The sequence below is a fragment of the Nycticebus coucang genome, chromosome 15, assembly GCF_027406575.1.
Source record: "Nycticebus coucang isolate mNycCou1 chromosome 15, mNycCou1.pri, whole genome shotgun sequence".
Classification (NCBI taxonomy): Eukaryota; Metazoa; Chordata; class Mammalia; order Primates; family Lorisidae; genus Nycticebus; species Nycticebus coucang.
Genome location: NC_069794.1, coordinates 85,765,394 through 85,909,572, shown reverse-complemented (window position 1 = coordinate 85,909,572; position 144,179 = coordinate 85,765,394). Strand labels below are relative to the sequence as shown.

The 144,179-nt window shown below is 39.8% G+C and overlaps 1 pseudogene; it reads left to right on the top strand.

The window, feature by feature from the left end:
- The first annotated feature begins 130,714 nt into the window (after positions 1-130,714).
- LOC128566931 (60S acidic ribosomal protein P1-like) lies at positions 130,715-131,057 on the top strand (annotated as a pseudogene).
- The last annotated feature ends 13,122 nt before the right edge of the window (positions 131,058-144,179 follow it).

Sequence of the window (144,179 nt, the reverse complement as noted above, 5' to 3'; positions counted from 1 at the left end):
GATAATGCCATTGCACTCTTTCTGGAGTGACAGAATGAGACTCTTGTCTCAAAAAACACAAAAAAAAAGAAAGAAAAAGACACTTTGTATTCAGTTTAGTATGACTAATAGGGGCTCTTTGGGCAGACATTCAATTTGTGGATTTGAGAGGCAAAGAGAAGGGATACGGGGTGCTGGCACACGTGGCCACTGAGAGTATTGAGCAGTTAATGTGTGCCTGTGGTTATGAGGGAGCTGAGGTAGTGTGAACTCTCTCCTGGGAGATGGGAGTGGCTGCACAGTTCTGCAGGCCCCAGCTCTGTCACTGTGGTCACATTGGCCTGAGTCTCAGCTTCCTCTTCTGTAAAACAGTCATATACTCTCCACTCTCATTGAGATGATGTATGGAAATGTGCTGAGCCTACTGTGAAAGAAATTCTTCATGAGACCTGGATGTAAGAAGGGACCAAAAAGGCATGAAGTGAATTAGTCAGAGGGGTCCAGCTCCTGAACGGGGGACTACTTTTCTGCCTTTCAAACAACAGATGTGATCCCATGCATCCCCTTGTGAGTTCAGACTATGGTGCCGAATATAGAATATGACTGGGTCTGTTATATTCTATACCTTTCCCAGCGGTAGGACACAGCTGTATATTATTTTGTGAACCAATCTGTTATGGGTAATTTTTTCTTCCACCTGTCCTTGCAAAATGTGTATGTGTAGTGAGACAAATTTTTATAAATATTTCCAGACAGGGATAGAATTCAGACTATTTTCTCCTTGTATTTGGTATAGCTGATAAAGGAACTGAGAGATAGAAATGTAAAATTAGTCTATTTTCTGGACAATAAAAGCCTGTGAGTAGGAACACAGAACTTTCTAGTCAAGCCTGCCCTTAGGGAAATATAGATCAAGATGCGTGGTCAAACGTGAATTACTTCATCTGAAAATGACACGACGATTCTGGTGTAATATGGACTGGCGTCTTTGTCTTATAAACGTAGGTTTAAGAATATTTACAACCCAGTGGCTCTGGGGTCTTGAGAGATTTCACTTCTCTCCTTCTCCACAATTGTTGGTTTTTCCAGCATTGATTTCTGTAGCCGTACCCGGGTTCCCTCAGCAGAGATGGAATGTGTTTTCACAAATTTTAGATGGAGAATGTGTTTCTCATTTTTGTTTTGTTTCTGTTATCACAAGGACCTTCTGATAAATTTCAACCTAGTGAAAGCTCATTTCCCTGAGCTCTAGGGAGTACATTGATAACAGGAGAAGGGAGACTTAAAAAAAAAAACAAGAAAAAGAACACGTCCTCTGTTTTATTTGCTTATGTGTCTGAGCCTCACCTTGTCAGGTCGTGCTGGGGAGGATCTGTGAGTCTACAGCTCAGTGGGAAAATCCTCCTGTTTAAAGAACCTGAAGGGGATAGCTTTTCATGTGGTATGTGTTTAATTGTTCTCACTCAGGGTGGAAGTGCGTGACTGAAGCCCACTAATGTTGTTACTTATTTCATCCTGTGAGTAAATTTACTTTCAAACCACTGTGTTTATGATTCCAAAATTAATCATATGTCGAAACCTATTCTCGTTGCTTTGCTGCTTTTGATTCTAAAACATGTTGATATTTGAAATTGAAATTTTCCAACGTGTGTTCACCACCCACTTTGGAATCCCAAGGACGTCAGGGAAGCTCTCTGAGTAAACACATGAGATTCAGGGAAACTTATTTTTATTTTTTTTGAAAGAAGTCCCCTCTCAGTAAATTTTTGGATCGTGAAAGCTGAAAGATATCTAAGTGTCAGCAGCAAGGCAAGTAGCCTCATACTTAATGTGCTTTGGTATCTGCCTAAGTGATATTAAATCAGAGAACACAGCCTTCAAAGCCAGCCTTTGTCTCTGCTAAAGAGCTGACACAGCTCTCCAGAATTTCTGGGCGGCTGTGACTTACCTGGCAGCCAATCAGACTCCCCCTTCTAGGTCTCCTAATTATAAGTTTTAGAGGAGGTAGCAAATCTAATATCCTTATCGTAATAGTCCTTTTCTTGGATTGGTAATTTTTAGAAGCATATTTAGGTGACAATGATTCTAACCAAGTGTGTCCATTATGTTGAAAGGTGACCTTAAGGACGGTGAGTGTTCCAGTTATTGCTGCAGTAGAGCCAGCCTCGTATAGATACAGTCAGGCTTTTACACCTCTCTCCCTTGTGATCAGCAAAATGGCAAAGGACAAAGTGACACTTATAGACCCTGAGAACGAATCCAGTCTGTGACCTTCACCTCATTAGCAGCCTGACCCAGCCAATCAGAGAAAAGCCTGCCTTTGATTCTGGTGGCATAGACGTGGCTGTCACAAGGGCGGCCATGGCCTCCTTGGCGCGGCTGTAAGATGCAGGCTGGTTCCCTTTGAAATGCTCTGTCAGTGTAGACGCACCAACCGAGGCTTTTGCTGTCTGCCTCTCTGTATCTTTCTCCCTGTAATTAAAATGCCAAAATGCTCATGTTACTCACTGATCTAAAATAAATGCCAGAAACTTTGCAATCTTAATTTTTCTTTCTTCAGAAATGCATCAAATGCTCACAAATATGCACTGAAATCCAATATCTAGATCTTTAGAAATGTTTTATTTAAAAAAAGTTTGACTATTCATTAGAAATCATTTCAGACTACAAAAAAGTAGCAAAACAGCACAAAGAATATTCCAATTAACTCTTCACCCAGCTTCCCCAAGTGTTAACATCATACATAATCTTTATACATGGTATAATGAGCAAACCAGCAAATTAAGGTGATCTGATACTGTTAATTAATCTACAGAACGTATTCAATTTTTTTTCCAATTTTTCTACGTATATTCTTTTTCTGATGCAGGATCACACACTGTGTTCAGTTTTCCTCACCTGTCTCTTCCAATCTGGGACTATTTCTGTTTCTCATGACACTTTTGAAAAATACTAGTCAGTTATCTTGTGAAATGTCCCTCAATTTGGGTTTGTCTGCATTTTTCTCATGATCAAATTTAGATTTCTTGTTTTTGGCAAGGATATTACAACAATGACATGTGCCCACTCAGTGCCTCACGTCAGGGTACGTGTTGTCAGCAGTGATGTCATCACCGCTAGTGATGTTGACCTTCACCATTTGATGAAGAGGGCGTCTGCCACTGTGAAGGTTCTATTTTCCCCTTTGTAGTTCATAAGTATGCTGTGGAGAGAGCCTTCAAGACTATGCAAACACTATTTCTCATTATCCTTATTCATATCTTTGAATTTTTGCAATTGAAAAACATTAGCGGGACCATGTCCTATAATTCTGAAGATGTGCCATGAAACATAGGAATATTGGGGTGAGAATGAAGAGTTTTAGGCCCTAAATCCCACTTTGTCATTGTGACAATTGGTGTTTATTTTATTGACATCCATAACACAGTCTGTGATCTTTGGCACTATTTCAGGGTTTTTCCTTGGGTGAAAAAAAATTCAATATATAACATATGGACAAAGAAGGGTGTATTTCAACAATTCCATGAATGAAGAACACATATTCTGTGTGCCGAGATCCAGTCCCCTGGTGCCCTCCCTCCTTCCCCTCTCCCTTCTTCTGTGACACTCACTGAGGATGACTGTGCCCCAGTCACAGGTATAAAAAGTTGGAGAAACAAGTCCTGACCTTCAGAAGCGCTATGCTAGAGGCACCCAGAAAGCACATAGGTAATGGGGTGCTGAAGTATTGGTTGGCTGGGTTTGGCCTAAAAGCCTTTTATCCTGAAACCACAAAGTGAAAATCAAGGCACAGTGTTACAAAGGATCAAGGTGAGATCAGGGTGGGCTGGGAGCCTGCAGGAGCTGCGCTATTTTTAGCACGAGTGGCAGGTCCTCCTATCTTGCCTTTGTGGTGTCTGCTGCTGTGTGGCTTTCATTACGGGCTAATAGCTACGGTATTCTACAGGAAACAGAAAGAAAGAAAGAAACCCCAAATTCAATGAACGTGAATGTGATCGAGTGGGGGTGTCCTTCCCTCTGAGACACGGAAAAATCCACAGCACAGCTGCTCGCTGAGAAGCAAAGAGAAAGAAGCCAGAGATGACCTCTTCGAAGTCTTTGGACCAGGATCAGAGAGGAGCTCATCTCTGCTTAGTCCTCGGTCATTTGGGAAAGGGCAATCCTAAGAGCACTTTATGCCATTAAAACAGTGAATAAGAGGGTCCCATGACCTATAAACCTTCTTGAATTATTATTATTATTATTTTCCCTCCTGGCCTTAGTATGTGTGTTACACATATATGTATGTAATACGTGTATTTTAATTCAGGTTAATATGAGGGTACAAACAACCAGGTCATAATACTTGAATTTGTTAGGTAGAGTCCCTCCCTTCTTGTATTATCAAAATGAGCCAACTTTTAACCAGGAAATGATGGGTCTTCTCTCTGCTGCCCCAGGCTACAGAGCTGCCATGGCATCATAGTAGCTGACAGCAACCTCAAACTCCTGGGCTCAAGCCGTCCTCTTGCCTAGCCTTCCAAGTAACTGGGACAACTGGAGTGCACCACCAGGCCTGGGCCTGGCTCATTTTTCTGTTTTTTGTAGAGATGGGGTGTGTGTGTATGTCTCACTTTTGCTCAGGCAGGCTGGTCTCCAATTCCTGAGCTCAGGCAACACTCCCACCTTGGCTTCCCTGAGTGCTGGGATTATGGGCATGAGCCATGGAGCCCAGCCTGTCTTTTCGCTTAGATTCAAATAATTTCTCCAACTCTCTGGTTTTCCAGACACTTAAGAAAGGATTTCAGGTATCTCTTCATATATTTTCAGTATATCAGTTTACTTTCAATTTTTTTATGGTAAAGTATATAGATGCAGCATTATTACAGTAACTAAAGGAATCAGTTCATCCCATAAAATGATGAATTATGAAAATGCTGAATTTATGTTACACCTTCAGCTATGTCTCTAACAGAGAAATCTTCATGAAGAAAAACCTACAGAAGCAGGGAAACAATACATTATATATATAAAAAATTGAATGGAATAATATTTATTTTAAAAATGGAGATTTTATGCTATTTCCTGAATTTCTTCTGACCACATAAGAAAATGGAAAAAGAAATACGCCATTCATTTTACTCCCCTAAGCTACTTGTCTGTCAAGTATCATTTAGTGGAATAATAATACATATTCCTGACCATCTCAGATCTGTCTGCCTTTTTATTCTGAATGGTTACCCCTTTCATCAATTTTTATAGGAAGACTGAATAGATCTGGATTGGAGATTAGTAAGAATAATGATGTCCAGTTGAATGACTCACATGGCCATCATGACCAAGGCTTAGAATAAAGCTCTGACTTTCTGTGAATCTCATTCTACCAAGTCTCCCTGAAGCTCCGAGACCTCTTTGGAACCACATTTTGCTTCATAAGGAAGCTCTGGGCACCCCACTACCTGCTAACTCAGTGTTTCCCAACTTTTTTTTTTTTTTTTTTTTTAATCTCACCATACATTTGAACCTATTGGTAAACTTCCATGGCACACTTAAATTACATTGATCAAGAAAAAAATAAAGAATAAAAAAATACTTACTATACTTTGAGCTTCTTAAGACATAATTTAATTAATGAACTTTAAAAATTTTTGAGGCACCCTTAAGATCATCTCATGGCACAGCAGTGTGCCGTGGCACACCAGTTGAAAATCACTGTGCTAAAGGGGGTTCATGGTTGTCGGTGGGGACGGGAGGTAGCCACCCTTTTCCTGTGTTCTCACTGTGCTGTCTGTGTACTTAGTCTCCCATGTGAATACAGCAAACATGGCAGTCATGACAACTGTGACTGTAGCTCCTTCCAGGTCTCTGGGTAGATAATCATACTGTTAGTTATTGGAAATTTGATAGTCCTCCTAAGAGTTTATTAATTATTATTAAACGTTATTGAGGCTGCCCTATGGGAAGATTCATTTGCTCAAAAAAGAGCAAAAGGCTCTTTATATCATGTCTGAATTTAATACAAACCAACACTTACAGAAAGGTTAGATGCAATTCAAGTCCATTAGCAAAATGACATGCCATTTGCAAATAAAATACTCAAATCAACTGCCTAAATCTTCCACTCTACCTGCATCCTCTCCTGCTGTCATTGTCCTTTTTTAAACATTATTCAAAAAGTATGACTAATTGGTCCGACTCTAAATGTGTTACATTCCTGTCTTGGTTCCTTCAGGAACTTTTGGCTGTACATTCTCCATCTCATCTGAGACGGCTATGAAAATGATGAACCCTAACCAAGCAGGATTACGTAAGGTCAGTGGCCAAACTGGACACAAAAAGGGCTGGGACAGAAATGTGAATGTGCTAATCAGAGCAGAAACAAGTGTCGGAGCCTCAGCCCCTCCTGTCACACCTTCAGCCTGTGAGCTGAGGAGGCTGGTGTAGTTGAGCCAAGTCCATATTCCTAAGTGAAGAGGAGGGAGGAGCAGAAGGGAGGCAGGTATAGATGGTAGGAGTGGACTGTCCTCAGAACTACCTATAACACAGTTTCTATGGCCTAAGGGTATTAATCACAGGGGAGTCCTAGCTGCTAAAAGCAACTGGGGACCTCAGGGTAGGCCTCTGGTGGGCAGCAGCCCACTCTACCCAGCAGCCAGGAAAGCTGTGCAGTGGAGGCTGTCGCTGCGATTGCAGACTGTGACTGTGATCTTGACCTCTTGCTGGCAGCCCTTCTTAGCCTGCATCCTGGTGCCTTCCTGCCTCAGCTGCATCCTCATTGTTTTATCACACGTGGTCCCTTCCCTGGTCCAGAGCTGGACTTGGGTGCTTTCATGCAGATATTGACTTACCAGCTAGATACCGTGAAGATTTCCAATATCTACAGTTTCAGGTGGATAAGAAGCCTGGAGAAACTAGGCAAGTGCTTTTAAGGTATCCTTGGAAAACCTGGGTAAACTGATGAGCAAAGAAAGGGGTGGACTGCTATAAAGTGTGGCCCCCTGGCAGGCCTCATGGGGGCACAGCTATTCTGACATTTTTCAATAAAGGTGCAAAATGAAAAAAAATGCAAAATTGTACATATGCTATAATCATGACTGCAGAGAACAAACATTTGTGCATACTACCAACACTGGAAGGGAAGATGATAGGATCTTAAATGCTTTCTCTGGCCGGGTGAGGTGGCTCACACCGGTAATCCTAGAACTTGGGGAGGCAGAGGTGGGAGGCTTGCCTGAGAAAGAGATAGACCCCCTTCTTTACTAAAAATAGAAAAAATAAGCTGGGCGTTGTGGTAGTTACCTGTAGTCCCAGCTACTCAGGAGGCTGAGGCAGGAGGATCACTTGCACCCGGGAGTTTGAGGTTACTATGAGCTATGACGATGCCACTGCATTCTAGTCCGGGTGACAGAGTGAAATTCTGATTTGAAAAAAAAAAAAAAATGCTATTTCTATATGATAGGAGTATGGTTGATTTTTTCTTCCTTTTACTTTTGATTTCTCACATTTTATATAATGAGCATGAATATCTTTTCATAAAGAAACATAAATAAACCATGGAACACATACAGACACACAGACTCTGAAAAAAATATTTTTAAAAAAGGACTTTAAATCTCAAAAGTCCAGCTACTCACCAGTTTTGTGTGGATCCTTAAATTCCCATGTTTGGTTGAACATCTTATCTTCAGGAAGATCTCATTTTAAAATATGGAATGCTACATAGTAGAGGGACTATTATTTAATCCATGAATACTTTAGTCTAAAAAATGTACCTGATTTTCTAGTCTGGCCAAATGTAGAGAGCATGAAACCTACGGGCCTCTTTAATGGAGAAAGGCGCATGGCCTGGAAATTATCAACCTGCAGAGGACGAAGCTCTAAGACAGCGATTTTCAACAGGTGTGCCCTGACACACTGGTGTGCCGTGAGACGATATTAGGTGTGCCTTGAAAATTTTTAAAGATCATTAATTAAATTATTTTTCAAAGAAGTTCAAAGCACGGTAAGTATATTCTTTTTACCCTTATTTTTTGATCGACATAATTTCAGTGTGCTGTGGAAGTTTAACTATAGGTTCAAGTGTGCTGTGAGATAACGAAGGCTGAAAAACACTGGCCTAAGAGGACAGTCACACTTAAGAGGCTTTTATGGTGGAGAAAGTGGGGTTTGGGGAGGATAAGGAGACTGAGGCAGGAGGACGGCAGAAACAAACACACTTTATGTCTTGTCCAGTACTGCAGTTACAGCCTTGCTCACCAATCTTTGCACAGATATCTGTATCTTCAGGATCAATCCTGAGAAGTGACAATGCGGCACGTGGGGTATAGATAACCTAGGACTCTGATGGGCGATTCCAGGCACATTCTGGGTGTAAAGCAGGCGTCCTCAAACTTTTTAAACAGGGGGCCAATTCACTGTCCCTCAGACCACTGGAGGGCCGGACTATAGTTTAAAAAAAAAAAAACAACTATGAACAAATTCCTATGCACACTGCACATATCTTATTTTGAAGTAAAAAACAAAACGGGAACAAATACAATTCACACCGCTTCATGTGGCCCGCGAGCTGCAGTTTGAGGACACCTGGTGTAAAGTGTTCTTCACTCTGGACTATGTGCTAGGTGGGGAGCGCCTGGTCCTGAGGCATTTGTGTAAGACTTTGTACAAAAAGGAAAAGCCAGTCAATTCTCAGGACCTCACTTCTTGCCTTCTCTGAAGGGTGCATGTGAGATTCTTCTTTGGTGTGTGTTACGCCTTTCAGGAGGACTTAAACAGTTGAAGTCATTTCGAAGTCACTTATGGGGAGGAACAGCTGGAGGAACCTTAAAGTAAATCGAGCACCATGACCAGGGCTCAGAGGACCGGCCCTGGATCTCAGCTTGTACTGGGAAGCAAATCTCTTTGTTGAGGGCAGACTGTCTACTAGGATCAAATTAACTGAAAATAAGCCCTGGAAGGCTGACAGCTTTGATTGTCATTTAATAGACCCATTTCCTAAACTCCCTAATATCTTATGTTGACTGTGATTGTTGAGGGTCCCGTGAGTAAATCTAATTTAAATCAATGCTCAATTTGGCTGGGTTGCAAGATCTATCGGGTGGTAATATGTGGAACAAAACTGGGTAAAATTCTTTTCATCTGTTGGTAGTTAAAATACTAGAACTTTAATACTTAAAAGCAGCCCATCTGGAATCCTGAAATGAAAGCTTTAGTTCTCAGAGAAAAGATTTGAAGGACTCTTTGTCTTCCACGGAAGGTTTTAAGAGGCAGTCAGCAATTAATAAATGAGATCATTGGCAGAATAAAATTCTTTGTTAAACTGGATTTTAATAGGCTCATATCTCAACCTGAGCTTAGTAGTGTTTAGGATGAAAGGATGTTGGTTATTTGTATGACCTCTGGGAGACCTATAATGATGGGGGGAAAGAAATTACAATCCTTCAGCCATTCATGCTTGGAAAATTGCTTTCAATAGGCACATAAATTATTTGTGTCATGCTTTTCTTTGGGGGAACATTTGGAAATTATCAGAAAGTGTATAATGGATCGATATTTGCTGCACTCATTTTCTTTTTTTGCTCTTCTTCTTCCTCAGTTTTCTATTAGGGCCATTCTTGTCAGTTAAAAAAAGTCTGGATATATCTTCTTCACATGAGGTATTCCTCCGGTTTTTCAGAGCTACAGCTATAACAGATGTCAGGCGTATTTTATACTGCATGTGGCTCTCATTAAACCTTTGCAGGAGATTGAGGCCTGCCACATAAATTAGTGGAGCCACTCCGAGTCCTACATAAGAATTGCGTCCTTTATATTACTGAAATCCAAAAGCAGGTTCATTACCAACATGAATCAGACTGGAGACTCTAAGGTACACTCCCATCAATAGCCTTAAGGCCATTTCTTCAATCTTTAAGAATCTTTTAAGTATCACACTTTGGCCATTTCTCCATGGAGAAATGTCCGTGGATCCTTGCAAACGCACATTTACAGCAACAAAACTCTTAGATATACTTGTTACCTTGAAAAAGTCACTGTCAAGTAGAAACATCTTTTGAGGATTGAGGACATGGTACAGTCTTCAGGAACAAGGGTTAATAAACCCTCTCTGGTTATAAGAAGAGGATAAGGTGGCAGGAAAAAGAAAAACCAAGAGTTACTATGGAATTTGGAGATTGAAACAAGTTTCTGGGTGGTAGCTTACGTTTTCGGGTACATGTCTAATTTTTTTTCCAGTTCTGTATGGAGTTTATAACACAAACTCTTTTACAGAGCAGCAATTGTGATTTAAATATAATAAAATCAAATGAATTTTCTATGGTGAAATATCCTGCCCTCCTATTTGCAGACTAAGACGCTAACATAAAGAAACATGTTTCATTCATTTTTACTTATGTAAAGAGAAGAGGTAGAAAACAATAATGTGAATGTGAAATAATTAAACATTTTTAGAACTTCTGAAAAGGACCCATGACACAACCCCATGGCTAAGAAAGATATCCCAGTTTCTTTTTCTGAGCTTTAAAAGCAAGGGCCATGAGCTGGAGCTCTTTGCTCATTTGAAGTAAATTGCTTTGACAGTGCGTGAGAGAGAGAAGAGCTCTGAGGTAATTGGGTTCAAACAAGTGTTTGCAGAATGGAGACAGGAAGCTTTCTGTACAAAAGCGAAAATGAATGATTGGGTTAAAGGTTCTATCAGGGAAAAAAATACAAATAGGGATCATAATTCAGTTAGAGAATAAAGGGAAAAAGAATGTTTGAATATTCATTCAATAAATATTACTTCCCCCCATGATGTACAGACAAGCATTTGGAGCATTCAGACCTCTTCCTATATCCCAGCAGCCCTGTCTGTCGGTCACTGTCAGTTTTAGTGGGTAGTTCCCAACCACACTAAGGGCTTTCTCCCTTAAGCATCTGGATCTTTCTCTCGGAGGATGTTCTCTGGCTGTAGGAGTGCACCCTGCCCATACAGCATGCAGGCTGGAAGCTCTATGGAATCAAGAAAATTCTTGGAAGTAACTCAAACATTGAGGGACATGGATTGTTTGATAAATGTGGCTTGGTGGGACAGTTCTTGAATGTGAAATTGGGCATTTCAGAAGGTCCCCAGTTGGGTTTCAGCCCAGACGTTCACAGTAGGAGCTCGCTCATCAATAAGCTCTTCCTTTCCTTTCCTGCCTTCCTTATCTGGCTTCCCCAGAGCTACACTGTGCGTCCTGGGATCACTTCCCACATAAACTACTCGTACTGGAATTCCTTCTCAGGCTGAACTTGGGGAGCAAGATCCAAATTAAATTATAGGCTGAATGAATGTTTGAGGGAGAAAAATTAGGGGACATGTGTATTACAAAATATTGATCTTGTCTGATTCATATTCAGAAGAAGCCAGGAGATGAGGAAAAGACGTGAAGAGGTGTGGTTGAGGGAAGTAGCAGGATTTATGCCCAGGTTGATTGTGATATATATTGATTAAGAAGATGAAATGGAACATGGTTCTTGGCTTTGAGGATGGTCACAGAGCTAACATCATCTATAAAAACTGATAATGAAAATAGGAAGGAAAGATTTTTAGAGAAAACCCCACAACTGTGTTTAGCACATGAAATCCTTAGAATTTTAGGTCTTTTCTCTCAAATTCCTGTATCATTGTATTCTTTCTAGTAGGACTGGTGGATATAGTCACATGCATATTTGCATTTTTTATCTCTTTTTAGGAAAAGACCAACATTGGCACATGCCTGTAGTCCCAGCTACTTGGGAGGCTGAGACAGGAGGATCGCTTGAGTCCAGGAGTTCTGGGCTGTAGTGTGCTATGCTGATCGGGTGTCCACACTAAGTTCGGCATGAATATGGTGACCTCTTGGGAGTAGGGGGCCACCAGATTGCCTAAGGAGGGGTGAACCAGCCCAGGTTGGAAATGGAGCAGGTCAAAGCTCCTGTGCTGATCAGTAGTGGGATGGCGCCTGTGAATAGCCATTGCACTCCAGCCCGGGCAACAAAGTGAGACCCTGTCTCTTAAAAAAAAAAAAAAGAAAAAGACCAAGGTTGAGAAATGAGGCAAAAGGATCCCAATGTTCTTGAGGGGAGGGGGACTAATTGATGCCATGGAATATAAGGTCTATGTGTTTTCTGCCTCCTTCTTACATCTCAAGTAAAAAACAAAAAAAAACTGCAGAATAACACCTGCTGTGTACTTCAAGTTGACAAGGACATGTTAGAGCTGTTTATTGTTACAAGTATCTTAATTTAATTGGATCCTCTTGGCATTCAACCATGTCTGTTAACCTAGGCAGCTTTTGAAGTGGATGATACAGTCTGTTTCTTATATCATATTTTAAATCTCATTCCCTGCATGGGTTCTTTACAGCTTTATGGCTCTACTATGGATTAATAAGGAGGTTACTCTTGGGGGGGCCTCTTAGGGAGTTTATGACTGATAGGGTCTAAGTCTGCGTTCAAGGTCATGAGTAGAGCCGGGACACGAGAGAATACCAACAGTGAAATGGAAGTGATTTTCCCACCCAGCCTGTCTCACCATCTGACGTGTGGAATTTTTTCCAGCTTTCACAGCTGAGGCATTGCTAATTGTTGAATTTACATTAAGATTGTAAGCTCTGGCAAGCTTGAAATTCATTTTGGCTCATTTCCTCAGTCTCATTCCACAAATAGTAGCTCCAGCCCCAAAGGCTGAGGCCAAGGAAGGTAGAGCTGGAGCTGTGGAAGGAAGATCTTTGGCCCTTTTCTTATTGCAGAAAGATGCTTTCCATGGAAGTAAAAAGAATTCTACAAATTAGAAAGTGTCCCCTTATGTGCTCATTTCCCACATCACCATAGACCAAATTACTTCACATTCTGTGCTGGAGGGACTGAGTCTTTTTTTTTTTTTTCATTGCAGGGCAATTTGTGCAGACGGAGGGTTAGTTCTTTTCGAGAAATTTTGATCATTTCCATCCAGTTTCTTTCAGTTCCTGCAACAACTCAGAGACGTGGCTATGTGGGAGGTCAGTCCATGTTTAAATCCACACTGAAGTAACAATATATTCAATGAGCCTTTCTTCAGAATTCATATGGTGATAGTAAAAACAATTGCAAGGGGAAATGAACATTTTTCGAGGGTGGGGATTTTTTTGATGCCGAAAATACTACATTGAGTGATTGTGCTTCTCTGAGTTAAAGAGCTAACAGACAAGTTTAAATGGCGTGAATATTTTTCTCTGTATGATTTTAGCTGCTTTTGCTAAAACTGAAGTAACAAATGTCACAGCGAAGAGTCACACTACAAACCCATTCTATTTCTTCCCTTCTTATTAAACATGTTCCGTGCAGTCATTTTCCTAAGGGCAGTTCTGGATAAGTGAAAATTTATTCATCTTTAAATCAGCTTCCGAGAACATCAGTCTGCATTCAGAGATTTGGTAAACATATCCATGGTAACTACCTACATCAGCCATGATGTTATAAAATTTGATCGTTTCTCTCTGCATTTTTACTAGGTGATGAGCCAAGATAATTTTACTTTTTAAAGGAATGGCCTTTAGTGCCTTCATGTGCTTTAGTGTCAGCTGTCTAATCGACAAATAATCCAATAGTTAATAGTCAAGAATAAGGAAAAGGTGAAACAAGACAAACCATTGCCTCCTCCAAATGAGAAACTCAATACAATATGATTGGTTTAATGGATGCTGGGAGGAGAGAAATTCAAAGCTTATAATAAATCACTGATTTTAGTCTGTTTTGGAATTTTGGATTGTTTTAGGGGAGTAGTATGAAAGTTTTGGGATAATCATATAGATGCAATTGTAAACAACTGGGATAGTTCAATTCTTAAAAATATGTACATGTAAACAGGAGGATAAAATGATCATTCTAGGGGGATTTATTTCTTAACAAAGAAAACAAAGAATAGCATTAAAACCCATGATTGCCTTCCAGATGCCTCGGTTAAAGTACGTATTTCCTTTGAAGGGAAAAGACTGAATTTGCAGACTTAAAGAATTCAGTCTGGAAGCAAAATTGGGAAACATATGTAAATAATAAAAGCTGATATTACAGATTATCTATTGCTGCATAATAAATCTCCCCCCCAATTTTTTTTTTTTTTTTATTGTTGGCGATTCATTGAGGGTACAATAAGCCAGTTACACTGATTGCAATTGTTAGGTAAAGTCCCTCTTGCAATCATGTCTTGCCCCCATAAAGTGTGACACACACTAAGGCCCCACCCTCCTCCCTCCGTCCCTCTTTCTGCTTCCCCGCCCCCATAAACTTAATTGTCATTAATTGTCCTCATATCAAGATTGAGTACATAGGATTCATGCTTCTCCATTTTTGTGATGCTTTACTAAGAATAATGTCTTCCACTTCCATCCAGGTTAATACGAAGGATGTAAAGTCTCCATTTTTTTTAATGGCTGAATAGTATTCCATGGTATACATATACCACAGCTTGTTAATCCATTCCTGGGTTGGTGGGCATTTAGGCTGTTTCCACATTTTGGCGATTGTAAATTGAGCTGCAATAAACAGTCTACTACAAGTGTCCTTATGATAAAAGGATTTTTTTCCTTCTGGGTAGATGCCCAGTAATGGGATTGCAGGATCGAATGGGAGGTCTAGGTGGAGTGCTTTGAGGTTTCTCCATACTTCCTTCCAGAAAGGTTGTACTAGTTTGCAGTCCCACCAGCAGTGTAAAAGTGTTCCCTTCTCTCCACATCCACGCCAGCATCTGCAGTTTTGAGATTTTGTGATGTGGGCCATTCTCACTGGGGTTAGATGATATCTCAGGGTTGTTTTGATTTGCATTTCTCTAATATATAGAGATGATGAACATTTTTTCATGTGTTTGTTAGCCATTCGTCTGTCATCTTTAGAGAAAGTTCTATTCATGTCTCTTGCCCATTGATATAAGGGATTGTTGGCTTTTTTCATGTGGATTAATTTGAGTTCTCTATAGATCCTGGTTATCAAGCTTTTGTCTGATTGAAAATATGCAAATATCCTTTCCCATTGTGTAGGTTGTCTCTTTGCTTTGGTTATTGTCTCCTTAGCTGAACAGAAGCTTTTCAGTTTAATGAAGTCCCATTTGTTTATTTTTGTTGTTGTTGCAATTGCCATGGCAGTCTTCTTCATGAAGTCTTTCCCCAGGCCAATATCTTCCAGTGTTTTTCCTCTGCTTTCTTTGAGGATTTTTATTGTTTCATGCCTTAAATTTAAGTCCTTTATCCATCTTGAATCAATTTTTGTGAGTGGGGAAAGGTGTGGGTCCAGTTTCAGTCTTTTACATGTAGACATCCAGTTCTCCCAACACCATTTATTGAATAGGGAGTCTTTCCCCCAAGGTAAGTTTTTGTTTGGTTTATCGAAGATTAGGTGGTTGTAAGATGTTAGTTTCATTTCTTGGTGTTCAATTCGATTCCAAGTGTCTATGTCTCTGTTTTTGTGCCAGTACCATGCTGTCTTGAGCACTATGGCTTTGTAGTACAGACTAAAATCTGGTATGCTGATGCCCCCAGCTTTATTTTTGTTACTAAGAACTGCCTTAGCTATACGGGGTTTTTTCCGGTTCCATACAAAACGCAGAATCATTGTTTCCAAATCTTGAAAGTACGATGTAGGTACTTTGATAGGAATGGCATTGAATAGGTAGATAGCTTTGGGAAGTATAGACATTTTAACAATGTTGATTCTTCCCATCCATGAGCATGGTATGTTCTTCCATTTGTTAATATCCTCTGCTATTTCCTTTCTGAGGATTTCATAGTTTTCTTTATAGAGGTCCTTCACCTCCTTCGTTAGGTATATTCCTAGGTATTTCATTTTCTTTGAAACTATGGTGAAGGGAGTTGTGTCCTTAATTAGCTTCTCATCTTGACTGTTATTGGTGTATACAAAGGCTACTGACTTGTGGACATTGATTTTATATCCTGAAACATTACTGTATTTTTTGATGACTTCTAGGAATCTTGTGGTTGAGTCTTTGGGATTCTCCAAGTATAAGATCATGTCATCAGCAAAGAGGGAGAGTTTGACCTCTTCTGCTCCCATTTGGATTCCCTTTATTTCCTTGTCTTGCCTAATTGTATTGGCTAGAACTTCCAGCACTATGTTGAATAGTAAAGGTGACAGAGGACAACCTTGTCTGGTTCCAGTTCTAAGAGGAAAAGCTTTCAGTTTTACTCCATTCAGTAAAATATTGGTTGTGGGTTTGTCATAGATAGCTTCAATCAGTTTTAGAAATGTGCCACCTATGGCTATACTCTTCAGTGTTCTAATTAGAAAAGGATGCTGGATTTTATCAAATGCTTTTTCTGCATCTATTGAGAGGATCATATGATCTTTATTTTTGCCTCTGTTAATATGGTGGATAACGTTTATGGACTTGCGTATGTTAAACCAGCCTTGCATCCCTGGGATGAAGCCTACTTGATCATGATGAATGATTTGATGATAAGCTGTAATCTATTGGCTAGGATTTTGTTGAGAATTTTTCCATCTATATTCATGAGTGAGATTGGTCTGAAATTCTCCTTTTTGTTTGGGTCTTTTCCTGGTTTTGGTATCAGGGTGATGTTTGCTTCATAGAATGTGTTGGGGAAGATTCCTTCTTCCTCAGTTTTTTGGAATAATTTCTGCAGTACAGGAATAAGCTCTTCCTTGAAGGTTTGATAGAATTCTGGAGTGAAGCCATCTGAACCAGGGCATTTTTTAGTTGGAAGCTTTTTTATTGTTTCTTTGATCTCGGTGCTTGAAATTGGTCTGTTCAGGAGGTCTATTTCTTCCTGGCTAAGTCTAGGGAGAGGGTGTGATTCCAAATATTGATCCATTTTCTTCACATTGTGAAATTTCTGGGCATAGAGTTTCTGGTAGTATTCAGAGATGATCTCTTGTATCTCTGTGGGATCAGTTGTTATTTCCCCTTTATCGTTTCTGATTGAGGTTATTAGAGATTTTACTTTTCTATTTCTAGTTAGTCTGGCCAATGGTTTATCTATTTTATTTATTTTTTCAAAAAACCAACTCCTTGTTTCATTAATTTTCTGAATGATTCTTTTGTTTTCAATTTCATTGATCTCTGATTTGATTTTGGATATTTCTTTTCTTCTACTGAGTTTAGGCTTAGATTGTTCTTCTTTTTCCAGTTCCATAAGATCTCTTGTGAGATAGTTGATGTGCTCTCTTTCTGTTTTTCGAATGTAGGCATCTAAAGCGATGAATTTTCCTCTCAAAACTGCTTTTGCAGTATCCCACAGGTTTTGGTAGCTTGTGTCTTCATTGTTGTTATGCTGAAGGAAGTTAATGATTTCCTGTTTTATTTCTTCCTTCACCCATCTGTTATTCAACAGAAGATTGTTTAATTTCCATGCCTTTGGGTGGGCTTGAGCATTTTTGTTAGAGTTGAGTTCCACCTTTAGTGCCTTATGGTCTGAAAAGATACAAGGTAAAATTTCAATTCTTTTGATTCCATTGATATTTGTTTTGTGTCCCAGGATATGATCAATTTTGGAGAATGTTCCATGGGGTGGTGAGAAGAATGTATATTCTTTATCTTTGGGGTGGAGTGTTCTATATGCGTCTATCAAGCATAGTTGTTCTAGGGTCTCATTTAAATCTCTTACATCTTTGTTTAATTTCTGTTTAGAGGATCTGTCCAGCTCTGTAAGAGGTGTGTTGAAGTCCCCTGTTATGATGGTATTATCAGATATCATATTGCTCAGACTGAGTAAGGTCTGTTTCAAGAATCTGGGAGCATTTAAATTGGGTGCATAAATATTTAGAATTGAAATGTCTTCTTGTTGTATTTTTCCCTTGACCAATATAAAGTGACCATCTTTGTCTTTTTTGACTTTAGTTGCTTTAAATCCACATGTATCTGAAAATAAGATTGCAACTCCTCTTTTCTTCTGAATTCCATTTGCCTGAAAAATTGTCTTCCAACCCTTGACTCGGAGCTTTAATTTGTCTTTTGAAGCCAGGTGTGTTTCTTGCAGACAGCAAATGGATGGCTTGTGTTTTTTAATCCAGTCAGCCAATCTATGTTTCTTCAGTGGGGAATTCAAGCCATTAACATTTATTGAGATAATTGATAAGTGTGGTAGTATTCTATTCGTCTTATTTGGTGAGAGTCCATTGCTTAGTTTTATCTTTTGCATCAGTGTGGAGGTTAGGTTCTGTCCTTTGATTTCTGAGTTCTTACTTTGCTGCTGATCCATTGTGGTGGTCAGTGTGCAGAACAGGTTGAAGTATTTCCTGTAGAGCTGGTCTTGTTGTGGCGAATTTCCTCAATGTTTGTATATCCGTAAATGATTTGATTTCTCCGTCAATTTTTAAGCTTAGCTTAGCAGGGTACAGAATTCTGGGCTGAAAATTGTTCTGTTTAAGTAGATTAAAGGTAGATGACCATTGTCTTCTTGCTTGGAAAGTTTCATTAGAGAAGTCTGCGGTCACTCTGATGGATTTGCCCCTGTAGGTCAACTGGCGCTTACTCCTGGCAGCTTGCAGAATCTTTTCTTTTGTCTTGACTTTGGATAGGTTCATCACAATGTGTCTTGGAGAAGCTCGGTTAGAGTTGAGGCGACCCGGGGTCCGATATCCCTCTGAAAGCAGTGTGTCAGACTCTTTGGTGATGTTTGGGAAATTTTCTTTTATAATATTCTCTAGTATGGCTTCCATTCCTCTGGGGCATTCTTCTTCCCCTTCTGGAATTCCTATAACTCATATGTTGGAACGCTTCATAAAGTCCCATAATTCTGACAGTGAACGTTCTGCTTTCTCTCTCTTCTTTTCTGCCTCTTTTACTGTCTGAGTTATCTGAAGAACTTTGTCTTCTACCTCTGAAATTCTTTCTTCTGCATGGTCTAACCTGTTGCTGATACTTTCCATTGTATCTTTAAGTTCCCTAATTGACTGTTTCAGTTCCTTCAGGTCTGCTATATCCTTTTTATATTCTTCATATCGTTCATCTCTTATTTGATTCTGTTTTTGGATTTCCTTTTGGTTATTTTCCACTTTATTAGCAATTTCCTTCATTGTTTCCATCATTTCTTTCATTGTTTTCAACATGTGTATTCTAAATTCCCTTTCTGTCATTCCTAACATTTCTATACTGGTGGAATCATCTGCAGTAGCTACCTCATGGTCCCTTGGTGGGGTTGTTCTAGACTGGTTCTTCATGTTGCCTGGAGTTTTCTGCTGATTCTTCCTCATGAGTGATTTCTTTTATCTGTTTCCTTGCCCTAATTTTCCTTTCACTTCCTCTTGCTCTTTTAGTTCTTGTGCCTGTGGACTAAGGGTTACAGGACCAGAAGAGTGAGAAGGTTGAAGAGCAAAAAAAGGGGATGAAAGAAAGGAGGACCGAGTGATAAGAAAAAAAGAAAGATAGAGAAAGGAGAGGGGGTGGGTATAAGGAATATTGACAAAAAGAAGAGAGGCACAGAAAGAGGGAGACAGGGCAATATAGGTGTACAGTAGGGTACTTTGACACAACCTTAAAAAACCCCACCTTCTGGGGGTGCCCAGTTGCGTGGTTCCCTTGAGGTCAGCAGCTCTTTGCTAACCTGATCAGACACAGTACCCCACCTCCACCAAGTAGAGAGGAAAGACAAAAATGCTATAAATCAAACCAAAACAAGCAAACAGAAAACTTTACAGGGATAAAATTGGGTGAAAAACCAAATTATATCGGTAGAAACACTAGCAAAAATGAAGTTGAAGTTATTAAATAAGGCAGGAATGGGAAATTATAATTAAACTAGGAAAATGGAGAAAGAAAAAGGGATCTGTGTGGAAAAGATTGAAATTAAAAAAAACAAAAGAACATCAGCAACGTCAAAATAAACAAACAAAAAAAACAACCAAACAAAAAAAAAAAAAGAAAAAAATACACAACCAAAAACAAAGCAGTTTGTATATGTTATTGAATATTGTCTGGGCAACACGTGGTCTTCTGGGGTATGAGATGTTAGTCACAGTTCTGATACGACTGGAGGCTGCTGATTTCAAACCCCAGCAGGTAGACACCCTAAATCTCTCTTCAGCCTACTTAAAAGGCACTTTGAACTTGTAAACTTGCTGAGCAGAAGCTTTCCCAGCTTTCTCGCTGGAATCGCTGCTGAAGTGGCTATCCACTTACCCAGTGTGCCAAAACCGGTCTCACTCTGCCCCTGAGGGTTAGGGCTGCAAGGTGGCTCAAACCCCACCCTTAGGCTACTTGGTTGCTGGGTTACCAGCTCCCACCCGTTTCTAGCTCTGTGACCCTGAGGGCGGAGCTTGCCGGGGCAGATCTTGCCTGGGCAGATCACTGACAATGGATCCGTGTGACCCACCGCCAAACACTATTAGCTCCGTCTGGCTCAGCGGCTCAGACTGGGGCCCTAGACAACGGCCAAAGTTCTCTGCACTCCCGCTCAGGCCCTCCCCAAGGCAGTTCAACTGAGTGCCAAGTCCAAGGACATCAAAACAGTTCACAGGTAAGGCCTTTCTGGTTTGCAGTCTCGCTGCTACTGAACTTACAGTTGTGGGCGGGTTTAGACGGATTGAACACACGCGACCACTTGCCGGTTTTCCACTGTTTTAGTCCTCCTCTTGGGGTCCAGAAGTCTCTCGCTGACTCCCTGTATCTTCATAGGAGTGATGATAGGCAGTTCCCACCAGCCAGAGATGCCTGGAGTCCTATCTCCCCAGACTCACGGTGCCCAGATGCAAGGAAGCTGTTACTCGGCTGCCATCTTGCTCCGCCTCCCCAAAAGACTATAAATTTTTATAAATCACTATAAATATTATGAAATGACTATAAATTATTCCTATGGACATAGGACACTTGGCCCTCTTTCTAAAATAATTTCATCATCTCTCTCATCTCCCCCCAAATTTAATGACTTAACCAACAATAATTTTTATTATTTCTCTTAACCTTCACGAGCTGGGAATTCAAGAAAGGCTCAGATGGCTGCTGCTGACATGAGATCTCTCTTGCAGCCAGACAGTGGTTATAGCTGGAGATTGCAGGGGTATGGGGGAAAGGGGTTGGGTGAGTAAGGGTAGGGTGGAGGGGAGGAGAGGGCTGGAGCAGCTACACAGTGGCTGGGCATCTCTCTCTCGTGATACAGTTTCAGAGCTTCCTATGCCACCTTTTTGCATGGCTGGTTTGGGCTTCCTCACCACATGGCAGTTTCAGGGAAGGTGGATACTTCATGCTCAGGGCGGCAATGCCCGTGCTTCAAAGAGCAAGAGGGAAGCTGCATCATTTATACATTATATGCCATTTCTGCTATGCCCTACTTGTTACTAATAAGTTACAAATTTGTTACTAATAAGTTACAAATCTGCCTAAGAAAGTAAAATCCATGTCATAAGGGGGGAGGGCCAAATTAAAAAAAAAAAAAAGGAAAAGAAAAAAAAGAAAGCTTAGGAACAAGAGATATTCCTGTGGCCATTTTTTAAAATACAATTTGCCATAGATGGCCAGGTAAAATTTGGAAGCAACCAAGTTACCCCTCAGTGGGTGAATGGATAAATAAATTGTGGTTGGGCTACATCAAACAATGGAATATTATTCAGTGCAGAAAAGAAATGATCAAATCATGAAAACACATAGAAGAATCTTGACTCTTCGTGGTGGCTGACACCTATAATCCTAGCACTCTGGGAGGTGGAGGTGTGAGGATGGCTTGAGGTCAGGAGTCCCAGACCAGCCTGAGCAAAAGCAAGATCCTGTTTCTGCTAAGAATAGAAAAATTAGCCAGGTGTCATGGTATGTACCTGTAGTCCCAGTTAGTTAGGAGGCGGAGGCAAGAGGATTGCTTGAGCCCAAGAGTTTGAGGTTGCAACCAAACAAGACTCTGTTACACATGCAAAAAAAGACATGGAGGAATCTCAAACTCTTATTAGTGACAGAAGCCAATCTAAATAGGTGACACACCATATGATTCTAATTATGTGACCTTTGGAAATGGCAAAGCTGAGGAGACAGTGAAAATATTGGTGGTTGCCAGGGGTTGGAATGTGGAGGGATGAACAGGTGAAGCACAGAGGATTTTTAGGAAGGTGAAAGTACTCTGTATAGACCATAAGGGAGGGTCCATGTTACTTCACATTTGTCCAGAACAGTAGAATGTACAGTGCTAAGAATGAACCCTAGTGGACACTGTGCACTTTGGGTGGTGAGGGTGCATCAGCATAAGTTTGTCAATTGTAATTTATTACACCCTGGTGGTGGATGTTGGTAAAGGGGGAGGCTATGCATGTGTGGAGAAAGTGGTATGTGGGAATTTGATAGCTTCCTTCCAGCTCTTTTGTGAACTTAAAACTGCTCTAACAACAAAAAAATTCTTTCTAAAGATAAAACAAGGAAAGCAGTGGCATGCCCTGTGTTTGCCAGGCCCTCCCTGGTCAGCCACGCACACCCACCCACGTACTAGCTCTTCTGCCCCATCTCGTTCTATCTCATCCTGCTTTGGCTTGTTTTTATTTTCCTAGTTATGAATTTTTGGATACAGATCCAAAAATCTGATCCTGGGCTTGTGCCCTTCAGTATGGTTTCTCGAGAGTTTTGTGTGAGCTCTTGCCACCTTAGCTTCTGTTACTGAAGTATCTCTTCTCTCCTCCTGTACAGTTCGGGGTGTCCCTGCTGCCCCTGAGTGACACGGGAGGTTCAGATGTAGTGGGAGGCCAATACTGGCTTAGTCAGAGACCCAGGAAACATTAAAGCTTGTGCGTTTTGTACCAACTGGATCTTTGCAAATTTGGTGAAGAAAAAGCTGAAAAAAAGACAAAAGCTGGGCTTTGTACATAAAAGTTAGAGGTATAAGAGCCCTCATAATCATCTAGTCCAGCCTGAATTTCATAGGTGAGAGAACTGAGGCCCAGAGAGATCTACTGATTTCCTCGCTCACATCAGTACCAGGCACTTGAATTATAGTCTTCTGACATTTGTGTAGCCAAACAAAGAAAAAGTTTTGCATGCCACAAACACATGGTCACTAGCAACACACTTTTGCTTTATTGGTTTTTAGAAGAAACTCAGTTAGCATCACTTTCTTTCATTGACTTTTTTAAATTATTATTTTTAATTAAATCATAACTGTACATTGCTGCATTTATGGGGTTCAGGGTACTGCTTCGATATACAATGTGAAATGCTTACATTGAACTAAGTAACACATCCATCACAATTATATTCATTTCTTAAACTCTTTATATTTAAAACACAGGGCCATTTTGGCGCTTTGAAATTATGGGAATAGATTCTTTCCTCTTCGGCTGACTCCACCAGAGATTTAGAAACACCTGTGCCTCCTTTAGTCTCTCATCCTTACATCTGTGTGTCCACTCTCAGATGTGGCTAGCCCCTGCAGTTTGACAGAAATCAGTTGGGATCAGCATGGGTGATGAATCCCTACCCTGCCACTATCTTGGGCAAATTTGCTTCTGAGTTGCAGTCAAAATCATGGGACCTCTTTGAGAGTCAGGCTTTGGTCAAAATATCCGACTGTTTCCCAGTATCAAGTTTCACCTAGTAGGGAAAGGTTGTGGGTAGAGTAGGCTACTGGAGGATTCTAGAAGAATCTCCTTTTCTGCCCCCAGGCTTTTCAAATTAGAGATGTATAAAAGATGGCCAAATGATTCCAGGGTAATATTTGACTTGCTTTCCTCAGGAGATTCACTAAGATAATGCATTACGTGTATAAATGTTGAACAGTTAAATGCAAATTAGTTTCTGGAGTGGTGGCAGGTTGTAATGGATGGCAGGTGGCATTTGCAATCACAGCATCTGGGAGCCAATCTTAGTCACATCAGCTAGTGGCTGGGGAAGCTTGTTTATACAATTTTTTTTTTTAAATTTTAGATTCCTAGCCAATAAAGTGAGACTATGCCTGGTCACACTCCCAATTCATATGTTAAGTCTTAACTCCCAATATCTCGGAATGTGACTGCATTTGGAGATAGGGCCTTTTAAGCGTGATTAAGGTAAAATGAGGCAGTGGAGTGCACCCTAATCCTCCCTCACAAGAAAAGATTAGGACACAGATAGACATGATGTGAAGATAGTGGCAGAAGATGGCCAGCTTCAAGCCAAGGATCGAGGTCATAGAAAATACCAACTGTGCCGACATCTTGATCTTGGGTTTCTAACCTCCAAGACTGTGAGCAAATAAATCTGTGTTTTTTAAGCTCTGTGATCTGTAAGTGTTATGATGGTGACAGTTATGGTGGTCTTACCTCTGGTAAGATTTTAAAAAATTTAAATTACTATCTAAATATAAAATTACTAGTAAAATAATATTTATATCCACTACCCCTAACCATTTTGAGACTAAAAGAATTTGAGACCTGGGGATTAGGGAGGTCCCAGAAGAGCACAACTGCAGAAATTTCTCTGGGTCTCCAGTAATTCATGTATCAAAAGGGTGTTTCTTGCATTGGGCTCATTTATCAACAAGATATGATGAAAGCCAAAGCCTTTCCTAGGTCTGTCCAGAATGTGTCAGGAAACTCAGGAAGACAGAAAATAAAAAGAAGGTCTTTGTGCTCTGTGTTTGCACTAATGGCTGTTTTTTAGGCCAGAAGGGAAATCCAGTTCTCTTCTTATCATTCAGAATCCCCAAATATAGCTGGGTTGGCAACAAATTTCTTAAAAAGAATTTCAGCCATTGGAATGAAAGTGTGGTTGTTCTTTGGGAAAAGGGAGTCAACCAAAGTTTTATAAGTGGCCAATTAACTGCACTGAATTCTACATACTTATTCTTATTTGTGTTGGATAGAAGTAATTTTATATATTAGTTCTAGCCTATACTTTTCAATTCAATGTTTATTTAGTCAAGTTCTTGGAGAACCAACCAATGTTCTGACAGAGTATTGTGAGGTGAATTGAACACTCAGAAAACCTCAATCCCGCACATTCTGTTTTTTTTTTTTTTTTTTAATAGTCAATACAGCATAATTTGTGTTAGACAGGCTGACAGCAGCCAGGTAGTCATTCATCAAGGGAGTTTGCAAGGTAAATAAAAAAAAGCATATAAGGGTAAATTGGGAGAAAAAGTTCTGTACTTTTTGTTGTTTGGTCTGAGAAGGCATTTTAGTGTCTGAGTAGCCATGTCATTTTTTATTAAAAAAAGCTTGGAATCTGTACCTAATGATTCATAGCAGATTTTAATTTGGTAACTTCTGATTCTTTCTCTTATTCCCCCTTCCTAAGCTGTGTGATACTTTCTTTGCACAGGTTTCCATGAATTCTGCCTTCATCAAGGGAATTATAATGAGAACTCTGGCAAAAAGGATTATCAACTTGGAGGCTGAGTAGGAAAAGAATAGATTCTTGAAGTAACTTTTGCATAGAACTTCAATTTATAATTCAGTCAAAAAATAAAACAAACCTGTAAGGTTTAAAGCATATAGTTTGGTAGCAATGAGCAATGCAAAAATTATAATGAATCAGAACAAGTTATCCTCAGTGAGTGCTTTGATCAACCTAAGATAAAGGCAATTTGTAACTATAAATATTTCCTTTTTAATCATATTATTTGTGTTGCTATTTATTTGGGGGTGGGTGGGAGCCATAGCATCTGAAACTCAGGATAGATAATGATGATAAACATTACTGAAGGAACAGTTATCCCAGAGGATCCATCAGAACATTTCATTCCTATCACTTTACAGAAGTCATTCATTTCATTAGGAATTTTATAACTAATCTGATTTGCTAAAAATGAATCCTTTAGAAAAAGATGAATGAAAAGGGCTTTCATAGAAGGTGTTACAAACAAAAGTGGCATGAAAAAATGATTTCCAAGTTGAAATTCTTTGAGGAGAGAGCAGGGTGAAACATGTAGATGAATAAGGCTGAGGAGAGAGTGGCCACGATCAGGGCATAGTGAGATTTAAGCTGGAACTTCAAAGGGCCTGGAGGTGGCACTTCCCTACTGTGCTTAATTGTACCTGAGGCAGATACATAATCTTCATGCTAGGGAAATATTGGTCATCATCTTCCTCTTCTCTTTCCTCCTCTATCTCTTCCCACATGGTCAAGAAGAACAGTATGATAAATGAAATTTGTTGCTTTGGAAGACACTCTTCACTCCATAGCCTATGCACCAAACAGCTGGGCCAGGTACAGATCCTCTGGGCATTCAAAGGGGCTACAGGTACAGTCCTGCTTGAAATGAGTTCAGAAGAGCAGACTCTGGGTCTATCTGGGTCTATGTTAGCTGGCCTGCTCAACAGTGACACTCCAGGGGTTTTGCTGGTAAAAAGAAGGATAGCTCAGCCTTGGTGTTCCTTTTTTATTGTTATTCATGTTAGGAGTGAGGTCTGTTTGAGTTTTGGTAGTTGTGTACACAAAATATGTTAGGATTGAATTATCCCAGATCAGTCCCTTCATACATAAGGGGATGCTTCACTGCAGACATGTTTTTATCTTGCTTAATACACTGGAGGTAAGTAGAGAGTGCAAGCCCTGCTCTAAGCACCTCTGATAAGCACTTGGATATCTTTTCCATGGGAGACTGGGGGGCTGGTGCTGAAAGGGGGATATATTGATGAGCTTGAGATTGGATAACCAGCTTTCCATATAACATGCTGAGGGGCCATTCAGCTGTAGTTTGTCATTGACGTTTCTCACTGAAGTTTAATCTTACAACAAAAGAAATATACAAGGTCTGTCTGGAAAATATCTAGCCACATAATATGAAAAATAGTATTAACAGTGGTTGGCTACTTTCCAGAAGACCCACATAGGTCCACTTATAACACCAAGGAAAGAAACAAAAACAAGCTAGCAAGAATGAACTGCAGGTGGAGTAAGATGGTGGATCAGAAGGATCATTTAGCTGAGCTCTCCTAAAACAACTGTGGAAAAAAAGAATCCAGCCATAGCTGACACAGGGACCTTACCCAGAGTCATAGCTCAGGGAGCATGCAAGGAGATAGTGAGCTGGATGCAGTGTATGATTCAGAGCTGTGGAAATCTGATGAATTAGGCAAGTAATTACAACTTGCTGGGATCCACTGGCCGCCCACAGAGGTCTGGAATAGGAGGAAGCCTTTCCAGAGTTTTCAGTTGCTGGGGGAAGCTGCATGTGTGGAGTAGAAAGCTTGGAGGAGTGGGTGAACTTGAACCCAACTAACCTAGCAACCAGATTCGAATGCTGGTTGGAGTGGACTTGTGATAGGTTTTGTGGCTGAGAGGCAGCAATCCTGAAAAGGTCTCCACAATCAAGGGTCTGCCATTTTGGGAAGGTCATGAGAAGGTCTTAACAGGGGCCTAATGACTAGCCATCTAATTCTGCCTTCTGGGATCAGAACTCCACTCTTGGGACAGGCTGAGGGACTTCTGCACCCCATGTGATCTGGAATCAGGGGGCACTCTGAGACCAGCCCCTAAAGGATTCTTGTGAGCTTTATAATCCAAACCTGGCAGAGTCTGAATGCTCAGGAAACAATCAGGCAATCACCAAGGCAACTAAGTTAGGACTAAGGACCATAAAGGTTGCTGGCTGTGCTCTGTCTCCTGAAAAAAGCCACAGTGCCACCTGGTGTGCAACATATTGGATCAAGAGCAAGGACTCCTGTTTTTTGGGCAACAAGGAAGAGTTTGGCTTTGCGCTCAGACTGAGGCTACTCCAAGACCGAAGCTCTGAGACAAGGTAATTTGAATCAAAGGAGGAAGTGAGAAGAGTGAGAAGGATGAATAGATGAATAAGAAGAAAGAACACATGAGGAGGAACCAACAGAAAAATTCAGGCAACATGAAAAGCCAAAACAGAGCCAACTCCCCCAAGGGAGTTGCAGCTACTGCAGAAGACTCTACCTATAAAGAATTAATGGACTTGACAGGAAGGAATTTAAATAATGAATGATTAAGGCAATAAAAGGAATGGATGAGAAAATGGAAAGACAGAACCAAAGTCAGACAAGAGCTAAGTAGATTATAGAAAGGATATGGCAGAGTTTAAGGAAATGAAGGAAACAATCAGGGAATGTAAAGATGCAGTGGAAAGTATCAAAAATAGGCTGTAACATGGACAAGAAGGAGCCTTGGAGCTAGAGGATAAAGTTTTTGAGTTAACCCAGGTAGTTAAAGAGGCAGAAAAGAAGAGAGAGAAAGCAGAACAGGTGCTTAGAGAACTATGAGACTCCATGAAGTGTTCAAACTTATGAATAATAGGAATCCTTGAAGGGGAAGTATATTGTCCTAAATGAATGGAAGCCCTACTATAGGCGATCGTAAATGAAAATGACCCAAGTTTTACCAAAGATCCTAACACATTTCTTTCAGATGGATATTGAACCCTGCAATCCCATTACTAGGCATCTATCCAGAAGGAAAAAATCCTTTTATCTTAAAGACATTTGCACTACACTGTTTATCACAGCACAATTTACAATCCCCAAAATGTGGAAACAGTCTAAATGCCCACCAACCCAGGAATGGATTAACAAGCTGTCATATAGGTATACTATGGAATAGTATTCAGCCATTAAAGAAGATGGAGACTTTACATCTTTTATATTAACCTGGATGGAGGTGGAACACATTCTTCTTTTAAAGCATCACAATAATGGAGAAGCAAGAATCCAATGTACTCTATTCTAATATCAAGGCAGTAGATGAGCCAATACAAGGGGGAGGGTAGAGGAATGAGCAAATGGCGAGAGGGGAGGAAAGTGGGGGATGGGGTGTCACAGTGTATGGCACAGCTCTTTGGGGGCAGGACACAATTATAAGAGGGACTGTATCCAACAAATGCAATCAGTGTAACCTAATTTGTGTACCCTTAATGAATCCCAAACAATAAAGAAAAAATAAAGAATGAACTGAAAACTTTTGCCTAAAGATAACCACAATTAACATGTCAGGGCTCATCTCACTAAACTCTTTTCTAAACATGTACCTTTATACACACACACACACACGTATGCACACACAAACAGCAAACACAGATCTACCAAAATGTGCTACATTTTATTACAACTATTGTCATTTTTAATGGTTACATGGTAGCCCTTTTTAGGTGATACTATAATTTGTTTAAGCAAAATTCTATTGTCATTTCAGTTGCTTTGGGGTTTTCCCTGGTGAAAACCAGAATGTCCTGAGCACTTCTGTAAATAATTATAAGTTCCAAAGGAAAATCGAGAACTGATACATATTGCCAAACTGCCATCCCGAAATGTTCATGCATTCAACATGTTAGCTAATTGAACAGTTAGCTAATGTCAGGGCTGTGTTATGAAGTAGGACAGAAAGCTGTGAAGAAAACACAATGTCCTCATAGAGATGGCCATTACATACACAAGCAGAGCAGTGATGACTGTCATACAAGGGAAATCCCAGGGGCCCCTACAGCTTGGAGGGGGAGGGGGGACAGCCACACCAGAGTCCCCAGCAGTGGAGGGCCTGTGTCCCTGAGTCCTGGCCACTGCATTCTCCTGCTATTTCTCTGCATCTTACTTTGAAGTAAACAAGAATGTGGACCTGTGGTGTGCATTTGTATGTCTTTATGGCCAAACATAAGGCACAGCATAATCTTTTCTGATCCTTGCCCTACTCTGAATTCAGGCTTATGAGGCACCTGACTCAGAGATTTGAATTTAATAAATGGAATCAAATCCGAGAAGGAGACAGTTTCTTGTGTTGCAGAGCTGGGTGGGTGCCATCATCTCTCAGGACTGTGAAGTAGGCCTTCTCTCCTCCGGACAAAATGAGTCACTTGTACATCTCTGGAGGGCCTTTTCATCATCCTTTCTGGAAACATAAGAAATTCATTTTCCTTCTTCTCCTCTCCTCCCTTCCCTTCCCTTCCCTTCTTTTCTGTTCTTTTCTTTTTTCATTTACTTTCTTTTCTTCTTTTCTCTTTTCTTTTTTTTTTTTCAAGTATCTGCTTCTATTTCTAAACTGTGAGCAACTTAATGATTGCTCACATACAACGACTCAGTCAATGCTCAGTAGATTGTTGATAAGTGAGTGATTTAACACTGTCACTTGTTTTCCTACCAGCTGGAAGCATTAGTTAGGACCCTGGGTTTACATTATAGACAATAAACTTGCTTAAAGGGGCTAGTATGTGTAAAACAAATATTAAGCATATTTATTTAATTTTTTCTCTCAAATCCTGTTCCTGTTGAAGCCCTCCTTCTCCCCTTTACTGGAACAGGAAGCTGACTGTCACCATGTCAGCAGTATCTTAGGCTTGTGAGTCAGGATGGGGAGAGGTTTTAGGATTTCATGTAAGGGAACCCCTCAAATAGAGAGGTGGAGAAACCACTCATTCCTTCTGCAGGTAGACAGTGCAAAGGGGAGAAGAGAATGAGCTGGGAGAGGGAGAACCTCCCCCATGAGCCCAAGATGGACAGATGCTCTGGGCAGGATGAGGGAAGTGCTGGGGATAATGGTTTTCTGTTTGACAGTCCGGGAGAAGGGGCTTCAGGGGCTGGGAGAGACCTCATCAGGGAGAATGAGGGAAAGGCTCAGTATGCCATGACTGTTGCCAGGATCAGCAGTGATCAGGTGGATCAAGGAAAGCCCACCAGAGGCCAGAATTGCTGTGGAGCCCGGAACCTCCATGCTCCTGAGCCACCAGCCAGAAGAGCTCCCTTCTCTCTCAGTCGAGTAGCCATGAGGACAGAGGTTTGCAGATACAGGAGACTTTCAGGAATTATCTCAGATTAGAGAAAATCAAGTACATTTTCTCCCTCCTAAGACCACACGCATTTATATTTTCTCTGCATTTGAGTTGTGTGGATAATATTATAGCTCTGTTAGACTAGTTTATACATAACAGGGAATTTATTGGCTCACAGGATCCAAAGGGTGGTAGAGGAGACACACTAAGCCAGGAGAAGGGCCCAGGCCCACCTGGAGGCAGGGGCCCAGCTGTCTGCCGTCTTCACCAATCTCTGCTTTGCTCTGCGTATCAGCTTCCTTCTGTCTCCCTACTGACCATCTCCTGCACTCGGAGGAGTTTTATATTCGACATTTCAACAATCAGAGAAAGACTTTTCTCAAGTGCATTTTTTGTTTGTTTTGGTTGTAAGTTCAAAACCTCAGGGAATGATTCCACTGGCTTTGTTGTAGGCAGTTGTGCTATCCTCAGAACAATGACCAGTAGCCTGGGGGGTGGTATCTCTAACATCTCCCTCTCTGTGTGTCTCTTGTCTACCCCAGAACAAACTATGGTCATGGGTTCAGGGATAGGTAAGTAAGAAGCCATTGGTGGTGACCGAGTGTTTGAGGGAGAGTTCTTAGGAGAAAGGAGGAGTGACGGTGTCTCGGTTTGCAGATGAACATACGCTGCATGGGTTAAACAGCAGAGATTTGTTTCTTACAGTTGGAAAGGATGAGAAGTCTGAGATCATGGTGGTGGCATGGCTGGGTTCTAGTGAGGGCCCTCTTCCTGGTTTGCAAATGGCCATCTTCCTGTTATGTCCTCACATGGCAGGAAGATGAGAGAGAGGGGGAGAGAGAGAGAGAGAGAGATATAAAGGGAGGGAGAGAGATACAGAGAAAGAGGGAGAAAACATTAGGGCTTCACCCTTGTGGCCTAATCACTTCCCAAGGCCTCTCTAAAAACCATCACTTTGGGGGTTAGCAACTCAACATACAAATTTTGGAGGGACACAAACATTCAGTCCATGGCATTGAGTGACGTTAAGGAAAGTCCCAACAATACACAACATGACTTCAGCCCTCTGCCAGGACATTCAGAACTTCCCAGAACATTCTGTTGGTTTTTAGGAGTGTAGGGAAGGAAGAGGTTCATGGCTGAGAACAGATTAACAAGAGAAAAGCAGCATGTAAATTTATTTAGCAGAAGTTTTATGTGATACGGGAGCCTTCCTAAGGAAGTGAGGACCCAAAGAAACAAGTAACCTTGTGCATTTGTATGCCTCATTTTGAGGAAGAGTGGATGGTTGTGAAGAAGTCTGATTGGGGGACAAAGGTGTGTGATCTGATGTTGATGCCTGGGGAGACTCGGCAAGGCCAGTGTCTGCAGGGTGTCTCTGTGTCTGTGGCTCCTTTGCTCTGAGCAGAGGGAGGGCACCTTCTAAATGAGAGTCCTGTGACTGCTTCAGGGAACTCCGGTGAAGGGGTGGCGAGACAGGCCTTCCTGCTTCAGCTGTTTTCTCAAATACCGATGTGCCATATTTGATGGTATCGTACCTTGAATCCTACCAGGGGCGGTACCATGCACAGTGGCTTCATCAGGGAAGACCACAGTAATCCCTCCAGCCTCCAAGAGGGCCCTGGAGGCTCCTCACACACATGGCTTTATCCCATGCTGCGAGCAGACTGGCCTGTGTGGTCACACGGCACAGTGTGGGTGCCGGTGGATGGCTTATGAAGCAGGCCTTAGGGGACACTGTGGCTTCCAGTTGCTTCCTCAAGTCACTTGGTGTGGTTGTGAGCCCTCACGCAGCCCTGTGTGAGGCTCATGTGGAGAGGAACCGCAGCCTCCTGCCCAGGGCCAGCACCACCTTGCCACTCCCCACACTGGGCCTTCTTGAAGCAGATTCTCTGATGGAGGCATTGGCTAACTGCATCTCTGGCTGACATCTGACTGCAATTTCTCCAGCAGCTCCTCCAAGCCAAATGGCCAGGCCAAGTTGCTCCAAAATTCCTGCCCCGGAGAAAACTCTCAAAGATAAGAAATGTTTACTATTGCTTTAAGCTTCTAAGTTCGGGGTAATTTATTATGTGTAGTTAATTCATTTTGCAAGTTTCCAAACCAGGCAAGTCAGGAGAAACCTTCCCAGCCTTATCTAGCCATTCATCAGTGTTCTCCAACTTTTTTAGTTTTAAAACTCCCAGCACACTTGAACCTTTAGTTGAACTTCTGTAGCACACTTAAATTATGCTGATTTAAAACAAAAAAGAGTAAAAAAAAGAACATACTGTGCTTTGAACTTCTTTTGAAATTTAATTAATGATCTTTATAAATTTGGGGGGGACACCTAAGATCCTCTCACGGCACACGGTAAGTCTCTGCCATACATAATGCCCATGTAGTGCTAGTCAAATAGAGAGGACACAGACAGTGAATTCTGCACTGTTTTTTAGGGAGGGGGTCCATAGATATTCTGTCATAAAGAAAAAAATAAAAGAGTACAGAAAACAAGGAACGGCTGACAGGTGTCTTACCTAGCTGGCTACTATCAGGGAAGTATGATGTGCTGGGGAAAACCACACGGAAGAACAATAAAGCACTAAAAAGGTATTCAGAATGTCCTAGTTCTCACCCCAACCCTGGGCGGGATCATTCAGCTCTTTCTGCTCTAATCTCCCTGAGTTACTTGAGGAGCACGTGAGATAATGATCGTGGAAGTTCTCTAAAAAGTTTTCACACTTTATAAATAGCACGGCATCATTGTTAGAACCATGAAGGCAAAGGGTGTGAATGTGGGTCAGAATTAGAAACCAGGGGAAAGGAGAGTGAGAACAAGTCAGAGAAAAACTGTTTCTTTTCCTCTCCTAAGAAACACAGGAATTTTCCTGATAACCATCAATTTTGAATATGACATTAATATTGTCTGGAGACTATTTTTCTACATAGAAAAATTGCGAAATCAGCTCTCCGTAAGGTCCATGAATCACAGAGTTGATAATAAGTGGATTCCTAATCATTCTGTTTCTGGGCACAATCCTGAGGTCTCACACAGAGCGTCATTTCGGCTGGGGATGAGAATCACAGCTGCGGCTAGCACAGTGATGTCACTGATGTATGACCTCACCCCTCAGAGGCGTTATCTGCATCACAGATAACAGAGACCCCAAACCCCAGCAGGTGTATTTCATGAGTGGAGTTATAACTGATGAATCTTCTAATTTTATAGTCTGAACATGGGATGATACAATGCTAGATTTATAGATATCGTTTCATTGTGCATAATACTCACGTTTCTTATTCCCATCTGGTGTGAAGAAAAGAAATTTGTTCTCCCTTTAACGTGTCACGCTGTTAAATGTATGTTGCTTAAGATCTCGAGGAGCTGAAGCATAGCTCTCCACCAGCATAAAAGATTGGATGCTACGGGCAATATTTTAATGCAAGCAGAGCTTAACTAAAGACATTTTATTGCCATTGCAGTTATTTTTTTTTTTATTTTGAAAGAGGAAGATAGACCTTTATGTCCTTGTTTATTAACAAAACCTGCCCTCAAATTAGGATGAGCTTTCTTAGATATACAGTGGCCTGTTATTTCTTCTCCAAATTTCATGCTATTAAGTGTGCAGAATGTGCCATTGTCATAGTGTCTCAGAAATTCTGTCCTAGGAGCGCTTTTTCAATTGTAGCATTATCAGGTGGCCTTCCTATGGCCGTGCAAAATGACTTCTTAGAGATCTGAAGGAATTGAAAATACAAGTTTCTTGCTTTTGAAATCAGAATTGAAAATTTCCCCCTGCACCAGACAGGGACTGCCCTTTCCGGCTCCCCACATTCTGTAGAAAGAACATTTCCTCTTGCGTACAGGTAATACCAGCATCCTCTCATTAACGTGTCATTTCTCTTACGGCAGAACAATCAGACATTCATCTCAGCAAAACAGAGCAGATATGCAAAAATATGAGAATCACAGAGGAGATTAGAAGCAAAAAATTCAGGAAAAAGAATGTGTGTGTGTTGTTTAAATTCACATCACTCAGATAATACTGGTCTTTATATAAGACTTCAAAAACAAAGAGAAGGCAAGGCAAAATGAATTAGTGAAAGAGATTTGTGAAGGAGTTTTAAATATCCCAGAACAAATCCTCCTTTAAAGATTGGCAGACATAAACCACTAATGTGTTCTTTACATATATATGTGTGTATATATAATAATAAATAATATATTCATTATGGAAACAGACTTAATAGCATGATTTTTACTTGTGTTAAGAAAGAATTGGGGCTGGGTGTGGTGGCTTAGGCCCATAATCCTAGTACTTTGGGAAGCTGTGATAGGATTGCTTGAGCCCAGGAGTTTGAGGTTGCTGTGAGCTAAGCTGAGGCCACTGCCTTCTAGCCTGGACAATAGATGAGATTATGTTTCAAAAGAAAAGAAAGAAAGAAAGATAAGACAAGATAAGACGAGACAAGACCAGAAAAGAAAAGAACCAGGGACTGTGAATGGTGGGTCATGCTTATAATCTCAGCACTTTTGAAGGTCAAGGTTAGAGGATCACTTGAAGCCAGGAGTTTGAGACCTGCCTAAATAATATCAGACCTTCCTGATAATATTAACAAAAATTAATATTATCTGGGAGTGGTAGCATGTGCCTGTAGTCCCAGCTACTCAGGAGGCTGAGGCAGGAGGATCGCTTAAGCCCAGGAGTCTGAGGTTCCAGTGAGATGTAATCTTTGATTATATACTCCAGCCTGGGAGACAGAGTGAGACCCTGTCTGAAAAAAATATATGATCTTTCCTGAATATTTTCATGTATTTCATTATCTTCAACCAAAAATATTTACCTATTATTTACAAGGAACTTTGGAATGGTCTGAAAGTGATGTCAGAAAAATTGTAATAAAAAACAAATACATAGTACAAAATTATAAGGAAGGGAAATAATAGTGGTAAGGCTGGTAACTTTCTAGCACTTATTTTTTATCTGGCACTTTTATGTATTTGTGTATTATCTGATTTAATACAAACGATCGCATTCTAGTGTCACCACTGTACTCACACCTTCCTGTTTCAGAGACAGGCAAGCAGACACTCATGATGTTTAAGATGTTTATGAAGAGTGAGGAAATAAACTACGTGAGATGATAGTGACTCAGGAGATAGAGTGGAAGGTAAGAAAAAGCTTCTTTAGAGGGATGACATTTGGAGGGAGTTGATGTGAGATGGGGTTGGACTGCACGTGTAGGTGGTGAGCACCTTCTCATGTAAATACACGGGGCTATGCCTCATCTGACTGGCTGCATAGTAATCTGCTTTATAGCTGTGACATGACTTTCTATCACTTTTTTTTGAACACTTCATTCTATTTTTGCTATTTTAAACAATGCTCCTGGGTGGTGCCTGTGGCTCAGTGAGTAGGGTGCTGGCCTCATATACGGGGGGTGGCGAGTTTGAACCAGATCCCGGCCAAACTGCAACAAACAATAGCTGGACGTTGTGGCGGGTGCTTGTTGTCCCAGCTACTGGGGAGGCTGAGGCAAGAGAATCGCCTGAGCCCAAGAGCTGGAGGTTGTTGTAGCTGTGATGCCACAGTACTCTACCAAGGGCAACAAAGTGAGGCTCTGTCTCTAAAACAAACAAATAAAATGCTATGGGGAACTACCTTGTTCATACACATTGAGCCTTCCTGATTGTTTCCCTTCCTTAAGTTCCCAGAAATGAGATTTTGGAGTCAAAATGCATAGGCATTTAACATCTGACCCCATGACTCCACACACCCTACTGTGACTTGCACTGCTGGCGGCAAAACTCAAGCCCAAGATGACTGACCCAACCAAGCCAGGATTCCCACCACTCTGAGACTCTTCTGTAATCCCGTTGAGAACCCTTACACCAATTTTTGTTTCTTTTTTCTCTTCTTTTCTGTTTTTTTTTTTTTAGCTTTTAAACATTTGAAAACCCATGAATTTAGGAATTTAGTGAATTCTTATCAGTTGTCTCTCAGCAGGCCCAGTGCTGAAGTCATTAACTTCCTCACACTTCCTACCCTGCAGTTTTGTTTTGTTTGTGGTCATCACCCTCCTCCAGGTCCCCTCCAGGGACTGAGGATCTTTCTAGACTTCTCCCTACCCCATTCTCCAGCGACATCCCGTCAGCCACTACACCTTGCCCATTCCACCTCCGCTCTCTGCCATCTGTCCCTGTTTCTGGTTTCACCATTGCTGACCTGCTGGTCCTCCCAGCTTCCATACATTCTATCTTCAATATAGCCTGGACTGTGATATTAGAAATCTCACCTTGCCTCTGAGGAATCTTCGTAAGAGGAAATGTGTGGAACCAATCACGTAAAACCCCAGCCTAAAGCCTTTGGATGGCCTCCACTGCCACCATCTTGTAATGCCAAGCTCACACGCTGTAATTTGGTGATGGGTCCTCCACAGTGCGGCCCCGGCTGCCCTGGATCCCTCAGTGCCAGTGCCTGCAGGGCTGCCAGGCCCCAGAGGGCCTCGGCTGCTCTTGCCTGTTCTGACATTTCTCTGCCTGGAGAGCCTTTCCTCCTCCCTTCAGGCCCAGCTCACACATTTCTCCCATGTGATGCCTTTGCTGGGCTACCTGGTCTTTGCCTGGCACCCCCAACCCCCATACCACCCTACACTCATGCACACCACCATCAGAGCAATGTAAGAGAGATTTTCTTTCCTGAAGGTCAATCAACAAGCCTGAGTCTGGGCAGTAGATAGAAGAAACAAATTAGAACTCTTTTAGTGAGTTTGTCAAGTAGGGTTGACAAACGTAGGGGTAGCACAAGGTGGGTGTGAGATAACGTGTGTAGAGCCCTTCATGCCTGGCTCACCAGGAGGACTCAGTTTGTGTTAATTATTGTTATTGTTATTATTCATTCAAAAGGTATTTCTGGTCCAATGGATATTGTAATAAGAGGAACAAAACAAATTCATAGTGGGCGAATAAGTGAGTACAAAAAAGATGTGGAATTAAAGGAGGGCTATTTCTATTCTAAATGATGTCAAATAGTGCTGCTGTGCTTTCATATGGAAAATGATCTTTAGGTGTCTGAGATAATAGAATAATAATAATCTTTGTCACGATGATGATAATAATAATAAGCCTACCCGTTATTCGGTGTTTCCTCTGTACCAGGCCTTATCAGGCTAAAGTGCTTTCTGTGAGTTATTTCATCTAATTTTCACAAAAACCTCTCAAGGCAAGCATTTTTATTTTCTTCTGACAGATGAAAACCTCTGAAATGTGGCAAGGTCAGTTTCCTTGCCCAAGCTGCTACAGTTGGGAAGTTGAGAGGACTCAGGTTTGAACAAGGTAAAATTCATTGTGATTTCACCAAGAACTGCATGCTCCTGTGTCCAGCCTCCAACTTAACCCTCCATCAGAAATTTATCATCCCTCTGTGTGTGCCAGGGCCTTCCCCCTTGAAGACTGATGGAAGACACCCTCAACTTAACAACATCTCATCGTTGGTGAGAACCAAGAATCATCTCTCGAGTAATCATTCATAGGCATTTTGGAAAATGCTTTTGAAAGTCCTAGGGACAAATAAGGAATTTGTGTGGATTCAAAGAGCAGCCTCTGTGGGCTTTAATTGTATATGGTTCTGGGTGGACTCATGCAGGTTGAGAGAGAAGGTGTGGAAGGCACCCTCTTTGCAGGCTCTGTATTCAGGAGGTGTTGAGCAAAGGCAAAGGGAGGAGAGAAGCTTATCTTTGACAGGTGTTATTCACCAGTATTAAAACAAAACCCAGGGCATTTAGAGCAGTATGTCAGGGCTTCATACATTATCTATCTATGCATTAGACCTTATTTCCTAAAGACTGTAAGATGTGCTACAGACTAAGTAAAATAACAAGGAAAAAGCACATACTGCAGTTTAAATTTTTACTCTTTTCTATGTTCATTAACTGTTTTCTCTTATTAATGAACTGAGTAATTGATAATGCAGCTTCTACAATTTGTATGCCTGTCACAGACATACTTGGGAAACGTATCCGCTGTCTGCTAATTATCCTTGGAAACGTAAGCTTCCCAGATAAACTCTGCATAGATGCATGTCAATTATTTAGGGATGCAAAATCTTATCTCTCTTCCAATCTCACCAGAATGTTCCCACAGGTAGATTAACTCAGAGCCCCAGCAGGGTTGGTGAGAATATGTGTGTGCTGAAAGGTAGCTTTTAATTTTGTCCTTGTAATCAGAATAATAGTAATGCTGTTCCATTTAGACAAATTATGTATCTCTCTTGCTGAACGCACCTTAGATCTCTTTATTCACTAAAGAGTCCCTGAATAACTGGAGAGAAGTGGTTCATGAAAGTGAAGGTTGCTGGGGACATAAATAACTGTCTGCTGTAGCAGAATGAATAGATGCTGTTTGAAAAGTCTGATCCAAGGGCCGGGCCTTTGAACTTTTCTTACTTTTGATGGTGGCAAATAATGTTGCTTTCAGCATTCCTTGCATGCCTCTTGGTATATAGTTTTATTGGGTATATACCTAGAGGTAGAATTATGAAGTCAAAGGGATGTATGTGTTATGTTTTAGATGATACTGTCAAACAGTTTTCCAAATTCATTGTATCCATTTAAACACATCACATGATGATTCCGAGGTGCTCCTTGTCTTTATAACACTTGATATTTTCTATCCTTTTCATTTTTGCCATTCTGCTGCTTACATTTTATTATTTTAATTGCTATTTCCCTGATAACTAGTGATGGTGATCACCTTTTCAAATGCTTACTGGCCATTTGAATATCATATTATATAAAATAATTTGAATACGTCTCTGGCCATTATTTAAAAATTGGGTTCTTGGTCTTTTCCTCACTGTTTTATAAGAGTTATCTACAGATGATAGATATAAAACCTTTGTCAGACACATGGGTTAAAAATATCCTCACCCTGGCTGGGACTGGTCTTTTTACTGTTTTAGTGATATTTTTTGATGAATGGAAGTTCCCAAGTTTATGAAATATAACTTATCAGTCTTTTCTGTTAGAAATTTTTGTGTCCTGTGTAAGAAAAACATGGTCACCCTTAATGTCATGAAGATATTTTCTTAAATTTTGTTTCTGGGATTTAGCCTTCTTTTTATCCTTCTGTCTTTATTTTTTCAATTTACAATTTAGGTTTGCAATCTAGTTAGAATAGATTGTTATGTATGCAATAAGATGGGACTTTTAAAAATGTCATTTCATTGTTTTCTGGACATAGTTTCAGTTAAAAAGTCAGGCATTCGTCTTATTAATTGCTTTTTGGAGGTAATGAGCCTTTACTCACTGATTTAGTTTTCAATGTGTTTTCTTACATTTAATCAGATACAGATTTTGGAGTATCTGTGATGTGCCTAGCTGTGGTTTTCTTTGTACTTATACTGCTTGACATTGGTAAAACTTCTAGAATCTTTATGTGTTTATGGTCTTGCGTTTTTTTGTCAGTTTTGCAAAATTCACAGCCAGTGTGTCTTCACATACTATTTCTGATATATTATTTCTCCCCTCACCTTGGGAGACTAATTCTTGTCGTAGTTTTTTTTTTTTTTTTTTTTTTTTTAGTGTCTCATATGTCTCTTGTGGGCTTTTCAACTGTGGTCTGTTTTGCATTTGCAATTCCTTTTTTCCCTCTTTGCTATTTTATTCTGGGTATTTTCTACTCGTCCATTTCCAGTTCACTGATTCTTTCTTGTACCTTGTTGATTCTGTTGTTCACTCATCCCTCAAATTCTCAGTTTAGGTTATTGTATTTTTGATACATAATTTCGATTTGATTCTTATGCTATATCTTATTCTTATTCTATTTCTTATAGATTACAGTTATCTGTTGAAGCTCATCTTTTTGCCGTCTATTTATTTGAATAATAATCACAGATATTCTAAAATCCATGTCTGATAACTTCAATTTCTGATCCCCTAATAGTATTTTTTGTTTTTTTTTTAAACCTTTAGTGATTTTTGATTTTATGTCTGGACATTTTTCTTTGGGTCCCTCTTCCCCTTCCCCCTTTGGTTATTTGATTTTCTTGAATGTCCAGGGTTATTTTTTAATAAAATTTTTGTCTACTGGAAAGATGGATCTGACACATCATGGACGGAAATGTAAATATGTAACTACGATCTCCTCTGTGTCACCCAGGCTTTCTGCCTTTGTATCTTTCTGCTGTGACTCAAACACAGGTTTGCTTTGCCCTACAAACTCTAGAGTCACATCTCCAGCTCCATGAGTTCTCTCCTTGAACCCTTCCCTTTAGCTTTGAAGTGAGTTGGGTACACAAGGAAAAAGTCACAACACTGGGACATAATGAAATTCTCTTCTCAGTCTCATTGGCTTTAATAAATAAGTGCCTTGATAGTTTATCATCTCACTTTGGAATGAAAAAGTATTGGCACCTATTATCCTGGGGCCTCATTGAAACAGGGAAAAAGTTCTATTTTAGTCACCTGTTAACAATTTGAAACAATATTATCCTTTTTCCTAATATAAAAAAACAATGTTAATTCAAAATGTTTATTTTTAATTGCTTGAAACTGTGTTTGTTGAATTCTTAAAAAATATAAAAATTATCGGTCCACCTGTGTCCCTGTAGTAGCCCATGGGCACCAGAAGTTTGAAAAACACCGCTCTAAACCTTTGTCATTGGACATAATCACACAATTCACCTGCGGAGAATCAAAACTACCTGTTTTTTGACTCATTGAGGTCATCTGTTTTTAGGTAGATTGAATGAGGTATCTGGATAACACCAATTTCTAATACCAAAAGGCTGTTATTATTGTGGGTCTAGACTTCAGAGATTCAGATGTTATCAACATAGGGAAGAAGTCACAGAAATGCTGAGATGCTTAGGGAAAGGGTGTAGAGTGAAAGTAGGAACATGCGAGATTCAGGTGAAAGTGAGCTGATGGTCTTATGACTTTACGTATAATGAAGAAGACTTAATTCATTCAAGCCTTCCTTTTTTCTGTTACGCACATATGGCTTTACCTTTGTGTACCCTTATCACTTTTATTGTAATCAGTATGTGTGTGTGTGTGTGTATGTGTGCGTGAAGGAGGAGGGGGGAAGAGAGAGAGAGAGAAAATGAGCCCCCAGAATGTATACACATTTTAAATAAGAGAAAACACTGTATTAAAATTGTAATACTCAAGTCATGTTTTACTTTTGTGATTACAAGGGATATAACATACAATATACAAGATAGCAAACATTATAGGTATATATGGGGTATTATGATTATATATATTTAATACTGCCTATCACCTCTGCTGATATCTCATGTGTCTTAAACTGTCATTACTGTGACATCCTATCATGGCTACATGCCATTAGTGCACGTAAGAGCTGAGCAGAGAGGGAGGTTGTTTAAATCCATTTGCATGTGTGTACATGTACATGTGTGTGCATGTGTGCACATACGTGAGTGTGTGCATGTGTGTGCTCATATGTGAGTGTGTGCATGTGTGTGCACATGTGTGAGTGTGTGCACATGCATGTGCATTGTGCATGCGTGTGTGTGCATGTGTGATTGTGTGCATGTGCATGTGTGCATGCGTGTGTGTACATATGTGAGTGTGTGCATGTGCATGTGTGCATGCGTGTGTGTGTACATGTGTGATTGTGTGCATGTACATGTGTGTGTGCGTGTGTGCACCCATGTTTGTGAAATAGCAGCACCCTCAGCCTGTGGCTTCTGGTCATGATTACTTAGTGATAGGATGCTTATGATGCTCATGAAATATAAATGACTTTTTAAACTAAGCCCTTCTGTCTTCCCACAGAGGCAGAGTTCTGCCTCTCCTTTTGCCCGTCACCCTTGCTGAAATCTCATGTATTGTAAAGTATCAGCACTCTGACATTCTATCATGGCTACATGCCATTAGCATCCTGTCCCACGGCACTCTTGGAGGATCTTGAATGCCCTGTGAATTGACCCAGCAATTATGGCCAAATGCTTTAGGAATGCTCCTGTACATTATAAACACATCAGTGCTCATGTTGATGTGTTAATGATGGAATTACACTTTTTCATTCTCAGCAACTTCCAGAAAGTCACTCACAAGGGGATACTTCCTGCTCTAAGATAAAACTCCCTGATCACCCCTCTACTCAAAGTTGGGGTCCTGGGAACTGGAGGAATTGGAGCCCAGAGTGAGGGTAGTTCGTCTGTGCCTTAGATTCTGCTAACTCTGGGAAAGGTGTAAGCACAGTATTTTTAGAATATTTTAAGGTCTGTCCACCCACTGAATTCACATGTCTTTCTCACATCAGCAAATTATCCTTCTGTAGGATGAAGACTTCCACTTGCTGAAGAATGAGCTTGACCACTCACATGGACTTAGACCAGTGATTTTTCAACTGTGTGCCATGAGAAGATCTTAGGTGTGCTGCAAACAATTTTAAAGATCATTAATTAAATTATTTTTGAAAGAAGTCCAAAGCATAGTAAGTATATTCATTTTTTACTTTTTTTGATCACCATCATTTAAGTGTGCCCCAGAAGTTTAATTATAGGTTCAAGTGTGCTGTGGGATAACAAAGGTTGAGAAACACAGACTTAGAGGACTATAGGGCAGAAATAACAGGGAGCAGAGTCAAAATTCCCATCTCAGCCTCCCAGTCTCGGGAATCACCACTGAGATGATGCTCCCAGCTCCTGAAAATTGACTTCTTGCCCTCTCTCTGACAACATAGGCATTATTCAAGCACTGTCAACACTTGAGTTTGGCAGTGCTTGTGGTTTTGAGTGTGTGTTGGAAGTTCAATCCTTCTTTTTGCTTGGGGATGATGTATTTTATGAAGCATATAGACACCTTCACTGGAAACTTTACCTAAAATTTCAGAATTTTGATGAACAATGCTGCTTTCATTATACTACCCATGGTGTTTCCCCACTACACACCTGCTTCTTATCACTGGTGGAAATGGACTATAGTTATCCTAACACTTAATACACCCATGGAGCCAACAAGCCTCTTTGATTTAATTCTGTGTTTTTAGTTTTGATAATGTTACTTACAGAAAGACTCTGAGTTTCTCTCTCTTCTCTAAAACAAAAGAGAATGAAAAAACAAGAGAGCAAAGAGATTCTATTTTCATTTACATAATTTGTCAAACATTTAATGATGGGAAGGGTTATATGAAAAAGATACAGATCAGTTCACAAAAACTTACAATAAGGTAAGTAAGAGAGAGAGAGGCCTGTGAACAATGAACTTTCAGACAGCATGGAAAATTCTGTAGCAGGACTGTTACAATACGCTAAAGGATCACACTTTCAAGAAAACGTTCTGCTTGGGAAGACGTTTTGGGAGATGTTCATTTGTCTGGGCCTTGAATAATGAATGGGGCTTGATACAGTGGGGTTTCACGGAAGCAAAGGGAAGGGAGTAAGCAAAGGTTTATGCGTGTTGCAGGAGTGATGGGCCCTTGCCTTTCACTATAAGCGTGTTATGGATAATGGAGCATGGCGGTAGAGGAACGTGAAAGCATTTGACACAAGATAACTTGGAACACTGAGTGCCATGCTGAAAAGTATGAGAGAATGGGAAATCAAAAGGACTTTTCTTCTCTTCTCAAATTCGAGCACAATAAGTCAGGCACAAGTAATACCAACCAAGATTATTCCTTACAGACACTAATTCTTGGTTGGTGAAAAATAGTAAGAAGAAAAGTGTATCACTTTGCCTATCTCCAGTGCACTCTGCGATCGGAGGTTACGTCTCCTCATTCAAGCGTCTGTTTTATCTCTTAATGTTGACCTTGGTCACTGGCATTTGGAAGGGCTCTTGCACCACCCTGGCATGGCTTCATCTTTGTAGAAATCTGCTCTTTGAAAGCATTCTTTTTTTTTATTAAGTCAAATACACATAGGTCATGAATACATTTATGCATATGTGGGGTACAATGTGTTGATTTTTTTTATATATACAATCTGACATGGTTACATCAAACCAATCAACATAGCTTTTGCCTCATTTACTTGATTATTGTGTTAAGACCTTTATGTTCTACACTTGACAGATTTGACTTGTACCCTTGCCATATGCTCCGTAGATGTGGTCCTGTCTTTTACCCTCCCTCTATCAAACCGCCCCCCTCCCCTCCCTTCCCACTCCATTTCTCTCCTTCATCCTGGGCTATAGTTCTGTTCTATCTTTCATAAGAAAGTGTGAGTAAATAGAAGTAGGTTTCATAGAAGTACTGAGTACACTGGATACTTTCCCCTCCATTCTTGAGATACTTTACTCAGGAGAATATGTTCCAGATCCCTCCATGTAAACATCTTTTTTTAAGGCTGCATAGTATTCCATGATATACATATACCACAATTTATTAATCTATTTACGGGTCGATGGGCACTTGGGCTTCTTCCATGACTTGGCTATTACGAATTGAGCTGCAATGAATAATCTGGTGCAAATATCTTTTTTGCAAAGTGATTTTTGGTCTTTTGGATATACATCTGATCAAACTAAAAAGCTTCTGCACTGCCAAGAACACAGTAAGTAAAGCAAGTAGACTGCATGTCTCTATACCATGCTCCTGTCTTCTTCAGAGAAGCTTCTGTTCATGTCTCTTGCCCATAGTGAAATGGAATCACTTGTTCTTTTCTTATTAATAAGTTTGAGTTTGCTGTGGATTCTGGTTATCAGACCTTTGTGAGAAATGTAACCTGCAAATATCCTATCCCATTCTGAGGGCAGTCTACTTGCTTTACTTACTGTGTTCTTGGCAGTGCAGAAGCTTTTTAGTTTGATCAGATGTATATCCATCTGTAGTTTTGGGATTTTGTTATGTGGGCTACTCTTACTGGAGTTTGTTGGTATCTCAAAGTGGTTTTGATTTGCATTTCTCTGATGATTAAAGAAGATGAGCATTTTTTCATATGTCTGTAGGCCATGCGTCTGTCTTCTTCAGAGAAGTTTCTCTTCAAGTACCTTGCTCAGCCTGTGATGGGATCCCCACTCATCTTCTTTAATCATCAGAGAAATGCAAATCAAAACCACTTTGAGATACCAACAAACTCCAGTAAGAGTAGCCCACATAACAAAATCCCAAAACTACAGACGTTGGCGTGGATGTGGAGAAAAGGGAACACTTCTGCACTGCTGGTGGGAATGCACGTTAATATGTTCCTTTTGGAAAGAAGTTTGGAGAACACTCAGGGATCTAAAAATTGAACTGCCGTTGGATCCTGCAATTCTTCTTTTGAAGCATTCTTGCAAGAGAAGTTTCTCTACTTATCTAGACAGAGTGTACACTTGTCAGTCAAAACATAAATAGCACCCAGGCCACCTACAAGTCCAGGAGGCTTTCCACTGACCACCTGCCAAGTTAGAAAGATTAGGCTCTTTGTGGTCCATCTGAAATGGTAGAGAGGGGTCAGTGCGACAGCCTGTGCTTTTGGCCTCAGTCTTTTTCACACGTCTTTTACTATTCTAATAAAAAGACTACAAATTACTATGCCACAGTTTCGTGCCTGCTTCGGGGCCGCTGAATATGCTTTCCTTTGTCTTGCCTTCTTCTGTATTAGCGATGGATCGATTAATTTATTTTTTCTCCCGCAAATGGTCAGGCCCGAAGCTTCTCATTACTCAACTCATTGGGACCCTTACTCCAGTGACTTAAACCAGGTAATCTCTCGGGCGTGAGACATAATTTCTGAGGCCAAGCCCTGGGTTCTTCTGCTTACAGTGTCCGAATCGCGGCTGTCTCACATGCCAAGGGGGAGACTGACCCCAGGAGTTTATGCAAAAGCTTCAGCAGGGCTTGTGATGGTCCAGTCACCTGTCTTCGAATGCTGGGGAGGGTGTGGGTGTGACTCTGCATTTCGTCCACTTTCTCACTTTTCAAAGATTGGCTGGTTAGAAAACAGAGACATCTGGCAAAGCAGGAGACATGAAGGCCAAAGGGTTCTGCTTCATATTTGTTTTCCTGTCAGGGGTCGCTGGGAGAACAGTTCCCTCCAAACCACTGCCAACTCCACCCACTCTAGAATTTGGTGGGGCCAGAAAATCACAGGCAAACACAGCACAGCCAATTGTGGGCAACAGAGAAAGTCAGGGATGTCTCTGGTAGGGCTCCAGCACAGCCTTTTGTCAAGTGAGTGAGGAATCTCACCTAAATCCTGAGAAGTGGCCTCGGGGCAGGGACACAAAGACCGAGGAAGTCACAAAAGACAGGACAATTTGTTTCCACTTTTAAGGGTTGGCACCTGGGCCCAGTGTCCAGTATCTCTCATGGAAATCAATGATAAGTTTGAAAATTCATAAACCCTAGTGCTTGGAAAAACTGCACAGAGCAAAAAAATTTCAGACCGTACGGTGCATCTGCTCTTGGAATTTCACAGACCTCTCTCATCAGTATTTTTTGGCATAGAAGAAAAGATGTCACAATAATTCAAAGGTGCCATGTCGTGCCTTGGCTCTATCTCACAGAAATGAGATGAAGTAGATGTTGATAATCGGCTCTCAGGATGCATTGCTATCACTGCCTAACCAGCCCTGCAAATTATTTTTTCATGTGCCTCTAGGTGTAATATCACTGAGCTATTTTCAAGTACTATGATCTCCCACCAGGAGTCTCTGAATTCTGTTGAACATTTACTCACAGATTAAAAAAAAAAAAAAAGGTAGATGCTGTTTGTTGGGGAATTTCCTCATCTCTTATTAATGTATTCATTCTATCAGTAAATATTTATTGAACACTTACTATGTGTCCATCCCTGTGTCATTTGCTGAAGATACAGCAGTAGACAAAACAAAGCAAAAAAATCACAGAACTTCTAACCCAGGCGTCCTCAAACTTTTGTAACAGGGGGCCAGTTCACTGTCCCTCAGACCGTTGGAGGGCCGGACTATAGTTTTAAGAAACAATGAACAAATTCCTATACACACTGCACGTATCTTATTTTGAAGTAAAAAACAAAAGGGGAACAAATACAATTCACACTGCCGCATGTGACCTGCGGGCTGTAGTTTGAGGACCCCTGTTCTAATGGGAGGAGACAGGCAATAAACAAATATGTAAGTTATTAATAAGTATCTAGTGTGATGATGGTGAGGTATGCAGAAGAGGAAACTCAAACAGGAAGAAGGACAGGGTGTTGCAAATCTTAAGTGCAGTGGGCAGGGAAGACTTCCCAGATCAGGACCCAGTTGCACAAAATTTGAGGGAAGCAAGGAGCAAGGCCTGTGGGAAAGATCACTGCGAGGAGAGGGGCTCACGCGTGCCAACACCTAATGTTGAGAACACGTGCGTGGCTGGTGTGTTTGGGTAAGGGCGAGGAGGCCAGTGTGGCTGGGGCCACGGGAACAAGGAAAAGCGTGTTGGATCTTCACATGACGCCACAAGGTTCCCGGGCAGGATGAGCTAGGGTGGAACACTGTAGGGCTTTGTGGACATCCACGAGGATTTGGGCGTTCATGCTGAGAGGAAAGGAAGACACGGAGGAGAGGCCCAGTTTGTTTTTAAAGAGATAATTCATTTCTTAATAATAATTGTGATGGATGTGTTATTTAGTTCAATGTAAGCATTGCGCGTTGTATGTGTGATGGAGTGTCTTCCTTCCTTCCTTCCTTCCTTCCTTCCTTCCTTCCTTCCTTCCTTCCTTCCTTCCTTCCTTCCTTCCTTCCTTCCTTCCTTTCTTCCTTCCCTCCCTCCCTCCCTCCCTCCCTCCTTTCCTTCCCTTAATCAGCTTGTAATAATAAAAAGTATATCTTACGTTTAGCAAAGTCCTAAGTGCTCTTTATGCATTTTCCCATTTATTCATTAATGAAAATACAAATATAAAAAGCTAGTTTGAGATCCTGAATGTGAAGGCTTGGAGTAGGAGAGGTTTGAGGCGAGGAGTCTTCCTCTTTGAACGTGTTCCTTCAACCCAAAGCTTGTGGGACTTTTAGGTTGAAATGCGCACGGCTCCAGCTCAGACAAGTCTGGCTGCAGACATGGATGTGAAAGTTTTTGAACATTCTATTCTGAAATTTTGTTTCTTAAGCCTCTGACTGGTAATCCATAGGGTCAGTTCCTCACTTTACCGGATCCTTCCTGCCGTTTCTGACTAAGTCTGCATGAATGTAACCAGCAAATTGGACAAACTGGAATCAGGTCTAAAGAATATAACAGGCATATTGGACAAACTGGAATCAGGTCTAAAACCAGCACAGCTTTATTTTGCTTCTCACTGTCCCTTTACATTTGATTCAGTAGTGGTTTTCTTCCTTAGACCCTGGATGAAGCTTCTGGCAGATCCCAGAGCTTTTCTGTTTATTTTTAGAAAATGAGCATCTTTCTGGTGATTTTGGGATGTAGACATGGGCTCAATTTCAAATACTTACTGCCCAGTCCAAGGTATCATTCGAGATGTCTGACCTGGCTTAATGTCGAAGCAATGACCTTGTCCTCATATTGAGCTGGGTCAGCCTGAAGGGAGGGAAATATCTGTTTCTGTTCCTGCCTTGGGGTAGAGATGGGGGAGGTTGGGGAGATGAGCAATCCTTATTTTGCTGAGTGGCATCACACCCTGGCCTGGCAGCCTTCTTGTTCTTTCTGTGGGAAGAACATTTGGGCTGCCTGTGGGTTCTAGGTTGGACCTCTAACCTGAAATGACCTTGGAAAAAGATAAGTCTCTACATTCTGGGTAGCCACTGTGGCTCCTTTCTCAGCCTGGGGGCATTGGTAGGACCCCCAGCACCCCCTCTCCCCTAACTAGCCTTTTTCTTTGGGGATCTCTTTGCCCTTCTAGGCAGCTCTCTGGCTAAAACAAGGCCCACCTACTCAAACAGACTCGCCCTCTGCTCTGAACAGCCTACACCTGGTTTGGCATAGCAGCGTGGCCCCTTGAGCCCTCACCATGAAAGCGGTTTGCATGAGAGCTCTCCTGTGCAGGAGTCAGGCCCTGTCTCCAGTCCTCCTCCTCAGCTTCATCAGGTAAGAACACTGAAATTTCACGAGATGCAGGGCCAGCAGTCCGGTCAGGGAGAAGCCGTATGCCCCTGGAGAGCTAGCTCTCTGCTTCCCCACCACGTTCTCATTAAGTAAGGGCACAATGGGCGATGGCTCTCCTCCCACCATATCACTTTCCTTGTTCCTCACACTCATGGTTAAAAATACCCTCAAGTGGGAAATCACAAAAGTGGCATCAGGAGCTAGTTTAGGCGGCAAGCTGGAGGGAGGTCGTGAAGCTTCTGGAGGAAAGAACCACATGATACCTCCCCCGCCCCCCATCCAAGGAAGGATCTTTGAGAGAAGCTGGAGAAGAGAGTGAGGAGGTAGAGGCTGGCACGTCCTCCGATCCTCATCTCTTCCTTTACCCCAGATAACTTGGGGTGGGGATTTGGTGTGCTGTGACTTCTCCAGGCTGTGGAGCGCTTGTGCACGTGGGGCAGCAGGCGCTGATGGGAGAGCTGTGGGGCTGCAGGTGGGCAGAGGTCCAGACTCCCCAAAGGCCCTTTTTGTGCCTGTCGCTCTTGCTTCCCCGTAACTGCTAGGTAAGGGGAGTAGGTCATTCTGTGGGTGGGAGAATCATTCTCAATTTTATATATATATATAAATTGCTCTTAAGATTCCAAGAATTTCAACTTGTAAGTCAGAAATTTCACACCCCACATGAAATTGGCGAGAAGCCCAGAACTCGCCATTTTCACTTTAGGTACTAAAATTCTCACATGGGTTTACTTAAAGAGTAACCAGGCTATTAAAATGTGTTTGGGGCTTAAGATCTATTTGCATATGATACATTGGCATGATTATTTACACAAAAAAAATGAATTTGGAGTTGGTTTTGTCATTTGTAACTGTCCAGGATTTACACGTTTATTTATTTTCTAAGATATCCTATAATGAGGGGCTTCACATAATTAATGATCTATTGGTATACTTTGATATCTTAGTTATTCTTTGTACAAATACAATGTTACAAAGTTTTCTCCTAACTGGATGTACTACATTCTTGTTAAGTGGCTAACTCAGTTGAATAAAATATTCTTAGAAGACTTAATTCTCTCTGACTGGACATGATAATATTTAATATCTGTTACACTTCTGCAAAGTGTTGTGAACTGATAGGATAAGCCAAGACATTACTGTGCCCTTCCAGCCTTCCAGAACACAAGTATGCAACTATATCCATGTTCCATGTGCGCTTTTAACAAATACAGTTGATGCTCATTATTTGTAAATTCACCTACTGAATAAAATTCATTTGTAACTCCAAATCAATATTCACAGAACTTCTGCAGACACACACAGACTGTAAAAGTTTCGAGTTACCCCAGGTGCACATTTCCAGCTGAAGTTAAAGAAGGTAACGCTGTCTTTTTACTTTAACTCTCATACTGTAGACGAGTGTCCTTTCCATAGCCTTGTTGGTGCAGTATTTTTCACGTTTGTGTGCTCTCTATTGGTGATTTCGCTGTTGAAAACCACCCCCAGTCCAGGTGCTGAAGTGCAGGCTGGTGTTCCTGAGCATGAGAAGGCTGGGTTGGGCCTCATGGAGCAATAACGCTGGTAGATGAGCTTTACCAGGCTCGAGCTGGAGTGGTGCCGGCTGTGAGTTCAACGTTAATGAATCAGCAATATGCCCTAAATAAAGTGTCTTAAACTCACAGCACTCAATCAAGGTTGAGTATTGATTGGTTGGTGAGAATGAGTGACCAGAGGCTGGTGGGGACACGGCCTTGTATTTCCCTTAGGAGCAGTGGTTCAGTGTGCTGAGCTCAGTGTTCTTTGTGGCTTTGTAGAATGTGACGGTGGCTAATAACAAGCATCAACAGTGTCTCCATTTTCTTTTTTTAATGTAAAGATGTGGATATGTCACTAAAAGCTTTTAAGCAAGGATATGGTGAGGTGTTAGTTGTTACATGGTCACGCTTGCTGCAGAGAAGGGAATGGAAGGCAGATGTGAGGTGTCCAGACAGTGGGCTCCAGTAGGGTTTGCGTGCCGGATGCTGGGCACATGCTGGACGGGCAGGGCAGAGGGGAGAGCAGGAGGTACGTTGTCATCTGTGCAGAAGCCATAGGGCTGGCAGTGAAGCAGACTAGACAGACTGACGGATGCTGAACAGCCTCAGGGCAGGAGACAACCATGCTGTAGCTGATGCTAGCTCCGGGAGCGCTCTCCTGGGAAGGAGCAGCTTGACGCGATGGCTCCCTGCCCCTCCTGTGATGACACTCGTGAGACTCCAGAGGAAAACCAAGGTGCAGGGCTTCAAAGCTCAGTTTCCACAATTTTCATGTAATCCCCCCCTCCACCCGAATTACTTTTTTTGAGTAAAGTGGTTTTTATGCTTTTGAGAACATGCTTTGAAAACACCCAGAGGGCAGTGCTAATGCAAATGTTTTTATATTTTATAGAGCCATACAGATACGGATAGCAAAATGCAGCTTTACAAAATGTTAGTGGCTACTAGGAATTTTTATGTGATAGGAAATGATAATATGTGTAGTTATATCTTACTTCACATCATGGATCATTTTATTTTAGTCTGATGTGTGTCTGACGGGTTTATGGGATATAAATTGTGTTGTTCTGGTTTTTTTCTTTTGAGTTTTTATGTCTGTATGTTGGTAAAAATTTTAAAAAGACATTTAGTGTTCCAAAAAGTATTTTCCTTATTGGGTGAAAGGATGAAAAGAATTTATTCTTTAAAATCTGAAGATAACTTCCTCTATAGGTCCTTGAAGTGATTCTCACCTCACAACAGTCTGAATAGGAAATCTCTTGGCTCTGTCACCTGTTCTGCATGCTGAATGGATGTGTGTGGAATGAATTTGCTACTGCTCAAATGTGCCTTTTTCTTCTGTGTTAGATGGATTGGCCTATAAGGTAAAAGCATTGCTCAAGATCTGAGGTTTCTAACTCAACTTTATTTCTCTTGGCAATTTATTAAACACTTATTGGTTATAAGACCTCACAGGTTCTTGAAATACAATAATGTATGGAACACACTGTTGTTCATTGGACTGTACTGCAGGAGATGGACGTGTAAACTGATTAATCATAGTAAGTTATCACAAAAGTTTCCATAAGTTGCTATGAGAACACGGAAGAAGAAAAAAAAAAAAAGGTTAGGAAAAATTTCCAGAGGAAGGGTGATTGAAGACTTGAAAGGAGAGTCAGGATTGGGCAGACAGATGGGACAACATGTGCCAAAGTAGACTGGCATCAAAATGCTTAGCGTATTTGGAGAACTGCACAGACTTGGAGGATGGTCAGAAGTGAGTGGAAGAAGATGAAAATCTCATATAAAGAGGCTCCCTTACTCCCCAGAGTACTCATGTTGGCATGAAAAATTTTGTTGGCTATGCAGGGAAAGATAGTATGAATGAAATATTTGATGTTATTTCCTTTAATATAAATCAATCAGATAATGAATAGTACAGACAATAAAAGAATACATTTGGATTAAAATATGACATTTGCTATATGTAGATAAAATAATTATAAAAATCTGAATTTATTTATAGGTTACTTTCGGGTTTTTGAGTAACCTGAAACATCCTCTGTAAATAGGCTTATTGTATTATTTCTCTTTCTGTTTGCTTTTTTTCCTACTTCAAGTTCAAACATAAAAAGATCAATATTTTACCATCCTTTTTTCATTTTAAAGGTAAGACTCTGTTGGGTTTGACATGTGGGAGAAAACCATGTTTAAACTCTTTCCTTCTAATTCCTATTCAGATTAATGTCAATGCACTTAAAATCTAAGAACTGAAAGTTTCCTTTTACATCACATTTCTTGCTATTTTTAAAATATGATAACTGATACTAAAATTTCTCAGATACATATTCTACTTCACAACTACCTGCCAGGAGCAAGTCATTTCCCTGGAAGGAGATTTCTGAAATCGAGCCTTTAATAATGAGTTTGCAAACAGTTTACTTTAAATGGACTATTTCAGAGAAAGCAATACTGAGTATTAACTAAACCATTTAAAACCATTTAAACACCTGCTCGGATTATAAAATTTAAAAATTTTTAAATAGATTTGATACAGAGCCTAGATCTTCTTATAGGAAGGAAAACAACATTCCATTATCACCAGGTTTATTATTCTAAAAGGTTTTAGGTTTTCTTTTCCAAATTGGATTGAAATCAAACTCCTAAATAAATGAAACATCTTTTTTTTTTTTCCCTCTTCTTTAAGCTGTTCTGACTCTCAAGGCCTTAGTTTCCATACGCTGGAGCTGTTTCAACATCTTGAAATGAAACGACTAATTAAAGTGTTTTGGTTTTGGCTGAGACTCTTATTTTCCTCTGGCTAGAGTTTTGTCTTCTTTAGTTAAAGCCAGTTCAGCATATTCCCACTTCTAAATTTGAGTGTGGAAAATACTGTTGGTTGGGCAACAACAAAAAATATGTATGAAGCATCTGACCATTGTTAACTACCTTACTTTGCCTGATACCAAGCAGGATATATGCCAAGAACCTATCATCACTTTCTTACAACTTTATACAAATTAGGCCCTGTAATAATTGTTTTTATATGACTATTGACTTTATATAGTTTTTCTGCCTTATGTTTAGGAGAGTTTATTGATTTAAAAAAAACAAACAACTAATTTTATCAACACTTTTTGAGAGCCTGTGTTCGTGATGATATGTTGTGATTTGCTATTGTTTCTTGCTTGTTTTTTTTTTTTTTTTTCTCTCTTCCCTACACTTTGATCTCCTTCAGGGAAGGGCTGTGAGTTTCTTGCTCACTGGTGAATCCCTCTCATAGGACATAGTTCTGGTTCCGAGGAAAGTACTGAAGAAATACTATCTAAACAAATGAGTGAGTTTTCTGTCTTCAAAAGCAACACAGACAAAAAAGGAGGTAGAGAATTTGGTATATAAATAGTTATAATCCATTGATTTAAGAACCAGGAGAGAAATGTGTGTCTGAAAAGTACTTTAAGGAAGAAGTAAGCCTCCATATTAGGCCCGGAAGGAAGGGATAGGATGATATATGCCCAAAGAAACCCATGCTGATCAGGCCTGTGTACATTATGGCCATACTCAATTTGAGGTATTTGGAGGACAGGAGAGAGATTTCCAGTGGCTTTGGAGCTCAAGCTAACATCTTCTGATGTAAGGTCCATGCTTAATCTTTAATATATATCTCATTTTCCAAAATATAGTGTTGGGACACTGTGAACACTAAGTAAATATAGTAGAACCTCTGTAAGTTGACCACCCAAGGGACAGTAACAAATTGGTCAATGCGTGGAAGTGGTCAGCATAAGGAGCTAGGCCTACTGCACTGATATAATTAGATTTAGTTTAAAGACCACCTATGCACAATTGCGTAGAATGACTTAAAATTGTATAGTTGAAGAAAAGCTCTGTAATTTGTTTAAAAAGTGGTCAGCAAATAGTAGCTGTCATCTGACTCAAGGGATAGTTATCTGACTGGGCATGTGCCAACCACCTAATTCCTACACACAGGAAGCACCAGTACAGTCAACAGTTTGGTTTGTGTGGGCCATGTCAGATATTATAATACCTGAAGCTATAATGTGTATTTTCCCTCTTCAACAAAAGGACACAAAATAAGCAAAGAAAAATCATTGGAAGATGGGTCATGTAACGAACTTCACAGCATGAAAGACAATCAAGAATGAAGAGTGGAGGGAGCTTAGATATTCTGAGTCCAATCCTGACCGATTGCCAAGTGTACAATTGCTCTGTACAGCTGCATAAAAACATTGGGGCATAATGAAGTCTCTGGAGTTTGTTTGTCAAGAAGATAGTTTTGGAAGGTGTGAGTGTGATAGCCAAATTTGGAAAAGTGAGGATGTGGGAACTGAGGGCTTTGCTGAGTACTGAAGGAGAGTTAGGATGTAGTTGTGCCCAAGAGAAGTTAAGTAATCTATGGCTTTAGAAGGCAAGTGTTTGAATCACAAGGAATCTGGATACTAGTACAAATATTTAGTAAATATCTCCTTTTGCCAAGAAAAGAATACTACAATGATAAAAATGCCAACTGTTGAGATTATAAATCTTTTTATCTAATCAAGTCCTAACATTATTTTACAATACTTTGCTCTGGTAGAGTCATTTTGTATAACAGAACATGACAGAATCTACTTGAAAATTCCCCTGCATGTGTGTTGTGGTAATCAGATGTGTCTACGTGTGGACATGGGCATTCTGAGATCTCTTTACATGAGAGCCTGGGAAGTCAGCTTCTACTGATTATGTTTCAGCTGGCGAATCCAGGAAGTATGAGAACTAAGTGTCCTGTCCCCATGATCTGTAGACCATGTGCTGTGTTTGTCTTCTCTGCTGAGATAGTCATCAATTATGTGTGCTTGAAATGCATGCTAATCTTTCTCTTTAGAAGAAGGTTAAAGGATGACAAGAATGTACCTCTGTGTCAGCTTACTAAGGAGAATGAAAACTCCCTGGAGAAGAAAAGAAAAGAAAAGAATTCAGGAAGCATGCTAAAAATAAGAATGTACTCTAAAAGAGGCAAGAGGAAGTACTGAGAAAATCAATACCAGTGTTAAGACGTATAGGAGTAAATGAATGTGACATTGAGACTAAAAAAAAACAAGGAAGGAAATTCTCACCAGTGTAGCACCATATAATACTTTGCTTGAAGAGAAAATAGTGTGCTATTTTTCTAGACATGAAGAATCACTTCCAAGCATTCATGAATAAGCAGTATGTTGCAATAACTTTAAGAGGAAATGACCCCCTCACTCACACCACTTCCACCAGAGATGGATGATGGTAGATGATGCCCCACCAAGAGCATGTGGAGTTCATAGCATGAAAACGGAAAGGACACTGACAAATCCGATGTCCTTCCCATTTTTGATGACCCAACTCATTTGTTTTCTGTGCACTTACTTGGGGATAGTAAATGTTGCTGCAAAAGGGAACAGACATATTTCTAGTGATTCAGAAGATCTGAGTAGGAAGGTGATGGCCTTAGTGGTATAGCATATGCTATTTCTTCGTCTAAACTCATGACTTTGAAAGGTAGTTGGAAAGATAAGGGAAGTAATTGGATGGCAGGAAAATAAAATAATTTGGTCCTTGGGTGTGTGTGGTTTATGGTAACGAAATAAAAAGGGGCAGGGTGTGTCCCGTGAAGACTAGAAAGAAAATGTTCAGGAAAGTAGCTAACTTAACATCTTAAGAGGCAGGACCATATTTTATTAATCCCTGCATCTTCAAACTTAAGTATAGGGCTTTACATACAGTAGGAGCTTAAAATTAAAAGACTTTAGTAGGCATAGAGAAGAAAATGTTAAGCAAAAGAAACTGTTAAGTCACAATTCTAGTAATGGTAATCAGGATGAACAAAAATAAAAACAGAATGTCAACAACAAACTGAAATACAAAAAGTGCTTTGTTATGAGAAAACAACAGAGAAGCTGATCAAGAGCGAAACTCGTAAATGTTTAAGTGCAGAACAATGGAGAAGAAACAAAACGAGTTTACAATGTTAATAACAAGGAAGCCGAAGTTATCTCAGAACTATCACTGAGTTCCAGCAAGCTGAAATAATAGAAGACCACACACTGTTATAAGGAAATAGGTTTGATAGAGGATTAGGTTCATAGCTGGGTATATCAGTACAGCGCTTGGGCCAGGGATATGAAGATATGAAGGTCAGATTAAGGACCTCACAATCACAAACAGAGCTGGACACAGTAATAGAAAGGTTTAACTGAAGTAAAAGTGGTTGGAGCTATCACTGATGTGTCTGAAGGGCTATGGTATAGTTCCCTGGGCAGCTGTAACAAAGTACCATTGACTGGGTGGCCTAAACAGTAAAAGTGTATTGCCTCAGCACTCTGTTTTTAGATTGTGCATGGTGGCTTATGCCTATTATGCTCGTATTTTCAGAGGCTGAGGTGGGAGGATTGTTCAAGGTTGGGTGTTTGAGACCAGACCAAGCAACATAGCAAGACCTTCATCTCTGTGAAAAGTTTTAAAAATTATCTGGGCATGGGGTGGCACCTGTAGCTCAAAGGAGTAGGGCGCTGGCCCCATATGCTGGAGGTAGCGGGTTCAAACCCCACCCCAGCCAAAAACTATAAAAAAAAAAAAATTAGCTGGGCATGGTGGCATATGCCTATAGTCCTAGTTACTTGGGAGTCTGAGGCAGGAGGATGAGTTAAACTCAGGAGTTTGAGGTTGCAGTGATCCGTGATTGTATCACTGCACTCTAGCCTGGAGAACAGAATAAAACTCTGCCTCTACAACAAATGAAAACAAAACAAAGAAATTGTATTTTAAAAAATAATGACTTGATTTATTAAATTCACTACCCACTCTCTGACTGTCTACCCTGGGGTAGATGCCATGTAAGATATCAGAAATGCAAAATTGATAAGACAGTCACAAGAATGCTAATAAATATAGATATTCCATTTTTTTTTTCTTTTTGACTGAAAAACTTATCAGTCAGTACATAGAGAAAATAGTGCAACTTTGAGTAGGGAATTAATTCCAAACACCTAAACTGAACTGACTTCTCATCATATCTGAAATTAGTGAAACTTTAGGAGAAGGTGGTCATATCACTGAGGGATGATTATAATGAGGGAAGGAATGTTAGACCTAATCAGACACATCCCCAGGCTTCAAAAAGGCAAACTTGGTAAAACTCAGGGAAAAATACTTGCATTTCTTATTGGGGTCTCTACACTAAAAGCTTCATCCCATGAGCTTCCTAGGCCTTGCGAAGGGCCTGTCAGATTGTCCATCTCCCTGTCAAGTCTGTGATGCTGCTTTTCATATCCAGCATCCAGGGACCTATACACTTGAATTCTTATTGAATGGTCATAATTGTGAATCATCGGTTACAAAAGAAGAGTAGATAACATCCCCATAAAAAGTAGTCTCGTGATGAAAATGTGTCAATTGGTCTATAAAACCAGTGTATGGTGCCCCATGATCGCATTAATGTACACAGCTATGATTTAAAAAAAAAAAAAGTAGTCTCATGTAGAGCTCTCTGTTTAAATCATATTTTGAGAATATAAAATCACATTTTGACATAGAAATGTGAAAGTATGAAGTCATTTTTTGATGTATGAAATTAAAAAAAATGGACGTTCAGTTCATTTAGTTTTCAGGTTTGCATTATCAGAAGCATTGCTGACGTGAACATGTGAATACATAGGGATCTAGGATACAGGTCTGCTTATTTCCGTAAGATCTGCAATACTCTCTCTCTTTTTTTCTTTTCTTTTTGTTTTAGAGACAGAGTCTCACTTTGTCACCCTTGGGAGAGTGCTGTGGCATCACAGCTCACAGCAACCTCCAACTCTTGGGCTTAGGGGATTCTCTTGCCTCAGCCTCCCAAGTAGCTGGAGATTTGCAATACTCTTTGTCTCCAGTCTTACTTAAAATCTCTCTTCCCTGTGGCAGCTGGAAGCATCAGGGTCTATTTTTGTGTTTTGAGGGATCTTCAGTATCTCTCTATCCCCTGCAGACTGAATGTTTACAATACTATTGGTGACCCATCCCAGCTTCAACACCTACATGTCATGTCTGGTCAAACTCAACAAGGGCTGGAAACTTATGTTACCCCTCTGCCTGCAGCCATGCTCTTCCCTTTCTACCTTTCTTTATCTGACTTTACCTTGCCTGCCAAGATTCCAGAAAGCCTTCTTGAATTGGATTCCCAGGCTGGGTAAATTCTATGTTCAAGCCTTACTCTGCAAAGGCATCAGAGAGACCTCTTGCTGCCCAGCCCTTAACAGATGATATGCCCCTTCAGGACAGGCCCATGGCACATATCACAGCACAGAGGGTGCAGTCTCACTCAGAACAAGTCAGGTTCAATATAACCAGAGGAAATAAGCTGACTATCTATGTTGATGGAGCCATCACACGCACACCACCAGCCAATGATTTTATTGGCTAGATTTGATGGCCTGGAATAAAGAAAGAGTGAATGGATGGGACAGCCTATGAATGAGATGACCTATGTAGAATCTGCTAGAGCATCCTGGCTCCATGGAAATGCTCAAACATTTGTTGAAATGGAATGGAATTCCATCTTTTTTTATTGTTTAGTTAAAGAATCTTTTATTTAAAAATTGCTGTGTACTGTACTGGTGCTGGAGGAATCAAGAGATGTAAGCTGAGGGGTGTATGTAAATGAAGCATAGCTTTATAATATGATGAATGTTATAATAATCCTTTGTTTAATGTGCTAGAGGTACAGGGGAGAGAGTAGGCAAAGAGAAGGCACAGGGGCCTGGATTCTCCATGATGCATTTTCTGTCTTTTTTTTGCAGTTTTTGGCTGGGGCTTGAACCCATCACCTCTGGCATATGGGGCCGGCGCCCTACTCCACTGAGCCACAGGTGCTGCCCTGCACTTCCTGTCTTTCCCTGCCCTGCACTGTAACTCAGAGAATCCTATTTTCTAGGCTCTCTCATCTCCTGGATTCCAAGGAGGGCAATGGAAGGCACTCTGAAAACTGAAGGGGCTGGTGGTGAGGGTATGAACCACATTTGATCTTCTCCATCCTTCTGCTTTGAGGAGCGTTGTTCATAGCAGCTGCCACATCTTCTCATGGTTCCAGCTCCTGCTGGGCTGTCTTCCCCTATTCCCTGGCTCTTGTAACGCAGCCTAATCTCTTTCTCCTCGCATTCCTCTAGGAGCAGTAGTACCTGCTTGCCTTTTCTAGTCTCTTGGTTGCCTTTCTGATAGGCTCCTTTGCTCGCATCCATCAGCTGTGGTATCAATATCAGATAGTAAATTCACTGAAGCACCAAAAGTGCTTTCTGTTTCCTGACAGGAACTTGCCTGGTTCAGAAACTTCCCAGAGAAGGTCACATTGAACTTCATTGTAATAGGGCAGTTACTGGAGATTTCATTCCTTTTTGAATGTAACATTCTGTTATTGTCTTGGTTGGTGGCTATGGACAAAATTTCAATTTACCTTGGATTAGGATTTCTTACCTAAAAAAATACAGAAAAATAAAATGTTTGCAGCTATTTTAGAATTCACTCTTTGATTGCATCTAAGAAGTCTTGCAGAAGTTCTCTTCCTTGGAGGCACAATGCCAACCCTGAGGATATAATAACAATCAGGACAGATGTGGTCCCTGCTCTAAGAACATCATGGACCAGTAGGATAGAAGATGGCAGCCACATACTCACTTAGAATACGCTAACTTTGATAGCCTTTCCATTAATATTGCCATTTCCTTTAAAATGTCCATTAAGTTTTCTAGGTGAGTATTAGTAAATGACCCTGTAATTATTTTTGAGAATCACAAAGCATGTGCAAAGCTCTCATTAAAACTAGATGGGGACCACTGATGTTCTTAGTCTAAACAGCTTTATAAATGAAATGAATATAATGGTAAAATTTGAAGTTTTAAATAACTCCAAACTGATGTGCGGTAACCTTCTTAATCAACAGACCTGTAATTAGGGGGAAAATGTGCCCTCTCTGACTCATTCTCCGATTGAAATATGTTTGGCAAGAATTTTTTTTTTAGAAATTGCTTTTGTTCAAGAAATGCTTGCTATTTCTTTACATTTAAAATTGAATGATCATCTCAAACAGTGAGGGATGAACTTCATCAATCTCTTATTCTGTAGGTGGGAGCATATCAAATTCATTGAATTTTGATCAGGAGAAATCTTATTTTTACATACTTTCAGAATATAGATTTTAATATCCTTCAGAAACACATTTCAGTGTCAGGAAGCTTTTTCATCTTATCTAAATCTCCCAGGCTCTTTTTAGTAAAGATGAAGGACAATTGACTACAATTCTCTGTATAATAGAACAAGACTATCACTGTGTATTTATTCACTCTTTCATTCAACAAATTTTTATTGGTATTTGCTACTAAGAGCCAGGCCCTGAGGATAAAATGGTGAGGAAAACCAGGCACAGTCCCGTTCCCTTAAAAATTACTTTCATGGCCAAAAGATCCCTCCTCCTCCTCCTCTTCCTCCTCGTTCCTCTTCTTCTTCTTTTTTTAAGATCAATTTCTATCCATCTCTATTCTACATCTTTTGCTGTGTGGTACTGGGCACTTCAGTCATACGCTCTTAGTCCACTTGTATCGCTACAGAGGAGGACCTGAGGCTGGAGGATGTCTGGGTCTATTTGGCTTAGGTTACACCAGCTATACAAGAAGTATGTTATCAGCATCTGCCTCTGCTGTGGGCCTGTCATTGCTTTCACTTGTGGTGGAAAGCAATGGGGAGCTGGCATGTACAGAGACCACATTGCAAGAGAGGAAGCAGAGGGAGGTACCCAGCTCTTTTTAACAACCAGCTCCCATGAGAACCAATAGATAATTCACTCATCTCCTCTCAGGCCCCACCAGAGAGGGTGTTAATCTATTCATGAGGGATCTGCCCCTGTGACCAAACCACCTCCCATTAGGACCCACCTTCAACATGGGGGATCAAATTTCAACATGAGATGAGATTTGGAGAAGTCAAACATCACAACTCAGCTACAGAACTCTATAAAATAAGTTTTCTGAATTTATAAAATAATGCTAATTATGGTACTCACTATGCAGTGTTGTTCTGAAGTTTGAGTGACCTTCATAAATGTCATTTGTTATCACAGCCATTATTATTTCAGTAGAGTTTCTATAACTTCTGCCTTTGATCAATATGGCTACTAGCCACATGTGGCTATTTATATTTAAACTAATTAAAATTAAACAAAGTTAAAAAAAATTCAGCAACTCGGTCACACTAGCCATTATTTCAAGTGATCAGTAGGTCCTTGTGGCTGGGAGCTGCCATATTGGGCAGCACAGCAGATCCAGAAAATTTTTATCTTTGCAGAAAGTGTTATGGGATATCACTGGTCTTTGACGCCTTGAATCTTTCTATCATCTATCTATCTGAAAGGACACAGATCCCTGAAGTATAGAATGGTGCACAGAATCAACACAATCAGTCAAACTGGGCCAGGCTTATTTCTGAAGGGTTTGATGCAAGTTGTATCTGTATGGTCATTTCTCAAGAGCAGTGCTTTTCAACAAGTGTGCCAGGGCACAGTGGTATGCCATGTGAGGATCCTAGGTGTGCTGAGAAAAATTTTAAAGATCATGAATTAAATTATTTTTGAAAAGTTCAAAGCATGGTATGTTCTTTTTTTAAACTTTTTTTTTTCTTTGATCAACATAATTTAAATGTGCTGCAAATGTTTAACTGTAGGTTCAAGTGTGCTGTGAGATAAGGAAGGCTGAAAAACACGGATCTATAGTATCTTTCTGTCCTTTCGGGGAGCTCTAAAACACAGTGCTTAAGAACACACATGTTCTAGAGCTAGTCTACTTGTGTTTGAACCCTGGATCTACCACATATTAGCTGTGTGATTTGGCATAAATTTCTTAGCTTCTTTGTTTCTGCATTTTCTCTCATATAAAATAGGAACAAAACAGTAACTACCTCTTCATTAAATCTACTTAAAGCATTGAGAATAGTGCCTGATCTGTCAAACCCTCAATAATGCAATATTATGAGGGCCTATCCCTATGAGGGTAGGCTGGGTGGGGCTCATGTGAACTGTAGACACAATTTTCAGAAACTCTGACCACTGCAAGCTTTCCTCTCCTTGGCTTTATTTTAGAATGGTACTCTACTTATTTCACTTTTTTGAGTATCAGTTTATTTTTAAGATGAGAACATTACTAAATTCTTCCCAAGATTTGGTAGGATCGTAAGTGAGACAATGTATTTGGAAGCAAAGACACTGTAGAGACATTTAATAAAAGTTACTCCCTTCTTTCCTTTCTGTTTCTATATTAAAATGTCTAAAAAGTAGACATTGAATATCATGGTCAATTGTTCTCCATAGTTACCTAAAATTGCATGTGAGCAACAGCAAAAACAACAACAACAATAAGAAAAACAGAGAAGCTTATACATAACACAAAGCAGAGAATGCATTGTGCCTCCTGACATTCTGATTCCCATTTTGTGTGCTCTTAGAGCAACAGAGCTTACTATATGTTTCCAATGACCTAACCAATGGAAAGGAGAAATGGTGAGAATAATCTAATGCGACAGATAACCCAAACCATGCATGGGTGCAAAAATCATTAATATTCATTTATTTTAAAATATTTGCTGATTCAATCCACATTTATCAAAAGTCTTTCAGGCAAAGCATTGTGCTGGGTGCTGTTTATCCTTCAGAATAATTTTGGTAGCAGACGGACCCTGGCCATTCTTTAGTGTGAGCTTATATTTAAATTAGTTTACATTTCCTAATTGCAGAATGACTGAGTTTAGAAGACAGGGCAGCTTGGGCTACAGTGGTAGCAAGATGGAGTTGAGCTGAGATTAAAAATTTCATGCCATTATAATTTTCATGGAATTTTACTGTAAAATGATGACTTCCCAGGAAGAAAGTTAAGTTCCTTATTTATATGTATTTTTAGCATTCCATAAGCATTACTTTCTGAAAGCCTCAGAGGACTTGAAGGACATTTCCATGTGACAGAACACTGTCCTCTCTTTGTAGGCTGCAGTAATGACCTTCAATCAGGTGCTCCTGACAGGCCATGAGTGAGTACTGAGTACAGGGATACAGGCATTTACACAGTGTGAACATACAAACAGCATCTGGTATGGAAACAATAATAAAAAGACTTAGCCAAGTCATCTTCACATGCTTCTCCTCTGAAATGCAGGACAGCATGGCCACCCAGATCTGCAAAGGGAAGACCAATGGTTAGGCAATGGGTCTCTCCTCTCTGCTACATTCTCATTAACTTGGCCCTGGGAATTTAAGATGGAAAAATCTCTGTTTAGCTTATTAGATTTAAATTTAGGTTTCGTTTGCTAGTGCTCCAAGGAAATTTGGGAGACAAAGAGCAACAAAGCCATAGCAAATTCATAACATATGCTGTGGGTTGAGGCAGGAAAGCTGTGGAGTTGTGTGAGTGTGATTTTAGTGTCAGTATGCTTTAGGGGTTGATGTAAGCAAGTTCCAGTTCTCTCCTTAGTTATTCTGGGCAGCATAGAGATTATCCCCTCAAGAGCGTCCTTTGCATTGAATGTTCTAGTAGTTAAGATGAGTTCCTGGTGGATGGAATAAGAAGAGAGATGATAAAATATAGCTTTTGAGGGGAGAATATTGATGTAGCACTTCTGCACCTGTGGTTGGGGTAGAGATTTAATTTACATTTTGGCATAATCATTGACAAGGTTAAAGATGAATGGATAAATACTTTGATGCGTTATTTACATTCTGCTGAAAGTTCAATGTAGAAAGCTTATAATTAGGATATTTGGAAATGTGCAATTCTGAACATTTTTCTGTCTAACTTGTGAAGTACCTGGGCCAGCAGCCCTATAAAATGGACTAAATATGAAGAGAATATTGGTGTTTTTCTGTTTCATGCCAGCTAATCAAATCCTTCTCCCTTCCTCTCAAAAATAATCAGTGGATCAGGAAACACACACATCTCTCACCATGATCTATTCTGAATCCGAATAGGATAAAATAAAATGAGTTTTTCCCTCCTGTTGAAAAACAATTTTTGCTGTACTACGAAGAAATAAATGTCGACAAAAGGAAAATGAAGAGGAGCTAAGAGGAGAATCTAATTGCCCATTTCAATCACCCCCACAGAAAATGCCTGGCTAACGGATGGGCAGGCAGAGTGGCAGTGTTTTGGCAAAAATTTTAAATAAAAAGAAAGCGAAAAAATTGTTCCAACAAGAGTTCTGTAGAAAAATGAAGGCAGCTGCTGCACTTTTGCCAGCCTGCTATCTCTTTCAACCAGACCCAAAGACAATCAACTCTTGGCTTAATTAATCACTTGCCATTTTTGATAGTGGAGGAAAATGCAGCTCACCGACTACTCTCTTAGCCAAGGTACAAAATTCCCAAAGAGGAATGGAATGCATGTCAATTGAGGAAAAGAACCACTTCAAAGAGACCAACCTGTGAATTCTTTCTTAGTGTTTCTGCCCCCACTGGCTTTTGCTGTCATTATAAGTAAGTTTGTATGGAGCCCCATTCAGTCCATTCTAACTTCTAAGCACTCACAAAAAGTCAAACCCAGATGAACAAAACTATTTAAATGTTGGGTCCTTATGTCTCTTTCAAATTTCCCAGGGCTCATTCAATGAGTTTATGAAATTCTTTCCCCTCCAGGAGACAATCTTTGATTAATTAAAATGTCCACATTATCTGAACTGCTTCTTGATATTAAGTGTCTTCTGGGCCAAGATGAGCCCAATCTGAGGAAGACTCCCAGGATCTCATCTAGATCAATCCTGAGCAGCTGGAAGCACAGGGTGACAGCCAGTCAGGGAGGAAAGGAAGCCAGAGGTCAGTTTCGAAAAGTGGCACAGAGCCCAATTTGAATGCTGCAGAATTTAAAGGTTGTAGTTAAGACACAAGTCTGGAATCAAGAATCTGGAACTGTACCACCGAATCAGAAACCTGGGACAATACCATATGGAAAGTACAAGGTCAAGACATTGACCTTGAATGAGATGTGCTCCCCAGGTTGCTGACATGTTATGGGGTCAAAGCGTCAGAGCCCCATAAGATTCTTAAACCACTCTGCCTACAGACAGGTAGTGCCAATGCATTTTCTGTTGTTTTCTTCTGTAACCCCAATAAAACCAGGGGCTTCTGTTTCTTAAGGAGGTTGGAGAAGTTCAATTAGGTGTCAGAATATCAATAAAAAGGAAATCCCTTTTGTGCCGTATCTAAAGAACTTTGAAGGGGATACAATGCCACACTGGCCTCACCTTGTCCATTCTCCCAGACTCTGAAGTCTTTCTCTTATATAAGATTCCAAAACTTCCCTCAAGGCTCAGCTTCACAGGTTCCCTCCCTCTGTCCCCACCCTGCCTGAGCCCTTTATTATTTAGGCTGTGAAACCTGTGACTGCGCTTACAGCTCCCTTCTCCATTATTTGTTCTGCTTCTATCTATCTACTCTCCAGATTCTACAATGGAAAGCTCTAGGCCCTGGACCAGAGCGGTCTTGTTAGCAGGAGGGAAGCTAGGGAAGAGGCAGTGGCTCATTTGTGAGTCTTGGCTCAGCCTCAAGGTTTTGCTTTTTATGTTCACTCATGTTGATCTGCAGCTTTTGATGACCTACTGTTTTGACCCTAGTAAAGTAGTCAGTCCCATGATTGTGCTCTTCCTAAATTTAAATTCCTAGAGGGTAAGGTCTAAAATATTAGTCACTTTGATCACTTATAGTGCGATGCAAATAAGCTATTAATAATCAGAATGATAATGGGGAAGATTGGATCTAAGTGAATTAAAGAACAGTTGAAATTAGGGGCTGAGTCTCATTGGGTTGGTGTCTAGTTGAGCCAGGGGTGCTAGGAGGGATCAAGAAGTCAGTATATCTACTCAGCTACTTAATGACCTATGCACAGTGTCACATTTATATTGAGCACACGTCTGATGTAGTGTTGTGATAGGGACATCTTTCTGAAGAAAACAGAGGACGTTTAAGTGTAGCTATTAAGCCAGGTGCAGTGGCTCACGCCTGTAATCCTAGCACTCTGGGAGGCTGAGGAGGGTGGATAGCTTGGGCTCATGAGTTCAAGATCAGCTTGAGCAAAAACGAGACTCCGTTTCTACTAAAAATAGAAAAACTAAGGCAAGAGGATTGCTTGAGCCCAAGAGTTGGAGGGTGCTGTGAGCTATGACGCCAGGGTGACAGTTTGAGACTCTGTCTCAAAAAAAGAAGAAAATAAAAAGAGAGAGATTAACAACACAGGCTTGTTGAACACTCACTGAGGCCAATTTCATTGCATATTCTAGACAGTTCTTATAGTAGCCTTAAGATGTACTGTTTATCCCCATTTTACAATTGCAGAAATTGAACCTCATTTTGAAGAATTAGTCTAAGCTCATGCAGCAAAACAATGGTAAAACATTAAATGAGACCTCTGTTTCCTTCAGTTTTTAATTTTGATACACACACACATCTGCAGGTACACAACATGTGTATCTCATCTACCTATGTACCATGTACAGGATGCAGATCTAATACACAGTATCTACAGCTACACATTTGTATGTTTACTCATTAATACCTAGACCTGACTAAAATAGAATTACCAGGGAGTAGAGGGAGAAGGTAAATTGGGATTGCTGTGATCAGAAGGGTCAAATTTCCCCTGGAGCAAAACTTGAACTTAGAGGAAGTTTCCACTAGGACCAGGTTGTCAATTCTTTTCCTATGACATAGCATGCTGCCACGGCAGTTGCTCATTTATTTTTAAGGTAGTGTGAATTTTCTAGTTTAAGAAAATAGTTTCTCATTTAATGTAAAGATGTCCATGTGGCATTAGTTTGTAAAATAGGGATGGTAAGAAATAAAAGCAAAGCTTAGAATGTGAGCCTGAGGAAAAGAAAGTCTCATGTCTTCCTTCACTCATGCATCAAGTACAACTGTCCATTTAATGCCCATGTATAACAGGCATTTTGCTGAGAAGGAAGCTGGGAGGAGCTCACCATCTGGTGTGTAAATAATGAATGAGATGTATAAAACGCAATTTGAGCTCAATGTTCTGAAGCCATGCGAATGCAACGGAGAGAGCAACACATTTTGTAGATGTAAGGAAGGATTAGCAAGGAAATGAATTTTCTGCTGTCTCAAAAGATGAATGGCATCTAAAAAAGATGGATGGGGAGGCAGGGCAGTTCTTGTTGGAGATGCCATGTGAGCAGAGCAGACTTGGGGTTGGGGACTAAGAATGGGTGGGAGGGGAACATGCAGGATTAGGCTTGTTCAGGGCTATGTTGATAAATGCACGCACTGTTCTTAGTTCTTGAAGAAAACATGAGTGATGTCTCTTCTTTGGCTCAATGATGCCAGGCTGAAATAGTAGAGGATCATCTTCTCCTTTAATACCCAGGCCTGCCTCTCTAGGCCAATTGAGAGAAGAGTCTTGTGTTAGTTTTCTATGGCTGCCTTAACAAATTACAAAAAAGCAGAAATTCAATGTTTTATAATTCTGGAGGCCAGAAGTCCTAAAAGAGTCTTAGGGAGCTACAATCAAAGTGTTGGGGAGAGGTGGTTCCTTTAGGAGCTCCAGAGAAGAATATGGTCCTGTCTCTCTCAGGCTCTGATGGCTACATCATTTCTAAACTTAGCACATCATCATTCCAGTTTCCGTTCCTGTCATCATTTTACCTTCTCCTCTGTTTACTCAAACCCCTCTCTTCCTCTCTCTTGTGAAGACACCATGATTACATATGGGGCCCACCAGATAATCCAGGATAATCTCCCATCTCCAGTTTCTTAACTTAATCACATCTCCAAAGTCCTTGCCATAGAGGGTAAACTCTGCAGATCTCAGGGGTTCTAGCATGGATACTTTTAGGGACTATTAGTTGTCCTTATCCAAGCCTCTTGGCCTTTTGCTTCTCTTTTCTTTCCCAGTGGGGCAGTTTGATTCTGCAGACCCTGCTGGGATGTGTTTGGGTTGCTTGGGCTGCAAATTATTTTAACAGTGAACTCTGTAGCCATCTGAGTCACTCTGAGTTTCCTGGTCTGTGTCTTTCTGTGGAGGTGAGAATGTGGCTGACTGAACTTTGAGCTGGATACTAAGGTTTGAAGTAAATAACAATGGGAGAGGAATGGAAGCTGCGGACGCAGCCCTGATAGCTGAGAAGTGCCAGCTAACACAAGACTGGCATGTGTGGAAGAGGTGCTTGGGTATTTCCAACATTCAAGTGGTTGCTATTGATGCAGGATCAGATTAACTGGAAGAGTGGTCAGAGAAAAGACAGCTCTATACACATGTTGCTGTAGACCCCTAAGTCCCTCTTTCTGGTTCTGCTTTGGAGCCATCTTTATTGTCTCTTGTTTCCTACCCATGTTCACTTTGTCACATTAGCCTTCTGGCTGTATCTCATGGCTTTGTGTCTATTCTTTTTCCATCTGATCACAGACTTACACTCATGCCTGGACTCTGATTTCCCTCTGCTGGCCCATTGGGCCTCAACTTCTTATCCTCCCAGCATTCATGCCTCACCAGCAGCCACATTTCTCTCTTTACTTACTACCTTGCTGGTCTCTTTCCTGGTTTGGTCCAGATGATGAATCCTATCACTTTCTCCATGGAAACTTCCTTCTAACTTTTATCTCAAAGCATAGTTGAGCTCCCAGTACTGCCTTTTTTTTTTCTTTAAATCTTACAGCACTTGTCTTTCTTTTCAGTGAAAGATAGTTCATGGGTCACAGTTTCTGATTCTCCTGCTTTCTACATCCCTACACCTTGTACACCATCTCCCTCTAAACCTACCAACACTGGCTAAAACGCCACTTTCTCTACCAAATCTGTGGTTAAATAGAGAATCAAAATGGCACCAACCTTTGAACTCCAGCAAATAGAATACAAAGCATTAAATCCTTTTATTCTATTCTTCATTGGGCTGTAGTGAAGATAAAATAGTATGACATGAGAGTTTAGAACAGTGTTGGAATGTAGGAAGTGCTTGGTAAATAGCACTTGATAGCAGTTGATATTATTGTGATCAGTTTATCTTAATTTTGCAATATTTTGTAGATTATTTTTTTCCAGTTTGTTTCATTGGCCTTACTGATAGCAAATCCAGGTCATTATAAACTAGTTTTGAATGTGAATTCTGCAATTCAATGACTAATGTTTTGATTAGTATCTGGCACAGCACAAAGTCCTAAAAGACATTTATAAAATGTCATTCAAAGATGATAATTCCTTAATAAGAAAGATTCTGATGAAGAAATAAATTGCTGATGCTTCACAATGCCTTTGTATCATCCTGTAGGAGTCACTGAAATCTGAGGTCATCAGCATGCACAGAGTGTACAAGGACAATTTCTAGGAGGGCATCTTCTGCTAGATGAGACCAGATATGTTCTGATTTGATTGGGCTGCATTATCTTTTTAACCTGCACATACTCTCAGGGATTCATATCAACAACTTGAATTCCAAAGTTGTTTCTGTCTTCCTGACCCAAAGTGTGAACTTATCACCTGACCGGGGGAAAGAAGAAGACTTCTGGAAGACTCAGTCATGGGCAGGAGCTCCTGAAGACTGAACTGAGCTCTCTCCTGACCCCAGTTCTGCCAGTGCACAGACTTCTGCATCATTTGTCCTCATGCGCTAGGGAGCATCGTCTGCTCTTCTGAAGAAATGCACATTAGCATCCTAGGAGGGGAGGGCCAGCCATTTGCAAAAACAACCAAGCCAAAGGGAAAAGAAGGACCTGTTTGTCTTGCTCCCCTCCCCACAGCATAACACACAATGAGCAGAACACAGTGCATGCTGTTGAATAATTAAATGAGGGAATGAGCTCGAGAACTCAAGGGCCACAGGTGAGATGTGACTTCTCTTCCCTTAAGTATGAGATGAGATTCCTTCCTCTGTAACCTCTACTGAGGCCAGTAGGTGAAGTGTGACTCCTGAGTGTCCTTTCCGCAGACACCTGCCCTAGGCCTTACATCTTCTTAACATCAGTGACAGAACAGGAAGTACCATCCTGCTCTATCCTGTCTATTCAGGCTCCACGGGGGCAATTTATTCTACATCAGCTCATTAAAGTCTGCATTCTAATGCGGTTACTATGCCTTTATTTTCTCCCTAATGCGCAAATTATGAAGATTGCTCAGAATGTGAAAATTGGCCATTTTTCTCTTCCAAAAAGTTTCCATACAATCAACATCTCTTTGCATCATTATTTAGAAATACAGTTGAAGCATTAAAAAACAAAAAGAACTAGCAAGCTTTCTCACACATTTTCTACAACAAAATTTCTATCCATTTCTTTTAAAGTGCAAAAGGATATTGTCTGCACCCTTCCCAAGAACAGTTTATAGACACTTACTAAGTGCAAAGTAGTGCCTATAGTGAATTTCTGTTGAGAGTAGCTGCCCAGCACCTATGTTTCCTGCTTTGGAGAAAATCCCAAGAATGTTGAGGGGAATATATTATATTTTCTTTCCTAGATTCTTGGCTACTACAAAGTGGACAGGTGAACTTGCCAAGCTCATGAAATGTTCTTACCGGCAGTTGAGCCTGCAGTCCATAATGTTGATAGATGGGAAGGGCCGGGAAGTATTTCTGTGGTGTGGGTGGTGGCACCCTGGGTGCCACCCAGCACCCAGCAGGGTACTACAGGATATGGTAGCAACATCCCTTATTCAGTATTGGCTGTGGTGTCAGCACCAGTAATGATGATGGGCCTTGATGAACAGCAATGACAGCCAGAACATCCTGGCCAGACTCCTTACAGGGCATGATTTGGCCTCCACTTCCAGCTGTCTGGACTTTCATTGCTCCTGACTTTTCCAGGTCTGGTTCAATAGCCTTCTCATTGGAAGCAGCTTCAGTACAATACTTCAGTACAAAGTTTTCCAGAAGACTATCTGAAAGCAGACTCTCTTTAACATCATTTGATTGTGCTAAAGTATTTCTGAAGACTCTCTGCTTTTAAATAGTCTTCTGAAAAACTTTAGTACAAATCAAATTATGTTAATGGACATTAAACACAAAAATATGGTACCTAGCTCCTATGCATTGTGATTATAGACAAGCCTCTCTTTAAGCAACACTAACAGAGTACCTGAAAATGTGGATTTATAGACTTGATGAATTAAATGGTGAGTATTTCTTGTATTCTAAGGTCTTTTCTGTAAATAGTTGGCCCCTCCATGAATTCTGAATAAAGTAAGGAACAGGCAATAAATTAAATAAATACTGCTATCAAAATAGGCCACAAGAGGTTTTTCAGTTAGCAAAAACCAAGAGGGATAGTAGTGACTTCTTTCTGGTTATACCAGAACCTGGGTTTGTCGAGAAGATGAGCAGATCCGAATTGTGGGACCTTGAAGCTTTTCTTGAGCTGTCAATCTTTTCCAACCAACTGATCTTTGGTTCTTTCCTCTTACACTTGGATTCCCCATGGACTAAACCTCTGCGATGCAGTTTACAATGTTATTCTGCCCTTGGAATTCTAGTGGAGATGATAGCCAATTTTAGAAACACCACCTTTCTTCATTTGCCTTTGCATGGTCTACATTTTGTTTTTCTTTGAAAAATATACACTGATGATATTTGACTGTAATCAAGGAACCAAAAATAACTTCTAAATGGGCTTAGCATTTTCACTCCAGGTGTGGATTTTTCTGTCTTCAGGCCATGGCGAATGAATGTATCTGGTTGATTAGATCTCTGCTGCAATGTTAGATGGTCTCATGCACACATTTCTTCTCTGCACACATTTGCTTGGTATCTCAACTTTTAAATCATCTTAGAGAGAGACTTTAAAATAAATCAATGGCAAAAATAAGGAAACTTTAATAATTGATAACATTTTATTATATGGAAATGTGAAAGTAGTAGCAATGAGATTAGTAAGTAAAAAGCATTATTGTCTCTGTATATTTGTGGTTTTCTCAGTCTATTAAATGATCCCAGCTTGGGGAGGAAAAAGTAAAAGAAGAGTTTGCCAGGATTTGTCATTTACATTTCCCCAAATCTGCACACCTAACAGACCAATACCATGCACTGAAATTGCAATAACAGCAAAAAGTCTTCCAACAAAGAAAAGTCCTGGACCAGATGGCTTTACAACATGATTCTACCGAATTTTCAAAGAAGAGCTCGTACCAATGTTGCAGAACCTATTCCAAAACATTGAGAAGGATGGTATCCTCCTCAACTCCTTCTGTGAAGCAAATAGCACCCTGATATCCAAACCAGGAAAAGATCCAACAGAGAAAGAAAATTACAGATCAATATCATTAATGAATATCAATGCAAAAATATTCAGTAAAACAGTAGCAAACAGAATATAGCTGCACATTGAAAAAAATATACATCAAAATCAGGGGGGCTTTATTCCAGGGATGCATGGTTAGTTCAACATAAGTCAATCCATAAATGTAACTCATCACATAAAAAGAAACAAAAACAAAGACCATACAATTCTCTCAATAGATGTAGAAAAAGCATTCAACAACACTCAGCATCCTTTTCTGATGAGAAGACTTAAGAAAATAGGCAGAGATGAGACATTTCTTAAACTGATAAAAAACAATGTGTAAAATGTATCTGTGCCACATAAATAGGCACATATTTATATCTGATGAACTTTACCTTGATAATTGTGCTTGTCTATTTTAATACTAATATTGACATTTTTATCTACATGGAGGCTATACTAATCTGAGAAGATTTAATTGCAGTCTTGATACAGGTATTACCAGGGTCTTCTTTTTCCTGTGATGCTGGGAAATGAATTGACTCTTCTCTGGAATCTAACTTTCCTTAAACTCTTTCATCCCTCTAAGTACTTTCTATAAAACTTTGCTTTGGCTAAGTTGCTTTCACATGGTGAGTGCATTTCCAGATTGCTCCCCTAACATCTGCGAGCTCCTCTCTCCTGTCCCCCAAACTCAAGAGGAGCTAGGGGCTATCCTGCTTCCCAGATCTGTTCTGTGGACCCCATCCTTTATGCCCCCAAAGACCCCTCTATTAGCCATTTTCCTCTTTTTTTCTTTAATCTCCCTTCTCACTGATATCCTGCTCTTGTGCCCAGCAATTTCCAGGAAAAAGCCAAAATACCCAAAAGCCAAACGTCAAAATGTATTGAGTCCTAACCACCCCGTTTGTCAGCTCTTTGAAGGATAAATGCACCCTCATGCTCTGTCTCTTTCCTTTTTCTCTTACCCTATACTCTGATATCAAATCCCAAAGAGCTCTGACAATATTCTGACTCAGGCCCCTGGTGAGTGACCTTTTGCCAAAGCCAATGGCCATGTCCCAGTTCATACTCATTGGATGTCTTTGGAGTCTAATCCCAATGGCTAAACTCTACATATCTTAAAGCTCCTTCTTTGGCTTCCTTTGTCTGTCTTTCTTGAAGTTTTCAAACTTTCTCTGTGGCTAATTCCTACCACATTTATAGATTTACTATGGTTGGCCAAACTTGGGTCTTATGCAGGGCTATGTCCTCGAATGCATATTCTCCTCCTTGTACAGCATTTCCCGTCTAAAATCATGATTTCATCTCTGGTTGATATTCTAATGACCTGTTAATCTGTATTGTCCATTTAGATCTCTCTGCTGATCTCCAGACTCACATTTCCCTTTACATAATTTATTACATTTTGATTCACACATGATTTCCCCTTCCCAGTGATCCTATGAATAAATATGTCAGAGATCTGTCTCTCTCTCTCACTTGAAACCCCAGTTTTCACTAGTTTCTATACATTACTAGGTTCTAAGAGCCTTGGGTCAGACCCTGTCTAGTCCATCATCTCCATCTCAATGCGACTTCCTTAGTTTTAGTTTTATGTCCACTTTTTTCCCTGATCTCTTACTGTAACAGCCTCCTGAGCATCAATTTCTGTCGTCTATCTTACCCTCTTTGCTGCAAGGTGCTTTACTGATGTTGGAAGGTTGTTTTCTGAATCACCGCCCTCATCATGTGACTCATTTGTTTGAATGTCATCAAGGTTCTCCAGAGCTTTCAGGGTAAAGAGACAATTTCTTAGCTTACTATATACAGGCCTTTATTTTTTGGGCCCTGCTCATTTCTCTGGTTCAGTATTTCCATTTCTAGGAATACCAGGGAAAGGGAGAGGGTGGCTTTGTTTTCCTGCTGCAGACTTTCATATGTTAATGTGCGCCACCAATCCACAAGATGTGGATGTGCTCTGGGTATTTCCCAGAGTGATGTGATCAAGGAATATGTTTTTATCTAAGCATAGTTTCAGCATTCTGGAAGTTCATGTAATGTAATTTGAAACATGCTCATCTAACCTCACCTCCTGACACTTGCTCTTGCACACTGCACTCTGGCCGAGTAGAGATCCTTGAGATTCCTGGGATACGTGATGCTCTTCCTCATCTGTGAGCCTCACAGGCCTTCCTTCTCCCTGAGATTTTGACCTAAATAGCTCCCATTTTTTTTTTTGAGGGGGGGTGGTTTGAGTATCACAGCCTCTGAGCAGATATATATATATATATATATTTTTTTTTTTTGCTTTTGCTCTCCTTTGGGTCTGCTTTTGAACTTCTTCTTCTGTGTGCCCCTGAAACTTGAGTATAGCACATATGTTCTGTTCAAGTCTGTCTTTGTAATAGTCAGAACCTTGTCCTACTTGATTTGTGTCCCTGGAATCTAATATGTTGCCTGGCACAGAAGACACGGTCAATAACTGCTGAACACACATTATTGAAGAGGATGAACATCTAACCCAAGGACAAGGCACATCACTCTAATAGAAATGTTTGTGATCAGTACAATGGCTAGAACCAGATACGTTCCTCAGAAAGGAGGGCTGGGATTTTCAAGTGGAGCGGGTAGCGAAGCCTGGAGGTGCTCCTGAGAAAGGACAGAGTGAACAAATGTCCCATTAGGAGAGCTGGATTTGAAAATGTAGAATAGAAAATTTAATAAAATCATATTTTTAATATGACATTTTCCTGATGATTAAAACCTTATACTGTATATTCATTATAGAAAATTTGGAAATCACAGAAAAACACCAAGAAGAAAATATAATCCCACTGCCTAAAAAGAATCTTTATTAAGAGTTGGGGTGGACTTTCAGCTCAAATTCAACAAAATTGAATTATGTTGTAATATTATTTTGAGACATCCTTTTCTTCATTTAATGATATGCTATAATCATTTTTCCAAGTCATTTTATGTTCTTATATAATGTGATTTTTTAAAATAACTGCGGTGTATTCTATTGTATGCTACCTCCAATTTTGTTTAATCATTATTTATGTTGTACATTAGACTATTTAAAATTTTTCACCACTTACATAATGTTGTGATGGATATTTTTGTGTATAAGAAATTACTGGGTCAAAGAGTCAGTATGTTCCAATGATTTTGATTTACAATACTAACCTGTCCCCTAGAAAGATTATATCAATTTATATTTTAATCAACAGGATGAGAATAATCATTTTCATTCACTCTCATGAGCTGGATTCTAAAAACAATTCTGAGTTATTTTGGTAGATGAAAAATGGTATCTACATTAATTTCAATTTTTTTTGTTATTAGCGATGTTGGAAATTTTTCATTTAGTTTTTGACTATTTGTGTCCGTTCCTTTATAAATTGCCCTAGCCTGTTTTTATTGGGATATATTTTTTGATTTAGTGATAAAGATATAATAATATTTAACTCTTAAATTATCTTTTGAAATTAGAGATGTGAATAAATCCCTAATACTAGATGACAGCCACTTAAAATCTTGAAAGGCTCAAAAATAAAATGGTAAAACTTTTGACCAATTAATTTCTGCCCCTCATTTGTATTTTCAGAGAATATTTTAAATAACTTCCTATGTACTTTTTCCTATTGTGTTTTGACTAGTAATCTCTGTACATTTTTGTGAAGGAACATACACTTTTGATTAAAAAAGAACTGAGTCAGAATTCTCCTTCTAATTTATTGGTTTTGTGAATTTGCACTTTAACTTTTTTGGGCTCTACTTTTCTTTCTTTCCTATGAAATTGGATGTATGGTATTTATGACCTTGGGTCAGTGTTGAAATTAAGTGAGATAAGGTAAAAAAGGATAGTCCAGGTCAAGACTTAGGATATAGTGATGTGCTATTACTGTTTCCTAATGATTGCCTGCTACGTATGTTTGGACAGAAAAATAATGTGTAAGCTTTGGAAAAATTCTACCTTATCACACTAAGGCAGAGACTGTCTTGCCCAGTTGGTGCTGGTCCCACATACGAATTTGTGGGGATTTGTGGAGAAGCACTGAAGGAGAAAGAGACCAGCTCAAGCATGGCAGCAAAGATGTGACAGACTCTGCTGTCCCTGAAGATAGAAGGCAGCTGAGTCCCTGAGGCCGACATCAGCTTGCAGCATCTTCCTACCTGAGGGCCTACGTGTAAGTATCTCTCTCTCTCTCTCAACCCCAATTTTCACTATGTTTCTATCCATTTTCAATGTACTTTCAACCAAACTTATTATATATTTTCTAGACAGCATTCCTTTTCTAATAGTCCAGTTTCTCTAAGTAGCATCATTTTGAGGAGATGGAGCAAGATGTCAGACTAGAGACCTCTCTTTTGCAGCCACATGTGGTGAGATTGGGGGAAAGGACTCAAGCTACCTCTGGCTGAGAGCCCTGCCCAGCAACTTTACTTCAGGGGCACAGGGAGGCTGCAGAAGACTCCAGGAAACAATGAAGAGGTTGGGAGCAGTGGAGAACTGGCACATAATGTGAGTTGCTTGTGTGCTAGCAGAGGCCAGCCAGTTTGGTGGTGGCTTTCAGACAGAGGAGGCCTTTTTCTCGGATCTGGGCACTTTCTGCAGTTACTTTGGGAAGCTTGGGTGAGCGAGTGATCTTGAACGGCACTCTGGGATTTGGGATTGAGCCAATAGGCAGAATGGAGCTCTTGTCAGTCAGCTGAAGGGTGGGTGCAGCCATTATGGGAGAGCTGCCTGGGAGGATCAGCCTCCAGGGTCCTAGTGCAAGGCTCATTCTGACTTGCCTGCTAAGCTGGGCAGCCTCTGGTGGGAAGAGTTGAATGGAAAAACATGTTCCTAGGAAAGCCACTGCATGGCCAAGGCACACAGTTTAGAGAGGTCTAGGGATGTCTATAAGTTGGCTGACGAAAGCTGTAGGCTCAAAGCCCTGTGGGGATTGAGAGCAAAGACATCAGAAAGATGGGGCCAGGTCTCCTCAGCAAGATAGAGGCTTCCAACCTCCATCTTGTACAGCTGTATCAGCATTGTGATTAGCATCTCATGCCCTAGAACATCACCTATTATCTAGGCTATATATATATATTATTTTTCTTTTAAAATTTTTTTTCCAACCTTTTTCCACTAGATTTTTCTTTCTATTTTCCTTTGTATTCATAATTTTTCATAGTTTCTTTATTCAACAGTAAAAGCTTGATATTTGCTAGTTTTTCTATCCTTGTCATTTGTTTTCCAATTTTCTCCCTTAGGGCTTTGTTTGTTCACTTTGTTTTGTTTTATTGTATTTTTATTTTTTCATTTTTAATTTGTTCAATGTTAAGAGGTCCATCTTTGCTATGGTGTTTCTACCATTTTTATTCTATCATTTCTATCACTTACCCTCTTTTTTTGTAAAGATTTTTTCTGCTCTTCTAATCTTTCCCACATAAATTTCTCAAATAACAACTAAGATATACCCCCCTTTTTTTAACATCTTATATAATTTTATTTTTGGTTTACAAAATATACTTTTATTATTGTTATTATTTCTTTTTTTCTAATCTGTTTTATTCTTTGTCAATCTGTGTTCCATTTATGGGACAGAGCCTCACTCTGAGGCCTGGGCTCAGGTGCCACAGCATTGGTGTGGCTCAAAGAGACCTTGATCCCCTGGTCTAGGGGGTCCTTCTAGCTAGGGCCTATGGAAGAACACTATTGGTAGGTCCCCACTGCAACATACTGCTGTTTTTTTCTTTTTCTTCTTTTCTATTTGGTGGAGGTAGGGTCTTGTCTTTGCTCAGGTTGTTCAAGAGCTCCTGACCTTGAAAGATCCACCCAAGCCAACCCCCCAGAGGCTGAGAATTGCGGGTGTGGGTCAAAGCACCTTTCTAAGCACCACTGTTATTGCTGTCTCTCTCTTTCTGTTCTCTCCTTTTTTGTCAATCTCACCTCTTACCCCGTTTTCTTTTGCTTTTCTCTTTTTCTATCTTTTCTCCCTTCTTGATCTTTACTTTTCTCTTCCTTTTGGTCCTATATCAAAAAGATACTTCAACACCTGAGCACATAGACGAGGTGATCTAAAGAGAAGGAGGAAGTAAAAAGAAAAAGTAGAAGGAAGCAGACAAGAAAAAAAGACTCATGAAGAGGAACCAATTGAAAAATCCAGGCAACATGAGAAACCAGAACAGAGCAACCCCCTAAGGCATCATGAGGTAGCTACTGCAGAGGATTCCACCTGTGAAGAAATGTTAGACATGACAGAAAAGGAATTTAAAATATGGGTGGTAAAAACGATGAAGGAAGTTGCTGAGAAAGTGGAAAATACCAAAAGGAAATATAAAAAGAGAAACAAATAAGATATGAAACATACGAAGGACATAGAAAGGATTTAGCAGAGTTTAAGGAATTGAAGCAGTCAATCAGGGAACTTAAAGATGCAGTAGAAGGTATCAATAACAGGTTAGGCCGTGGAGAAGAAAGAATCTCAGAGCTAGAGGATAAAGCTCTTGAGCTAATGCAGGTAGTTAAAGAGGCAGAAAAGAAAAGTGAAAAAGCTGAATGTTTGCTCAGAGAATTATGGGACTTCACAAAGCATTCAAACATATAAATTATATGTATCTCAGAAGGGGAAGAAGAACACCCCAAAGGAATGGAAGCCCTATTGGAGGATATCATAAATGAAAATTTCCCAAGTATCATCAAAGATTCTGACTCCTTTCAGAGGGATATCTAACCCCAGGTCATGTCAGCTCAAGCAGAGCTTCTCCAAGACACATAATCACGAACCAAAGTCAAGACAAAAGAGAAAATCCTATAAGCAGCCGGTAGTAAGTGCCAATTGACCTACAGGGGCAGATCTATCAAGGTGACAGTGGACTTCTCAAATGAAACTTTTCAAGCCAGAATAGAATAGTCATCTACATTTAACCTTCTTAAACAAAACAATTTTCAGCCCAGAATTCTATACGCTGCTAAGCTAAGCTTTAAAATTGATAGAAGAATCTAAGTAGCATCATTTTGAATTGACCTTTTTTTTGATCCTGTTAGATAATATATCATCCTTTTGAAATGTTAGTTGCATCTCCTTTCTTCTGTTCCCATTTCTATCCCCTAGTCCAGGCCCTCCTCAAGTTTTGGCTGGATATGTGGAGCTGCCTGCCGTGGGTGGTTCTGTCTGCAGGTTCTCCCAGCTCTAGTCTATCCGTGAAGTATGCCATCATCTACATATCAATCCAAGTCTTCATGCTACTAAAGCCCTCTGTAATTCAGCCCTGATACTCACATGCATTCAATTATAATTCCTCATCTTCTTCCATACAACTTTTCTGTCTCACAGAGTATAGAATGCTTATTTTTGATGCCCTTGCTGTTTTGCCTTCTGTTCCAAGCCACTTATCAAAGTCCTAATAACACTTTAAGGCTTAGTTTGACCTCAGTGCTTCCTACTTGGTGAGCTTTAAGAGTTTCCTGCTTTGAAAAGCTTGAGGCTTGTTCACAGGCTGTCTTAACTTTGTAGAGCTTTTCTTTGTCTTTCAATAAACTCTGGATGTTATAATGTATGGTGTGTCTTCTTCTATTTCATCCCGTTGTCCTGTCCTCTCAGAAGAGAGGTTCTAATAGAGAGACTCTGGCCAGCATAGCCCCTGAGTCTTGAAGGGTGCTTCTCAGAAGGCAGGTGGTCAATAGCCCAATAGGGTGGTAACCAAAGCTTTCTTCTGTGCTTTTTCCTACAAGAGAGGGTTGTTTTTGTAACAGAGAGTGGTCCTAGCTGGGGGCTTACTTGGCCCTCCCTGTCTGTTTTAGTGTTTGTTCTTTAATTCTTTGTTTGACCACCCAGGAACCCAGGGTTTAAAGTTCTAACACGTTTAGGAGTATTCATGGACATGAGATTTACCAGTCCAAATAATTGTCTTGGGAGGCAACACATTTATTTCACTGATGATCTTTTTGCTCAAAACATTTTTTACTTGCTTTTTAGGTACATCTTGCAAACCAATTTGACCACCATTTAGGAAAATCATTCCCCAAACATTTTAACTGCACCGAATTTTGTATCCTAAATAGTAGAATCTAGCTAAATCACAGAGTTTATTCTTCGGATTCAGCTTAGAATGGCTTTTGAGAGTTTCCAATATATATATATGTATGTGCTTCAGGTGATAAATATGTGGCACTTTGGGGTAGATCATCCTCAAAATATGCGTTTGGTTTAAAAAACAGTTTGTCAAAAGAAATTCTCAGTAGGTTCTGAGAAAGAACAGAATGATTAAAATTCTGATAAAGCTTCCCAAGGGGGTCACTTTGGTCAACGAACTCATGTTTCGGTTCCTGGACTTTGAGATTAAAGTTGCTTGCAGAATATTTACTGGGGAATGTTCTTGGGAGATGCATGATAAAGGAAGTGAGAACAGAAGAAATGAGCAGAGCTGACCCTTCATGCAATGTGTTTGTGTGTTTGTTTTTTGAGACAGACTCTCACTCTGTCAGAGTGCTGTGGTGTCACAGCTCACAGCAACCTCAAATTCTTGGGTCAAGCAATCTTCATGCCTCAACATCCTGATGCCTGGCTAGTTATTTTCTATTTTTAGTAGAGATGAAGTCTCAATTGTGCTCAGGCTGGTCTCTAACGCCTGAGCTGAAGAAATCCACTTACCTCAACCTCTCAGAGTGCTAGGATTACAGGTGTGAGCCACCATGCTGGCCCCTCAGCATGTTACATGGAGAAAAGAACTCAAGGTTCTGAAAAACAGTACAATATTTCTCTATATCAAAAAGTCATATGCCTTGAATATCACTTAAATGATATTCAATAGATACACACAAGACCCAGACAATTTGGTAAGGATTGCTGCTCCACAAATGCGATGCAAGCTGATAATCTGTCAGAAAATGTCTCATTTGATCTACGGAGGCCCTTTATTTGAGATTGAATTATCTTGTCTAATAAAATGGCCAAAGGAAAGCATCCAGTTAGGGAATCCTAGTGTAATTTAACTTCTTAAATAGATTGCATTTTACTATAATCACAGGAGTTGTTTCTTAGTTTTTCTACTTAAATTGGTCTAATTTTATTGTTTAAAGTACATGTGGATTGACATTGAGTCTACACTAGCATGTTTAAGTAGAGAAATGAGAAAGAAATCCACACTAATCAATTCCATCTGACTCCATCAAAGCCTGGGGACTGAAGGGCAGTTGAACTTTTAGCTTGGAGTCAGCATTTCAGCAGAGTTCTCTGCTGTGATTGAGGCTTGGAACTCCTACTGCTCAAATAATAGCTCAATCAATACATGAATAAGTGGATGCATGTATGTTATTTTCCTATTATAATCCTAATTCACCTTCAAACAGAGGAGAGCACCTTAGAAAGTTATTCTGTGCCTTTAGGCTGAATGAATGGGAGGTTCTGATAGGGGCTCTCAGGCTAAATGAGCATAGAGGAGTCCTTGTTCCTAAATCTGAGAAATCAAGATCTTGTCTGGATTTCAGACCTCTTTATCACCTTCTATAAATTATTTTTCAAGCACCCTTCCAGCTAGATCTCCTGTGCTCCCATGCGTGCATATAACTCCCTCACAGCATTTAGGCACAGGTGTCTCTGTTTCTCTCCCTACTTGATTTTCAGTAACATCCAGCAGCCCTCACAAGATGACAATCATCCCTATGATAATATCTATCATTTTATGGATGAGGAGACACTAGAAATTGCTCAAAGTAACACAGCTAGTCAGAATGGAGCCAGGATTCAAATGGAGACACATAACTCTAGTGATCCCTGTCTGTGAGGGGCTGTCCTAATCCTGTCTCTTTCTCCAGTGGTGAACAGAGCACCCTGCACAGAATGGACCTGTGATAGACAGCTTTGGCTGTCCAAATCAGTGAGCGGCCCGTGTAGTAGACTCAGCTACCTCAAGGAACATAATTGTTTGCAAACCACTCAAGATTTCCATCCAACTGAAGCTGTGCTCTACAGCCAGTCCAACACTCTCTTCTGTCCTTTGATGTTCTAACTCTGAGACATGAGGACTGCTATTTGATCATCAGGAATATCCCTTCTGACCTGCAATACTCACTTTTCCTACAGTTAGAAATCTCAGTGGAGATGCCTCCTTTCAAAGAAGAGAGCAAGGAAAAAATTAAAACTATCCATCTGGGACCTGAATGCTATTTGGCTTTTCAATTTACCTTTCTTTTGGCCTCTTTCCTTGCGGGGATATAAGACCATAGTGCTAAGAATAATCTCTGACCATTTCCGGGAGAACACATGAGCAATTCTCTGGCATAGACTTGGTCGTCATGGATTCTTGTCTGCTGATGAGTATCCTGGCCCACGGGGGCTGAGCTCCAAATGAAGAGGCACATAGGTATCTTGAGGAGAAAATTATTTCCTAAACTAGTGGTACCCTCAAAGCCCCCCAGACCCTGCCTCTGTCAGGGGTACTGAAGAAGCCACTTGGGTAAAATCCTTCAAAGTTTGGGTGAACCCACCTACATAGAGCAGCCAACTGGTCTACCTAGTTGTGGAGGTGTTCCAAGATCAAATGCACAGCCATCCATTTGATTTCCTATTGGAACAGGCTCAACAGGCTGCAGATCACATTGGCACATTGGTTTTCCTGCCAGTGCACTAACAGGCATGCTGAACTTCTTAATTTAGTTTTCTGTTTCATTATCATTGTGTTTCATACTGCTTAGATAGCAAAACTTAGCAACAGCTTTTTGGTTAGCTTCGTAAGGCTGATAGATATCTTTGGCTATATATAGGGTTTCCTTGGCACAGATGCCACAGAACCTTGCACAACCCCAGCCCTCTCACAGTTATTATGCCACCTCCTCCCCGCCGCCCCACCTGGCATTGGTTACAATGCCAGAGATCTTTGCCAAGTCTCTCAGTATGTATGGGGGGATGAGTGTTGAAGTGGGATAAAAGATTGCAACAACATAGGAATTATCATTCAGCACTTCCTGAGTGACCGTACTTAGAACTTGAAAATATTTCTAGACTTTTGAGTTGAAGGAAAATCCCTGAAGTATAAGAGAATATTCTGACCCTAACTTAACGTTTTGTACCTTTATGGCACAAAATAGGACACTAGCAAAGGTTACTCTATACAGAAAGAAGAGGTGTATTTTGATTAAAGAGAGTCATGGAAACAAAAATCAACAAAAGTGCTGCATTTAGGTTTTCCATGGCCACTCCAACAAATTACCACAAACTTAAAACAATGGAAATTTATAATCTTACAGTCTGGAAATCAGAATTCGGAAGTGAGTCTTTTGGGATTAAAATCAACAGAGCTGTGTTCCTTCCAGATGCTCTCGGCAAACCCGTTGTGGCCCAGCCCCGCTCCCACTCCCTGGCCCCAGGCTGCCGCCCTGTGAGCTGCACTTCCAGGGTCATGCCCTCTTTTCTAACTTTGTGCAGGAGTTCAGGATAATCTCAAGATCTTTACTACATCAATGAAGTCTCTCTTGCCGTGTAAGGTGACAGACATACTTACAAACTCCAGAGATTAAGACACGGACATCTTTAGGAGGTCATGGCTCTGCCTGCCACAATTACTACTACATCTGGTGTTAAATAAGACAAGAAATATGACCTGTGTGCTCCCTAAAGACAGAATGAAGATCCTTAGTAACCTACTCAGTCACTTCCCCCAGCTTTCTTTCTACTTCTTGTCACCTGTTGTCAGCCTGTGTCAGCCGGGGAGCATATATTGACCTTCAATGCGTGCACTGGCTCTCTTATCCTCTCACACCTTAGCTATGGATGATAATTAAATGCTTCCACCTGCATTATGTAAGCACATGCCCATTCAGGGACACGCAACTCCTACTGGGGAAGGCGTCATTGTCAAGGCAAAAGTGAACTCTGTCCTGGAGCCTTGTACTGGCAGCATCCATAGTAGCTGAGTCCCCTTCCCAGCTTGGGATTTCTTCAGTACGGGAAACTGTTTAGGCACAAAATAGCTGCCTCCCATCCTCAGAATCTCCCAAGAGCATCCTCAGATAGGACTCTAGTTTCTGGAGTTTCCTGACTCTGGTACTACAGGGAGCCTTCGATTCCAGGAATGTCCACTCTACCCTTCTCCTCTCCTTTACTTCACAGCGTTAGGCAGTAGGGAAGCTGGCTAAGTTCGCAAACCGATTTATTTTTTGAATATAACAAGATTTAAAGTTCTGGTTACATGGGTGCCAAAAAAAGTAAAAATCATCACATACACCCATACGTGTATATATGAGAATGTTCTATTTATGTAATTAGTAATTGTGCATTTCAATAAGACTGAGTGATTCATAAGAATTTCAGAAAGTGGTGTGATACGAATCTTTCATCTTCTAAAAGATCTTTATGGTCTCCCTTAAGGGAGAACGAATTCGCTTTTGCTAAACAGTCTACAAAGTCCTTTTTATTTTAGGTTTTTAGGATTTATGTAATCTAAAGTTTTTAAGATATTCAGTATTTATTCTGTATGAAAGTGCTTAGTGGTACCCTAATATTTTAATTGATGATGTGGAGTTAATCACTTTTTTTGTCTCAGCAACCAAATGATTAATTTCCAAAGTGGTTCCTCATTTATAACCATTGTTTTAGGCTATTATGATGAAATTATTCACAAAATTAGTTTCCAAAAGACTAAATATTTATTTTGCACTTCCTCAATAGTTAGTATTCCCTGAGATTTGACAATGTAGAGGAGCTTGGAGGGCAATCCTGTATAGAAAAGTGCATTCCCTGCTCAAGGTCTTTTTTCAACTAGAGGCTTCAGCTACTTTGTGACTTTGTGATAAATTGTAGCTATTTTTTTTCCCACTTATAACTCTTAACGGTATGGTCATTTCGGCGCCTGTGGCTCGGTGAGTAGGGCGCCGGCCCCATATGCCGAGGGTGGCAGGTTCAAACCCAGCCCCGGCCAAACTGCAACAAAAAAATAGCCGGGCGTTGTGGCGGGCGCCTGTAGTCCCAGCTGCTCGGGAGGCTGAGGCAAGAGAATCGCGTAAGCCCAGGAGTTAGAGGTTGCTGTGAGCCGTGTGACGCCACGGCACTCTACCTGAGGGCGGTACAGTGAGACTCTGTCTCTACAAAAAAAACAAAACAAAACAGTAATTTGGACAGATTCATGAGGAGAAAATCACAACACTAATAATCAGCTGTTGCAACATGTTTTAGAAAATAGATTGAGATATCTATTTCCTTGTGTTTACCACCAGATTCATTGAAAACTAAGATAGTCTTGGAGTATGGTTTAGCATAGGTGATGATTCATCTGCAGTGTGGCTTGTTTTCTGATGGCTGTCGGGGCTCAGTGCTCAGTTAGCACAGAGGTGAGAATGCCTCATCTGGTCTCATCTGGGAGAGTGAAGGAAGGACAGTTGCTTCACAAATGATGCTGGCAAAAATATGTAGACCCATGCCGAAGAATGAAACTGAGCCCTATCTCTCACCACCACCAAAAAACAACTCAAAATGGATTAAAGACTTAAATGAAAGTCCTGAAACTATGAAAAAGTATCAGAAGAAAACATTGGGGAAATGCTTCATGATATTGGTGTGGGTGAGCATTTTTGTTTGATAAGATCTCAAAAGCAACATACAATAAAAACAAAAATGGACAAGTGGGGTTAAAGCAAACCACAAAGCTTCACACAGCAAAGGAAATAGTCAATCGAGTGAAGAAACAAGCTACAGAATTTGAGGAAATACTCACAAATTATGTGTCTGACTAGGAGTTAATGTTCAGATTATATAAAGAAGTCAAACCACATAGTAAAGCAATGAAGACCAAATAATTTGATTAGAAATTAGGCAAAAGATCTAAATACATACAAATAAATGGCCAATATGTACATGAGAAAATGCTCGACATCATCAGGGAAATGCAAATGAAAACCATAATGAGAGACCATCTCACCACTGTTAGAAGGGCTGTCATCAAAAAAACAAAAAAATAACAAGCACTAGTTAGGAGGTTGGAAAGGGGGAATTTTCATACATTTTTGATGGGAATGTAAGTTAACATAGCCACTGGAAAACAGAATGGAGGTCTCTCAAAATATTAAAAATAAAGCTACCATATAAATCCAGCAATCTGGATATATGTTCAAGGGAAATGAAATCAGTATGTTGAAAAAATATCTATACTCCCTTGTGTATTACAGCTCTATTCATAGTAGCCAAGATATGAAATCTACCTGAGTGCCCATTAGGGGATGAAAAGATAGAAAAAAAAGTGGGATATATGTATGTGTATATATATAATTTGTTGTTGTTGTCATTGTTATTTAATAGGCCCAGGCTGGGTTTGAACCTGCCAGCCCTGGTGTATGTGGCTGGCACCCTAACCATTGAGCTACAGGTGTTGAGCCCCAAAATATTTTCTTTTTTCTTTTTCTTTCTTTTTTTTTTGAGACAGAGTTTCAAGCTGTTGCCCTGGATAGAGTGCTATGGCATCACAGCTCACAGCCATGTCAAATTCTTGGGCTGAAGTGATTCTCTTGCTTCAGCATCCCAAGTAGCTGGGACTCAGGTGCCCACTACAACGCCTGGCTACCAAAAATATTTTCTTTCTTTACATCCTTAGTCCATAAGCTTTTTTCTATTTTTAAACTTTTTTTTTTACGTTTTAACCTTTTTTATTGTTGTTAAAAACGAAGACACAAACACACACATCATCCTAGGCCTATACAGGGTCAGGATCTTCAAGGTGACAGGAGTTTTTTCAGCTTCCTTATAATCTTATGGGACTACTGTCCTGTATGTGGGCTGTCCTTGACTGAAAGCTAGAAGAGAGAGGGTTTTGAGTGTCCTCACCACAAAGAAGTGACCAGTGTTTGAGGTGGTTAGTCACCTGACTTAATCATTACACAGTGTGTACATGTATCAAAACATCACAGTGTCCCCCATAAATTAGTAAAATTATTATGCATCTTTTTAAAACAAAATAATTTGAAAAGTAAAGACATGCCTTTAGATTTTTGTGCTTTTAAGATAGGAATATTATTTGGAAGAGATCCTGTGGTTGACTGGTCATCCAGAGGGAAGGTATGGGACATTTTCCCCCCACATAGATCATAAAATTGCAACAGGCTTGATAAACACCAAATATATAGACATATTTCAAGAGTCTCATTCTGTTAAAAAGCAGAGCAGCCAATAAACTTCTGATGCATCTTGCTGGCAGGGCCATCATTTATAGGCAATATTGAAAGAAAAAGTGTTGGTGAAATAGCTTGTCCAATTTGAGAAGTTTTCTGACTTTGTAGAAGAAATTCGTCAGGTGTTTTGATGATTACAGTTTTGCTCAGGGATAAACCACACACTCAGGTGTCAAGTGAATCTGGGTTTAAATCCACAGTACACTATTTACCAGTAGAATTACCTTGAACAAATAACTACTTTTGGATTATAAAGTTTTCATTTGTGTAATGAGCAAAATATTAATTGATACCACAGAAAACTTTTGTCAGGCTTAAATATGATAGTGCTTATAAAGTGCTTATTAGGTAGTAAGCACTCAAATGCTTGTTTTATTATGATTAAAAATAACTTAAAAAAAAGTTTAGCCAGGCATTGTGGCAGGCTCCTGTAGTCCCAGCTACTTAGGAGGCTGAGGCCAGATAATCTCTTGAGTCCAAGAGTTTGAGATTGGTGTGAACTATGACACCAGGGCACTCTACCCAGGGTGACAGAGTAAGACTCTGTCTAAAAAAAAAAAAAAATACAAAAAGAAATAATGTAAAACACATTAAAAAAGAAAAGTCAATGAAGGCCATTTAGACCCTTCTTGCTATGCTGAATTTCTCACTAACATTACCTCATTTCACTACCTAGATGCCTGTTAAGAAAAGGAGGGGCTGTCTTTAATGAGTCAGAATCAGTTGTGTTAACAAGACCAACGTGTATTTGAAATTTTAACCCTTCTGCCATTAATTAATCTGGGAGCTATGGTAATAAAATTTAAGATTTTTCTTCCCTTCAAACTAGCTGTGGACTGCATCTAAATTTTCGTTAAGTAGGCAATCAAAATCTTTCGTTTTTATTACAAAAGGCTCATGTGGTGGAGAGAGACAGTTTAAATGCATAAGGAATGGAGTAGAATAATGATTTGCTGCACAGATTCTGATAATTACTACCTTTCCCACAGCTCCCCTGCAAGAAATGTGCTGTCTTTTTAAACTTCCTTAACAAGAGATTACAGATTTTAATGGGGTGCCATAATTCTACCTGAATTTTAGATCAATGTATTATAGGTATCTGTTCTTGCTGAGTTATTTTCCCTGAAATATCCCCAATGATTTCAAAAAGTTCTTTAAAAATTGAAATAATGTATAGTGTTACTACCAAATACATTTTAATTTTCATGTTACAGATTATAGAACCTTTGCTAATGCAGTTGAAACAACAGCTTATTGTGTTGTTGTGCAAAAACTAAATTCTTCTTAGCAAGTTTTAAAATTTTAATAGGAATTAAGGTTTTCTTAGCACTACGTGTGGCTTAGTGGATAATGCACTAAAAAATCTGGCAACTAGTGCTTAACCAGATTTAAAGGCTTAAATCAACAAGGCTGTAACTCAAAAAAAATTTTTTGGACCATTTAAACATTTTATTTAAAAAATCCCATCTGTAATAAACTTTCAACAGTGAAAATGGCAAATGTCCAAATAAGGAACCACTGTGGACATAATCCTTGCCTTTTATTCATTGAACTTGTATCTAGTCTTTGCATAATTGATTATTTTTTCTTTTCCTGAAAGTGTTTTGTATCCAGTGATATTTCCAAACCTCTGAATTTGAGGAATGATAAACTATCATAACAGTTAAGTAAGCACATTATACAAGTTTATGCAAAAATCCATTTCTAAAGTTCAAGAAAGAGCCAAAAAAACTTTCTTGGAACAGTCTAAGGAATTTCTAAGTAGAAAACAGAAATTTTCCCTCACGGGAAATTATCTTTTAAAACCATCAAGAATAAACAAACAACAACAAGTATTCTCAGGTTCTCTCTTGCTGAAACACTAATAGTTCTCCAGATTGGTCCTATGGGAGAACAGAAGCCTCTGCATTTTCTCTGAGTTTTGGATTTAACTTCATACTTGTAATTCTTTTCTTGTCTCACCGTGTTATAAATCATGTCCTGAGGCATTTTTTAGCTTCTGTTTTAATTGATTCTCCACTCTGTTCTGTAGAGACTGGCACTGGTCATCACTTCATTTAGAGTTTAATTGAACTTATTTTGTTTTGTTTTGCAAGTGGGTGATGTATAGGGTAGGATAGCATTTTAATATATTTTATTATGAGTCTCTATTTCCATATTACTTTTTATCAAGCTGAACCAAGAGTCAAAGATATGATTTTTCCATTTTGTGTGTGATGTGTACCCGGGTGTATCATAAAGAAAAAAGAAAAAAAGAAAATGTTCACAGAAGGGGTACAATTAAGAGAATTTTATTTATTTTTTTAATGATTCATTTATCTCTTTGTCAGCAAATTTTTTCACTCCTAAGGACTTTACCTGTGGAGAAATCATGTGGCAAATGGTTTAGAATAATCCTGCCAGAGCCGAAAACTGCCTTCTTTCCCATCCCACCCATTTCACCCCACCTGACAAAGCTTTGTCTCCTGTGATATCAGTGGTATTCAGTCTCTGAAAACATTTCTTGCCTCTGCCAAAAAGTGTAATCTAGAGGAATCTCCAGGGCAATATATTTGAAAGGGCAAGAGAGTTGAAGTTAAGTAAATTAGAATTTCCTTGACTTTTTCCTCATGGTTGGGGAGAAAAACTTTTCTACACTATTATGCTAAGTGCTCCAGGGCCTGTAAATTAAACTAATAAAATACCAATTAACAGGGGAAAAGGCACACAATTTTTATTAACATTTATGTGCATGAAGTTCACGGAAAATACGTGAAATGCAAAGCAATGATTAGACTTAGGGAAAGGAGTTTGGCATCAAAGAATAATAAATTGTGAGAGAAGTGACTAGGAAATATGTGGGGAAAGAGAAATTATTTTAGAACATGGGAAGGCTTCTTGTGTTAGACTTTCCTCACTGTCTTAGACCCTCAGGATGACACTTGAACATTTTGCTATTCTACTCAAACATTATTAGTATTTCTTCATGGTCTAAGGGGCAGGACCAAATTTATTAATTTGTCACTTAAGAATCCTTTAACACAGACTGATTGGCTTCTCTAAGCATAACTCTTAAAAATGCCCTGTGGAACCTGGTCTTTGCTTCTCATTTACTTTCCTGCTAGATAAATTCCAGGCTGTCTTCAGAGCTGCAGTCAAGATTTGCTGACCATGAAGCTCTCTGGTTGGTTTGGAACGGACAGAGTTTATACTCCGTCTCTTACAAATATATTGGGAGTACCCCCTTTCTCATTCCAAAGAATCCCAGCTTGGAAGAGCAATGATATGGTCACCCTAATTATGAATCTTTCTTTTCCATCTGAAACTACCGTGACTATTTCCCTCTTCTGAAATCCTTGGAGACTCTTCTGTCTACACCACTGCGTTAGCATGTAAAAAATAGCAATAATAATTGCGTGCTTGAGGTGACTTAATACACTATCTTTATAATCTATTAAACCTCTTTTCAGATAAAGCAGAAAAGACACAGAGCAATTTTAATTTACCTGCCCATTATCTCAGAGGCAGTAGTAGCAGAATTGAATTTAAACTTAGAGTCATCTGTCTCCAAGATTTGTGCTTGCATCACCACCTTCCAATTTTCCTGGGATTGTCCTAGTTTGAACTCTGAAAATCCCTCATCCCAGGAAGACCCAGAAAATGCGGGTGGTTTTTCACCCTACCATGGTATGATCGAGACTTGCTTTTAAGGCTAAATTATAATTATCTTTGAGAAAGAAATTATGTCCTTTTTTCCCTTCATCTCCCAGGTTACCTAGCACCCTACTTCACCTCTAGGGTCTCCACAAATGTGTGCTTGCTAAGAAAAGGAAATTGAGTGCTCTTCCTTTTAAAAGAAATTTCAGATTGTCATGGGTGTATATGCATAGTTTGCTTTAGTGTGGATAAAGTCAGAGTTATAGGTGTGTCCTTGTCCCAGAAAGTGTGCAACACTCCTGTGCAATGTACCTGTTTCTCTGAACCTATAGGTTTATGGTAGCCTGTTAAATACTGCTTCAATGTTCAAAGAAATCCTCTCACTGTACCACTTTTGATCTTTCCTAAACCATCTTTCAGAGCAAATAGTGTATTGTACCTTGTCATGGCTACCAAGGACACATACCTGTCTTTGAATATTGTCCCCTTTCCTGTGCAGTCCTGGTTTCAATGTCCATATTAATTCTGTTCTCCTCGGCCTCCTGATATTTCATCCAAGAAAAATCACTCTTTAGGTTTCATTCTAACTTAGACGTGAGAATGTAAAGAGAGAGTGAATTACTACAGTTCAGGCTTAAATTACAGAACTTGTAGAGAGTTTGTGGCTTACTACTTCATCAAAATCATTTTTTTTTTTTTTGGTAAGAGGCCACATTCACAGTCCTAAAGAAAAACTTTCATGGTGCTTGTTTTCTAGGCTAAGCTTAAAGGTTGCTTCAGAATAGCTCCTTTCCTTCTAAAATGATATGTACCAGTGAGCATGGTGATCTCCCTTGTTCCTCGAGTCAACTCTAGGGACAAGGAAGAACTTGATCCTTCCTATAGTCTGAGGCCTTGGACTTTGGAAGCACCTGAAACTACAGTGCATGCCTCCATGTTTTTCTCTACCTGTAGTGTCCTATTAGGCAGAGGTTTTAGGGGTGCCCTGGGTGGACATTTGAAATGTCATTCATGTGTGGAAAATGAAGTTCATTGTTGGGTCCACAATGCTTTTGAATGTATTAAACAGACTCTTCTATGCCTCATCATAAATTACAGATTGCTGAGGAATACAATCATATCAGTAAAAGAACTTATATATTTTTGAAGGTAATCTAAAAATAATTGCTGAAAGATGGTACCATCAGCAATTGTCTTATTATGCAAACTCTGCATGGAAGCTGAAATAATACTCTTGTTCCTTTCAAATGGGGGTGGACAAAGCTATTAACTTTCTCTTGTCCTTATGTCCCTTTACCTATCTTTTTAAAATTTTTATTAGGTGCTTTCATGTCTGGGTTGAAATCAATAGAGGACAAGTGATTAAAAATTATTGGCCAGCTGTGGCTCCCCACTAAATATTAAAGCATCTTGGCAAATTAGCACATACCTCCAGGCTCTAGGCCTGAGAGAAATAAAGGTCTCGGCAAACAGATGCTATAATCCAAGTGGAAAATACTGCCCGTCTGTTCACTCATTTGGTGTTGTGGGCATCCTTTAGCTGGTATTGTTCATCCTTAATATTCTTCTTCTTCATTATTATTATTTTGCTTTTATGAGTGTGAGGGGACCAGGCTGGGGAGTGTTAACTGTTAGAAGGATTCCTTTTAAGGATATTGCATTATATCAAGAGCTAGACATCAGAACAACTTGGGAAGTGTAGGAAACAGGAATAGAAACAGGTGAGTGGAATATTGCTTATTACGGTTCTGGATTAAGTGCCTGGGTGGGAAGTAGAGATATTTCAGGGTGCTGTGTCCTTATATTCTCAGAGGACTTGTAAACATGTGCATGCAAACCTCAGGAAGAAGATTGGCAGCTGGGAAGCGAAGGCAGAGGAGGAGGCCTTACAGGCAGAAACATTATTTTTTCAGGTGAATGGAAAAAAAAAAAAAAAATGAACACGGCTACGGCTTACTCTGTGGGCACGTGCTTGAAGCCAAAGATTCAGGAGAGAAAATTAGTTCTAAGATAGAGAAGGGGCCATAAGGAAGATTGAGAAATTTTGCAAACCAGCACAAAAAGTAAATGAACCGGGGTGGGATTGGCGGGCAATGATGAATAGATGGAAATAGACGGACTAGAACACAAAAGACAAAACCACGGGAGACAGAGGTGGAAGGGAGGAGCAAAGATGGGATTGAGAGCACGGGGGTATCTTTCTCTATCACCAGCACCAGAGTGCACAGACAGCTTTATTTTTAAGGAGGCAGTGCAAAGTTGTTTTTCAAGGAAGTAAGACACACTTTCAACTTAATTATGAGAAGAGCAACAGGCACAAATTCCCAGGTAAACATAATCTATTATTACTGTGTGACCTCTAAAATACGACAATACTACATAGCTATAAGATTAGCTGGAAGATGTACATAACTGCTTTGAAGTACAGCTGTGAAGTTCAAAGCTAAAGTTTTAAGGAAAACATGTTTTTCTTCTGCTGGGTTAAAAGTTGACGCTCAGAGAAAATATGTTGTTATCTGTTAAGGAGAGTCAGGAGAGGGAGGTTCATTCCCTGGACACTCTCCCAGGCTGTGGGGGCCCTGCCACCTTACAGCTCACGCTCTACAGAGAGATACTCAGAAGTCAGAAGAATTTGGGTTTGAAGCAAAATTCCTTTATGTATCACATCTACTCTGTAAGTTTCACGTTATATAAGTCAATGTTTCGAGTGTTATTACTGAGAAGCAAAAGAAATAAAACCCACCAGTCCACCTTGGTTACTTTTCTGAGTGTAAAAAGTTGAGAAGGAAGTAGTATCTTTTGGGTCCCCCTGTGTACAAGGAGAAAGTTATAGCTTCTCTCCATCCCAGCCAGCCCCTGGTCTTTGCTAGCCTTATGTGAGATGTGGAAGCAAAGAACACATTTTGTACCACATCTGGTATTCAGGAAACATTGTTTTTGTTTACATTTTTTTATAACCCACAACCATACTTATGAAACTTACTGAGATTTAACTCTTTTCAACTAGTTTGTAATTTACATAACATTTCCCATTGGGAGAGTCTTAATTTTTGGTTTACTTTTAGGTCAAACGAATCACGTTAAGTTTCGGCATGAAGTTCCGTGACAGAAAGGACTATCTTTATTGGGTTTTGCGCCTGAACAATTGGGCTGAGCAAACTGGCTCATGACATTTTCCTCTCTGGATGCTGTCATATGCATGGCTCTGTCATTGTCTGGCATTTCATACGGCAGATGCGCGTGCTCGGGCCCATCTAACTTTTTACTGTTTGCATACTGGGTTCTGTTTTATCTCTTAAGCAAAACTTTCCTGTAGAGTATAGATAAATACTTATAGTATAAGCCATGAAGGCTGAGTACCAAAAAGTCCTTAAAAAGCACAGAAACAATGCCATGAAAAGAAAGGATGAGGACAAGGGATGGCCACACAGACAGCCAGGGAGGAGGAGCTTCAGTATGAAGTTGCACAGTGATGGACTGGCTGAGCATCCCGAGAGGACAGCTGAGCACCCAGAATGGTTCTTTTATTGCTGGGGCGGGGGGGGGGGGGCGGAATCTTCTGGATGATTCCATCGATTATAATGAAATTTTGTTTTTTCATACAGAATGAAAAACATGCAGAATAAAGTAATAACAAAATCAAGGTCAGGCATCCTATAACAAAGAAGATACAGATATTTGGGTAGAGAGGGGAAATACTAGGAATGGAGCTAGAGGTACAGGGAAGAAGGAACTGCATTTCTATTGAGGCATTAGCCGAATTCTCTTCTTGGCATTAAGTCTCTGCCAAATCTATTGAGAGGCAAGAGCTCCTGGGTGGAAGTTATTTCTTTTTTGATTGAATGTGATACTTTTGCCCTGAAAATGTTTTCAAAATTGGATTTTCTTTCCTTCATAAATTATTCTCGGAAGTGTATTATTTCACTGAGTCTTCTAGTCCCTGTGTGAATCAGGATAGGCCAAACTATAGTGCATTAAGGAAAAAAATCCCCACATTTTAGGGGCTCATAACAAACAAGCTTTTCTTCCTTCATCAGTCAGTCATTGGGAGCCCTACACCTTTTCTCCTCACTCCATAACTCACAGAGGCAGAGCAACCCACATGTGAACGTTGCCTGTCCCTGTGGCAGAGGCAGGGAGGGCCTGGAAAACCATGCACTGCCTCCTGAAGCTTTCAGTTGAACGTGACCTGTGCCACTTGTTGCATCTCATTGACCTGCCCAAGTCACATGGTCAGCACTAACTTCAAAGGTGCAGTATCATGCAATCCTATTGGATGTCTGAAAGAAGAAGAAACAGAAATACTGGTGAGCAGAGCAAAAGACTGTTTCATCTTGCTGCTTCTTCTTTCCTTTATTCTTCAAAGTAGTTTTTAAACTTATCAAGGCTTAAATTGATCAAGGCTCTGATGAGGACTAGTTCTAACAATGACAATTTCTTCTGTTATATGGCACTATTGATCCAGGTCACAAAATGTTATTGATGGTCAAGTATAAGCACTGGAAAAAATAAATTAAAATTAATTTGGTAAGAATAAGTAAAAAAACACTCCATAAATTGTACAAATATAGTAGGGTTTATGGGTTAAGAGTTACTAAAGTATTAAAGCTCTGAAGAAATAAAAAGAAAATACAATGTCAGATTGCGTGTGTTTTTTTTTTTTATTTTCAAAATATTATGGGGGGTATAAATTGTTTTGGTTACATGCATTGGTTTTGTTATGCTTCATTCAGGGTTATAAGTGTGTCTATCACCCAGAGATTGTTCATTTTACCCTTTAGGTAGGTTTATACTCATCCCCTCCATCTCCTTCCCCACTGCTTTATTTCCACTGAGTTTCACTTCTCTCTGTGTACATGTGTGCTCACCAGTTAGCTGCAGTTTAAAAGTAGGTACATGTGGTATTTGTTTTTCCATTATTTAGAGATTTCACACAGGATAATGGTCTCCAGTTCCATCCAAATTGTTGCAAAAGGCCTTAATTCATCTTTCTTCATGGTTGAGTAGTACTCCATAGTATACATATACCACATTTTGTTAATCCACTTATGAATTGATGGATACTTGGTTTGATTTTACATATGTGCAATTCTGAATTGTGCTGCATTAAACATTCCAGTGCAAGTCTCTTTTTGATGAAATGAATTCTTCTTGTTTGAGTAGGTACCCGTTAGTGGGATTGATGAATCAATTGGTAGGTCTGCCTTTAGTTCTTTGAAAAATCTCCATACTATTTTTCATAGAGGTTGAATTAATTTGCAGTACCTCCAACAGTGTATAAGCATTCTTTTCTTCCTGCATCCACACCAGAATCTATTATTTTTGGACTTTTTAGTAAAAGCCATTCGAACTGGGGTAAGGTGATAGCTCAATGTGATTTTAAATTGAAAATTCTCTAATAATTAGTGATTTTGAGCCTTTTTTCATATGTTTATTGGCCATTTTTCTATCTTCTTTGTCTTTGAAAAGCTTCTGATCATGTCTTTTGCCCAATTTTTAATGAGGTTGATTTTTTTCCTTGCTGATTTCCTTGAGTTCTTTGGAGATTCTTGTTTTTAATCCCTCTGTTGGATGTATAGCCTGAGAATATTTTCTCCCATTCTGTGTGTTGTCTAACTGTTCTATTGATTATTTATCTAGCTGTGCAGAAGCTTTTTAAATTTAATAAAGTACTATTTATTTATTCTTCCCATGATTACCATTGGGGTCTTCTTCATAAATTCTATTCTTACACTGATGTCTAGAAGAGTTTTTCCAAATTTTTTCTATAACTTTTATGGTTTCATGCCTTACATTTAAGTCTTTTATTTGTCTTGAATTAATTTTTGTGAGTGGTTGAGTGATATGGATCCTGCTTCAATTTCTGTATGTGGCTATCAAATTATTCCAGAACCATTTATTGAATAGGGCTTCTTTACCCCAATATATACTGTTATTTGCTTTGTCAAAAATCAGTTGGCTGATTTGTGGATGGTTTTACATCTGGGTTCCCTGTTCTTTTCCATTTATCTATCTCTTTATTTTTGTGCCAGTTATCATGCTGTTTTGTTTATTATAACCATGTGGTATAGTTTGAAGTCTGGTAAAGTGATGCCTTCCAATTTCTTCTTTTTGCTTGAGATTGCTTTGGCTATTCAGGTACTCTTCTGGTACAAAATGAAGTGTAGAATAATTTTTTTCTAAATATGTGAAATATGACATTGGTATTTTGATGAGTATTTTGATGCAGAAAAAGCTTTTATTAATATCCAGCATCCCTTCATGATCAGAACACTTAAGAAAATTGGTATAGAAGGGACATTTCTTAAACTGATAGAGGCCATCTACAACAAACCCACAGCCAATATCATATTGAATGGAGTTAAATTGAAATGATTTCCACTCAGATCAGGAACCAGACAAGGCTGCCCATTGTCTCCACTGCTCTTTAACATTGTAATGGAAGTTTTAGTCATTGCAATTAGGGAAGAAAAGGCAATCAAGGGTATCCATATAGGGTCAGAAGAGATCAAAGTTTCATTCTTCACAGATGATATGATTGTATATCTGAAAAACACCAGGGATTCTACTACAAAACTCTTAGAAGTGATCAAGGAATACAGCAGTGTCTCAGGTCACAAAATCAACATCATAAATCGGTAGCCTTTATATATACCAACAATAGTCAAGCTGAAAAAACAGTTAAGGACTCTATTCCATTCATAGTAGTGCCAAAGAAGATGAAATATTTGGGAGTTTATCTAACAAAGGATGTGAAAGATCTCTATAAAGAGAACTATGAAACTCTAAGAAAAGAAATAGCTGAAAATGTTAACAAATGGAAAAACATACCATGCTCATGGCTGGGAAGAATCAACATTGTCAAAATGTCCATACTACCCAAAGCAATATACAATTTTAATGCAATCCCTATTAAAGCTCCACTGTCATACTTTAAAGATTTTGAAGAAATAATACTTCATTTTATATGGAATCAGAAAAAACCTCAAATAGCCAAGACATTACTCAGAAAGAAAAACAAAGCAGGAGGACTCATGCTACGGGACCTCACACTATACTATAAATCAATAGTGATCAAAACAGCATGGTACTAGCACAAAAACAGAGAGGTAGATGTATGGAACAGAATAGAGAACCAAGAGATGAACCCAGCTACTTATTGCTATTTGATCTTTGATAAGCCAATTAAAAACATTCAGTGGGGAAAAGATTCCCTATTTAATAAATAGTGCTGGGTGAACTGGCTGGCAACCTGTAGAAGACTGAAACTGGACCCACACCTTTCACCATTAACTAAGATAGACTCTCACTGGATTAAAGATTTAAACTTAAAACATGAAACTATAAAAATACTAGAAGAAAGTGCAGGGAAAAACTCTTGAAGAAATCCGTCTGGCCGAATATTTTATGAGGAGGACCCCCTGAGCAATTGAAGTGCTTCAAAAATATACTACTGGGACCTGATTAAAAAGCTTCTGCACAGCCAAGAACACAGTAAGCAAGCAGACAGCCCTCAGAATGGGAGAAGATATTTGCAGGTTATGTCTCTGACAAAGGTTTAATAACCAGAACCCACAGAGAACTCAAATGTATAATCAAGAAAAGAACAAGTGATCCCATCGTAGGCTGGGCAAGGGACTTGAAGAGAAACTTCTCTGAAGAAGAGAGGCGCATGGCCTACAGACATACAAAAAAATGCTCATCATCTTTAATCATCAGAGAAATGCAAATCAAAACTACTTTGAGATATCATCTAACTCCAGTAATATTAGCCCATATCACAAAATCCCAAGACCAGAGATGTTTGCGTGGATGTGGAGAAAAGGGAACACTTCTACACTGCTAGTGGAAAGGAAATTAATACATTCCTTTTGGAAAGATGTTTGGAGAACACTTAGAGATCTAAAAATAGATCTGCCATTCAATTCTATAATTCCTCTACTAGGTATATACCCAGAAGACCAAAAATCACATTATAACAAAGATATTTGTACCAGAATGTTTATTGCAGCCCAATTCATAATTGCTAAGTCATGGAAAAAGCCCAAGTGCCCATCAATCCACGAATGAATTAATACATTGTGGTGTATGTACACCATGGAATATTATGCAGCCTTAAAGAAAGATGGAGACTTTACCTCTTTCATGTTTACATGGATGGAGCTGGAACATATTCTTCTTAGTAAAGTATCTCAAGAATGGAAGAAAAAGTATCCAATGTACTCAGCCCTACTGTGAAACTAATTTATGGCCTTCATATGAAAGCTATAACCCAGTTGTAACCTAAGAATATGGGGAAGGGGGAGAGGGAGGGTAGGGAGGGGGGAGGATGGGTGGGTGATTGGTGGGATTACACCTGCAGTGCAGCTTACAATGGTACATGTGAAACTTAGTAAATGTAGAATATAAATGTCTTAACTCAATAACCAAGAAAGTGCTAGGAAGGCTATGTTAACCAGCATGATGAAAATGTGTCAAACTGTCTATAAAACCAGCGTATGGTGCCCCATGATCACATTAATATACACAGTTATTATTTAATAAAAAAAGAAAAGAAAAGAAAAGAAATATTAAACAGTATTTTGACAATGTTAATTCTATCAATCCAAGAGCATGATATATATTTTCCATTTGTTTGTGTCATCTGTGAATTCCTCCCTTAGTGTTTCGTAGTCCTCTTTGTAGAAATCTTTCACCTCTTGTAAAATATATTCTGAGGTATTTTATTTTCTTTGTAGAGACCGAGTCTCACTGTACCACCCTCAGGCAGAGTGCCGTGGCGTCACACGGCTCACAGCAACCTCTTAACTCTTGGGCTTACGCGATTCTCTTGCCTCAGCCTCCCGAGCAGCTGGGACTACAGGCTCCCGCCACAACGCTCAGCTATTTTTTGTTGCAGTTTGGCTGGGGCTGGGTTTGAACCCGCCACCCTCGGCATATGGGGCTGGCGCCCTACTCACTGAGCCACAGGCGCCGCCAATGGTATTATATCTTTGATTAGTCTCTCAGCTTGACTGTTAATGGCATATAAGAATGCTACTGATTTGCGTACATTGATCATGAATTTGCTGAATTCATTTATCAATTCCAGGATTCTCTTGGTGGAATCTTTGGGGTTTTCTAGGTATAAGAGCATATCATCAGCAGAAAGCAATAGTTTGACCTCTTTCCCAATTTTTATATGCTTTCTTTCTTTCTTTCTCTTGCTTGATTGCTCTGTCTAGGACCTCTGGCACTATTTTAAATAGAAGTGGTGACAGTGGGTACCCTTGTCTTGTTCCAGTTCTTAGGGGAAATGCTTTCAAGTTGTTCCCATTCAATATGACATTGGCTGTGGGTGCGTGACACATGGCTTTTATAACCTTTTGATAAGTTCCTTCTATGTCTAGTTTGTTAAGGGATTTTATTATAAAAGGGTGCAGAAATTTATTCTTCTTCTGCATCAATTCAGATGATAATTTTATCCCCATTTTTAATTTTTTTTTTTTTTTAGCGAATCACATTTATTGATTTACATATGTTAAACCATCCTTGCATCCCTGGGATGAACCCTATTTGATTGTGGAGGATTATTTTTTTGATGCACTATTGAATTCAGAGAGTTGGCATTCCCTTTTGGAGGTGTCCTTTCACTTTGATTTTTTATACTTCCCAGAGTTATTTCACCAGTTCTTTCTCATGTGGGACAGTTAGATCACATCTTATTTTGGGATTTTCTTTTTTTAGACGGGGCTTTTTTCTCCTCTCTCCCCTTACTAGTGTGTGTGGGGTGTCTGTAGCATATGTTGGGTAAGAAACTTTGGCTTTGGTTGTGGGTGCTATTATGGGATCTAGGTACTGGAAGCATGCCTTGGTTATAGATATCCTTAGTATGGTAGTTTTCTCAGTTGATAGTTATTTTTAGGCTGTAGCAGTGGTGAGCTGCATATGTGGGCAGGTTCCCTGTTGCTCTTTGACAAAGGAAAATGAAGGTCTTTGAAATCTTTTCTTTTTCCCCAGCCCTGAGGTCTTTTTAACAGTGTGAATTGTATTAGATGTCCAGTTTAATCTCTGCATGTGGTACTTGTGCTAAGAATCCATCATACCCTGTATGATAGTGTCAAGGAAGGGCTGTGTAAATCGACCTCCCTGTCAGTAGGTGGCGCTTACCAGAAGCAACGAGTTCCAGAGTTGTGTTGGGACCCTTCGTTGGCTCTAGCTCCTCAGGAGCAGCCCTCCAAGGCTCCTGGTGGTGCTTGAGACCCTGGAACGTCCATGAGAATCTTTATTTTCCACCACTGCAGAGGTGGGAAGGGAGTGAGGCTGGGCGGGGCTGGATGGGGCGGGTTTGCCATTAGCCTGCACAGCAGCTGGTGAGGTAGCTGCTCCAGCAGGGGTCCAAGGTTGGCTCTAGGCCTCTGGGAAAAGCTGCCAGTGAAGGGCTGAGGTGGCCTCATCCAGCCAGAAAATCTGCGTGTGGAGGAAGGGCGCCATCTGAGATCCACAGTCTGGCTTTCGGGAGCGGGTTTCACTCTTCTCCGCTCTTCTCTGCTCTGTGGTTTTCCTTTGGCATCTCCGAGCTCCCCGATGATGGTGCTGTGGGCTGGGAGCTGCTCTGTCCAGCATCCCACCCTTGGGATGAGGGGTGGCTTTCCTTTGGGGGAGGGTGCTCCACAGTGCACCGTGGCTGGACCCACACTGTATTCTTTTCAGTTCTGCCCCTGGGCCTGCCTCACTTCCCGAGATTAGTTCACAAATTTCCCGTTGGTGCTCCGTGATCAACATTGAGTCCTGAGGGCATGGGACCCCGCCCCAGGTCCCCCATGGTCACCTTTCCCTGTCTGTGCCAGGGAGAAGTGTGCTGATCCGGAGCTGTCTGTGGGGTGCTCAAGCATGTCCCTCCAGCTCGGGTGTGCCCTGCTCTGAGGGAGCAGCTGGAGGAGCAGCACTGGGGAGAGCTGGTGAGCAGAGAGCTCGCAGGCTCAGCTGTGAGAAGGGCCCACTCTCTGTGGAAGCTCCCGTGTGGTGGATGCTCCAGCAGAGGGGAAGCAGCTGCCCTGAAGAACCCCAGGGGAAGCATCTCAGCAACCGGGTGCAGGGGAGGAGGAGAGGAAAAGTGTAAGAATGACAGAAAACTAGCCCTCTGGTCATCTCTGACCCGCTCTGTGAAAGACAGCCCACCCTGAATGTCCCGGCTCTGGGGTCATGCAGATCCCCTGGAACTCACCAGCTCCCTGTGGCCCCTGCAGTCTGGGCTGATGTTGGGAAATGTTTGTGCAGGAACAAATGAGACAGAATCTGAGGGGCTGAAGCCTTGTGGGGAGGGCAAAGGCGCATGGTGGTGGAAAAGCAATACTGTGCCTGTCATCTCGACTGGGGTCTGTGGTGATGGGGAGCACCCCAAGGGGGCTGTTGGCCTGATGCTTTGTCCTTAAGAAGCTCCCAGTTCACTGGAGACAGTAGCTTTTGACCTTGCCGGGATAGAAAGGCTTTCCAGCAGCTCAGGAACCTGCTGACTACCAGAGACTGGGGAGAGAGAAACAAGCTGCTTCACCTCCCTTTTCACTGGACTCTGAGCTTCTCGGGATTGTCCTCTGCTGATATCTTGCTCTTTTTTCTTTTTTTTTTAATTTAGATAGGATCTCATGCTGGGTAGAGTGTTGTGGCATCATCTCAGCTCACAGCAACCTCAAACTCCTGGGCTCAAGCGATCCTTCTGTCTCAGCCTCCCAAATAGCTGGAACTACAGGCATCCATCCATCTTTTAGTAGAGACAGGGTCTCATCCTTGCTTAGGCTGGTCTCAAACTCCTGAGCTCAAGCAGTCCACCCCCTCCACCTCACAGAGTGCAGGCATTCCATGTGTGACTCACCACGTCTGGCTTCTTGCTCTTGCCTGTTCTGCTCTGCAATTTCTTCCTGTGGAATTTCTCACAGGTATTGGCACTTTTCCCTTGGAATTACATCTGACATATGATTTTTTCTTTTTCATCTAAAACTTTTCCTTCTTTCTGAGATGACATGGTAGTTGGTGTCTCTGGTTGACCTCTCACCTCAGATTCTATTAATAGAAGCAATGTCTAGGTCACAGGGACCAGTGGTGTCACTGCAGATATCACAGGTGAGATCACATCAGGAATATCACAGATGTTCAGACATATGGGGATAGAATATCCAGAAGAGAACAATGGGATGATGGTCGGTCTATGAACAATCAGTAGGAGAAGTCTTATTAAGACTGGGAATGGTCAGCTTAAAAGATTAAGGCATGAAACATACTCTTGACAATAGAGGTAGCTTCTGTGGTTGAAGGGAGGCCCATTTCCACTGTGGTAGAAAAAGCACAAGGTTTGTAGCTGGAATAAATTTGGCAACAAATACATTAAGCAGTTTTCTAGTAGTGTGTGATTTGGGGAAAGTGATTTAGTCTCTTAGAATCTCAATTTTCTCATCTATTATATAGAGGTAAATAAGATCTATCTTATATGCTGTTCTATCCACAAACTATTTTGATATCTACTGATTTGAAGTCTGGCTGATCCAGATTGAGATGTGCTGTAGGTGTGAAACACACATGGGGTTTTGAGGACTTAATACAGAAAAATTGTAAAATATCTCAGTAATTTTTATATTGAGGACATGTCAAAACAATAGTATTTTGAATACATTGCATTACATGAAACATATTATTAAAATTAACTTCACCTTGTTTGACTTTTCAAAACATGGTTACTAGAGCATTTTAAATTATGTGTGCAACTGGCATTTTATTTCCAGTAGACACTGTTGATACAGAGTTTAACTATCCATTTCTCTCTAGAAGGTTTCATGTCTGTAGAACATTCAGAAAGTTTGTACTTTCAAAAATGATGTTTCATATTTGTGGGTTAGTTTCACTTAAAATTTAGTTACTACTTTAGACTTATTAAACAAATGCCCCGTCCCAGCCCATTTAATTGGAGTTGGCTTCCAAGGCAACTATAACCCATCTGTGTTGAATTAAAGCAGGATGAGCTCAGGGGAACAGGAGCATGGCTGGAAAAGGGCTATGTGCAGAGGAACCAGAGCAGGGAGGGCTGAGGGCAAGTCTGTTGAAAGGGTGCTTTGATGCTCGACATATTGGAGGAGTATATTTACCAACCTTGTGAACAACACCAGGTGGCCCTGGTCCTGGTATAGTGGCGAAAGCCAAGATCTGCCTCTCTGACTTAATCCACATTGGTCTGTGCCTGTTACAATGTCTATACTTAACGTTTTTTATGATGATGCTGTTGGCAAGGTAAATCTTAAGAAGCTTTTGGGGGAGCTGTGGAACAAAAACATGCAAATGAATTTTCTGTTAAGTGAAAGGAAATAAAATTAAATGAACAAGAGACTAAGAAAAGTTGCAAGAGTACTGCAAACACAGGTATTTAACTGTTTGTCACTACAAGTTCAGGAGTTGTTCTCAGGTTTATATACAAATAGGTGGTGGTGCATTTTGTGTAAACACATGTTGAAGTGGTTATTTCTCATTTCATTAGAAGCCCAAACATCATTCTAATCGATCTCCTCACAGGTGATCTCTCCCTCTTTCATGCCAGCCTGAACACCACTTCCATGTTAAACTTCTTAAAATTTCGTGTTTCTACACTCTCTTGCTGAGTTTTCAATTATTCCCTTTTGCCTAGACTAGAAAAATCCCAAACATTTTAGTCTGACAATCAATAGCCTTTTATAAGTGAATCTTAATCTACATTTTTAACCATTGTCCTTGATATTTCTCCATCAAGCTGATCTTTCTGTCTTCTGCTATCACTGCTCCTCACTGTAGGACTCTGGTCTCTTTGTCTTTACACGTCAGATCCTGTTTCCACCCCTGTCTAATGGTGTGTGTCTCCATTTTATAAACTCTCTGCCCACTGCAGCCTGTGAACACTCTTACTGATAGCCATAATGTCCATAAGTTATTCTATATGCAAATGGGGGTCATAAGATGCCAGTCACGAAACTCTGGGACAAAAATGGTTCTTAGCTGCTGCTAGGTGAAAGATGATCTTTCCCCAGAAGTGTCTGGATAGCCATGTTTTATGCAAAGGGAGAATTTGATTTTATTGCAGTCCAAACAGAAAGAAAGTCTTCCATTCTCAATGGGTTTAAAAGGCACCCTCCTTACCCTGGGTCCTAAGAGGAAAGCTTGATGTAATCAGATGCCCAAATGCAGGCTGGGGCATGCGGGTTACAAAAAAAACAGCTGTGGTATTAGATATTTTCATTAACAAGAAAGCAGGCAGCCAACATTTCCAAAGCATATTTAAGAGGGCTACAATCTCCCATAGATGTGCACACGTGCCTGTATTCATGATCTATGTGTATTTGACTTAATAAAAACAAAAATCTCATATTTTGCCAAGTCAAAGACAAAAATGAAAAATACATTTGGTTACTAAGAGTCTTGAATCAAGAAATAGAAAAACCAAGGTAGAATTTACAGAAGAAGAGTAGGACAGAACACAGAACAGAAGACCTGCATGGCCTGGAAAGTTCCTCTGGCTGCACTAATATAAATTTGTCAACTCAAATTCCTTCCTGAGGAAACTAGAAATTGGTACTGGTATCTCTGGTATTTAATATTTCAGTTTTTTCTATTTAAATAGAGAGGAAAGTATATCTAATTCTTCTAGCAACTGTGTATTCACTCTCCTATCTTTTACATTCCAGGGTCAGCATACTCTAGTCTGTTTTCTCATGGGCCCAAATTCTGGTTTTATAATTAATGTTTTATTGGAACTCAGTCACACCCATTTAATTACAAATTGTCCGTGGTTGTTTTTATGCTACTACAACAAAGTGAATTAGTTGTAACAAAGACCCTGTGGCACATAAAACGTAAAAGATATTCTCTGTCTTATCCTTTACCCAAAAGTAGGCAGGTGGCTATTCTACCTAAAGAACCCCTCTTGTCATTGTTTTTCATTAGCAAGTCTCAAAGTGAGTTCCATGTAATGATGTTACTGGGTGTTACTAGATCAGGATTGTGTAGGCTTACATTGCAGCAAGAAACGACCTCAAAATTTTGGGGGCCTAACATATAAAAGTTTACTTTTCTCTCATGCTAAGCTTGTTGTAGGTAATGCGTTTCTCCAGGGTGCTTGTCCTCCATGGGTTGACCCCATGATCCAGGGGTCAACTGGATCCTGCTTTGTTTCTGTGGCTCCACTGTGTCTACGTTCTGCCCTCACAGCCTGGCAGATAGACAACTCATACCTGCTCTCATGTCAATTCCACTCACAACCCCATTGGCCAGATGCAGTCATGGGCCCCTGCTTGGGCTGGGAAATGTACTCTTTCTCTGGATACTAGTGATCATGAATAATGTTTATGACAGTGATATCACAAATGAGATTGTGGTCAAATAAGGTGGGAAGACATTGGGTTGACCAAGATTATACAAGATCTCCTCGTGTTATGGATTCTCAGTGCCTTTGCTCTGCTGAAATTGGTGTGGATTACCAAAATGGAGATGTTGAAGGCCATCTGTCTGTCCTACACGTGTATAGATCATTCCCTTGCAGGAACCACAGCTCTGTAGAGCACACTTGGAACATGCTGTTCTCTCTCTATGAAGACCACATGTTCTTGCACAGTATCAAGGATTTGGGTGCCTTAGGGTGAGCAAAACAAGCAGGATTTCTCCCTCACGAGGTTTCTGTTTAGGTGCCCCACAGGGTAAGGAAGTACTGCATAATGACCAAGGCAGGGGGCCTGCTTCTCCACAGCTGAATGGAAAATAGGTGGGTGCTGCACGGCAGAGGCAAATAAAAGAAAATTGTCTTCAAAACCTCTAGCCTATTCTCATTATATCCTTTGTGACATTGTATTATCTATTTCAATTCAGATATCCCAAGTTGTGCTATATTCCCTGTTCCCCTAGTAAAGCCTGAAGGAATTGAACTACAACTCATTCCTACTGATGTGTTTTGACGATGTGCAGCTTTTAAGCAAGATGTTTCAGGCACATAGAAGGATTTGTAGGGGTAGTGCGAAGAGGGGGATGGAGAGAGGTGCTAGGGAGTAAAAGAAAAGGGCTGTGTGTTTTCCTTGAAACGTAAAACTATGGACTGCATGTGTTACTTCCAAATTCACATGTTGAAGCCCTGGCCCTCAATGTTACTGTATTTGGAGATGGGTCTGTAGGAGGGAATTAAGGTTAAATGAGGTCATAGCATAAAGCTCTAATCCAATAGAGATAGTGGTTTTGTAAGAAGAGGAAGAGATTGCTCTCCTGCCCTCTGTATGTGCTCAGAGGAGGGTCAAATGAAGACTGTAGCAAGAAGGTGGCTGTCTACAAGCCAGAGAAAGAGCCCTCATTAGATAGTCAACCTGCAGAACCTTAATCAGGGATATTGCAACCTCCAGAACTGTGGGAAGGAAATTTCTGTTGTTTATGCCACTCAGTTTGTGCTGTTTTGTTATAGGAGCCTCAGGAGGTTACTATGTGGGTCACTATGAAAGTTTTGAGACAGACTGTTTTACGGACCATTATTTCACTTCCAAGAAACACCATTTACAGAGTCCTTTCTGATTCAACCAAGCGAGTTTCACTTGCTTGGCTCATTGGTGTTTCTGGGAGGGCTGTCCACACAGATTTTACATTTTTTTTCTGTCCACACAGATTTTACATTTCTTGATTTTTGTGTATCTCAAAACTTTCATAATGACCTACACACCACAGTCAACATCTCTTTTCTCCTCTCTCCAAAGCAAGAAAGTTTGGGTCTGTGGCATTGTTGGAGGTGATATGCTTCATCTGATGAAGACTGAATTATTTGGAATCCAGTGAGCTTGCCTTCTTCCAAGTTCAGCTGCAGGATTGAACCCACATCACCCAAGTTCAAGTCTACTGTACTTCAGTATCCCCAACCCAATGAAATGGCCACTGTTGCTGCTTCATCAATAGGGCAAGAATCAGAGAGGAACAGGGCCTGAGGCCAGGGCTGCAGGTGCAGGGAATTCACAAGAAAATTGCATTTTAAGGTCTCAGTGAAGAGAGAGAAAAGCCAGGAAGAAGAGGGTTTCTTAATGTTGGGGAAATAACACTTATATTTTGTCATAAAGTACATGAGGGGTGTCTGCATGGCCAAGCTTACATTTTGTCAGGGGGAATTGTCAACACTGCTCTAGATAATGGAGAATTTGAAATGTAGAAAGGAAAACTGCCAAAAGTTTTATTTGGTGATATAAAAATAATACTGAAAAAATTCATGTATGCGGTTACTTAGCATTTATGCCTTTTGCCACCAAGCAAAATAAATATTATGTATCACATTAAATTGGCATGAAATTAATGGTGTAAACTGCCTTTGACCAAACTTCAGTTAGTGTCTTAGAGTTCACAATTTGAAATGCAGTGAACACTGATGGGCCCACTCCTTTGTCACTGTCTCTGAGTTTGTCTTACAAGTTTCACATGTGCAGTATTTATTTTACCTTCCAGAGACACCAGAAACAAACTAAAGTTACATTCTTCTTGTGACTCCCTTCTTTTTTTTTTTTTTTTTTTTGTGGTTTTTGGCCGGGGCTGGGTTTGAACCCACCACCTCCGGCATATGGGACCGGCGCCCTACTCACTGAGCCACAGGCGCCGCCCGTGACTCCCTTCTTATACCTAACACTTTGCAGACTTTGAATAAATATATATTTAATAAACAAAATAGTATGTGTAATAAACATTAATTTCATTGTTTATACTTAGGTTCTTTTATAAATAGGATTTTTAAACCAATCTTTATTTTTTTATTTTTTACGTCAAAGGATTTAGGGAATTCAAGTATTTTTTGTTACATGGATGAATTTATAAGTCAGGACCTTTAGTGTATCCATCACCAGAATAGTGTGCATTGAACCTAATAGGTAGATTTTTATCATTTATTCCCCTCCTATTCTTTCCTCTTAGGTTAAATGTCAAATAGAATTTTTAAATAGAAATATGTTTTGAATCAAAGCATTAAAAGGGGGACTTAAGATGTTATTGAATTCAGCCTTTTAATTCTGTATTGAATTGTATTTTTAAATTGAAAAATAATCAATTTAGAAATATTATTATCAGATCTTCTAATGTCTTGCCAGAACAAAGAGTTGCAATTCTCAAAAAGATCATTCACCATGGGCTTTAAATATTACCAGACCAAATGTCTTTTTTTTTTTAAATGCCTTTGTCAATTCTTTTGGACATCACTATATTCTGTTGCTTTTAGGAAACTTTGTTTATACATAATTCATGGCCATTATATCTTTAGTACAATAATATTGGTTTTGTGATGCAGTGAAAAAATGTTTTAACTCCTTAAGAACAAAGGTTGAGTTTGCTCCTGTGCCTCAGTAAAATATCTGCTGACTTCTGGGAGTTCTCTCTCTCTCTCTCTTTTTTAATAAACTTTCAATTAATTGTTTGAGATGACAAATAAAAATCATGTGTATTTATGGTGTATGACTTGATGATTTGATTTATGTATACATTGTAGAATGGCTAAATCAAGCTATTAATATAATCACATCTCTTCACCTCAAGTATTTATCATTTTTTATGTGATGAGAACACTTGAAATATACTCTCTTAGCAATTTTCAAGTATACAGTATGTTATCATTAACAATAGTAACCATGATGCACAGTGGATTTCTTGAACTTATTCCTCTTCTATCTGAAATTTTGTGTCCTCTGACCACCATCTCCCCAGTTCCCTGGGAGTTCCCTCTTATAGGCAGTATTCTGGCACAGGTATTAGGTTTTTTAATTTACTATCTAGTCTCTCTTCACTTTCATGACACCTTTGAAAAGATTAAATGAACTATGAAACAAAATTCACTTTGAAAATTCACTTTTCCATTGAAAAGATTTTTTATATAATTTTGGGTAAAATGTATTTTACTCAGATATAGTATCTATATGACATTTTCATCAGGGAATTTTGGTCATGTTTTAATTCCTAGCTTTGGTTCTATTTTAGATATTCTACTCCTTGTAACCACCATACCCTGCCCCCGTATCTTTGCTGGCTGGCTCAGATCATTTACATCTGAACTGAAAGGTCATCTTCTCAGCAAGACCAGTTCTGACCTCTCCTCCTAAAAAAAAAAAAAAAGAAAGAAAGAAAGAAAAGACAGAAAGAAAGAAGCAACAATAACCCCCCCTCATTTTAATTCTAGTCAATTTAGGCATAGTTGTGAGCTATTTTCTTTATTAAAAAAATAATAAATTATCTTATATCTTTTTGTCTTTGTTCACACACACTGGAATGTAAAAGCCATGACAGGGAGGTCTGGGTCTTTCTGTTTTTAAGGCTGAAGCACAGAGCCTGGAATAGTGCTTGTCACACTGTGAGCCTTCCCTTTTCGTATGTTAAGTGAAGGAAGCATAAAATTATGCTCCCCAAATGCCAATGAACATGAAGGGATGTGTTAGAGGTTATGGTGGAAGATGGGTTATCATAAATGGTAAACCAACCCAAGACTAGGACAGGCTCCCACTAAAATCCTATTAAAATCAATGAAGGCCTGAGGGCTTGTCTGAAATGGCAGCTGCTCTAATTTCAGAATGAGCCTGGCTTCTCATTGAGCCAAAAGCCCTCTCCACCATCTCTCCCCCATAGCTCATTCCTGCTATAATCCTTTTTGATGGAGTTCCTTGCTTCAGCCCAGTACAGCTGCATTTCTTTCACGGCTGGGCCAACTGCCAATGGCCCAGATAAAGGCAGAAATTAGAGTGGAATATTCTGTTCTGAGATAGCTTTAACCTTCCAGCTGCCTGAGATTGTGTTATCTTCCAGGGGAATGGCAGTCTCTTCTTGTCCTGGAGGTAGAGAGGCAATTCCACACTCTAATAGCATTTCTAAAGGGCAGTGGGGAACAAATCTTTAAGCAGCGTGGGAAGGAATCCGTCTTTTGGAATCCTGGATACTCTAAATCTTCCCAGTTTGTGCCACTCATCCTTTACCTACTCACTAAGAAAGTTTTCTTACTCAATACTTGAATTTCATTTCCCAGTCAAGAAGTGCCTTCCAGGATTCTCAGAATAATAATGTTAGAAAGATAATTTTCTTCAGCCCTTCCCTTAGACATTTCAGTAAAGCAGTGGTCAGAGGCAACTAATTCTTGACTTCAGCAAAGCTGAAGTAAAGGCCATTTGAAATTGCCTAGTTGGGAAATAATATTAAGGGGAGAGAGAGAGTGAATGAGAAAGAACGTAAGAACTAAGAATAGTGAAAACCTAGGACTATGATTTCTCCAAGGGGCCAGGCTAGTTTAAGAAAGGTCCTCTCTGGAGCCCCTCCCTGCCTGGGGATCTGGAGAAACCAGCGGGGAGAGGGGACGGTGTGAGGAGGAGGAGAGGCCCATGCAATGACCATGAACATGGTGTCTGACACCTGAAGGGTGTCTTCAACAATGAGTCCTTTAACGGGGTAATTCAGCTTCTCTCCATCTCTGTGATATTTTAGAACAAATATTTTAAAGGAAATGCGGTGTGGCCATTAAAAATCCCATTTTGCAGGGACTAGAAACAAAGCCAGCCACCTCTTTCTTGGGAGTATTGGTTGTATGACTTCAGACTTTCCTATGGTCTGTCTCATACATTCACATTTTGATCAAGCTTCCTGACATTCTCAAGCTGCTATTCTGGAGAGGATAAAAAGCTAATTTGAGTTTTCTGCTATTCAAGGCATTTCCCCCCCTTGCAAAATTACCTTGTGTCTCCCCTTCTCACAAAATGCTAGCAATCCAGATATTGTTGAGAATATTTTTAGAGAATTAACCTTTGTAGGTTGTTAAATTCTTTTACCTCCTGGAAAAATAGATTACTTTAGATGAGGGCAAAAGGGCTGGTAGAAGTCTAAAACCCACTACAATTCCCACTGCTAATGATTTTTATAGTTGCCTCTCTCTGGCTTCATTGTTGGAATGAATAACGAAGGGAGAAGAGAACAGACTCGCTTGGTTGTTTGTCCTCATGCATGTTGATTCATAAAACTAAAGACCTCAAGGGAACATTGTGAGATACCCTCTGTCTGCCTGCCTCCAGGGAAGAATTCATTCCCGTACCTCAAGACAAAGTCCACTGCATTTAACAGTCACCATAAGACACTCTTCACTTCCTTTAGAAATATGGCCCAGTGTCTTACCAGTCCTTGCAGATGGGGGATTCTTCATAAACTCTAACATAAATGATTCCAAAACTAGGTAAAAAATGTTATTGTTTTCTGTTTACCCAAGCTTCAATTTCTCAAGAGAATGATTGGCATCTAGTGGGCACTAACTAAGTACCTTTTGAATAAATGAATAGATCTCCAAATAAATAAATAAATAAAAATAAAATTATTCAACAGAGAAGGTGGCATAATCATTCAAGTTACCAAGTATTATAGAGAGTTCATTCTGTACATAATTGCTGTTTCGGTACTAAATTGAATTCAAAGATGTAGGCAGGAAAAGAGCCCATTAACCCCAGATTTGACTTTTTCTTTTAACCCAGTAAGGGTGTATCTGTAATACACAAGTAACCACAATGTAAACAGATTATCAAAAGTCTAATCCAAGGCCTAATTAGATAGCATGGAAAGAAAACATGTCCATTTGTATTCTGATGGCTAAAGATGGCTTAGACAAAAGATTACAAGAGGTTTTGAATTATTGGTAGGACTTAAAGGTTGAAGACCTTTCTGGAAAAGGTGACAACCGCAGCAAAGGCTTGGGGGGCAGGAAAATGTGGGACTGAACCCAGAAACATGGCCTAGTCCAGTACATCTTAAGAACCATGCATATTTGTGTGTGTGTGTGTGTGTGTGTGTGTGTGTGTGTGTGTGTGTGTCTGATGGTGGTAGGGATTGAATTGGCAGAATCAGAAAAACACTGGACAAGTTTACAGGGGTCCCTAAAGTTTTCCAGGGAGTTCAGAGCAGGGAAAAAAATTATTCATGTCATGTAATACCGTGTTGTAAGCGCCATGAAATACGGAATCTTTGTCTGCTTTGTTTACTGTTATAACTGTGCCCCGTGGAACACACTTGTCACTACATAAATATTTGAGTGAATGTGAAACACTATTACTCTGAGGATGGAAAACATAGGTCATGCTTTTGTGGAACTGTTCAGCTCCTATTTTGTTTACATTTTTCTCTGACAGAGTCAACATTCAAACTCGAAAAAGAAGAAGAATTATCAATAAAGGATATCTTAGGACAAGCAGTAAAATAGTGTCTAGTCCCTTGGAATAATTTAAATATTTTGGGATATTGAAAATGATATATTTGGGTCCTAAAGTAATTTCAGATATAATTTCACAATGACTGTCAATAATTTTTTGAGAGTTCACGGAGTATAGCAAAGGTGACAGGAAAATGTATGCACTGGTATTGGCCCAGCTTTTCGAAAGCAAATTCTACTGAGCAATACACTAAACTTGGGTTGCTGGCTAAGATCTAGAATTGTAAATTCTTATTAAGTGGATTATTTATAAGCACTTGGGGACTAATTGTAGTCATTAGGTTGTGCCATTTCTAGCTGGAAAGTGGCTTGGGAAAGATACCATGGCCCACAGGTGACAGGTATAGGTGTGTTCTTGCTACAGACTTCAAGAACAACACCTTGACAGTAAAATCAGCATGGTTTATAGTCACTGGAAGTGACATGAACCTTCTAGACTAATGGTAATAGATAAATCAGTGAGACAGTGGTCAGTTTGTAAATGCGTTAAACTCTGCAAACATATTGTATGGCTGTATAAACAAAGAATGATGTGTAGTTGAAGATTATCCCGAAACCATAGTTTGCCAAATGGATATATACATAGTAGCAAATAACAGACGCTCTAGTCAGACTAACTTAAATTAGTTTCGAACATAGCTTCAAATATACAAAAATAGTTTTCTGTTTTTTAATTGCACACAAACTTTATGGACACCCTGTACAATCCAGGCCTAGCCACAAAGGTCACCACCTTACAGGGTTATTGTGAGGTTCAAATGAGTTAGTGCTTGTAGAGCTCTGAGAACAATGCCTGGTAGAAAGTAAATATTCAACTGTTCTCTATTATTATTGCCACAGTAAGCATTAAACGTCTTTCAAATAAAATACTTATAGAAATTTTATTTCTAATTAGAAAAAGGGGTACATCTTACATTTCAGGAATTAGAAACTAGAAATGATCAATGGTGACAATATTTGTTGACTTCTGCATGTGTGCTGACATTCAAGTGACAGACATTTAGTGCACACCTCCTATCTGCTAGCACTGCCCTAGATTCTGGAGAGGGGAAATACTTAAAACATTCTATTTTTTGTGGCTGTGTAATTCTTTTATTCCAGATTAATATAAGGGTACAAACGTTTAGGTTATGTTGTTTTCAATTCTAACATAAAGTTCAAGTTGAACTCTTCACCCAGGGAGCGTGCTGAACACCCTCACATTGTGCACATTAGGTGAGATCCCACCAATGACCTTCTCACTTCCCTTCTCTTTCTGCTCTCCTCCCACTTGCTAGACTATAATTGTGTTTTATCTTTCATGTAATACTCAATACTAATATGAAACCAATATATAAACAACTACATGCCCACACAAAAGATGAAGACGTTCTTAAGGAACTTATTCTAGTGTGGGACCTGATATTTGTAGCATACACAGAACTGAAATGGTTTTATTGCATATATTTGATTCATAACTATCTTTGTTAAAGCCTAAGCTCCTTGAGGGCCAACTGTTCCCTTTCCATTTTGACATCGCTGACACCTTGACAATGGTGTGCCAACTACTACACACTCAGATATGAATGCTGACTTCTAATCATATCAAAATAGACTCTGGTTATAAACACCTTGAAATGCAAACTGTGACGTAACATTTTTAAAAATGCATAGCTGGTCTCAGCAACAAAGAACTTGTGTTTTAATGCCATGAGATCAGGGAGTGAAGTATTATAAATAGTTCACTCTGGCCAGAATTCATAAAGTGAAAAATGGAATCTAGAGGAAGGATCACTAGACAAGAAATAGTCTGAGCCAAAGACGGGTAAATATAAATAAGCATTGACTGTATAAAATATTATTTGTGGAGATTATTTGAGGGACAAAGAAGAAAGATGATTAAAATACAGACAAAAACAGCATACAAGATAATAGGAAGAAGTGTGTTCTGAAGGAAGACAGAGGCATTGATCCAATTTAGACTTTGTTAGGTCAAGTATGCAAACTGAAAATTTGAAGGTAACATTTAATAATAGATTATGTAATTTCCTAGTCAGTAAAGAGTAAAAAAATTATTAAGGAAAATTCAATAATTGATAGAAGACAGAGAAAAAGGACAGAAAGGAAAAAAGTGGTAAATCACAAACGCTAAATAAGGTGGTAGAAATAAATCCCAATCCCAATTTTTAAATAAAATGAGCACAGATGGCTTAAATTTACAATTAAAAGTAGAGATTTTCAGTCTGGTTTTCAAAAATCTAGGGTACATTTATTTAAAGACATACTTATAGAAAAAAAGAACAGGCTCAGAAAACTTGGAAAAAAGTGGGGGAAGATATACTAAACAAATACGAAATTAAAAGGAAATTGATACACATATATCTATAGTAATATAAAAAAGCATGCACTGAGACTGAAAGGCATATAAAATGTTATGAAGTCAATTATATTATAAACCTGCATCAGTTATACTTGGAATATAATCATATATTTGTTGGTGAGGAATTTGCCACTTTCAGAGCAAAGATCTTGGACATTTTTGGATTTTGACACTGAGTATGAATTAAGGTCAAATATACAAATGCTAATAATAATCATAAACAGACAATATTAATAATTTGTATCATCTTCTGTATTATCTAGCTACATTTTATAAACTTTAAGCAATCTTCTGAGATAATCACTCTTACTAACCTCCATTTTAAAGATGAAAAAACTGAGGCTGATGGCAATTAGGAGATTCACTCAATGACATGAACTGTCTCACTTCACAATAGCACTTCTAACCATGATGCTCCTGGCACCTGGTTTGCCTAGAGATTTCTCCATAGATAGGGAAGAACCTTGAGGACAGCTCAAAATGGAAGTGAAGATCCCAGACACCACCTGTGGGTCATCTGAGAGTGTAGAAGGACCTGGGAGGGAAGAAACTTGTCCTTCCTGAGTCCTTTGTTCAGCTGGAAAATTCAGAACCTGGAGCTGGAAAGGCTATGAGTCGCTCCTGGGATGGAGATCACCAATGTTGGCAGCAAACTCATTTTGTCCGGAAACATCGCTGCTGTTCCTAAAGCAATGACAAATAATTGCTCTGAGTGTAGGGGTGACTGGACAAGGAACCAGGGAAGTACCTGGACACAGAACCTTATCTTCCTAGGAGGAGGAGATGCTTTCTTCTGATTTCACACAGCAGCAGAGTGGGCTAGTGGCATTTCTGGTTGTCCCTTTAACTCTGGGAGCCTGAGCACCAGAGAGCTGTCTCAATCCTTGTCTTTCCAGGACTTTGACTTTTTAGGGTTCTATAAAGGCAGTTTGGAAGATTTGTCTCAGCAACATGCCTGGGAAAGTCTGCTTCAGTTGTAATATCTTAAAAATGGATGTCTTCTGATTGGCATAAATCTCTTCAGGCCCTTCTGGATTTCCCAGCGCAAATGTCTAACATGCCTGGAATTATGGGCACCTCCGACCGCAGTAAGTACTGCCCAAAGGATCTTGACTATCAGTCATTGGGTGAGGGAGGGATTTTTAAATGCCTTGTACATCTGGCCTCCTCTCCCGACCCCATTTTTTCAGGCAGGAATCTAATATGAGCCACGGCACTGACACTTGGGAACTCTTTCAGCATTTCAATTTCTAACTTTAGCTTGTTTCATACTGAGCCCGTGCTCAACACTTGTCTCCGTCACTCCACTTCACTTGGTTCAATGTCTATTTTACTTCCACATATTTTGTCTTCATAATTTATTTGAGTTGGTTGGGGTGGGGAAGGGAGGCCACCTTCATTCAAAAATTTGGCAAATATTTCCTGGGCACCTATTTTATGACCGGCCCTCTTTGTGGTTCAATGGCAAACCCAGCAGTCCAGTTCCTACTGAGCCTGCCTTCCAGTAGATAGTTGCAGGGGCCAAATAAGTGCTATATGAGCTGGTGAGATAAAGTAGGATAAAGCAGATAGGGAGCTTCTTGGATGGGGCATTCTGTTTTACACTGGGCATTCAGGGGAAATCTTCCTGACATTTGGCAGGGAGAGAGAAAGAGATTGAGCTATGAGGAATCTGGGAAAGGACCATTCTAAGCAGAGGCAAAAAAGAAATATCAAGGTGCTGAGGCAGGAACTTGCCTGGCATTTATGAGAAAAGGATAAGGAGGCTGATTGAGAGAGAATGAGTGTTAGGGTAGTAGAGGTTGAGGTCTGAGAGGACGATAACCCCAGCAGGTCCTATGGTCCGGGGAGAGGGAGGGTGGGACATGTGGTGTAAGGGAGCCATGTCAGCATTTTGATTTCTAAATTTGAACTTGTTTCCAAGGTCAATTTTCTATGAACCTCAATTTCGTCATCTTTGATTTTTGCCCTTCAATGAAATTCAAAGCCACTGCAGTGTTTGAGTAGAGAAGGAGTGAGATCTGACTTAGCTCTAAAAGATCCCTCTAGCTATGGCTCAGCAATGTTTATACCCGCCACTGGATGAAGCATACTGTTTTACATACAGAAAGTTGATTAAATAAATACACTAAACTAGGAAGACTAATTTTCTAGGATCATTTCTCTGCACCCTGATTCTGGCTTACCAACAACATGCTCAGTGTACCCAAATACTTATTATTGACATAAGGAAGAAGTAAACACCTAAACCAAATGACAGAGTCTGATTCTTCCATTTTTTTAGTCCCCCTTTCCTTAATTATCATGCAAGCTGTCCTGGAAGAGAGTAAAGTGTATTTAAGCTGAATGAAAGAGATGGCATCAAGTTATGAGGGCATGTGTTCTGTTATCTTTGAAACAGGCTGTTAAATCTGGGGTGAATCATAATTAGCTCAAAAAATAAAAGATTAACTTCAGCATATACCTAAAAATGAATAAACCCTTTTCTATCGATGACCATCAATTTTGAAAATATGATTGTTCATCATTACATCCAATTTGAAATACAACTAGAAAATGATTTTTCTTTCTGTCTTCCTGAATCAGATGATATATCGTCTTTTTGTTTTTTGACTTTTTGATAATTTTTTATTCATGTGCACTGAGGAAGTTTATTACAATGAAAAGCGAAATATGTTCGCCATAATTTGTTAGTACATTGTGAGGTTTTCGTTGCCCTGCCGTGGAAGGGAAGTTTTGGTGGCATTTTTCTCCACATGTTCTTATTTTCTCAAAATATTTTATTTTAATTAATTTAGTTCCACACCTATTGATTGGCATATTTTGAACCTTTAGCCATTTTACATTATAGTGTGGACAAAGGTAGAAGATGGATGGACAGGGCAGTTGTGGAGATCCAGCAGTCTAGTGTTCCTCTGAGAAAGAAATTTTAAAACAAGAAACATTCCATTAGAGTTCAAGATGGCTTGTCCAAAAACACACTACCAATAAACTGTGAGGGGCAAACAATAGCCTGTTGGTGCCCAGAAGAAAGAGTTAAGGTTAGCAAAATTGCTGGCTGAGCTAAAAAGAGCCAAAGGGATTAGAGGGAATAAGAGCTTTTTCAAATACATTGGGAAAAAAAAAAAAAAAAAAACAGACAGAGAGAGATACATACCAGAAAGTAGGATTCAAATGAATAAGGAGGGAGAAATCTCTGTTAACTAAACTGGCTCAAGACTGAGCTGGTTCTCACAATCTGTGTCTGACAAGGCGAACACACTTTGGGCAATTGGGATGTAATGAAGACCTGGTTTATTAGAAAATGATTTCGGCAGCTGATGGCATTTCTGCATGCTAATGGGAAGGACGTAGAGTCCTCAAACATGCCGGCTGCTCTCTGTACTAAAATGTCTATAAAGTAATTTGTCATCTACACTGCTGCCTTTATCCGGGAGTGAAACTTGATTTTTGCCTTCAGCTCCTAAATACCTCATGAAGTTAAAAAAATCAAGTGGAATGGTTGAAGTCTCAAAGGACTGTTAAAAATACTGCACTATCGAGGCTGTGAATTTTAATCCTGCACTTGCTGCTGGCTTCCTCAGAGTCACTGTAGCCTCTGTACACATCTGTTTTCTGATGCATTGAAAGGATGACTGTACTCACCTTCAAAAATATATGGCTCAAGAGGGTTTAGCACGTGTCATAAATGTAAAGTGTTTGTGAACTATACAATCAGGAAAGATAATGGATTTCAGTCAATAAGGATTAGGTTATCAAGTTCAGTAAATAACCCACAGAGGCAATGTGGGTAAATGGCTAAGTGCAGTCGATGCAGGCAAACTACCTTGGTTTGAACTACTATTTACTGGCTGTGTACCCTAGGGGAAATGACTTCCTTGCTCTGGGCCATCTTGTCCTCATTTTAAAATTAGATAAGGCAAGATATGTAATGCCCAATAACGCTAGTTATTATTATCAGAGCAAAGTCTCCTTGTATTCAAAGAGAGAATGTGAGAATTCTAACACTACATTTATGGAACTGAGAATAAAGTGAGCTTGCAACAGTTGGACCTCAAGCATATTTTTAACAATATAGTAACTTTAAATTGAATCAGTACAATCTGAACGGTGAGTGTTGCAGAACCTGACATGTGTCTGTAGCCCTCAAAGGTAAAGATTAAGCACAGAATTTTGCCTTATTAAAGAAGAATAACTGGGAAGAGCAATAAGACAGAAAAATTGCAATCCTGTTTGGCAGTGACAAGATGGAGAATGAACTCATAATGCTCATTGAGACCTTGCATAATGCAAGGGTACATGTTAGATCTATTAGTGTAAGAGTATAATGTCTTAACACAATAAGTAAATGAGATGAGGTATTTATTAAGCAGTGTGTTGTAAGCATTCCTAATTCTATATGAAATCAGCACATTTTACCCCATAAATGCATTAATATATACATGATCTATGTGTTTATGATTTAATAAAAAAAAAAAGACTTTGGGGAGTTATCTAAGAGTTGGATGTTGATGTAATTCATACTGAAGGCATTAGAGGTGTGTATTTATTTCCGCACACTTGCACATGCAGGAAGATGGTGCTAGATGCCTTTTATAATAATTTACCTCCTTACAGGCACTCAATGTAAGGGACAGAGGAAGACTCTGATGGTGGCCATGACTCGTATATTGTGTGGTTGGGCAATTTCTCAAAAGGTGCTAGAAAGAAGAGTCCTTGCCACTGAGAACAGGAACTTTTGTTAGCCCCAGATATCGAGGGTCTACCCTGAGAGGTCTAGGGACCAGCACAACTTAAGAAAAGTGCAAATAAAAATTGGGACCAGGAGCAATTATTCTTTCATTCATTCAACATGTATTTATTGAAATTCTATGTTCCAGACACTGCTCTAGGCATCTGTAAACAGGCAACAAAATAGATATAGGTATAGTCAGCTTTGATAAAGCTGACTTTCCATTAATGATGGGGGTGGGAGAGACATTAGGCAATAAATAATAACATGATCATCTTATTTGTTCCTGAGAGATTTTTATGGGATTTTCATTTATGGAGGAGACTGAGTGATGACATAGATAGGCTAATGCCCTTGAAAGAAGAATTTATTACATTTTCTGAGAGGAAGATGCGTGCCACACCATGAAGGGCAGCACTGGGAAGCACCTGTGTTAGCCAAGAGGCAGAAAGGAGTGAAGGGAAGGACTAGGCCACAGTCTTTATTGTAGTTTCTAGGGGAAAGCCAAGCCAGGGTCGGCATTTAGGATTTCTTTCACACATGCTAGTTTGCATAATTCTGTTGGGATTTGGTGGAAATGGTCTTTTCCTTGTAGGGTACCTAGCTGTTTTTTGATTTAGGGAAGGGGGATATTTGCGATGATGTATGAGAGTTTGATAAAGGAGATTATTGGGGATGTAGATAGGCTAGTTTGCATGTGATTATTTGGAGATCCTTTTGCTATCCCTAAAAATCAATCATCCCTTTTAGACACAGATTCTTTTTAATCAGTAAGGTGACAAGTGACACCACAAGAATGCAGATACATTCTGTATCGAGAATACAGAAAATAAGAAAATATGGTCAATACAATTGGACCTGTGATGAATGGATATCAAATAGACATATATGGAAACTAAGAGAACATAGAACAATGATAAATAAGAATTACCTAGCATGATATAAGATTGATAAATCAAAAAAATGGAGTTGGACCTGGGTCTCAGGGAGTGCTGGTGGGTGGAGTATGAATAGATTGCAGTCTTAAATAGCATGATCAAGGGACGTCTAATCTTGTTGCAAGGATAGATGTTAAAGAAAGACTTGAGTCAAGACTTGCTTCTAAATAGAGATTTTAATATTTTAAAATTCTAGCAAGCTACAGAAACTTAGCATATCAATAATAAGACACATTCATTTATTCATTCTGTTGGTGAAATGATTAGTCAATTAGACACTATATATTAAAAATTCATTAAGCACCTACTGGGCCAGGAATCACATAGACAGTGGGGGTACAATGGTGGATTAAAAAGACATAGACTCTACCCTCATGTAGCTTATCATCTAGTTGGGGAGACATACTATATGCACCTAATGAACACTCAGATAAATATAGACATTCCTCCTTTCATTATGCTTTATTTTATTATACTTCGCAGATATCAAGTTCTTTATAGATTCAAAGTTTGTGGCAACTATTTATTGAGCAAGTCTGTCAGCACCATTGTTTTCAACAGCATGTGCTCAATTCATGTCTCTGTCACATTTTTGTAATTCTCACAATATTTCAAAATTTTAAATTATTATTATATCTGCTAAAGATATCTGTGATCTTTGTTCAGTGATTGTTGATGTTACTATTGCAATTGTTTCTGGGTACCAAGAACCATACCCATGTAAGATGGCAAACTTAATCAATAAATATATGGGACTATTCTGCTAATTATCCATTCTCTGTTTCCCTTTCTCTCCATAGGCTTCATATTCCCTCAGACACAACAATATTGAAATTAGGCCTGTTAATAACCCCCCAATTACAATGGCCTCTAGGTGTTCAAGTGAAGGGAAGAGTTACATGTCTCTTAAGTCAAAAATGAGACTAAGTTTAGTGAGGAAGGAAGGTCAAAAGCTGAGATAGGCCAATTTTGCACCCATTAAGCAAGTTGTGAGTGAAAGGAAAAAGTTCTTGAAGGAAATTAAATATGCTACACCAGTGAGCACATGAGTAATAAAAAAACTTAAAACGGCCTTACTGGTGATATGGAAAAAGTTTTAGTCTTCTGGATATAAAATCAAACCAGCCACAATATTCCAGAGCATGGATATAATTCTATGAAGCTTTAAGGAGATGAGGAAGTTGTAGAAGAAGTCTGAAGCTAGCAGAAGTTGGTTCCTGAGGCTTAGGGAAAGAAGTAATTTTTATAACACAAAAGTGTGAAGTAGAGCAGCCAGGCGAGTGCTGACGGAGAAGCTGGAGCACATTATCCAGAGCTAGCCAAGGTAACTGATGAAGGTAGCTGCACTAAACAACAGATTATTAATGTACACAAAAGAGCCTTCTGTTGAAGAAAGATGCCACCTAGGACTTTTATAGTTAGAGAAGTCAGGGCCTGGCTTTAAAGCCTCAAAAGATAGGCTGACACTCCTGTTAGAAACTAATGCACCTGGTGACTTGAAGTTGAAACCAATGCTCGTTTACCCTTCTAAAAATTCTAGAATTATGAATTCTAGAATTCTTAAGAATTATGCTCAGTCTGCTCTGGCTGTGCTCTAAAAATAAAGTAAGGAAGCCTAGATGACAGAGCATCTGTTTGCTGCATAATTTACTGAATATTTTTAAGGCCACTATTAAGACTTAAACTGCTCAGAAAAAAAGATTATTTCAAAATACTGCTCATTAACCATGCACCTTGTCACCCAACAGCTCTGATGGAGAGGTACAGGGAGATGATTATTTTTTTCATGTCTACCAGCAAAAGTTCCATTCGTTAGCCCATGGATCAAGGAATAATTTTGACTTTCAAGTCTTGTTACTTAAGAAATACATTTTGCAAGGCTATAGCTGCCGTAGATAGTCATTCTTCTAATAGATCTGGGCATAGTAAATTGAAAACCTGTTGGAAAATATTCACCATTCTAGGTACCATTAAGAAAATTCATAATTCATGGGATAAAATCAAAATATCAACTTTAGTAGGAGTTTGAAAAAGCTGATTCTAACCTTCATGGATGGCTTTGAGAGTTTCCAGACTTTAGCAGAGGAAATAACTGCAGATGTGGTGGAAATAAGAGAATTAGAAGTAGAAATGGAGCCTGAGAATGGATGAAGCATCGCTTCGTATGGGAGGTCAAAGAAAGTGATTTCTTAAGGTGGAGTCTACTCCTGGAGAAGATTCCATGGATGTTATTAAAATGACAAACAAAGGATTTAGAATTTTACATAATTTAGTTGATAAAGCAGCACTAAGTTTTAAGAGAATTGATGCCAATTTTGAACAAAGTTCTTCTGTAGATAACATGCTATAAAATAGCACCACATTCTACTGAGAAATCTTTCATGAAAGGAAGAGTCAAATGCAGCAAACTTCATCATTGTGTTATTTTAAGAAATTGCCACAGCCATTCCAACCTCAGTCAGCGGCCATTAATATTGAGGCAAGATTCTCCACCAACAAAAAGAATTGCTATAGGTTCAGATGATTGTTACCACTTTTTTTTTTTTTAATCAAGAAAGTATTTTTAAATCAAGGTACGTGCATTTTTTTAGACATCACACTACTTCACACTAATAGACTACAGTAGTGCAAACACAACTTTGTATGTACTAGGAAACCAAAAAAAAATTTTATTTGACTCACTTTATTGCAATATTTGCTTTGGCTAGAACAGAACCAACAATATCTTGAAGGCATGCCTGTATTTAATTCAACTGGAGCTACACAGTGTTAAGAAAACCTGTGCAGGGGTTTGAGTTAGCTAGAGAAGTCAGGAAAGGTTTGGGTTGAGATCTACAAAATAGGAGTTAACGAGACAGAGGAGGAAGAGAGGGTTGTCCTGGTAGGAAAACAACAACAACAACAACAACAACAAAAAACTGACTGTGCAAAATCCCTGAAATAGAGGTAGGAGAATTTTTAGAAGTAGGGGGCAGATGGAGAGACCACAGTAGCCCACAGGGCAGGTGAGGCTGAGGGTGTGCGTGCATGGTGGGGGAACACAGGGAACAGGCACAACATTTTAGGCCTCATGAAGCAGTCAGGCAGGGTTCACAGAGCAATAAACAGTAAAGGAAGGACTTTGAGCTGAAGTATCAAATGACTCTATTTGGCTTTGAGAATATATGCAGGTAGAACTGTGAGCAGCCTAGATGCTAAATGAGAGCTGATGAGCGATGGGAGCACGAGGGTTGTGATGCAGAAAAAGAAGAGGAAGAATGGTCTTGATGGACTCCATATGGGAGTGAGGAAAAAGCAGTCATCCAGGGCGACTGCTGGACCTCTGGCCTGAGCATGTGGCAGGATGTGGTGCTGTTCACTGAGTTGGGAGCACTGGCAGAGAATCTGCCTTTATGGGGATGATCACAGAATTGATTTGAGAGGTAATGTAGTTGAGTAGTGTAGTTGGTAATTCCTTTGAGACATACATGTGAAGAGTTCAAGTAGGCAGTAAGCTATATGGGTCAAACTTCTGAGGAGAAATATAGCCTCAAGAAGCATGGATAGATCCAGAGTGTCTCCCCTGATGAAACTGTTTAAACCTGATTAAAACTCCTTTTCCAGATCCAAACTCTGAGCCTGCCATGCCAACCCAGGAAACCCAACTGAGTCTCAGACTTTTTGTCTACTACCTGAAAAATCCCATCGAAAAGATGCCTCTATCGATGCCGGCAAGAACAAAGCCTGGGGGCCATGGAGTGAACCCTCATTTCTTTTATATGAAGGTCATTTATAGATGAGAAAGAATAAGGAATGTCTTCCCTTCCCCATGATGAGGTACTAATGTGCCTTGAACATCCTCAGTTTTTGGAACTGTGAAGACACTCATTGCTTGCCTCTCTGCTTCCTACTGGAGGACAGCACAGGCTGGACATTAAGACAATTAAACTATAGACTTCATAAGCAGATGAGACCTGGTTCAAATCTCAAGTCTGCAAGTCATGTACTTTAAGCTTTGATTTCTTTATTCATAAAATGGAAGTGATCATATACAACTTAATAGTTTTAAGGATTAAAGAAGAGAATATAGACAAAATACTTTAGCATTATTGAAACCTAATATATGCTTAATAAATGAAAATCACGACCTTATCTATTCTTAACCATGTATTCTGATTTTACCGTATGCTCATTCCATCTGAAAATGGCCACCACTGTATAACTGAGGTGCTGATGCAAAAGGAAAAAATCATTTTTGTCCCTAACCATGCATTTTTATGAAAGAGAAAGCAGGGGAAAGCTCACATGGGAGTCTGAATTTTTATTTACAGATGTATTGTTCTTGGAGTCTGATGCATACAGTGAGTGTGTGCTACATGTATGTGTCCTTCTGCACTTGAAGTTCATGGTTACAGGATCCCTCCAAAGGAGCCACTTTTGATGTGGCTCACCAGGGAGCGCCTTCAGTGGGAAGTTGATTGCAGGATCATCAAGCTCTAGATCTTTTGATGTCTCTTTTATAAAATCCAAGTTCAGGAATTTTCATTTAGCTTGTTTTTTTCATCTTAAAGACAATAATTTTAATAACTGACTTCTAGTAGTGTCAGAATCTGTTCAATCTTGTTTGTCCCTATCATTTTTATTTATTTATTTATTTTTGAGACAGAGTCTTGCTCTGTTGCCCAGGCTAGAGTGTCTGGTGTCAGCCTACCCTACAGCATTCTCAAACTTCTGGGCTCAAGCAATCTTCCTGCCTCAGCCTTTCAAGCAGTTGGGACTTCAGGCACCTGCCACAATGCCTGGCTAATATTTCTATTTTTAGTAGAGATGGCATCTCACTGTTGCTCAGGCTGTTCTTGAACTCCAGAACTCAAGTAATTCTCCCACCTTGGTCTCCCAGGGGTTGACTTTATTAATCAATGCTCAGCAAGTGATGGGATATGGTTGATCTTTGGGAATCTTCTGAGCCATGTGCAAGATAATCCCAATGTTTGTCATTCCCACTTTCCTAATTGGATTTCAATTTCTAGAACCCATAGATGAAGTCATATTTTTAGCAGTCTCTGAAAAATCATTCATTAATTGCTTTTTCAATCTGTTGTTGTTGATTAGCAGCATTGGTACAACTGTTAAATCATTATTCTCCATTATTATTAGAATGATTATTCTAATAATTGGTAACATACTTTACAAAGGTAACTGTTCTTCTTAGCTTTGCTCTGGTGTTGGAGATCAATGATCACTGACTGCTATCACTGATCTTATAAAATTAGTACTTAAATGGCCCCTATGACAATTGGGTCTAGATCGCATTCACAATGATACAAAATCATTTGTCCTTTAACATAGACTTCTCTGCAGAAGCTCTAATTAATTAGGTATGATCTTTTGTGGGAGGAGACACATTTTATATTTTTCTATTGATTTAAATATTATTTTAAGCCAAAAAAAAAATCCCTCTTTCCCACACTGATTGACTGGTTATGAAATAGCTGTTTGACATCCTTTTCTCACATTTGCTTGTTACAAAACAGCCTTCGTGTAACTTAAAGTGTGCCCACACGAGCAGAGAAGCAGGCCCTAGTCTTTCTCTGACATTGTTGGGCCCCGACTTGGGGTGAGAACTCCCTAGCATTCAATCTCCTTACCCACTCCAGGCCTTGTCAATGAATAGGAAGGAGAATACCAGTTCTTCCAACCTCCGAGACTTGTGGAGGGTATTCGCTAAGAAAATACAAACATTGGAAACTGTGACGGGTTCGAACAACTATAAGTTATTATTAGTTACCTTTCTTAATACATTAATAAATATATCAGGAGTTTAAATCACACACACACAAATCAATGTAATCACTACATGTTTTGTAAGTCCTTCCCTAATTACCTGTGTTGTCTTCTTTTGATTATTTTCTTCTATTGCTTCTGCTGTAGACACAAATGAAATGATAGAACACAAGGGTCTTCATGGAATATACATGCATGAATTCTTTTTTCGTTTCCCATGAAAGCTTAACTACAAAGAAAGTTAGAGAAGAAGGAGAATCTGCCATGTAATACTCTGTTTCTAATCTAGATTGCTAAATTAGCCATTGACTTATACTGGTTACTTCCATCCTCTTTTCTGGAGGCCATGGGCCTATGGATTAGAATTTTCTCAGCTATTGGTTTTCTAAGCACAGTCACTTTTCTAGTGTGATATTGCCTGTGATTCAAGAAAAATGCTCACAATCACTGATAAATTTTTAAAAATTTGTTTTTTTCATTCCTCTTTCCTTATGGGCCTTATTTACACCACCTCCTCATAGTAATGTCTTATATTTGGATAATGCTGAACACACTCTCTCCGGTACAGAGTATTAGTGAATTGGAACCTCAAAACAACCAACTAACATGGTATGTAAGCTAGGAATAGCTATCAGCATTTTTGTCTTATAAATGAAGAATTTCAGTTTTGTTATTCTGCCAGTAACTGGCTGAATAAGGGATTGGCATGCTTGTTGCTGATCTCAAAATTATGTTTTCATTGGATATATCATTGGGTAAGATACTTCATTTCCTCTTATTTCACTTTTCTTATTTATAAAAATAAGGGAGGAGATTTGATTATTTCCAAAGTTTTTTTTAGTGCTGTTATGTTTAAATTTGGGTTCCATGTCATAAAATTATTTATCGTGCTCCCATATATGGTGATATAAAGACAGTTACAAGGAACCTCGCTGGCTTTGAATAGTTTATAATCTAGCTGAGGGGTAGCAGATGCTAATGAAAAGATAAATGAATATTAAGGACTTAAATCCTACATGATTGACTCACAAAAATGAGTGCTACAGGAGAGGAAGAAAAATCATTATTTCTCCAAACTATTGGCAAATGGATTTATATCTAGATCTTGGAGTTTCAAAGTAGGAGAGAAGGCCCTTACCTTAACACTGGCGAAGGGCCAACATAAAGAGGAGGAGAACAAAAATTGTATCTATTGATAAAAGGAACAAATTGAAGTAAAAAAAGTCAATAGAAAAGAAAAAAATATTTATGAGGTTGTGGGAGTAATGCTCATTCAGTTTATGCAGTATAGACTGTATGAAGAAAATCTATAATAAAAACCTCTATTTTTCACTTGCTTCAGCGTTCCGTATTATTTGAGAATTGTAATGAAAATAAAAATCAAAGCAAAGACTTGGGAAGACAGAAATATACACGTTAATGGACAATTTGTTTGGGAACAGCTTTTAGGGCTGAAACGTGTCTGTGTGTCTTTTTTCCTGAGTTTAATGCTTTTAAAACTGGCGCCCTGTGAGTTACCATGACAACCTGTGGTTATCATCTTTTGAAGGGCAAGGCTACAGATTTGAGCTCAGAGTACTTTGTCCACACATTTTGAGAAAAAGCCTGTTGATGCACTGTAGACGGACTGAACAAAACATGGAATGGCTGATGCTCTTACGGTCCATTTCTTTGAAATATTATTAGTGTGTTTGTTAGTGTTGAAGGACAACTTCTGTCTCAGTTCATCTTAGTTTTCAAATAGGAAGCCTACTTCATTTTCAGTTCTTTATCAAATGTCTTTCAAGACAAGACAAAAATACAGGCTAAAGCTCATTTCCTGTTTTCATATATCTATATCTATATATATATATATATTTTTTTTTTTTTGGTGAGACAGAGTCTCACTTTGTCTCCCTTGGTAGAATGCCATGGTGTCACAGTTCACAGCTCATAGCAAACTCAAACTCTGGGCTCAAGTGATTCTCTTATCTCAGCTTTCCGTAGCTGGGACCCCAGGTGCCCACCACATACTGTTTTTTGGGGTCTCACTCTTGTTCAAGCTGGTCTCCAACTCCTGAGCTCAGGCAATGCACCCTCCTTGGCCTCCCAAGTGCTGGGATTACAGGTGTGAGTGACCGTGCCTGGCCTTCATATATCTTTTAAAAGAAAGAAAAGACTCGAGCGTGGTTGGCCATAATATAATTAGGGAGTCATTCTTTGTTCTTGGGGTGTGTTTCATTAGGACGCTATCCTTAGTCATAAGAATGGACAAAGGAGAAGGTTGGAAGGTGTACGTGAGGTCTGGAGAGCAGGGTTTTTGGTACAGGTGTGACCCGGGGCAGCAATACATACAGCAGCTCTCAGCAGTCACCAAGGTATCTTTTCAAGTCTGGCAGAGACCCAGGCAGGGCAATGATTCTGTTAAATGTGTTTTCGCTAACTGAACAATGGGGTGGGAAACTGAGATTCTTTTTTGAGTAATTGAAAACAAATATCTTCAACTAGTTCAGGCAAATTAATCATCCAAAAGGAAACATTTCAAAAGGGATTCATCATGTTAATGATGCAGTGTGATTATTTTCAAAGTAATCTAAGGTGTTCAGTTATTCCGAGGAAGCTAAGGGCCCATTGAGATGAAGCCCACCCTTCACCCGGCGACTAGCTCTGCTTCAGAAGTGCCATCCCAGTGCTCCCCCACCCCATGGCCTCAGTCTCTGAGCTCACCTGTATCTATTCTGCCCTCATTCTGCACAGCAATGAGGTGACTGTCAGGGAGGAAGAGATCAATGCCCTCATTAAAGCAGCGGTGTAAATTTTAAACCTCTGTGGTCTGGCTTGTTTGCAAAAGCCCTGGCCAGTGTCCACATGGGAAGCCTCACCTGCAAGGTAGGGGCTGGTGGGCCTGCTCCTGCAGCTTGTGCTGCACCAGCAGGAGGTCCCGCCCCCTCCACTGCTGCTGCCCCTCTGAGGAGAAGAAAGTGGAAACAAAGAAAGAAGAATCTGAGGAGTCTGATGATGGCCTGGGCTTTGGTCTTTTTGACTAAATCTCTTTTATAACATGTGCCATAAAAAATGGAACTCTTAAAAAACAAAAAACAAAAAAAGATAGACTGAGGATTTACATAGGTGATAATCAAGTGGAGTGGGAGTGGAATTTAAATTTTTTCGGTTTCATTACATGCCCCAACTCTGGTTTATGAGACATTTCCCTGCATCTGTGTGGGCATATTTGGATTTTGGTCTTTACATGGACCTTTCAACCTAGACAGACCAGGAGCACGATGGGGCTATGTTCATAGTCACTGATGGTTCACTACTGTGCCTCACAGGCCTAGTGTTGTGTAGTTGCAATAGTAATAATCCCATGCCTTAAGTATTAGTCAAATTATTTGGTGAATGTGAGATAATTTGTCACGGTTTTCAGTGAGATTTTTAGTCATTACGGTTGTTGTTATTTCACCATAAAGATCAAACTGTATTAAAAACTGAGTATCCAATATGTTTATTTGTAAGAATAATCTTAAGTATATGTTGCATAATAGTTCTACAAGAACTTAATGAAGGTAGGTGACTAGCCATATTATGTTATAATTAATGAAGAGGAAAGGGCTTGTTAAGTTTAACTAATGTGACTGTTGAAGTAATTGAGCCTACTTTAATGGGCTTTGGTGTTGTCTTAGCATAAATTAATGTTCATAAAAGGTAATGGTAATTATGGTTTTTTTTTTCCCTTTAGGAGAATTCACTTAACAAGTGGTTTTTCACAAATAAATTACCTTCCTGAGGTCAGAGTAAGATTGTACTCACCCAAGTAAGTGAAGAAAATCTTAGAAGTCCACATTCCATTTCAGAACTTTTTGCCACTGAAAAAGGTACAGATATTAAATAAGTAAAAAGAATTTATTTGAAATAATTTCCAAAGTTCAACCTAGCAGGAGTTATCATCCCAAATTGTCATAAAACAGAGTAGTGTTAGGCAAGATAAAACTAATAGCCCAGAGTCATTCTCTTTTTAAAAAAATCTCCTTCTGTCTCTCTAATGATACTTGGAAACAACAATTTGATATAATGGAATCATTTTGTATTAAGTGACCTGACCTAACAGTTGAAGAAAAAAGGATAGAATGAGATATTGACGATTCATTCAGTTAAAGTCTTACTTTGAATTCTAATAAAAAACATGATTTTTACCTTGTCTCTCTTTGTACATATTCATGAGAAGTATCACTTGCAATCATAAAGTGTGTGAGCAATACATTTGCATTAGAAAACTGAAAAGTTCTATCCTTGTGAGGATTAACAAATTAACAAATGTCACCTATGAAAAGAAGAGTGAGTTAGGAGATAACTGGGAAGAGTGGTGGCACTAAGTTTGAAACGAATTAAGTTAAATATTCTTCTATTAAGTTAAATATAAAAGGAATAGCACATACTTGTATTGAGCATGTGTTGTTTATTGCCCTCCCTCTTGATAATAGCTTGGATTTTTATTTGGAAATCTGTATATCCCTTACTTTTTTTTTTTTTGAGACAGAGTCTCACTTTGTCACCCTTGGCAGAGTGCAGTGGCGGCACAGCTCACAGCAACCTCTAACTCTTGGGCTTAAGCCATTCTCTTGCCTCAGCCTCCCAAGTAGCTGGGACTACAGGCACCCGCCACAATGCCCGGCTATTTTTTTGCTTGTAGTTGTTGGTCAGGCCCAGGCTGGCTTTGAACCCACCAGCTCCCATGTATGTGGCTGGTGCCCTAGCCACTGAGCTACAGGCGGGGAGCCTGTATCTCCCTTACTTATATTAAACACAGCTTGAGCCCGAAACCGAGATGGGGGAAGACATACCACGTGCTGGGAGTGAATTAATGCAGTGTCCACTGTCATGTGATTGGTTCATTTGGAACACATGACTAAAGGCCGACCAATCAGAATGGATCTCCTGAATTTTGCTGTTTATGTGGACTAAAACCTGACAATAAATAGGCCCTAAGACTGTGACTCATAGGGGAGAGGCTTTGTGAGAATTCAACAAGGGAAGTGTAACTTAGGAGGAGCGAGATAGAATCCTGCTAAACTCCTTTGAGTCCCTGCATTTAGTTAGCCACTCTTGAGGCAATGCCTAGCCTAGAAATTGGGATAGGAGAGCCAATAAATTTATGTTGTTTCTTAAGCAGCAGCCAAATAAATTTAACAGAAACATTGCTTACACAGAACGGTACAAAAATAAATTACAATCACCCTTGACTTAATTTTGAAATATTTATTTCCTATTCTTTTTCTTACCCTTATTTGAACAGAGGAAATTTTGATTAAAAATTTAAATGTATTATTCTGTCATTTTTCTTTTCTCTAATGCACATAATAATTTTAATTGTTATTAATTTAGGATTAGTTTTACATATATATGGATCTGCCATTTTTTTATAAACCAGAGTCAGATTATGTTGATAATTTTATGTCTTTCTGTTTTGATCTAACACTGTGGCATGAGCATTTCCCCACTTCATTAACAATTTTTAATAAGAGAATGATATTCCATAGACTACAAAAGACACTACTAATTTAACTTTTTCATTATTGTTGTACATTTAGAATACCCATTTTTTATATACTGATTGTTTATGTTATTTCTAGATAAATTTTTGCACAATTTTCTATTTCTTTAGTATGGCTTCCATCAAGGGCATTATGGGAGTAAAGTGATGCATTTTTAAGGATTCTGTATATACATTTCAAATTGCTTTTCAAAAATTCTGTACTAATTAAACATTCCCACTAACCTTGCCAGACTTAGGCATCATCATAATTTCTTGTTATATCTACTAATTTAATAGGCAAAATGCTATGACGTTGTTATATTAGAATATATTTATTTTACCTCTGGGAGGTTGAATATGTTTTTTCTTATGCTTATTGGTTATTTACATTTTTTCAGTGAATTGTTATTCATGCCATTTTTCCATTTTCCTATTGGCATTAGTGCTTTTTAAAATGATTTTAGGCTTTTCTTTTTCAAACTCAGTAATTATAGTAAGTAGTGCCATCACGATGGCTGTTGTAACACTCACTGGTACTTCACAAGCAGAATCTTGGGACTGTCAACTCCCCTAATATACTAACCATGCAATAGATTTTTCTTTTCTAAACGTGGTAACGGAATTGGTTTCTGAAAACCAAAAGTCCCAGTCAAACTGGGGCTCAGCAGAGGTAAATCTGGCAGCGAAGCTGAAACATACAACTTCAACATTGCCTATTATTTTTGGTATAACTGCGCAAAAGAAACTTGTGTACTGTTTATTATGTGACATTGTAGCTCACATATGTGCTTTTTATTCAAGGCACTTATTCAGTGCAAAATCTTGCTGAAAAGTTTGAAACAACTCTTTCTTCCCATAAACTGTCATCTACCAGCCTGCAACTTTATTTACTAGAAACAACATTGTTTTCTGAGAGGAGTGTTCATTTTTTCTCCCACCACCGCAGCATAACCCCTTGTCAGTTATTTCCTCAAATGTTGTTTGAGATGCTAGATCATTTCCCAGGGATGAGAGAGGGGGAAACAACTTCTAACATCAAGTCTACAAAAGCATTACTTTCAAAACCTGCTTTTGTTGCCCGAGTGAATAAGTAAACTTGGCAGTGTGTTTCACTGCTGGGTAGTAAAGAAACATCAATCCAAAAACAAAGAAGAAAGAAAAAGCTTACTCAGTTAAAATCTTTGTGAAAAAACAAAAAAGTCTCGGCTCTACTTTTCTTCTGATGATCAAATCCTAATTGCCAATTAGATTTGCTAATTTCATGATAATAACCTGTATCATATGAAATGTATAATCTCCTAATAAAAATACTTCTACTTTATAATTTCTTGACCTCTCCTAATAATTAATAATCTAAAGGGTTTGAAAAGTGACATAGAGTCATTTTAGTATAATATTTAGTGCTGTTTCCCCATACTTAGAAACATTAATGGGGTTATCACATTGTTCCTTGTTTTATGAGATCAGAGAAAGAGAAAGAAATGCTCATTTTCTTGTCTTCTCACTGTGGTCTCAGGGCTGTGAGTTTTCTCCTTTCTCCTTCATTTCTCTATCCAGAACCACATCACGGTCTGATTTCCTCTGAAAAACTAGAAAAGAGGAAAATATAGCTTTAAAGGGGTGTCCAACCTGCAGCCGGTGGGCCACATGTAAGTTATGTGAGGAATTTTTTGCTTATCTGTGGTGGTGGATATCATGGAAATTATGCACAGATCTTTGCTTTTGCTCATCAGCTGTCATGATGTTTGTGTATTAGGTGTGTGGCCCAAGACTACTTTTCTTTTTCCAATGCACAGTAGAAAAGAAAAATTGTTGGACACCCCTGTGGAAACGTGCTCCAATATGGATGAACCTTGAAGACTTTATACTGAGTGAAATGAGATACCCACAAAATGGTAAGTAGTTTATGATTTCACTTTTGCCAGGTCCCTAGAGTAGTAAAATTCATAAAGGTAGAGAGTAAAATATTGTTTGCTAGGGATTTGGGGGAGGGAAGATGGGCAGTTAGCGTTTAATGGGCCCAGCATTTTGTGGGGGAGATGGAAATGTTCTGGAGGTCGGCGGTAATGGTGGTTGCAACAGTGAATGTACTTAAGAACATAAATGTACATAAAAACTGGTTAAAATGATAGAGTTTATCTTATGCATGTTTTACAATAAAAATCACTTTGGGTCTAACCATGCATTTTAGGATTTAATCTCAATATTTTAGTGTTACGTGTGTTTTTCATGACGTGGCTCCCAGCTCATCCCTCCGACTGGTTGTTTATCTCTTGGCCCAAATCCCTAATGCCTGATGCTTCCTTATCTTGTAAGACTCAGCTCAGCCATTTTCACCTTCAGTGGGGAACCTTCCCTAACTTCTCAATACTAAGTCTTACCTACCCTTGGCTGGCTGTGCCTCCTTCTTTTCTATCAGAGCACCCTGTGTACACTTTTAGCTGCCACATTGAACTCAGAATTTTAAAATGTATTTGTTTTCTGTAAACCCCATGAGAGTGTAAGGTACTTGACGGTAGACCTGGTGTCTTTTAATATCTCTGTTGCTCTTCTGCTTAGAACATACCCTTGTACCTTGTACAATAGATCTGTAAAATGTACATTTTTGATACCTGAGTTAAGACATAAAAATGAGAGAGAAATATGAGGAAGAAGTTTCAAGGAAATGCTAGAGACAGACGTCAATCCCTCCAGATTCCAGGGCGCTCTGTGGTTTGTCTAAGAGGCGCATCTGCTTGATATGAGCAGATGGGTGGTAATAGGGGGCGGGGAGGGTCCCATTCTAGACTAGCCTCTCATGACACAACTAGGGAACTTACCACCCCCAGCATGTCAGCTTTGGTGACACCCAGCATTCCCCAGAGATGGCTCCTCCCATGGGTAGATGCTCCTGGAGGCAAAGTGTCCTTCCTGTCTGCTTGCAGCTGTGCCAAGAAGCCTGAGCACCCCTGTGCTACTTCCATGGCCCAACCACCTCAGAGACGGCTAATGTTTACATTCGGGTATTGGATGTCTTTCTTTTCTTTCTTTTTTTTTTTTTTGAGATAGAATCTCACTCTATTGCCCAGTCTGGAGTGCAGTGGTGCCATCATACCTCATTACAACCTCCAACTCTCAGGCTCATGCTCTAAAGTAGCTACAACTACAGCCATTATAGGCATATGCCAGTAGGCCTGGTTAAATATATTTTTTATTTTTTGTAGAGACAGGGGTCTTGTCATATTGGTCTCTAACTCACAGGCTCAAGCAATCCTCCTGCATTAGTCTCCCAAACATTTGGGTCTCTTTTACCCCACTGGGGGTAGTTTCTTGGGTCTGATTATGAACAAAGGGCATGGTCAGGATTACATTTACGGTTAGGCTACTCCTGAACTTGCCAATTTTATTTTTCTCATTTCTTCAGAAAATGAAACCATCCGAGAATATGTTTCAAATATATGTACGTATGTCTCAAAGATATGTACATATATGAAATTAACACTATGATTTAATCTGGTGGCTTTTTCTCCTTACCCAGTTAGAGCTCAAGGAGAGCAGGAGAAACATCCAAAAGTGTGCTACCTGTGGAGGCTAGAGGATGTTATTTGGCCTACAAAAAATAAGGGGCAGTCTTGGAAGGGAGATCTTGGAAGAAGGGATACTTGTGCTTTACATAAGAACATGCTGAAAGAACAATTTAGATGGAGTTAACCTGCTCTTCCAAGTTTTGTGATGAAACAGAGGCAAGATCAACAGCCTGGGGACCAAGAAAGTAAATATTTTGTCTGATTCTGTGGCATTATTCATTTCTCAATGATCGTTTCTCCAGTGTGATTAGAAAAAAATCTGAAAATGGAAAAGGCAAGTGTGTTCATCTTTGACTACAAAGAAAAAGGAAACAGCCGGGCTTGGTGGCTCATGCCTATAATCCTAGCACCTTAGGAGGCCAAGGCTGGAGGATCACTTGAGCTCAGGATTTCAAGACCAACCTGGGTGAGAGTGAGACCACATAGAAACTAAAAATAGAAAAATTACTGGCATTGTGGCAGGCACCTGTAGTTCTAGGCACTCGGGAGGCTGAGGCAGGAAGATCACCTGAACCCATGGGTTTGAGGTTGCTTTGAGCCAAGCTGATGCCAAGGCACTGTAGCCTCCATGACAGAGTAAGACTTTATCTCCAATTAAAAAAAAAAAGAGGAAACTGCAGAAACATTAGCCATTTGTATAGCCCGTGTGTGACATAGCGGGGAGGTGGGTGCCCAGTGTCAGTTAAAAAGTGACAAGAAAAGCGCATGGACTACCACAACCATAACAAGGGAAAGAGCATGAATCTAAGTGGCTTGGGGCGTAACTACAGACCCACAAGCGAGGGTGGCTCCAGGGTGAGCACTAATGGGCAGGATGCTCTCATGAGGACCCCTGTGTGGGACAAGGTAAGAATATGCCTGTGGGCATTTATAAAACTCTGGCACCAAGTGGCTTTACTAGTTTGCCCCATAAACTATGATTGGAAGAAAACATGATCTTCTTTTCTTACCTTTTCCCATGCAGGTTTGTTTTAATGGTAGCAAAACCACAGTTCAGGCTGCCTTTCCCCTAATAGGACACTTGTGGGTGTTGGTGAGTTTTGATGTCCCTTGAGCAGGTAATCAAAGGTTGTTGAGAACAGCAAGGGGTGATTCTCTCTCTCTGTAGGGGATGTGAAAGTTGAAAAGAAAATAAAACAGAAGAAAAAGGCTACGGCATAGAAACTTACACCTGAATGTTTCCAGGAACCATTCAGGAGGAGGCTATTCAGGCCAGGACTTCAGGGCGGGCATATTTCCTGCCCATTCACCTATATTCAGGTCAGGACTTCAGGGTGGGCATATTTCCTGCCCATTCACCTATTTCCTCCTGACAGCTGTCACCACCATTCCACCTGACACCGCAGAGATGGCATTCCAGCTTTATTTCATTATCCAGATCATTGTTGCCCTCTATTACTAAGGACACTGACCACAGTTACATCTGGCGCTGTATCTATGCTGATTTAGAGTCTGCCTACATGAATATAATAGAAGTGGGTCAGACTGAAATTTTATAAGGCGTATAACCAAGGGTTTAGCACAGTTGTGTGAATGTGTGTATGTGAAAGGTGAGAAAATAGGTCAGTGAAATATAAAACAACAGGAGTTACCTAATTTCTAGTATTCATACATTATTTGAATTAGTAAATCAGGAATAAGAAATTTAGTGGGGAGGGAACAGAGTGTCACTCTGTGCCCTGGGTAGAGTGTAGTGGTGTCATAGCTCACAGCAACCTCAGACTCTTGGGTTCAAGAGATCCTCTGGTCTCAGCCTCCCGAGTAGGTGGGACTATAGGAGCCTACCATAATGCCTCCCTAGTTTTTCTGTTTTTAGTAGAGACGGGTCTCATATTGAAGCATTTGTTTTAACACTGCCAATACATATGGATCTTATAGACTTAACAGAGTGAATAACTGCGGGATCCAATGTGAAGAACATTTTTACTGTTGCTTTCCCCTCTTATTTTCCTACAATTAATGTTGCCTTAAATGTACTTATTATAGTATAGACAATGTAATGTCTTTCAAAGCATATATTTATCTCTATATATTAGTGCACAGTCCTAAAGTGAGAAACGATCCTTACTCTTATACACAAGATTTCATTGTGTATTGTCATTTAATGTGCGTGGAACCAGGGAGAAGGTTCTGAGTCAGGAATTTCTTACTCTTTATCTTCCTTTCCTGAAAAATAAAATAGTTTTGCATCCCAGAAGGTCCAAACTATTAACCAAACAAATCAATAGAATTAAATGTGTACTTAAATATGATTCTAAACCAGCTGAGGTGGAGAAAGGGAACAATGTTTTGTGTTGCTAGATAAGATTCTGGTGGCTCATGCCTGTAACCCCAGCACTCTAGGAGGCCACGCAGGGTGGGTTGCTTGAGCTCAGGAGTTCAAGATCACCCTGAGCAAGAGCAAGACCCCCCACCCCCCAAAATAGCCGGGCATTATGGTGGGTGCCTATAGTGTGAGCTACTTGGGAGGCTGAAGCAAGAGGATCGGTTAAGCCCAAGAGTTTGAGGTTGCTGTGAGCTATGATGCCACAGCACTCTTACCGAGGGTGACAAAATGAAACTCTGAATCAAAAAAAAAAAAAGAAAGAAAGAAGAAAGAAACAGAGAAAGAAAGAAGGAAGAAAGAAAGAGAGAAAGAAAGAAGGAAGAAAGAAATAGAAAGAAAATAATCTATTTCTAACACTTGCGATCTGTATCTTAAACAATGGAAAAAATATTCAAAAGTATTAGAGAATATTCATATTTTTGTATCTCTTTGGTTTTAGATTCAGGAACTTTTCCCTAGCTAGACAAGAAAAAACTCAAAAGATGTTTTTAATGACACAGTATCTTCATTTTTTAATACTTTATACAAACCACCATAAATTCAATGGACAGACAACAGACTGGGGAAAATATTTGCAACAGACATGACATGGCAGATGAAAATATGTCTAGTGTATTTTCTATCCAGTAGCAGAGATATCATTATAAATGAAATCAGGTCGCTGTTTGAATGAAAACCTTCCCCTGCTCATGACTGTGCTCTGAGTAGCAGTTGGTGTCATTATGGTAACACACGAGGCCCAGCAGGACTTGGGCGCAGCCATTTCCTGACTCCATCTCCTGCTGCCTCCCCCAGCCTTGGTGACCCAGATTACACTGGCCTCCTGTCTGTCCCCCGGGTGTGCCAAGACTGCTGCCATCCCAGTCCTCTTTGCTGGCTGATGCTGACGCCTCCCTCTGCAGATGCTCATTTGGCTCAACCTGAAGTCTTGGCTCAGGTGTCCTGTTACTAGTGAGACCTGCTCTGTGCAACCTACATCGTGCAGCAGCCCCTTCCCACCCAGGCTGTCCCTTTCCTCTGCTTTATTTTCCCTATAGAACTGGCATATTCCCCTTATTCTCATTTGTTTGATTTTAGATCAGGTAATTGTGATCGAGTAGATTATTTGATTTGTTTCCTGCATGTAGGGAGTAAACTTCACATGATCAGGGATTTTGTTCACTGCTCTACAGAGATGCCCTAAGTACAGTAGATGCTCCGTATTTGTCTAACGGATGTATGGAGCTTCTATAAGCTGCTGAGAAAAAGATTAAGGTGCAATGGTGACAAAATTAGCAGAAGAGATCCAAATGGTCAAAGAACCTATGATAACTGCTTAAATCTACAGAAGTAAAGAAAATACACCTAAATGAATATGATACTGCATGTTTGCCTGTTGTATTGGCAAGAAGGCTGAAAGGCAGTGACATGCAGTGAGCTCCCTGCTCTCTCGTGTTGGAGGCACGAATTCTACCACATTTGGGAAAAACAATTTGTGTCTGTTCCAAGTAAATATTAATACACATATACTCAGGGATGTTCTAGGTTTAAGGGGACTCAAAGCTTAAACTTCATGAGCTTCATTCATTTTAGCATTGAGTTCATTCTTCTTTAAAATATTTATTAGAAAATTACAAATACAAAATTAAGCCTAGCATAGTCTAAAGGCTTGTGCAACCAGGGCCTTAAAGTTCAAGCTTTGTTAGCTTCTTGGCAAATCCTCCTCCATCACACGCACCTACCCTTTGACCTGCGGCTCCACTTCTGGGAATGTATCCTCAAGCAATTAGAGTCCCAGCACATAAAAGATGTATGTGCAAGGCAATTTACTGCAGCATTATTAATAGGGAGATAGAAATTGCCTGTCAATAATGAGAAGGTGAGTAAATACAACACAGCCATTCTACGGATTACTAGTCGGCTATTAAAAATAGCTGGTTTTTCTTACGATATTACACAAGAAAATGAAGCTATACAATATTGTAAGTAGTATAATCCACTTTGATCAAAGTAACACAGTAAGCAAGAACAAAAGAGGGGCAATGCCACATCTGTTTGAATGTGTATTTGCAGACATGTGTGCAGCTGCGTGTATTTGTATGAGCAATACAAAGGTATGCAGAGATATGAAATATTATTATTACTATTTTAGATAGAGTCTCACTCTGTCGCCTCAGGCAGCTCAGCTGTGGCCTCAGCCCAGCTCACAGCAAATTCAAACTCCTGAGCTCAGGCAATCCTCCTGCCTCAGCCTCCTGGGTAGCCAAGACTACAGACACCTGACATAATGCCTGGCTGGTTTTCTATTTTTACTAGAGACGGGGTCTCCCTCATGCTCAGACTGATCTCCAGTTCCTGACTTCGAGGGATCTTCCTGTCTTAGCTTCCCAGAGGGCTAGGATTACAGGTGGGAACCACTGTGCCCAGCCTAGAGATATGAATTATTAATGCTGGCCATCTCAGGTTGGGTTTGGGATGAGAATGGATGACAGACTGAGTAGCAAATGTTTCTTTATGCATCCTTGAATTGTTTGACTAGTTTAAACAAACATATTGATGATGCTTTATAATTATTAAAAACATAACAATTTAAAAGAAAAAAAAGAAAAGACCAACCCTTATGAAATGTGGTGATGATGTCAGGGTAAAGATGATGATGATACCGATAAGACACTTTGATTTTTGCTCATCACCATGGAGTTAGGCAATGTTTGGTCTCTGGTCTCAGGAAGCGAACAAGCTAAGACAAGAGAAATGATAAGAGAGGAAATATTTAGAGTACTCATCAAAGACACAATAAAATGAAAGCTATGCTTAAAAAGAGCAGAGTGGAGTTATGTAATATCACAGCAGCAGAGAACTGGCACAGTCATCATAAGCAAACAGGCAGAAGTTTGAGAGGCAGCCTCTAGGGCCAGGGTTCTCCATAGGAACAAATGCCCAAAGAATGTAGGGTCAAGATAGGTGCTGACCAGGTCCCATAATGATGATACAATACCAGTGTTAATGAGGGCTGTCCACGTGCCGCTCCAGGTCCATTACTACGGCCTTCCCCTTCCTGCTCTTTCTCATGGCCTATGAAGTAGGTATTCTTAGGAGGCCTATTTTACAGAGGAGACAGTTGATGCAGGGGGGTTCACAGGACTAGAAGGTGGTGGGGCAAGTTCTGGAGCCCAGGCCTGTCTAATCTAAGTCCTGGTTCTTTATTTCTATGATACCCAGATTCTCAGGAGTGTGGGGCTCATGACACAGGCTCATGTATCAGAATTAAACAGAATTAATAAGAGGGCAAGATGTGTAAAAAAGTACTTGCCAGTAGAACTTAGAGCATTACAGATAGTAGATGTGTAATTTTTGTGGAGGAAGGTGGGTCCCATCTGTTTCATCATTTGTCCTGAGCCAAGGGTGTGATGCATTCCCTTGCAGTGTGGAGCATAGATCAAGAAATAGGTTTCATTGCACAAGGGAAACATACATGGGTCAGAAAAGGAGGGAAGGATCATCTTATCTGTCCCCCGAGAGGCATGTTGGGGTGCCCTGGCCCTGCAGTGTGGGTCTACTTTACGTGGACAGATGGCATGCTGTGGTGTCTGTTGTCATAGGATAAGCATGGGAAGGCTGCTGTGTTCTTTGTGTGTGTGGTGGTGGCAGGTTAGGTGGCTGTATAAAGTACAGTCAGTATACTTAGTTAAATGTGAACTTCAGCTAAATGGTGAATATATTTTATAACAGCGTGTGCCCCATATATAGTGTGATGAATAAAAAATTACATGTTGTTTTTCTGAAATTAAAATTTAATTGTAAGCTCTGGGTTTTTCATTGTTTTACTTTTTTCCCTTAAATGTGGTAACTCTCCTAGGGCATTTTCCAGGTGGCTTGGTGCCAGGTTATTGGCACTGGGGATACAAGCTAATTATATGTAGAGATTGTCAGGAAAGTCCAGCTGCTCCTGGGGGAAGGCGAGTCCACTATGGCCCCATTCTCTGGTAGCTATCTTGTCCCAGCAATTGGGGGGCATTTTCAGACAATTTTTGTTCATGATGCTACACTTGTTCTAGCACTTTGGAAGCATCTACTTCCTTTGGGGTTGAGGTGTGTCATCTGTAAAATTTGTTCACTGTGTATGTACTGAGAGCCACAGGGTGCCAGGCACACAGCCTGGGCACAAAGAAGGAACTTCTGACTTCAAAGAACTTAAAGGTGGGTTAAAGAGGGTGGGTGATACAGTGGGGATATGAGTGCTGTGATAAAGGAAGGCACTGGATTTGGGGGAGTGCAAAAGAAAGGGATCAACTCAGTTTTGTATAGTTCATGGAAACCCTCCTAAAAGAGGTCTTTTTCAGAATGAATCTGACTTCATCTACCTGAAATCAGGGGACTGGACCTTTTTAGGCAGAGGCCTGTGCCACTTTTCCACAGAGTTCTGGGACATTGAGCAAGATGAATGGATCTTATGAAAAGGAGATTTGCCCCTCAAGTGCTAGACTTACCTGCCAAAGGGAGGGGACCAAAGGACTTTGAGAGACTTAGCTGCAGTAACTGATTGCTAGAGGCTGTGGAATCTCTGATAAGGTCAGAGCTTCCAGAATGGAGAAGAGGACTCTCTGCAGGTCTGAAGTGACTCTTGATCCAGAGCAAGGTGGAGAAAATGAGATCCTGCCGCAGCCCTCCCTGAGTGGCTGATTCTCTATTCCACCTGCCAGCGGCTTCTTTCTAGAGAACAGAAAGATGAGCAGCCTTCTGGACCTGCAGAATGAGCTAGTGG